The following is a 144,179-nucleotide window of genomic DNA, read 5'->3' as shown; positions in this document are numbered from 1 at the left end:
TCAGGAGAGATCTTGGGAACCAGGCGACCATGTACACGCGCCGCGATTAATACAAAAATTCCACTGAAAATTCCCAAACAAGCCAAAACCCCCGGAGAGAACAACCTTGGGAGGGGCCTTGGGAGGGGGTACTGTCATGATGCCTACCTCCAAGGAGCCAGACCAGGCCCAGCTACCCCAGAGGAAGACATCATGTCCCCGAGGGAAGTCTCAGCAGCCCCAAGTAGGGGCCCTTTGGACTCAGTCCTGGCGCCTTTGGCGCCAGGCTCATTTTGGACAACAGTCCTGGCGCCATAGGCACCAGGCTCATAAAAGATGACTTTGTGTTTAAAGGTGCTTGGTGTAAACTTACCTGATGCAGACCATGCTGCAACACCCGGGCCATCTAGAGGCCTGAATGGGACTACTTTCTCTTTGGGGACTACTTAACCACACGGGTGTGGCCGGAGGAAGAATACATACCTGAGAGGAAAGATACATACCTGGAACTACTTTGAAGGCTATTTAAGCCACGCCCAAGCAGCAACTCACGCTTCGCGTTGTTCTGCATCTAGCAGCTGGACGCTCACCGTGTCTGCTCCTGCATCCTGACTTCTGCCACGCCCGCCAGCATCCTGGAACACCTGCAAAGGGAGAAGAGAAGAGAATAGGAGAAAGAAGAGTCCTTACCTGCTAAATCCGCATACCGGAGACATTTCGCCAACGATCCTGAAAAGGAAGACATTAATTTTAAAAGCACATCACATCGATCGCTGCAGCGCCTCATTCCACTCACCTTTACTAGGCGCCTCCATGTTCATCAGCGACCATCTGGATCCGCAACCACATTTCAGCGCCTAGGGAGAAAAAGACAAGAACAAAGGTGAGCTAGGGAAGAGAATAAGAAAACCTTAATTTGCCATAATAAGACTTACCTGTTGGGTCATTCCCACTTCATTTCGGGTCAGTGCCGCATCCTGGCATTTCCGGACCCCGGCCCCTAAGGGGAAAAAGAGACATCAGCGTTAGTGAGCGAATGCTAAGACATTACCTGAACGCTCATTAAAGACTTACCTGATATCTACTGGAACTGCACCTTTCACTTCGGGTCGGTGCCATATCTCCGGCATTTCCAAACCCCGACCCCTATGGGGAAAAAAGACACAAGCATTAGTGCATTAATGCAAGGACACTAAAGGAACCTCTCATCAAACAACTCACCTGAGTTTCCTTCGTCGGTTCCATTGCTCATCTCGGAATTTTTGTTCTGCACCTGAAATAGAGACAACGGACAATTATTATTTCGGGCTCATACTTATAAACAGAATTCTCACAGTACTTTACCGGGAAGGTCAAGCAAACTTGAACTCTCTACAATCCATGATCCAGTGAAGTAACTGGATTACAACGCACCCCTGCATCAGAAGCAGGATGGAGAGGTTGTCCTTTCAGACCCTAAGGTGAGACTTCACGGGGAATCGCAGAAGGGTTTCGTGGAGGGTGAGAAGGGAGTGGGAGGGTTACACATTATCCCGCAGATTGTTAATACTCCCTTTTCACACACAGAAGGATATTTCTGCGAGTCAGACAAGCCAGATTTGAAGGTCCGGTCCTGTCCATCTTCCGAGTCCTGCGCTTCACCATAGAAGAGGCAACAGCACTCCAAACCAGGCCTGCGCCTCCGTGGGAGTCAGGTGAGCGTAACACTTCAATGACCCGGAAGACCAATCTGCCAACATCACGCGTAATACACTTTCCGAATTAGGATTCACCCAAAGAAGCATGGAACCCACACATGCCAAAGGTAGAATACTCGATTGGGTGACTGACTAGAATTGTCTAGCTAACATTACCGACATTTCACCACTAGCCTGGACTGACCACCATCTGGTATCATTCACGCTCTCTACTATCCGCCCCCACCCCTGCCGGCCAGCAGGGCTCCACCCACACTCACGAGAAACAAAAAGAGCATCACTGTGGAGAGACTCATCCCAAACCTACTCCCCAAACTTAACACACTCCCTGACAACCTGGATCCCGAAACCTTGGTTGAAGAATACAACAAAATTATGTCCACTTCGCTGGACCTAATCACCCCCCTCAAACTCAGACCAAGTAAGCCCGAATCGCATTTGAACAAATGGTATACACCACTCCTTAAAAACTTAAGGCAGCAAAAAAGAAACTGCGAGGCCACTTGGAGAAAATTCCCGTCAGCAGCTAATAAACTCAAACTTACTAAACTAGCTGCCCTTTACAAAAAAGAAATCTACCTGGCAAAACGAACTTCCTTCGACTCCCGTATCTCCCAAGCCAAATCAAATATGAAGGAATTATTCTCCATCCTTAAAGAAGTAGAAACCCCTGTAGCACAACCAGATACCAATATTGAAGATAAAAACTGGTGCTCAGAAATCCAAAATGCCTTAGCCAACAAGATCGCCACCCTACAAAACAAAATCGCCTGTAAAAAGGCTTCCTTGAATGACCCCCACCCGTCCAAACCACTTGAGAAGCCTACTGTAAGGGAAACCACCCGCTTTAATTTCTCTAATGCCACCACACTTGAAGTTGAAAAAATTATTTTGTCACTGAAACCCTCCAACTGCCAAGGAGATTTGTGCTCCGCACAGATCATCAAGGACGCTGCCCGTGACCTCTCCCCTTTCATCACTAAGTTAATCAACGCTTCCTTTTCCACCAGGTCTATCCCTACCAATTTAAAACAATCCTGGGTTCTACCACTACTAAAAAAAAACACACTTGACCCAGCCACGCCCACAAACTATAGACCCATAACGACCGTACCATTCCTCCTAAAAATCTTGGATAAGGACGCCTACGTACAAATACAGAAGTACTTGGAAGAACATCACCTACTAGGAGCTAGACAATCAGGCTTCCGCCCTCAACATGGGACTGAGACGGCTCTTATTGACCTTCAAACACAGATTGATAAGCTCAAAGACAATGGCCAAGCCGCCTTACTCCTCCTCCTTGACCTCTTTGCAGCATTCAACCTGGTCGACCACTCTGTCCCATGCACACATCTCCACACATCAGCTCACTTCTCCGTTGAGGCCATTACATGGATTAGATCTTTCCTTAACGGCAGAACCATGAGGGTCTTTTCACCTACAGCTGCAGCAGACTCTATACCTATCACTTGTGGTGTGCCACAAGGCTCCTGTGTCTCCCCTACACTGTACAATATATTTACTAAGCCCCTTTTGTGATGATCTGGATCATCTGGGTATCACCTAAATTAACTATGCAGATGATACCCAGATCCTCCTTTCGCTTTCTGGAGATTATGGGAAGGATTTGGCCTTGGTGAATAGAGTGTACATCATCATCCAGGCATGGATGGCCACACATGGACTATGCCTGAATGATGATAAAACTGAACTCATCATATTAGGCACTACCGCCAGCTTAAAGAAACTAGGCCCTGCCTATTCCTCTTTCATGATCGATGGCAACAGCATCAAGGTGGGACAAGAGGTTAAAACGCTAGGCTTTTATTTGGATTCCAACTTCTCTTTCAACAGACAGGCGAACTCCCTAGCCTCTTCCACGGCTTATGCGTGTAAACTGATCCGTGCAGCCAAACCCTTTCTATCCAACACTAGCTGCTTGACCCTTGCTAGAGCCCTCATATTGTCCCACCTGGACTACTGCAACACTCTCTATCTTGGGTCCTCCAAAGCCACCACCAGCAAACTACAAACTCTTCAGAACAACGCTCTTAGAGCGGCAATGGGCATCTCTAGAAGAGATCATATCACAGTACACAGCCAACAGAATAATTGGCTTTCTATCAATGACAAAATCCTCCTAAAGACTGCATCACTTACTCACAAGTCCCTCAATAATGCTGCTCCAATTTACTTGATTGACAGATTTCATAGACAAACCTCCCCGAGACCCAGAAGAACAGCCTATAAAGACTGCCTTTCTGCCCCTAACTTTAAACGCTCCACTATAGGGGGCAATAGCTTCCCAGTGAAAGCAGCCAAACTGTGGAACTCTCTACCGCCATCTCTCAGAATGGAATTACCTTACCAAAACTTTAGATCCAAGTTTGTTTCATGGCTGAAGACGTAAGCTTTCAAACACATCTATTTGGTAAGTCCTTCATATTCCTGCCAACTGTACATACTGTACCCACATGTGTTTACCTGCATATATGTATATAATCCTGTTATTACCTTTACTGTGTGTATGTACATGTATATATCGCTGTTGTTGTAACTAAGCCTTGCAAATTCATGTAACTGCTGCGCCCTGTTACCTTAGGGTATTCTGGCGCATTACAAATAATAAAACAAACAAACAAAAAGCAGCTGCTGTGCTGAAATGACTTTGCTGTCACAGCAGCTGTCAAAACCACCTGTGACCTTTCAACCTGCTCTATGGCTCTGGAGAGCAGATGCTGCAGGCCAGGGGACTAGTGTAGCAGGGCACATATGTCACTATGCCATTGGCATGGAGCTTTATGAAAGGGGGGTCTGGTTATAAGACCACTTTTTCTAAGATGGAATTACCCGCCTCTTTTTTTATTAATTAATCAAAATAAAAAAGCCAACGTTTATACACCCCAGCCGGATGGCAATTCCTCGAATTATACCAAAAGTACTGATGCAAACTACCTAAGATTTAAAGTCCGTGTTATGGAGAAGTGTAGCAAATTGAAGATGGCGTTTGGCCCACGCAGGATCTTTACTTGGTCTGTTCAATATTTGTCCATTGTTTAAAAAAAAAATATCGTATAAAGTGGCTAAAACGAGATATTTGAGCTGAAAATATGTTGCACACACCATCTTGGCCTGTAGACTTTGCAAGGGGTCAGTAGAGGCGGTGATGGAAAATTAAAAGAAATCTGAAATAACACATATATCAGCTCCCTGGTGCCTCCATTGATCCTGGGCAGAATCGGGGGCTGATCTAGAGGGTTGGAATATGGCCTCTGAGGACAAGGGACAGGCTCAAGCCTGACTCTGTCTGACCCTTGTGTTGGGACATGTCAGGCAAACGGCTCGGCAATTAATCCGTTGTCGTTCACGCTGTGAGAAACTGTTTGTGTTGGAAAAGGGGTCGCGTGCAGAGTTTCTACGTCTCCTACCTACTAGGCAGGATGGGGAAACGGTGTCACAATATACCAGCTCTCTGGGGCATCCATTGATCCTGGGCAGAATCAGGGGCTGATCTAGAGGGTTGGAATATGGCGTCTGAGGACAAGGGACAGGCTCAAGCCTGACTCTGTCTGACCCTTGTGTTGGGACATGTCAGGCAAACGGCTTGGGTATTAGTCCGTTGTCGTTCACGCTGTGAGAAACTGTTTGTGTTGGAAAAGGGGTCGCGTGCAGGGTTTCTACGTCTCCTACCTACTAGGCAGGATGGGGAAACGGTGTCATAATATACCAGCTCTCTGGGCATCCATTGATCCTGGGCAGAATCGGGGGCTGATCTAGAGGGTTGGAATATGGCTTCTGAGGACGTGGGTCAGGCTCCAGCCGTACCAGGCTCTGTAGACCTAGAACCGGGAACCACATAGTACCAACATACCTATTAGTTACAATGTACAAGTCACTGTCGCTGTGCTCATGGTACCGAGGGGTTGCCGGGGCATAGGTAAAGACCACGACCCAAGCAGAGTGCCCTCTTGGCATTCACTTAGGCCATGCCCTGTAGACACATTCGATCTGTGCGAGTGGCGCCGGTGCATACTCGAAGGACATGCCCTTGTGAAGGTTTCCTTGTACTGTGGAAACGTGAGGTGGCTGGGGTATGGCCGATAGCAATGACCCAGACAGTGCCAGTCTGATTGGCCCTCTGTGTCTCTTGAAGGTGCCACGGGGCAAGGCACTACCAGTGGATTTGGAGTTCAGGTAAAACAGCTGACGGCCATGCCAGGCTAGGTGCCCAGGGGCATTTCTGTAGACCATGAACAGTGGGCAGGTCAGGGGGGATTGGCATTAGACAGCAATGGAGCAAATACCTTGGATTTTTATAACAAATAGTACATTCATAAAAAGAAGGTTGTCTCTGCAGTGCATATGAAGCAGGGTCCCTAAGGGTTCAGCAGGTGAGTAGGTCAAATGCACTTCTCCCTTATTGAAGGCTTCTTAATTTTTATCTTCGTGGGAAATCAGGATTATCCAAATCCACGTGCATCATTCTTCATTTCTTATGATGTCATAAATGGGGTGGGTTCTTTGTGCATATGATGCCCATAACTGGCTAGTGCCTACACAAGTGCTACACTTGAGCCCAAACTATTGGCTTTGCCAATGCGTGTTGCCATTCTTGCCTACAAGGGGCTTTGTCTTAAATCTGCCACCAGTGAAGGGGGATCACTCTTCGGGTGAATTTGGGGGCCAAGTAAGGTCATTGAGACCAGCGTCAAGTCTGTGGCCATGGAGGTGAGCATGATACGGTAGAGTGCGGTGAGTATCAGGAGGGAAATGGGGAGTATAGTGGGTTTTAGGCATGGAGTGGGCCACGGAGCCATTGTGGCAGGGACACAGCACACAGGCTAAGTGTAGGAGGGAGTGGGTCAGGCTTTTAGGGTTGAGTTAGACAGAACCAGGGAGCTGGAGACATTATGGAGAAAGGGGAAACTCTTTTGGGGTATACAGTTGCACCCACTGGATTGGATCCACAGGCACTATAGCACATATCAGTACAGTGTAGCAATTCCAAAAATAGGATTTCCGTGCTGCCAATGGTGCATGGTACTTACAGGCACTGCGATACTGACTCTACGCCACAGCAGATTGCATCGATAGGTGCCCACACTATTCCACAGCCATAGTCATCAGGACAAACAGCGCCCTATGCTCCAATATACAGGGTCAGGGCCATATAGAGGTGGGAGACTCCACCACCTGCAAGAAGTAGAGTAGACCACCATGTGCTTCCATGCATGCCGGACCTATCTATTCCAGTGTGGAGGTTATAACAACCCCCGCCCCCGATGAGAAGCCAACAAAGTTGCCAAAGAGGCCAGGAAGGAGCAAGGAATGGCTACTATAGAACATCCCATGTTTTGGGATGGCAGCCAGCTGTCCCAGGTGGTGGCGAGCTCACCGGGAGAATTTCCAGATGTGTGCGTGCAGTCCAGCGTGTAAGGAAAGTGGGCTTGTCTGGTGGAAGTGTTCCTTTGCTTACATTGTACAACTGGCCACTGAATGTAGCACCAGGCAAGAAGGTTGTTGGAGGTGAATTTCTCTATGGCAATGGAACGCCAATTTGAAGACAATACTGGGTTCAAGCCGAATCAATAGCATAATGTTGGGATGTGGCCATGTACCCATCTGGTGTAGATGATAATGGCTTCAGGTCTACCATGAAATTGGTAGATTTTGTATTGGTTGGTCAAGGATTATTTGATATACCATCGTTTCATCGGATCATTTTCACGACTGCCTTTTTTACGAGTAAAGAATTACGAAAAAGGTCATCGAAATTTTTCGGGAGGGGACAGGGCAGATAAGGGTTGGGGGGTCGGGACCAGTTAAAAATAGGTGGGGGAGGGGAGTTTGGGGGGAACCTCCCGCCCCCAAAAAAATGTTGATTGACCTTTTTTCGTAATTACAAAAAATTCAGTCGTAAAAATAACTTGATGAAAGAACATAGAACCGATTATTTCAATTGGTCCACAGTTTGAAAGCCGAAGTTGCCATCGGTAAGCCATAGTTCTTTGGGTCGTCATGAGGGCATATTCCTTTGTGGGGTGAATTTCGGCTGATGGGATCCCTTCCACCCGCCTGTGGTCAAGAAGTACATTAGATGGCCTGTGTCCTTAATGGAAGGGGCCACCAGCTCCTTGTTGGACCGTTCCAGTGGTGAGGAATAAGGTGGAGCCGGTCCGCTCACACATGCCGCTGGCAGATATTTCGCCGAGTGAAGCATGATTACGGGGCCTCATTTTAGGGCACAGCTAAGCATTGGATCCTGCACACCTGCGTACATCAATGCAAGTATTCCCTCTCTCTCCTTTTGTACCTGGCCGATATTCTCTTGGCACTCCAGGCAGCACACATTCATCTCTTAAACTAATTGCTACAGCTTCTTGTGCCAATCTAAGCCTGCCCTGGTCTCTTCATCATTAACGCATGCCAGAACCTGGTACGTTGACTGACACCGGTGCTCCTTGTTTGGCACGTTTCTTTTAGAAGACTTATTCTTCCTTCAAGGCAGGACTTTTTTTAAAAAAACTCTCCTCTCAATTTAGCCGAAAAGGCAGATACTAAATTGCTCTCTGCTACTTAAATGATATATTGTCTGTACGATTAATGCTCACAGAATAGACCACGGTCTTGATGTACACCTGTTCAAGTTTGCTGAGCGCAGTAAAGCATTGTTATTCATCAATGTTTACTCATTATCTCTAGAATAAAACAATGATGACTCCAGGGCTCCTTCCAATCTGCCGTACACTGTGGTTCTGTCCTGATGAAAGCCCACCTTTCACGTCGTTCACTGTGTGCTGCAACATGTTGACCAATAGCTGTGTATAGACTATAAAGGCCAACATGTAGAGGTGTTTTTCTTCACTTAAAAGCGACGCTTCTCTTATAATTGGGCACACCGGTCTGTCTTTTAATTTTCATTTCTTTGAATGTACACATATAACCATATGACTGGAAATAAGTGGAAACTAAGGGAAATCAGAGCCAATAACGGTACCGCAATTTGCAGCACCGTTATTAGCGCCTTCCCCCTTCCCATTGAGCCCTATGGGGGCTTTTTCAATGGGGAGTTACCAGTCCGGCAAAGGTCGGAATAGACTGGTAAGTCCCCATTGAACCAGGGCGGACTCGGTACCGGTATGGGAGGTAGTCATGGCGATAATAGCGTCATTATTACCTCCATACTCGGAATGAGGCCCATTTCCGTTAATTGAGTAATTGTGTGGCGGAGAGCCATTACGCATTGACATACATTGCAAAATTGTCATCATTTGCACGGTGGAGTGCATAAGTGAGTGCAAAAGTACACATGTGTACGCCACCTTTTTGCCCCACACTTTTACACTCCGCCGTACAAAGTGAGTAAACACTGTGTGGCACGATCTCATGCCAGAAAGCGTTTACTTTTAATTTTGTGCGCCACCTGAGATGCTTTCATGGCAAGCGATGCTCACAATTACAATTAAACCCTGTTCAACAGGGCAGGCAGTGTTTACAATGTATCCCTGTGGGGCTTGCCTGCTTTATGCTGGTGCATAAAGCAGGCGGACTACACAGGGAGAGCCAGAATTTGCACTGGCATGAAAGTCCATGCCGGCGCAAATGCTGGAGCATTTGATTGATTGATTGTTTATTAAGTGCTTATACTGCAAGTGTTTCAAAGCGCACCCATGCATGGGAGGGGAAGCCATAAGGGAGACAAGACAAACGAGCTCACTAGACATAGTGCATTCAGGTCGTGTAGTGCATAGACAGGAAGTGCGAGGGGGGCGGGGTAATGGGGATCAAGTGCACCCAGTCCAGCCAGAACCTGGGTTAAGTGCTCCTGGATCGTGACCGAAAGTGCAGTAGCGCTGCGGCAAGTGCAAGGCCCCAAGGAAAGTTGTAGGAAGGAAAGTGGCGGAAATGCAAGTTGCGTTCTGCAGCTCCTCTCCGCCAAACAAATAATTGAGAAAGTGTCATGGCGTGGCGTTACTCAAGGCTTTTGCGCCTTCCTTTCACGTGACCACACCATAGACAATGAGCTCCTGGGTATGTATTCTTTTATCTTGTATCCTCTACCTCACATCCTTCATACCACAGCATCTTAAGTGTGGCTCGTACACCCCAAGCAGTGGTTATCCTCCACAAATGCAGATATTCTATTGACGCTGGGAAGTGGAGGAGCACGGAGGATATGGCCAAGGAAGATAACATGATGAAAGTAATGTTGGAATGAAAAGGTTCCGCTGAGTAATACACCACAAGATGGGAGAGGTCCAGTGTTTCCGCAACAGGAGCACGTCACACTGTAACCGCATCAAAATGTCTTTGAAAACATTTGGCCAATTCCATGTCACTGACATGGGTGCAAGCGTTCATGCTCACGTCAATGACACCCTTTGTTTAGAGAACCTTTTCGCGCGGGTTTTGCAATCGTTCTTGAGTTTGTGCAATGCCATTAAAGGTGTCTGCGTAGAACAGCTGTAGTGACAGAATGCGGTTTAGGAAGAAGAAGAAAGGGCAGGGGAGGGAGGGACTCATTTGCTTAGGAGTTGTGTAAAGTGCTGCCCCGGGAACTGCGTTGCCTGTAGGCGCTTTGGTGGGTGGCATGACACTGAGGTCAAGTACAAAGGCACAATTGCAGGTGCAGTCATTACGATGTGGTTTCCGCAGGGCATGGCCCACCGCAGAGAACATGAAGCTGCCCCTGGGAACAGAGTGGGTTTGTGGAGTCGGTCTTCATTTTCTCTTTCACGGTGGTCTGTTCACACAGACACATTAAGATAGAAGGTTTGTAAGAGGAGACCACGACACCTGCTCCAACACCCAAGGAGGAGAATAGGCACTCAACCCACATTACTTACTCCATCAGAATTAGAACACTTACAGAGAGCGTTAGAATAGCACAGGGAGCGCGTCACACAAACCTAAACCCCTGCCAGGCGTAACCCCTTCGCCCATCCTGATGGGATTTGGAGGATTAGCGAGCGCCACACTCAGACAGAATGTTAGCATGCTAAACTTCTTATAACCCACTAACACAAAAACTCAGCATTTCTGCAGACTTATCTCACTCAAAAATCTCACAGAACCATCTCTCGCACAACAACTTGCACGCACTTCACAACACCGCAACAACGCATAAGCCGCACCAACAGCACACGAGGACTGACATCGATCCGATACTCGCACCAAAGCTCAGCACCCGGTGTATACCGAGTTGAAGCTGCCAACAGAACACCATTCCTCTCACCATCCTACTCCCGCTTCACCTACTAACCCATCCCACCTTCTTGCTTGCAGATCCGCCAGAGCGCCCGGGGACCAACTCCGTTGGTGACGGTGCGCGGTACAAATACCTTTTAACATTTAACAGCCATGCAAGCCCAAGACCTTGGTGGGGCCTAGCTCTGAGTTGAATGTTATTTTATGTTATCCATTTCATACAGCTACAGTTAGACAGCCAATACAAAATCAGTAACAACCCCCCCACAGGAATACAGAACCCACTAACTCTACTTTCAACTCTCTGCATACCCAACCCGCCCAAAACTCACACAACCATCTCTCACCCAGCCATCCGCACACACTTTACAACACTGCATCAACAACATTCAAACAACACATAAACAGCACAAACAGCACAGCACCAACAACACACGAGGTCTCGCCCGGTCCGATACCTGCACCAAAGCTGAGCACACGGTGTATACCGAACTAGAGCCGCCAAACAGCACACCAATTCTCCCACTCTCCTACTCCCTCTCCACCCGACTAACCCTACCCACTCTCATTCTTGGTTACAGATCCGCCAGAGCGCCTGGGGACCAATTCCGTTGGTGACGATGCGCTATATAAATACCTTTAACATAACATAACATAACATAACATAACATAACATAACAGCGCAACATTCGGCCACACATGCCCCTCAACATTTTGATGTTCTGGTCCGCTCCTTCCTTTCTTTTCAGCCACAAAGAGTCTTGTATTATCTCTCATCTTTTCTCTGTTGTATTGCTCCAATTTCCTCCTTCAGTCCTCTTTGGTCTGTTTATACGTAGCTGGTGGTGCCAAGGGACCCGGCTGGTAGGGGCGACATGCTCTGCCCCTTAGGGAAAACCTAGCATCAACGTCACAGACACCAGGGTTAATACAAATACTTTATTAAATGTAGTGAGTGTGATTCTGTATTTCTGTTTTGGACTAATCCATTGTAGTAATGGCCTTGCATTGCTATACCAATGCAAGCCCATTACTACAATTTAAACTCTCGTTGGTAGCATCCACCGCAGCTACATAATGGATAAACATATCCTCTTCACTGTTTTGCCATCTTTTCTTTCTTTTCATGATGGCCGCATCTGCATACAATCCACAGGGATCAGCACACATTCCTTTACGCCCCGAAACAATACATGATTTACTTGTCACTAGGATGCAAACACATGCCGCCTGCACCTTCGCGCCAAACTTTTCATTATTTTTTTTTATCCACTTGACATTTCCTTTACTGCCTCACTAATCCAATGATTTCGCTTCCCAGAAAACAGAAACACGGAAGGGTGTTCATTCTCCTTCAGTGTACGTCACTACGTTGGGCCATGTTCCATTGGCTTTTTCATCTAATGTTATTCTTTTCCGGATCAGAGGGAGAAAGCACTCATCAGTCTGCTCTGTGCTCTTTTCCCCACGTTCTGAAACCAGAACTCTTACGGCAACACGTCTGGAAGTTCCATTGCATCATCATTGCTCACTTAACAGTGGAATGGAACGGAGCTCCGTATTAAGGGTTAACCACAAAAAGCAGTATAGTTATAGGAAAGGGAAGTAAGGAGCTAGTATGGATACATCCCTTCATGTTCTTCTCCCATCCTGTGTGTGTCTCTAACTGCCACTGCTGGAAACTTGAGAGAACATAAGGTTCCAGCCCAGTGAACATTCTGTGGCTTGCATTGCTCTACCAATGCAAGCCTATTACTACATCCATCCAGCCCACATTGGGGAGAACAAAGGAAAGAACAAGTGAACGGGCTGGCAGGGGACAAAAGAATCCAGAAGAAGCAACAGTCAGGAAAGGAGAGGTAGAAAAAAGAGCGAGAAAAGAGGAAGAAGACAGAAGAAGAGGGAGAGCAAGAAAAATAACTCCCTGGGGCCTCTGAATATGTATGTGCCGGCCATGCCTGTGTGGAGAGCTCCCAGAGTGCTAACTATAACGGTGGTTTATTGAGGAGCCACCCTCAACACAGGAACTTCTTTCCTTCCCCACTTAAGTATGATGCAACAAACTGTATAATGGATTTCTTTTTTTAGCCCTATCTCAGACACACATCAAGCCCCTTCCATCCCTCCCCCTGAGCTAACAATGAGCCAAGAACCAGGCCGGTGTACGGGAAATATATTGGTATTTATTTAAATTAAAAGTAATAGAAATCAGTCCAAAATGTCAAACACCACTTTATCCGTGGCACAACACAATCAACTTCTCTCAGCATACAAATATCACAAAATTGGGTTGAAAAGAACACAATCACATTTCTTCACTTTCTGTAAATTTCACTTAACAAAATAATTAGACTGATCAATAACGAAAGCAATTATCATGTAGTGTTGTGCGATTTTGATTTTCCTGCGGGCTTAAGAAGCTAGCAGTAGGATTTCAAGATTGTTACAAATACATATGGCAATTAAGATTTCAGGGTGATTAAGCAGTTGTTTTTCAACCTTCCCACCCCCACACTTTGGTCTGTGTTGGGGAAGTCAGAGAGACGAATTGGAATGATTTGGGGAATTTTGTATTTCAGACCCCACTCCACTGAAAGGTCTGCGTTGGAGAAGCTGGATAAAAAGCTTGGACTGATATCTGAACAAAGACAAACCTCTTCCTTAAAGAAGTCGGGGTCAGCAGGACAAAAATGATTACTCAATTAAATTACAGGTTATAGTTTTCAACGCACACTGGGAAGTGAGCTTTGTTAATTTTGAATTTTAACAAAATTCACCTTGTTGTGTTCTACCAAATTGGAAATTAATTAAAGTCATATTTTTTGTGGAATAGGCTAAGGATCTACACAGTTTTGCCCCCCTGCCCACTATAAAGGGAAAGGATTCAAGGCAAGCAGACTCCCCCACTGTTTGGTTTCCCAGGGCTCAGATCTTACATCGAAAGCCTCTATTTTAAGTTCGGTCAGGAAAGCCAGCTGCATCTCAGAACACTCTATAGAGATAGGGCAGGGGTCTGGTCACTCCACTCTCAAAGATGGCTTTCCGCTCTCCACCATAGGACCCAGTCAGCTTTGAGGCCTTCCTAGAAATAGCTCCACCCAGATGCAGTCCCGGCAATCTCTTCTGGTGTTTATTTATATTTGTCAGATGGTAAGTTTCATCAGTCTTCCTTGTCTCTCTGTCTGTCTGTCCCTGTGTGTCTCTCTCTCTCCCTAGTGCAGTCCGCCTCATATAGCAGTGATGACACCACGAATTTACAATCTTGGGGAAGAACCCTGCAATAATTCCTGCAACTAGAATTGGTCAGTAACCCTTCTTTCTCCTCCCAAACCAGCCTCCAAGTAAAGATTGATTTAGGGTCCTTGAGCAACATATGGCAATTCCTATTTGTATTCACCATTTGTTCTCCTTTCAACATTTTGGCGAAAACAAGTTATTTATCACAACTTCATAATTTTACAAGCAACTGCCATAATGAACCTATTTTTTTGATTCAGCTAATCATGGATAATTAGATAAGCCGACCACCAAGTCTGTACCATGTAGAACGGCCATAAAAGTCATAACAGTTATGAATATGTAAATTATTACCCATATCCCTAATTCTTTTTTCCACCCGCTAACCAACTCTCACATTTATAAAATGTTCAGATCAGCCAGAAACACATTTTAGATGGCCATTACAGTTCAACGAGTAGCACTCGGATGAATTTTATATCTTCAAAATCACTTGTAAATTACCAAAAAAATGGTACACAGATGAAGAAAATCTGCCCTATGATTGCTGAGAAAAAGGGCTAAATGATAAGAGTCCTTTTAAATTAATTGTGAGTCTTCATGTGGGACAAATGGCCCTCCTCCTGCCTTCTGGCCATTTGTTTTCACTGGGTCAGCCTGCACACATAGTTTTTTTCTGTCACTCTCTTGGTGTTGAAAGCTTGCTCTTTGAAGTTGCTGCCCCCATTTTCACACATATTAGACATGCTCCAGCCCAAGGGAACTTCTCCTGCAGTCAATGCTTTCAGAGCCAGCAGGTCTGGAGAACAATGAATTTCAACACCTTTAGCCAGACACTTTATTGCAGCTGGTAATTTGATGGGATATATGACATCCAGACTGGGAGTGGGAGATTGTCTTGTGAAATTTCCCACAGCCAGCAAAAGGGTTTTGTCTTGGGCTGAAATATTGTATGAACACAAAGTGGCTTTTCAAATGTCACTGGAATTTTGTATGTGAAACCTAATATACATTGCTTTTTGTCAATCCGTACATCATGTCTTTTCCCTGACATTGTTCTGTGAGCAGTGATACATTTACACATTTAAAATGCTTTCATTTGCACATGCCTGTGCAAGCTGTTTTGGTGTCACTGTTTAAAAATCCTATTTTACATGTGAAAGGGTTCTTTTATTCCTCCTTCTTTTGTAAATTAAAATGCTGCTGGTAATGAAAGGGCAGGCCTCTTTTCCTCATGGCTTTAAAAATTTACTTGAAAAATCCTGCTGTTCATGTGAACGGGACTTCTGTTTGGGGCCTTTGAGTGCATCCCACATTCCCCCCATTCTCCATGACTCTTTGCTGGGGAAGAGCAAGGCAGAGTAGGGTTTCATTAGACGTAATTTCCTTCATTAGGGAGTGGGCACTCCAGTCTCCCCTTCTGTCTTTGGGTTGGAGGGTATGGCATGGCACCCCCTTTCTTCCTTCCTTTCAAGGTACCTGGGGTTCTCACCGGACTCCATTCTCACCTCCAGGCTGAACGTTAAGGAGGTTAGTTCTCTAATAAAAGATAGAAAAAGAGTTTCAGTACTTTTTACATGCATATTTCCCTGGAAGATTTACAACAACAGCATACAATTATAACATGGCATTTTCACCATTTCACAAAACATATTTTATTTAGTTTCTTCATTTATACAATAACACCAAGTAAATTGCTTCCTGATACATATATACATATATATATATATATATATTCATCTTAGTTTCCATCCAATTTTTCATCCTTCCTTTTCATCCTTCAGATGGTTCCTCTGCTTGACTTTCATTTAGCTCAACAATCATTCGTAAAGCATGTCTGGGATGACAGCTTTTCAACTCATTGATGTGGACCCATTTTTCTTCTGTCTGTTCTCCTTTTGGGATGCAGATCTTGTAAGCAACAGGTAATATTTTATCTATAATTTCTAAGGTACCATGCCAAGATGGGAGGAATCTCAGCTCCTTAGCCTGATTCCTTGGAAAATTGTACAGGTAAACCTTGTCACCTACTTCATACTCTTTGTTGGTGGTCTTTAGATCATAGTAGGTCTTCAAACTTTCAGCCGACTTTTCTAAATTGTGCTTTGCATGAGCAAAAACATGATGGAGGTGCTTCCTTAAACGTTCAATGTACTCATGAGTACTGGACGCATTTATCAGTGTCTGTTCCTAGGTCATATCGAGCAGATGCTGTGGTAACACAATTTTCCGTCCAGTCATGAGCTGAAATGGAGACATCTTTGTTGCAGAAGATGGTGTAGACCTACTAGCCATCAGGACAAGCGGCAATCGGGTGCCCTAACTAGGCCCAGAGTCCGCCACAATCCTCTTTAAGATACTCATAATTCTTTTGTTGTATCTCTCTACCCCACCACTTGAAGCCAGGTGGTAGGCAATGTGGAGTTTTCTTTTTACCCCTAGAATCTCCCACATCTTCGCCATCACCTCAGTGGAAAAATGGCTTCCTCGGTCTGCTTCAATCCTTTGCGGGAGGCCGAAACGAGAGAATATATGGTCGATCATTTGTGCAGCAGCTGTCTCTGCATTACAGTTCGTGGCTGGAAGATATTCTACCCACCTTGTGGACAAGCGTATCACCGTCAACATGTACTTGTTTCCTCTAGACGAGCAAATCACTGGCCCGATGAAATCGACTTGCAAATCTGACCAAGGCAGTGTCATACCCATTTGTTGTAGGGGAGCTCTGCATGTGAGTGAATTGGGTTGGAATTGAGCACACACAAGACACCCTTGTAGGTACATGTTGAGGTCCTTGCCCATGTGTGGCCAGTAGGTAACCTCACCCAAGATGTTTAATGTTGTTTGAAGCCCCCTAAAACCGGCAGTGGCCACGTCATCGGCATGGTTCAACATCAGGCTTCGGAATGAGGTAGGTAGCACCCACTGATCACAGCCAGATAGGGTTCTCCTTACCAACAGACCATCTTGGATCCGGAACATCTTGGAAACACCCGGATATCTTCCTTACCGGTACAATCAGACTCTGTTAGGGGAAAGCCTGCAGGGTTTTCAACGTGTCGATAACAGTTCCCAATGATCGGGTCCTCTTTCTGTGCAGCGATCAAATCTGCATCCGGGGTATCTTTACTCTACTGGGCAGTCAGGAGTTTGATGTTCACATGAGTTTGTGACCTGGTGACAGCAGCAATTTGGTTTTCCCCCAGCAGGGATTCTGTTTCTACAAAATCCCCCTGCAGAGCTCCGGTTTTAGCCAGCTGATCAGCCAGGTCCTTCCCAGTGTTATCTGGCCCCTCTATCTTCGAATGACCTCTTATCAACTTCTAATAGATGGTCATCTCATTGGAGGTTACCAGATCATCGATTGACTGGATTAGTTTGACATTCTTTAGGGGTTTGTTGTTGGCATGAAGCATGCCTCGATTCTTCCAGTTAATCAGGTGCTCCACAAAGCCAGTCCTGACATAATGAGAGTCAGTGATTATGACCAGTTCCACTGGCCACTGGTGACTTTGAAAGGTGGTGGGACGTACATTTATCAGGGGGAATTTAGTCGTGAATGCAGCAAGTGGCCCTAACCCCCATCAAGGATTTCCTCCATGAAAACTTTGAAAAAAGACTTCCATAATGGGCAATTTACTTTCCGAACCCACACAAATATGACCTAAAAAGCATTAGGTTTTAGGTACTATTGGAGGTACATTATTCTTAAGTGTGCCAGTGTGATGGTGTATTTTGCAGCATCTTGTATTGAGAATAGCTGGTACTATGTTGTATGCATAAAGAAATGCATTATATAGATATCCTCGGTTGGGTGATTTTGTATGTAAATATGTTCTATGTAAAGCGCTTTGGCAAAATGCTATATACATAACATCATTATCACATCATTATCATTTAAAATGCACCCCTGCAATGGAGCTTTTTCAAAGTAGAAGCAGGTGCACAGTTTCTGTTCTGGATGCGCAGTATCTACTGCTACACAGAGTCTTACAATATGGTGCTGATAGTTTCTATCCAGAAAATGGGTGCAGAAAATATTAGTCTTTGTACTATTAAATTAATCAGGCCATGTGCACCCAGCGGTTTCAACTGCCTTAGTTCGGGGTGTTGTGTAGTTCACTGAGAAGCAGCATAAATAATGAGGAGAATTCTGAAACCAGCAAGGCCTGGGATAATATTTGAGGTATCAGTCGGAAAACAAATCTTGTGTGTTGAAGTCATGTGGCTTGCTGTGGCACCAGAGGTAGCAGGGGCCTCCAGGTTCAGAATGGTGTCAGGGGATCTCCTGGCTGCTCTTAGTGTCTCCCGCAGACTCTGGACTTCTGGTGGGGAAGATGCTGGGTGCACAGCCCGAGCCGCACCATATCCTGCCTGGAGCCCTGCTCTGAGTGCACTCTTATCACAGCGAGAGCAGGGCTTGGCTGAACATAGTACAAAGGGCTAAACCGTTCCTGCAGTTAGGCTCGTAAGGGGCATATAGGGCAATAGGACAACGCCCAAACCAGATATACCAAATGCTAGTATGGGTTAGTTTTGTGTGTCAAAGTGGGCCAATTTTTTGGCCAATGTAGGCCAGTCTCAGAAAGATAGCTCAGGGGCAACGCACTCATCTTGGAAGCAAGACAACATGCAGCAACACAGGTTCGATCCCCAGGTCCGCGCTTAGAAACCTCCGGGTATTAAGCGCGTTATAAATAGCCAGTCACAAAGATTGATGAGTTACTTCACTATGTGGCCAGTGGTTTTGACCGTTGAGGCTGAATACATATTCTTTAAGTTGCACAATTTGCATAGCATTTTATCAAAAAACTCCCAGTTGAGTAGTATTCCAACAGTCTGTCACAAAATGAATGAATTGCCTTTTGCAACGGTGGACCACCTTTGCATTGGCGCCCGAGACAGTGTTATGCCCCAGTACGACCCTGCTTGCAGTCTCCTGGAGCCACTTTAATTCCATGGATGGACCCATTGACGCACACGGAAGCCACTGATGGCCAGGACCCTGCAAGGTGTTAGAGAGCTGAGCTCTCAGTTTCTGCTCAGGGTACAGAAGGTGAACACATATTCTCCATCATAACTATGTGATAGCTGAGCCTTCACTGTAGGGTGACAAGATAAAAAAAAAACAGACATGCCGTAGACATAGAAGTAGGACTACTGTAAATACAAATAAAACAGCAGTCCTACTTCTATGTCGCTGGCATTTGCAGGGGGCGGGGAGGGGGTGTGCTCACAGGCACACTCCTCTCATTGGAGGAGAGTGCTGGGGAGAGGCAGGGGGAGGAAATTCCCATTCGCGCAGGAAGAGTTGCACCGAGACCCAACTTCGGGATTTCGAAACCGGGTCCCGGCAAAAACCAGGACTGTAGTCACCCACTCTTGCAAACCCCAGGGTTTTGAAATGAAAATAATCCCGGGACGCCGGGAGATTTCCCCAGACTGTCCCAGGAAAACTGGGACATCTGGTCACCCTACTTCACTGACATCTTTCAGGAAGCTCTCACTTGCAAGCTACATCTGAACCCACTAATGCCTTCCAAGTTCCTAACGGCACCAAGAGAGATAGCAGACCTTTGGGGATTTGGTGTCCTTTCTGGCCACCTCATACAAGACCAAATGATTGTTCACACAGTCAAGACAAAGCCATGGTCCAAGAGACCATATGGATGAGCAGATGCCGTGCTGGAACCATGCAGTTGATTGTGAACGCTGCTCGAGAAGCAAATGTAGGCAGGGCCTCATATCTACATAGCATCAGTCCTCTGATTGCGGAAGTGTATTCTCGCGATACTTAGTGAGCTTTCAAGTATGCAAACAGAGGCAGAAAAAACAAGGATGCAGGAAACGCTGATGGGTGATAGCTGTGTAAACAGATCAATGTTTAGAGAGACAGGTGAGAAGAGACAAAGGAGAGGCAATGTTTATTCGGTACTCTGTGGGCCTTTTCACAGTCAATGCTGCTTCTGTGGATTTAATCCGGCGCATGCCTGCAGGCTATAGCCGGCGGCACGCCTCTCTTTTTCTGTACTAAGATCATACTGGCACATATTGAATGTCAAGTGGCACACTGTGGCAACATTACCCGGCACTGCTGTACACACCCAACCCTGTGACTTGTTATTTTCAGGTAGGCAACCTTTTTTTGATGTATGCAGTGATCGAAGTGTACCAGAAAAGTAGTGGGACTGTGACTCCGGCAGGGGACAGAGTAGGATGGAAGGATGCTGTAACTGCTATCTGGTGGTAAAATGGAGACGTGTGCTTCACCTTCACAGAGAACAGTTCCGGAAAGGTGAAAATGGTTGCAAAAAGTAGTGCAGCTGTTAACAGTAAAAAATATAACGAGTTGAACACCGCTCCCGACCGTTCCCGCTCCCTGGATTTACGGGGTGGAAAGCTGTTACCCAGAGGGTACAGCCAGCACCCAAGAGCATTATCTCCATTTGCAACCTCAGTTTACAGCCAAGATGGCAGGAAAGGTAGTATGGAGTGCGGCCATCAGTGCCTGACGTGCATGGTGTACCCACAGCAGAGCATAGGCTGTGTGGTGGAGTGGCCGGGGAGAAGTAGAGGCCGCAGGAGAGTGGGCCGGAGGGAAAGGAGAGGAGAGTCGAAAAAAAGTGTGGTTGGGAGAAGCAGGAACAGTAATGATAATGATTTGTTATTTATATAGCGCCTTCAGCCAAAGCACTTTACAGATAACATATTCACATACATTTATCATCCCAACCAAAGTTGGTTCTCATTTATTGACCTCAGAAGGAGTTGGCCTTGCTGGAATTCGAACCTGCAACTCACACAAAGATTGCAGCAGCAAGCAATCAACCCGCTGAGCTATCTTACCCGCTGTAGGAGCAGATGAGGCAGGCAGCCAGAGGAAGGTGAGGAGGGACAGTCAGCAAGAGCATGGCCGCGGCAAGGGAGCTGAGCAAGCAGCACTGGCATATACCCAGCTAGGCCGCCCTCGTTCCCGCCAGTTGATTGGTGCCCAGATATTGTAAAGGGGCCAATCATCAGTAAGTTCCATCGATGCCAAGGCAGCTTATGGTGAACTGGGCACTCTGTAATATGTGCTGACATAAGCTGTGCAGCAGCTAACCGCTTCAAATTCCACAAGGCCTAACATAGCCTTTCACCCATTCATAAACGATTTAAACGACTAGATCATAACTAGGTGGTAAAAACAACTTCACTACTGAATTGTAATTGGTTATTTATAACGCGCTTAATACCCAGAGATTTCTAAGCAGTGGACCCGGGAATCGAACCTGTGTTACTCAGCATCGAGCCCGTTGCCCCTGAGCTATCCTCCTGAGATGAATGACAGCTAGCACTGCAATGTCTGCTATACAATATATAAGATAATTGGGTGTTGAAATAGTGCTTTGAGGAAAGACTTCAACTGATTGACAAGCGAGATAGCTCAAATACTCTTAAATGCGACTTCCTGCCTAGCGACACCCCAGGGGAGTTCTAATCCCGATAAACAGAAAAGATCCGTCCAATAATCCGACAATATTCCGTCCTCGCGTGACAAATTACAATTTGCGTCGAAGGCGTAGGGAGGGAGTGAAAAAAGCGCAGGATCTGGACAAAAAGATCCTAACAGGTCTGCCTCAGGTGGAGAGAAACGATGGTTACCTCTTCTCAGCAAGCCCCACCCCCACCCGCCCCAGCAAGGAAAAGGCAGGCCTTAGCCTTGAGCTGTAAAATGTAGCTCTTTTCCCCTCCCCGAGAGATAGGATTAAACTGGACTTCACTGGAAAACTAACACAACACGAGTGTACACAGGCTAGAGGCCGCAGACTCTGGGAAGCTCTTTCTATGCGAGTCCATTTCCCCATAATGGGGCGGGTAGAGTAACTGGCATGCAAGCCGAAGGGGGCATGAGTGTATTTTGTGGGCGCTGGCCTTTATAAGCAGCCACAGAGCCAGTGCATCGAATCAGGCCACACAGTCAAAGGGGTTGTTTGGCAAATCCCTTGCAATGGAGTCAGATTTTATGATGTTGTGTCCTAAATGGGGCTTCTGCTGCGCCTCAGGTGGTGGCATTCTAAATATCTGACAAACATGTCCTCGATGAATATGGCTTCAATTGAAGCCCATCAGGCACAATTGCAAACACCAATCTCAAAAAACGGTCTTGCGTGATGTCACCACAAAAGAATATGAAACACATATTGATATGATAGGTTATTTATAACGCGCTTATTACCCAGAGATCAAACTTGTGCTGCTCCGTGTAATTTTGCTTCCAAGGCGAGCACGTTGCCCCTGAGCTATCTCCCTGAGACTATTCCTTCGTGGAGAAATCACATGTTAACCTGCTTGCAGCACCAGTCTGCTCGGCCACCTCACAGAAGAAGTGGCGAACCACTGCCCCAATGAACACTGCCTCTCTAAACTGTCTCCACATGTTCGAAGGAAGGCCCCAGGCACTTTCACTGTGTGAGCGCAGAAGCGATCTGTGGCTTTGAGCGGCATAGCCTTCAGGCCTGTAAACATGCCCTACTCCATGCTGCTTTTAGCCCGCTGCTTGCCATGTCCTGCCTGCTTCCAACCTGCTTTTTACTCTACTCCACACTGCCTTCATGCTGTAGACTGCACGGAAGCAGGCCTCTTTACCAAATAGAGATTATACCAATTGTACTATTATTTATGTCTGTAGAACTGCTGATAGGATTCAATGGAAGCCATACACAACATAGCAGTGCACATGACTAGATACCAGCAACAGTAGCTATATCCCCTGTAGAGCCCTGGGCTCGAGATCTCTGCGTTACCTTTACACACACAGTGACTCAGTGACACTATGACTCACCGACCAACCGACATCGTTCAGAGTCAGACTGGAGTTTGGTTATCCCCACACTCTTCTACAGAGACAATCAAGGCAAAGGCTGCAAAGCACACGCACGTAGTGGCTGGCTTTTCTCTGGCTAAGGCAGCTAGGCCTAAACGACCATGCCTGTGTTCTCTGACAGCAGCCTAAGTCACCCAGAAACTGAACAGAAGAGAGGTGGCGCATGTGCACCCATGGCCCCACCCACACACTCATCATGATTTTTATTGGCTTACACCAGGAAAATCCTGTTACTATGCTGCTACTTCTGTACTGAATGTTAGTAACACAGCGCTGTTTGCGCAGAAATTAGTACTGGCGGTTCCACAGCTCTAATGACAATGGATTAGGTAAACAGCGTGAGCTTACGAGCTTTTGCTGTAAACACCTTAGGGAAAATGGTGTAAAATGGGACACGCCCCCCTCTTGTAGAGGCCTCAGGCCCAGCCAGCATGATGCAATGCAAACCAATTATTTCTTTCTTTAATAAAATAACATTGCAGCCACAACGTTGCACATCAATGAATGCACAAAAGTAAACACATGCTTTCTCGACACTCCTGGGGGAGCGGGTGGACGGGGGTGGCGCCTGCACGCTCTAAATAAGCAGCCGCCACTGACCAGTTCATTGAGTTGGTGGTACACTGCAGTGAGGATGGCTTGATGAACTACCATCAACTCTGAAACCTGACTACTTCGGGTCCTATTTCATAACCAGTAGAGGGTTCCGGGGTATCATTCACCAAAGCATTTCCAATGCCAGCCACCAGTTCTTTTTCCCCGCTGCTATGAACATGGTAAGAGCACCCATCCACATAAACTGTGGGTATCCCCTGACACGTGTCCTCTTCATAGACCTTGTGCGGGGATGTTAAGCACACCTCCATGCTGTTGTTGGTCATTAGACTTTCGTCCTCGAGACAGTTTTCTTGAGCACAGTCATGCAAGTCTGTCAAACCCTTGCGCTATGGGACTGTTCTTGTTTTGGCCATATCTGACCTCCACAGGAAAGCCTTGCATTGACAGAATCCAGGAAGTAATTCTGGAAGTACTAACCTTCCCCGACCAGATTCTGTCACTTTGTAAATATTGCAAGGGTTGGTGAGGAGTCTCGACAATGATGTGCTCCCCATGTATGATTGGGCGGTACATTTTTTCAATGCGCACACCATTGCAAGGAGTGCCTTCGCGCAGTCATTGAATTATTCCTCCACAGAGGACAACGTCTTGCTCGCGTACAAGATTACTTTGTTGACCTTGTCCTGCTTTTGGTATAATATCGCCATTAAGCAAGAATCTGAGAGCTCAGTCTCCACAACGAACTCCTTGTTCTTTATGGGATAAGCCAAACAAGGTGCATGGGAAAGGCTTCTTTTCAGTTGTTTAACTGCCTCGGATTGTTCTGGACCCCACTCCCACTTGACTTCGGCCTTTAATAAATGGACCAACGGCTGAGTGACCTCTGCGTATTCTCCAATGAACATTCAACCATAATTATTAAGTCCAAGAAGGCTTCTTAATTTTTTGCAGAGAGGCAGGGCATTTTAATTTCCAGAAGGCTTCCACCTTCTTCGCCTGGGGATTAAGACCCTCAGGGGGTGATCTTGTGCCCTAAGAAGTTCACTCGGGTCTTACACCACTACGCCTTCCGAAAGTACAGTTTTGCTCCGGCTTTCTGCAACTGTGTTAGAACATAGCAGATTTCTGCTTTATGTTCCTCCGCACTTGGGCTCTTGATCAAAACATCATCCACATAGGGCAGGTTTCCCCTTTTGCCCAAATCTGGCATGGCATTATGTAGGAAGACGTTGAACTCATTGCCGGAGATTATGTATCCAAGTGGGGTTCGGTCCACGTGTACTGCGGCCCCCCGAAGGTAAAGGCAAGCTTGTACTGATCTTCCCTACTCATGGGTACTGTCCAGTAACCATTGGTCAGGTCAATGACGATGTACACCTTTGACCCTTGGATCTGGGCCAGTCCCTTATTGATGTAGCGTAGGGGCCATCTTGACATGTGGACTCGTTTGTTCAACTCCCTCAGGTCTGCACATAGTCTCCATTAGCCGTTTGCTTTGAGGATCACCAGTACTGGGTTGTTGAAGGTACTGTGAATTGGATAAATTATCCCACGGGATTCTAAATTCCTAATAATCTCTGTGAGTGCCTGCATGGATGCAAGAGGTAACAGGTATTGTTTCACAAATAATGGAGCCATCTCGGGGTTCGTGGGAATAGTGGTTGAATGAATGGATGTGCATCCACAGTCGTATGAGTACACTGAAAAGACTTCTTGGAATTCCAGGAAGACCTGTTTTAGCCTTTGTATTTGCTCCTCGGTATCCCAGGCATCAGCAAGCTTGATCCTTTTCTCGACCATCTGCCTGAAACCGGGAAAGACCTCAGGCTTGTCAATTTCAGCAGTATCCTCCAGTTGGGTGGAGAGATCTCTTTTGATGGTGTTGACCTGGATACGGTATTCATGGTAGTAATCCTTGACCCTGAACAATACCTCCTCCCTCCTAATATCACAGTCACCTCTTCCAGACCGTAGGGGTAGGAAGAGTAGACCAGGAAATTCCCTCCATGCCTAGTAAAAACAAATTCTGTAGGAATACAGTCGCTGATATTGAAACAGTCGTTTGGGATTGGTCCCATGATTTCATTACCAAAATCAATAGAATAATATTGGGCATCAACCGTCATTTCAATAAAGGTGTCTGCGTCCAAGGTGATATTTCGAGGGTCACTGTTATCCACCAATATTCGAATAGTGTTGTGTTCTAGGTCTACTAAAGGTGTCGGATTTAAAGGCAAACCTTGTTGTTGGAGATAGAAATTTAAATTAATATATGTGTCCTGATGTTTGAGGTTCTGTCCTTGTTTAATTTTGAGTGGAAGAGTAAATTGGTACACCTGCCCTGGGATGTAACCTCTTCTCGACTTGAACTGCTACGATATAAGGCAGCAATTGAGCTGACTGGAATGCTTTTGCAATGTTGTCAAAGCTCATGGGGTTACCCCACAGTCGGGACCAGGCTTTATGGTTAATTAGGTCCAAATTGATTGAGAATTGGTTTAGAATGTCACTTCCCAGATAAAAGACGAAAGGGACGTCTCTCACGACCCAACAATTATGGTCTATACTTTTGTTGCCAATGGACATTTTTATCATACACCTGCTAGGCAGGATATGTGGGACTACAGTGACAAATAAATCTCCTCAACAAATACTTTTTAAAAAATTAGCTAGAAATAAAAGCAAGTAAATCAAAAATCATGTCTTTTTGTCGCAAGTTGGGGAAAGCAAGACAGACGTTTCAATGGAGAGCAGGTTATGAAATAATTGAAACTACAGAGGCCATTAGATACCTGGAAATCCTGTTTAATAATTCCATAAGAGAATGGGAATGGCTACAAGACCTGAAACTTAAAATTAAGATGCTGACCTCGCAAGAAAGTATCTTACATGATAAATGTGGCAGGTTCTCCATGAAACCACTAATTATGTTCCACACCCGGAAGGAAACAGCAACACTAACTTTTGGAAGTGAATCAGGCCTCAACATAAGTTTGTCAATATGGAACATTCTGGAGGGCTATTTTTGGAGGAAGGTCTTACGCCTCCCCGTATGCACACCTATTGCCACAATTTGGTATGTACTGGGGTTGCAATCGCTGCAATCCATAGTATTATGGAAAATTCTGTCACTTCTATGTCCATGTCATCATCTGCCAAACCATACCACATTCTGGGTCTTTTGCCAACCGGATCTTATCCTGGATTTCTAAACAGATGGCACAAGAAATGTCTGGAACATCTAGAACAACTGAATGTATCAATGATGTTATTAAAAGAGAATCCGTGTGTGGTTAAACGGTAGGTAATTCAAAGTGACTGGATAGAGACCATTGACAAAAGGTTAAATTTCCGTTCCTCGCTAAACTTAATGGCCTAAGCTCGTTCAGTCAAAAGCTTCAAGAAATATCTAGTAAGATTCCCAAGTCGTTATCATCGAGACCAATTCTTTTGCCTCAGACTGAACCTATATCCAACAAAGCAAATGATGCACGTGAGGCCCTAAAAGAAAGTTAGGGACAATCAATGTAGATTCTGCAAAAAAAGAGGTGGAATCAGTACGACACTTGATAACTAAGTGCCTGAAGGTGAATAGGTTAAGAAGTCTCCACTTGGGGAAATTGGCACCCATGAGTTTGGAGATGGACGACTGGTGGCAGCTAATTTTAGGGGGGGAAAATGCCAGGCGAACATGTGCGACAATTGACTTTTAGGTTGAGATACTAAAACAGGATGTTGAGTCATATGAATAACTGCTTTGATGACCCAGTGATAGTGTTGGCATTAGTAAACAAGAGAAAAGCCAGAAGAGGTGAGGCAATTCGGTGATGTTCAGAAAAGTAACTAAATTTAAAAGTAAATAGATCAGTGGATTTAAACAGGTGGAAAACAAGAGATGGATCTAATCTGTTACAGATGGCGAGGAGACAAATAACAAATACACAAACTGGCAGACCTGCTAGACGTATGAAGCAGAGGATGGGAAGGGGTTAATGATGTGATTTTCTACTTCTGATGTCTTTCCTTTAGTAATATATTTTTTTATTGTTGGGTATAAGGAGGGTAGGTGGGGATATTATGAGCAACCAATGGATGGTGGCTAATTGATGATAAGAGACTGACGGGAAAGAAATGTTATGAAAAGGTTTGTAATAAACTAATGTAACAATAAAAAAAGAAGATGTTTGGAATTTGGGGTTTCCAGGCCTATTTCCCATTTGTCAATAAATTTAAATGTGGCAATAGTCTGATCCTTGTGAGTTTCCTGAATAATCCTTCGCTGATGACGCTCCTTCCATTATTCAGACATACTCTGGCGAGCACCGGATCCTCCCCCTCATTTAAATGAATGGGGACAAACAACTGCTTGCCCTTTTCCTGAATGTTCATCAGACTTAGAACAGGTACTTCCTTGTCTAGTTTCATAGGAATCAAGGTTTCTTCTAATTTTGGACTGGAGCAAAACTTTAGGGTGTTCCCTTCCAGTGTGGAAAACTGGGAGGAAGGTTGATTTCCAAGAATGGGGAAGGATTCCCATCACCGGTTTGTTCTCCTATAGAGATGGCAGTGATGTCTGAGACTTGGTTATTCTTGAAATGGAAGACTCATTCTCAGAACGTTGATCAATTACAAGACTGGTACCATTCAGGCTTACATAATAGGTACTCATTTTGTATTTTATAGAGCGGTTAGTCTGAGTCCAGAGGACCTCGTTTACACAGTCAATCAGAGGTGACAATCTCAGGAGATCATTCCCCAGTAAACAAGGTGTGCCCTCTGGAGTCACAACTATCACTGGATGGTTCAGCTAGTGCCGTCCAATTTTTATGTCCATATCCGCAGTCCCTTCGACAGAAATATCATTCCTGTCAACATTTTGGAGTTGTCCGGTAAGTGATGTGAGTAGAATTTGGTGGTCCTTCCCTCGTCTTGAGTTTAGTTGGTCAAAGGCCCTTTTTGACAGGAGGGTGGCTTGGCATCCAATATCCACCAGAACTGATAATTCACACTAACTCTACACCTTGACCGGTGCATAAAATCGTCCTTCTTTCTCCTCCAAGGGGCAAAGGAAGTGTGAGTTATTTGACAGCCCGGTGGTCATTTTCTCAATATTGAACACCAAAACTTTGTGATTTTGGGCAGTTTTCTGTGTCGGAGTTCTGGAATCTGTAAAAAAAAACTCTGCAACTCACAAATGAGATTTGTTGGGGAAGCCTGCTTTTCCTTGGCTCCATGGCTGGCCCCCGTTACATGGCAACAGTTCTGAGCACCTGTTTGCAGAAAGGAAACCCCCTACGTTTCACTTCTGTCTGGCTTACATGTTTGGGGTTGAATAGTTTCTGGTTCTGAGTTGGCCTCCATACTTACCATGTCCCACTCATGGTCTTTTGGGAACCATTTCTCTTTGGGAGGGATCTCCCCATTTTTGAAAGAGACGGTCTCATTACCTGAATCCTCCAGGGATTCTTCTCTTTCAAAGGGGATAATCCAGAGTTTGCTCCACAAAGTGGGTTCTTCTTGGGCCTCTCCTACTTACCCTGTGCTCTTTGGGTTCCAACATTTTGGGGGTAGAAGAGACTCTTTCAGGCTGAGAGGTTTTTAGGTGTTCTGTTTGGGTGAGAGAGGAAGCTTCCTCTAGGGTTTGGAATCTCCCCTCCACCCAGGCCCCCTCCTCAGGAACCTTTGGTTTGTCTGAGGTTTCCTCCTGTCATTTCCACCCTGGGGCATCAGACCTGGGTGTTTGGAATTCTGGAATGCAGGGGTAGGTTGAGAGTTGAACTGACCCATCAGCATGTGCCCCTGATCATTGGTCAATTGCTGGACCGGTCGCTCCAGTTGCGAGACCTTGTCTAGGTGGTAGAGAGGTCTCAATTAATATCGCTGCTGCTCCCGAAAATGTTAACTGTCCCTTCTCCTGGAGTAGCTTGGGTACTGGAAAGTCCCCCCATAATTTTCCATCCTGAATCTCCCTTCTCCTGGGTTCATGGATCTATTGTCCTGGAACCGGGGGCGGGGGGGAGAGGATTGTTTTGGACGTTCTGGTTTGGGGCATATCTGGAGGAAAAGTTCAGATAGATGCTAATTGGGAGGTGGAGTGATTCCTCTCCCATGAGGGAGGTTTGTGGGGAAGCTTCTCAAGGCAGTACTTACCTGATTGATCCCCCCTCCCTTGGGCAGGGGGAGTGTATACATACCCCAGGATTGGTTTAGTACCCTTGTACCTAGGGCTTATATAGGTACCAGGGTCAGAGGGCTCATTGTTCTGGGCCCCTGCCTGACTACCATTCAATTGGGCTGGGTTGGGGGGTCCCTTCTGCCGTCCATGTTGATTGTTGGCACAATGAGTACTTTTAGGTCCCCCATATCCAGATCCAATGGTGGGGGGGGTAGTTTCTACCTCTGCCACCCTTGCAGCAGCAGGGGTGTTAATAGTTTGGGGATTTTGGCTGTATTTTTGCTCCCCGCAGGCTTTTGGACCTCATAATTCCTGGTGGCCTGTTCAGTCACCCAATCCAGAGTCTTATGCTCATGAAAGTCATGCACCAACTAAGTCATTATATATTTGGGGAGAGCATGGAAATATGTAGTTCTGAACTCCCTACTATTGGTGTTCACCCGTCGGGAAGTCTGAGCAAATGCCCGTTTTAACTTCTGCACCAACTCCCTAGGTGCCTGACCTTCCCCACACTCCAAGTTATATGCAGCCTTAGGGGCCTCTTGTGGGTTCCTATGGGTGGAAAAAAGTTTCAATATGGTCACCTTATAAGTTAAGCATTTATGATGATCCTGGTCCTCCAGTCATGCAAAGAAACAGGAGTACTCAGATGAGAATATCTATTTAGCAAATGCTATACAATTCACATCATCCCTGATATGGAATGATGCCATCATTTGCTCATAAGGTTCCAGGCGCTCCCATGTCATTCTTGTGGTAAGGGGTTACAAAGCTCTTCATGGCCCTGATTTATCTTGTTGGGTCTTTCACAAAACCCTAGCTCTGTTTCGCTGTCTTTTTCTTCCTCTTCACCAGAGTCTATTCCCCTTCTGACTCAGAGCTGCTAATGGTACTCGCTTCCCTGCCTTCTAGGTGCTCCCTATGTCTATGAGACTGGGGATATCTCCCAGAACCACAGGGTCTGGCCTCCTGTCACCTGGTCCAAAGTGAACTCTCCCTGGAGTTTCTTTCAGGTCCAGGATAGAACCCATTTTCCTCATCCCTCCGACCAAGGAGTCTGGGGAATTCCCCCCTTCCCAAAATATACAGAGATTTTCACAATGCCCTTCCTTGGCTGAGGGTCTGGCTTTTCTCCTTCAGCAATGCGGGCCAGGTAGCCTCTATGTAATCGCATCTTCAGCCAATCTAACTCCCTGACTTTCTCCTCATAAGAGTTTTCATGGTCTGAAGTACTCAACATATTATTCCTTAGTTCCCAGGACACATTGGTCTGGCCACTTTCCCTTCTGTGTGGTAGAGATGAATACTCATCAATATCAGACAGGAACGGGCCTTCTTGACCAGTTGGGCTAGGCCTGGGTAAGTCTAACTGCTCATGTCACCCTGTTATTGATAGGTGACATGCATGAGGTCAGTTCCCATTTGTCCATGAGAGGTTGTAAATGACTAGCATGAGGCCCCCGCTGGCAGGGCGCCACACCTTGATCAGTGGGCATTGCCCCATATCCTGATTGGTCAGGGGGGCTCAGGTCTTGTTTATAATTTTTGATTTTCTTGGTGAGGCTCTCACACCTGTGTCTCTATTTATTTGCTGTTGGTAGCCAGAGAGCTGGCTTTTAAATTCTGACACTAAGGCCTGATTAGTGCCAAGTACCCTGCTCTGAGCTACCAACCGATCTTTTGTTTGCTGTACCTCAAACTGAAGTGATTGATTCTCCCTCTGTGAGCCTTGTATGCTGCGTGCATATTCAATGCGCTTTTCCTTCAGGAGACTAATCTCCTTCTCTTGCTCATCCTACAATTCGCTGCCTCTGATAGTCCAGCTTCTTTTTGTCTGACTCACTCTATTAGCTCATCCCTTTCTTCTCTAATTCTGGTCAGTTCCTGAGAACCTGACTGTCTCTTTTCTACCTCCATTTCCAACTGATTTATCTTCAGGAATAGGATGCTGTTATTTTGATTCAAGAGTTCTTTTTTCGGAGCCAGCTGTGTTCTCTGTTGTTTCAGAGTACTTACCTGCTGATGTACCTGATCAAAATAATTTTGGGAATCAACCCCTTTTGATAATTAATTTACTATTTTAAGTTTTCAATTGTTTTATTTCTGATTGGAAAGCGATAATATCCTCCAAAAAGACTCTATTATGAGCAGCCTGGTAATGTAGCTTGTGTTGCAGAGGGCTCAGATTTTGTACACACTCTTTGGGCCTCATCACGACTTCGACGGTAACCCTTAAATCCGGCGGTAGCGCTATTACCGCCGGATTTAAGGGTCCGCCAAAGCAGGACTTCGGCGGATTTCTCCCCAGCTCTGAGCTGGGGGGAAATCCGCCGAAAATTCGCGCTATTACCGCCGGCGGTATTAGCGCGAAGATTCCCCATTGAGCCCAATGGGGAATGGGGCATTCCCGAATGGGCTCAATGGGGAATGGGGATTGACATTACCGCCGAACTCGTGATCCGGCGCTATTAGCGCCGGGGAGTTCGGCGGTAGGGCTAATACCGCCCGCGCTAATAGCGTTACCGTTACCGCCCAAGTCGTGATGAGGCCCTTTATGTGTATTTTTCAGTGCAAAAAAACAGTGCTTCACGCTCAGCACTCACTTGCTGCAGTGTTTTTAACTCAGCTTTGATTTGTTGAACAAGATCCTGGGCCTGTGACATGTCTCTAGCCTGATTCCTCCCACTAGCCTCACTATCTTGCCAACACTCTTCTACTAACAGCAAATGAGAATATAAGTGAGTAGTTAGCTGAGCCATTTGTATCTGTTCATCGTGAGCAGTTGTGGTCATATATAATGACTCAAGTGCTTTGTACATTCCACCTTCAAACCAAATATCGTTGCTGACTGAAGTATCCTCCTGCATAATTCTGGTTTTGCCAGTTAACTGCACCGTCCTCAACCCATTCTCCTTTAAGAAATAATTTAGCTAGGAGATGCTCCCTGGCTTCACTAATTTGTACAGTAGTCATTTTCACAATTGGTTTTTTGCACCATAGTAAAACTTTCTTTATACAGGGGTAAAATCACCCTGTTCCTGCTCCATTTCCTCACAGCAATACATTCTTACACAATCCTACTTTTTCACCTATGCGCCTCCCTAGAACTCAGGGATAAAGTCCTCGCAGCACTTTAACAAAACAAAGATGACTTTCCCTCCACCTTAATGCAATTGCATCAAAATGAAAAGTCTGTCACAATGCACTTTTCATGGGTTAAAAATAGGCAGCTAAATCCCGGCAGCCTTGAGCCCCCAATTTGTAACAGTTTATTGTGTAGCGGAGGTTTCCTTCCTTCCCCATTTCAGGTGTGTTGCAGCAAACTGTTTAATGGATTATTTTCTTTAGCCCTATCTCAGACACATATCATGCCCCTTGGATCCTGCCCGCTCAGCTAACAATGAGGCGAGAACCATGCTGGTGTATGGAAATATATTGATATTTATTTTAATTAAAAGTAATAGAAATATGCACAAACATGTCAAACACCACTTAATCCGTGGCACAACACAATCCACTTCTCTCAGCATAAATAAATCACAAAAAGTGAGTTGAAAAGAACACAATCACAATTCTGAACGTTCTGCAAATTTCACTTCAAGATATAATTACACTGATCAATCACGAAAGCAATTATCATGTAGTGTTATTTTGATTTTCCTGCGGGCTTAAGAAGCTAGCAGTAGCATTTCAAGACTGGTACAAATACATATGGCAATTATGATTTCGCCCTCACTTTTGCTTTAAAATGAACATAGGGTGATTTAGCGGTTTGTTTTTCAGGCCCCCTACTTTGGTCTGTGTTGGGGAAGTCAGACAGAAACATTTGAATGATTTGGGGGATTTTGGATTTCAGACCCCCTCCACTAAAAGGCCTGCATTGGGCAAGCTGGATAAAAAGGTTGGGCTGGTTTCAGAACAAAGACACCACTCTTCCTTAAAGAAGTCAGAGTCAGCAGGACAAATATGATTACTCAATTAAATTATAGGCTATAGTTTTCAGTGCACACAGGGAAGTGAGCTTTGTTGATTTCAAATTTTAACAAAATTCACCCTGTTGTGTTCTGCCAAATGAGGAATTAATTAAATTAATATTTCTAGTGAAATAGGCTAAGGATCTACACAGTTTTGCCCCCTTGCCCATCATAAAGGGAAAGGATTCAAGGCAAGAAGACCCCCCACCCCCATCGTTTGGTTTCCCAGGGATCAGTTCATCTTACACAGAAAGCCTGTGTTTTAAGTTCAGGAAAGCCAGCTGCATCTCAGGACATTCTAGAAAGATAGGGCAGGGGTCTGGTCATTCCACTCCCAAAGATATCCTCCCGCTCTCCACCATAGGATCCAGTCAGCTTTGAGACCTTCCTAGAAATAGACAGCTTTACCCAGATGCAGTCTCAGCAGTGTCCTCTGGTGTTTCCTTACAGCTGTCAGATGGTAAAATGGTAAGTTTCAGCAGCCTTCCATTTTTGTCTCTCTGTCTGTCCCTGTGTGTGTCTCTCTCCCTAGTGCAGTCCCCCTTATATAGCAGCAATTACACCAGCAATTTCCAATCTTGGGGAAGATCCTTGCAATAATTCCTGCAACTAGGATTGGACAGTTACCCTTCTTTCTCCTCCGAAACCCAGCCTCCAAGTCAGGATTGATTTAGGGGTCTGGACTAACATATGGCAATTCCTATTTGTAATCACCATTTGTTCTCCTTTCAACATTTTGGAAAAAATGTGTTATGTATCACAGCTTCATAATTTTGCAAGCAACTGCCATGATAAACACATTTTCTCATTCAGCTAATCATGGAGAATTAGATGAGCCGACCACCAAGTCTGTATCATCTAGTAAGGCCATGTGGCACCTTTCTGCCATTTCCATAAAAAGCATAACAGTTATGAATATGCAAGTTATTACCCACATCCCTAATTTTATTCTCCACCCGCTCACCAACTCTCACATTTGGAACATGTTCAGATCAGCCAGAAACACGTTTTAGATAGCCATTACAGATCCATGAGCCACTGGCGGATGAATTTGATATCTCCAAAATCGCCTGGAAATTACCTACAAAATGGTACATAGATGAAGAAAATCTGCCCTATGATTGCTGAGAAAAAGGCCTAAATGATAATAGTGCTTTTAAATTAATTGTGAATCTTCATGGGGGACAAATGGCCCTTCTCCTGCCTTCGGCCATTTTGTTTTCACTGGGTCACACAGTGATTGATGGAGCCACCCAGAAGAAAGACCAGGGGGCCAGGACCCACTCCCTCTGCCCATTCAGCCTGCCAGACAGCCAATCACAGCACCAAAGATACTGTCAAGGGGGTGACTGGCACAGTAGTCACCCCATTTGTGATATAGCATATTATATGTATTTTCTATGTTGTTTGTCAAGTGTATATTTCTGTTTAAAGTTAATAATGGACCTCATGCCAAGACTGCCGGCCCGGAAATAAGGATGCCGGTAAGCTCATCGGCACCCTTGTTTCCAGACCAGCAAACTACAGGTTTGCCTGCTGGAGCCGCTGTGCCCGACAGGTCTGACCCTGCCAGGCACAGCGGTCACGGTAGGCAAATCCTTCACGGAAGCACCTGCACAGTTAACAACGGTGCTGGTGCTTCCGTCTCCCCACTCCTATAGATCCCTATGGGACTCTATGGGAATGGGGATTAACAAAATTACTGGCGCCTGACTTCCCGGTCGCCAGACTTGCAATAGCCTGGTGGCACCGCAAAGTCAGGTGCCGGTAAACTTTTACGGGTCCGGCTGCAGCCCGCCGGTACCAGCGGCCCTGTAATGGGGCCCAATGTGTTTTATATTTATAATAGGTAATATGTAGAACAGAACTCTTGAGTAGGGGAAAGGTAGAGTGGGGGATTATAGAGGGAAGGTTCGGTATGACTGTTAAGTATGTGTAGGATGTTAAGTGTATATTGGGGAGTACAGGCAGAAGGTCGCAGGATTACGTTGCTGCCTGCCTGAGGCTGCTTAGTTACATGGGAGCCCCCACAGGGACCATCCTCTGGCTTTACACTCCATGTGGCTTGTACCTGGAGACAGGGAAGGGGTCTGTTGTGTCAGATTCAACCTAAGGGTCTTTGAGAGCCCTCCAAGGAAGGGTGGACCGACATAGCATATCCCCAATTAGTTGGTAGTCACTTCAGGGGATGTTAGAAAGGGGATAGGAAATGCTTTAAAGGAATAGGTCTTTCATCAATAAAGAGGCGACCCCTTTGGGATCCTATACAATTCACTCTGGTGTCTATGTCTATTAGTAAGGTAAGAGGGTGTAGTCCATCTTCTGTGCACTGAGGGTGCAGTCCATCTCCTGTGCACTGAGGGTGCAGTCCATCTCCTGTGCACTGAGGGTGTAGTCCATCTCCTGTGTACTGAGGCTGTAGTCTATCTCCTGTGTAATGAGGGTGTAGTCCATCGCCTGTTAACAGCAATTTTATTTTCAGGTGCAGCGCCCATCCCTATCCCTTGGGGGTTTGGGGTGGTGGTCGCCATGGAGACTAGCTGAGCTCTGGAGAAGGGAAATGGTCACCCTTTACTTGGACCAGGGCTGGGAAACAGGGGCTTCGTATACCTCATCGTAATTCTATTTCCCTGATTTTAGCGTCACTTCGCCGGCTTCCACTTGAATCTTGTCTGTGCTTTAATTTTCTCTGTCTTGTCTTCAAATCTCTCCACAATCTGCCGCCCCCCATTTCTCCTCACTCTTTTCTTTCTACTTCCCACTGCATCTCCTCCATTTTCAGTCTCTTTTTCTTCTCTCAGATCCTTGCCCCCCCCTCCATCCCCGTGCCCAATCTTGCTTTGGTTCCCTTTCATTACCTGCACCCAGGCACAGGAATGTACTTCCTCTCCGCTTTCTGTCCTTCTTTCCATTCTCACCTTAAAGATTATCTTATTTTCTCTTAATTCTACCAATGTTATTACCTGCATTTGATTGTATCGTTTGATCATTGTGTTAAGCGCTCTATCAATAAAATAAAATAAATAAATACAAATAGAAATTTGAGGGGTTTGATTCCCTATCCAGTATGCCCCTCCTCCAGTGTTGACGCATTGACAGGCATTAAGCGGTCAAAATTCTATCAAAGAGGGCCAGAACACATCTCTCTATCAAATAAGGAATTATAATCCTTGCTGTGTCCGTGCTAGGAATCAGAACAACAAATATGGTAGATTTTAATAGCCATTTTCCCTCAAGCAAAGAAATCCATGAGTTAGGTTATTATGTTCACTATGGCCACCCCCTAGTGCCAATCGGACTTAAGCAAACAGGCTCGGTGGAGTAGGCAATCCTACTCAGAGCTGAGGGTGAATCTTCCGCGGTTCACCCTCAGAGCCCCGGAAGATTGCCCCATGGATGAAGCTTGATCAGCTTCAGGGAATACTGCAGAGAGTGATTAGTCCAGGCTCTGGGACTATGGCCATAACCCTCTCAGGAAGAAGAATGTCACGTCATGGCGGTACACCTCTCTGCATATTGTCAGTTACATAAGAATGTATTCTTATGTTCTTACATAACTGTCCCTTTAAATATCTAGGGAGGTGTCATTTTACGGAGGTCTGTGATTGCACCGAATGTACTTCACCTAAAGATGAAGCCTCCCACTTCCCCCTATCTTATGCTATCCCCTTACCTCACCCCATCTATGTTTTAAAATGTACCCACTTACCCCATTTACCCAACCAAATTCGAAGAAAATAAATTGAAGATTTCGCATTAGATGAAATTGGATTCGGTGAAATGTATGACTCCCTAATTTGTTTACAGTGAGGAAATTATAGACCCGTCTTCCAGTTGGATGCCTCTGGAAAGATTCTTTCTAAGGATCTCCTGGCGAGGATTCTGTAATGGGAGACTGATGGCAATATCATAACTGCAGCTCAAGGGGGTATGCCTGTGACCTGTGACCCCCCCACCCCACCCACACGCTGTAATTAACTCAGGTCTAAGAAAAGAACACAATTAAGTGTTTTGCTGTTAGCATTATAGATTTGAAGGACAGTTGTAGGGGGGGGGTTCCCCATTTTCCTTCCCAGGGCACGACCTGCTTACACTGCTCTCGCCTCCACAGTGCAGTCCTGTTATCAGTCTCTCTTTTTATGTATTCCCTTCTCTTTTTAGGCTTCACGTCAACACTCTGTTTGTGAGCTTACTGAACAGCTCTAGACTTTGGGTTTGAAAAACAGCAAGAACTCAGGTTCCTTCCCTGGTTGGGTGGGCTCCACAGAATGGATTGTGCTGCACATTAGGTAGTGTTTCAGTCTCTCCCTGCCTATACCCTCTCAATGAGATTTGTAATGGGAGTCCAGCGCAGGATCACAGATCTGGGTCACTGGACGTGTTTATCCTGCCCTAAATTTGCTGCTCATTTATGCTAAGGAAAAACTGTCAGGAATCGTCTTAGACTCACACATAGATCCACGGCCCCACAGGTTGCAGTTCTCCAAGGAGGCACTGCAAGGGATAACTTGCCTATGTTTTTCAGCATGTGCAAGGTCATTATCATAATAAAGCACAACTGTTCTGCTATGACATCTTTCTACGGCTCATGACTTTGCCTCAATGTCACTCATAATAGGTTTTCTCACTGACCTATCCTGATCCTGTGGAAGATTGAATCTCATTGCCTGCCAAAATGCCACTCTACATTACCCGCCTCTACTGTGACTGCCAGTCAAGCTTTCACTGCTTCGTAACTGTGCTCTGATCAGCAGAACCTTGTAGCATCATTGTCCATCCACAGCACTGTCATCTTCCAGTGGTGTAGCCTGATGGACTCTCCACTGTGGTAAGCTTGAAATATAAGGGGAATCTGAGCTCCTGGAAGGGGAAAACTGTGTTACTGATGCCTTCCTCTCTTGCTCTCCAATCACACTGGTTTCTACTGCAGTGCTGTCACAGTCACCCTTCACCTTGACATCACACCAAATGCACATTCAGGGAAGACGCCTGCTCTTGCCCTACACTTGATCAGCTGGGCCCACTTACCTTTTCACACCTGGCTTTCTCCTGGGGAGTGGTGGAAGATGAGAGGAACATTGCATGCTTGAATCAGTTCCTATATTGTATCAGTGAATAGAAGCCTGAAGAAAGCAACTTCTAGTAACAGGATTGAGTACTTAATCCTCGGTTCTACTGAGAATTTTCATTACCCTCTTGAATACTTTAGAAACTCAAAAACACACGGATGGCAAAAATATCAGTGCAAGCATTAGTGCTCCTTCCGAAAATGCTAACATGTGTTTTACTCAATTGAATTTCCTTCAGATTTCACCACCAGGGACCACTAGCATACGAAAGACAATCAGACTGTTATTTAAGTACATTTTGAAAATATTTTTCTATGTCACCAGACGTCATCAAATTAGTTGTCACTCATTTTTCCATTGAACATTTTTTTCTCATAATGGAAAACAGCAGCATATCCTTTAATCAAGTCTTTAACCATCAGCCTTTTCCTGATCTTCTTTCCTTTCATAATCTGCTGTTTTGAAGTGAAAAATGGCATGTAGAAAAATCACAAAAAATGCCCTGCAATGTAGGTAGTCCATCAAGGAACTCCATGCATAATGCTATTGCTGGGTTGGCCATGTATATGTGTTGTGTGCGCTGCATACGGTTTTGTCTCTCTTTTGCAGATGTCTTTTTATGTGATTTACTACTTAAATCTTTGATTGCAGTAAGTAGCAGCTGTATACTAATGATAGAAGCTTCCATATTTAATTTGTGTATATGAAAAATGCCATGCCACAATGAAAACATGTCCAACTGGCTGCACAATGTAGACCAGTCTAGGCATTATATGATATGGCATTTATAACGCGCCTATGAACAAGTGTTTCAAGGCGCGACGAGGCAAGGGAGGGGGAACAGAGGGAAGACAGACAACGATCCTACTAGGCCAGGTGCCATTCAGATCGCACAAGTGCATAGGAAGGGGGAAGGGGAGAGTGCAAGGGGAAGAGGGAGGGGACAGTGCAGTAAAAAGGATAACAGAATAAATAACAATAGGTTAAGTATGGCCAGCAGCTGGCAAGTGCAAGCGTAAAGGGTAAGTGCAGGCATCAAGTGTCAAGTGCTGGTAATGGATTGTAGGGATACAGAAAAAAACAGTCCCCACGTGCAGGGTTGCAAGGAAGGCATTGCAGGTGTGCAACTGGCAGGGGAGGGGAAGGGACCTGGGCCCGAGATCAGAGGGTGACCAAGTAGCCAGTGCAAGGTCAGGTAGGTAGCCAGTGCAAAGTCAGTTTCAGCCAGGAGATCAGCAGGGGAGAGGAGGAGAGAAAGCAGAAGCAAAGAGAAAGGTTTTTAGGGGATTCCGGAACCAGAGATGGTTCTCCTTAAGTTTAAGGGGGCAAGAAGGCTGTTCCAGAGGGAGGCTCCTGCTGAAGAAAGAGATCTAACACCAACTCGTTGCTTGGAGAAGCGACTGACCAGGAGGGAGTTGGAGGCGGAAGAGCGAAGAGCTCGAGAAGGAAGATATTTAGGAAGAGAGAGTTGAAGGTATTGAGGCCCCAGGCCCCAGAAGGCCTTTTGGACAATGCAGAGGGTTTTGAACTTAATCCTTGCAGCCACAGGAAGCCAGTGCAGAGGTTTCAGTTCTGGCAGATACGATTCCTGGGCTTGAGGCCAAAGACAAGTCTTGCAGTCCTGTTCTGGATGAGTTTCAGAGAGCGCAGGGTGGAAGCAGGCAGATTTAGAAAAAGGCTGTTGCAATAGTCCAGCCTAGAGAGAACTAGAGCTCTGGAGACAGTGAGCTTCTGAGGAAAGAAGAGGAAAGGAAGAATACCCCTGAGGAGGTGCAGCTGGTAGTGTGACTTCTTAGAGACGTCGGAGATGTGAAGAGAGAAGGAGAGTGTGGAGTCAAAGTTAACACTGAGGTTTTTTGCCTCACAGGTGGGAGGAGGAAGAGGGCCAAGAGAGGCCGGCCAGAGAGTGACAGGAAAGGAGGGTGTGGGTGAGGAGAATCTCGGTCTTACTGGCATTAAGGCAGAGATCATTGGGGGCACACCACTCCTGGATAGCAGATAGACAGTCTGACATGAGAGAAGGAGAAGAGGTTGCGGAAGGGATCCTGAAAATGAGCTAAGTGTCATCCGCATAGCACTGGAAGTTGGGGCAGAGCACAGCAATGCAGTAGGCAAGAAGTGCCAGGTATTGGATGAACAGCCACAGAGAGAGGTTAGACCCCTGGGGGACACCACAGGTAGAGATAGAGATAGAGGAGAGGAAGGACCTGAGTTGAACCTGGGAGGGTCGATCAGAGATGAAGGAGGTCAGCCACGCCAGGGACTGACCGGTGATCCCCAGGTTATCATGGAGACGGTTGAGCAGGGTGGCATGGTTGACCGTGTTGAAGGCAGAGGAGAGATCAAGTAAGATGAGGACACAAGGGGTGTTGGAATCAAGGTTGGAGAGCAGGATTTCACAGATGTTCAGGAGAACAGTTTCCATGCTCCTGGCAGCTCTGAGGTCGGGCTGGTGATCATGGAGACAACCGACAGATTCAGTGTGAAGATTGAGCTGGGAGATGGCCAGCTTTTCCAAGAGTTTGCCCAGGAAAGGAGTAATGGAGATTGGGTGATAGTTAGCCGGACAGGATGGGTCGGCCGAGGGTTTCTTAAGAAGGGGGTGCACAATGGAGTGCTTCAGAGGGGAAGGGAAGACTCCAGTGGTGAAAGAATGGTTACAGAAGTCGGCCAGGGCAGGAGCCAGGGAGTCACTGTGGTCCTTGATAGTTTTGGAGGAACATGGGTGCACCTGTTTTGGCGAGACTTTCATAGATCAGACTTGTCTAGAAACCTCGTCAGGGGAGAACAGGGGAAAGGCTGAGAAGGGGAGAGGAGAGGAGGCTGAAGAAGGGCCAGAGGAAAAGCAGGGAGTACAAGAAGGAAGGGGCGAGGAGGGAAGAGAGGACAGGATGCCCTGGGTTTTAGTGCAGAGAGCCTGGAAAGGGACAGAAGAGGTAGTGACTGTGGCAGGATTGGCCAGTTGCAGATTTTAAAGAGTTTGGCCGAGTTGTTGGATGCCGCAGAGACACAGGCTTGGATGTGGGCTCTCTTTATAGTGCAGACAGAGAGCCTGTATTGCCTTTGGAACAGGCGGCAGGCCAGTTTGCCAGAGGATGAAAATGAAGCACGCCATTTTCTCTCAGCCACCCTACACTTGCGCTTAAGGGTGAAGAGGTCTGAGTCATACCAGGAGTTGCATTTGGCTTTGGGCTTCAGACGGATCCTCATGACAGGGGCTAGAACATCGAGAGTGTCAGATATAGCAGACTGGAGCATGGAAAGGGCTGTGTCAGGGTGTGAGGCAGCCAAAGGGGGAGGGGGTGAGAAAGTGGCGGCGAAAGCCTCAACAGACACGCACTTCATGGGTCGAATGATGGAGAAGGTGTGTGGCAATTATGGAGTCGGCATGGCCTGAGAGGTAGAGAGGGGGAGCTGGGAGGAAAGTAGAAAGTGATCACTCCAGGAGAGAGGAATGGTGAGCGGGATAGAGATGGAAAGGTCTCAGGAGATCAGAACATCCGGAGAATGCCCTGCATAGTGAGTCGGGCCAGAGGGGAGAATAGAGCGTGAGAGAGAGTCACAGAGGTCACAAAAGAGTCCTGAGGACGGACAGGAAGCATCCAGGTGGATGTTGAAGTCTCCCAGAAGGAGCAGTTGAGTGGTCGAGACCAGGAGGGAATACTCAGAGAGGAATGTGGAGATCTGACCAGGTGGCCGATAGATAGTAGCCATAATAAGGGAGAGAGAGGGAGCCTGCAGACGAGGCATTCAAAGGAGGAGTAGGCCTGCATAGGAATGACAGAGGCAGGAATCCACTCGGGGAAGATCAGGGCTACCCCCCCTCTGGAGCAGTTGTACCTGGGTGCAGAGAGGATCTTGTAGCCGTCAGGGAGGAGAGTGTCAAAGCTTGTGATAGAGCTGGCCATGAACCATGTCTCTGTGAGACCGAGGATATCAAGGTCGAGTTCCTCAAGAAGGCGGCATATGTCAGAGGAGTGTTTGACAGCTGAGCGAGAGTTAAGAGTGGCAATATGGTGAATGTTGCCATCCTTGAAAAACTTCCGGGGAGGGGTACACATCAAAGGTACGCCCTGCGGAGGTGTAGAATAAGCCCGAGGGGGGGCAGAAAGCGAAGGAGGAGAGGGCAGGGTAGCCAAGGAGGAGGCAGCAGAGGCGGCCGAGGAGGCCATGGAGGGAGAGAGAAGGGACAGCAGGAGAAGAGAGGAAATTGATGAGGCGCGGGAAGCGTCTATCAAAGAGGAGGAGGATGGTCTGGGGGCCTTGGACCAGGACGGTGCCATTCACATAAACATTAATGACCTTAGAGGAATGGAAGGAGGCCAGGAGGGCGTCCCAGCGGGTGCCACCATTAATGGCAGAAGAAGAGAAAAGGGAGAGCACAGAGACCATATGTAGGGTCCATAGGTCTGGAGAGGGAACGACAAAGAGAACGTCAGTGAGGGTCTGTCTGGAGGAAGCGCTGGTGTAGGTGTCAGCGATAGGGAGGCCTGGGATGGAGACCAGGATATCCTTTTTAAACTTCGTCCTACAAGACTAAGTGAGGAGAGCAGGATAGTCGATAGAGAAGGGATTAGGGAAAATAGGAGAGACAGAGAGCACCATAGAGTAGGTAGGGAGGGGAGAGGAGAGGAAAGGGAGGGAGAGGAGAGAAGAGGAAGGGGGGAAGGGGAGAACACTGGGGAAGGACACAAGGCAGAGTGCAAGCAGACGAGGGGGAGATGCGACAGAAGTTGAACAATTGGACAGGACAAAGACACTCAGATTTAAAATCACAATGCAATTCAGACAGGAAAACACACCTAAGTCTGGGAGTCCTGGATAGTGGGAAAAAGGCCTAGGTTTCAGTGCAATTTTAACTACTTTCACAATGCAATTCAGACATGAAAACACGCCTAAGTCTGAGAGCCCTGGATAGTGGGAAAAAGGCATAGGTTTCATATATTACAGTAAAGCATGCCAGGCAATATTTAGACATACCTAGACTGGTTGCACCAAAATACCATTCGAAGAAATAACACTTATCATGGTTACTTTATCACAGATGCCCAGTAAAATATGCAATGCTACAGTAAGAAACGGCTAGACTGGCAGCACCCAAATGCCATTTTAACAAGCTAATTACACTAAGCAAGACTGCTTTATCAGAGATGCACAGTTAAAAAAAAGTGAAGGCAAACTAAGAAATGACTAGACTAGCTGCACCAAAATGCCTCTCTAGCCACTAATACCACACATCATGTCTGCTTAGCATGGACATGGATGACCATTACGAGTTATCACGCAATACCCGTCCCACCCCCCACACACATCCCCTCTCCCTCCAACCTCCTGCCCCAAAATCAGCTTCTTGCCCCAGAATTATCTCCACACCCCTTTTACTTGTCCCAGTGCTTACGCATGAGGCGCCTAACCATCCCCTCACCTCTACACCTTTTGTATGTTTTTTGACCGGCAAATAGCTTTTTACTGCGTTTCATTTTCCCATAACCTCGGCTATAGCCACGAATATCTCTTGAATCGAGAGAACAGTAAGATTGCAGTCTTTTCATTTCAGAAAACCATGATCCTGCAATGCACCATGGGAGATATAACTATAATTTTTGAGGAAGGGAGCACCCCCTTCTCTGTCAAATTTTTAAATAACTACAGCACGGAATAACCCCAGACCAGGTTTGGATTGCGAGTCAACGCTTTGTGCCCAAGTTGTTGTGGACCTGATCCAAATCCGTCCAGAGGTTTCGGCTATGCGCTTTGGCAAAAATTGAACTTTTTGGCCTATGTGAAAATGAATGGGAATTGGGCCGCACTTTTGGAGAAAAAAAATGTTTGGACGCTCAATAACCATTTTATTTTTTAACGCCCTGTACAGAACTTTGCACTCGGGGAGGGGGGCAGACATTTAATCACTATCAACAGTTCGGCAGAATCAGTTACTTGAATCAAAAGTTATCAACAATAGAATTTTGAGGGGTTCCTATGTGTCTCCAACTCACCTTAACTATAGGGTGTCTATTATAATATAAATACAGTAAAATGGGGCTCTCGAAATTGGGTATTTTTGACTTCTCAGTATGGGCTCAGATATTTTGGTGGGATACCATTGTGATATGGCATCTTCTCTTCCGCACCGCTCGCTCCTTGGCCCTCATTACAATTTTGCCAGTATCCCGCCAGTAATTTCAGCAGGATACCGGAAAAACTGCCTTACCGTTTCTGTCAGCTGATATCCCACTATCCAAAAGGACTGCATGGATGGGATGGCCGGAATTACTGGCACTGGTAATACCAGTGCCTGTGATTCTGGCATTTATTTGGCATGTACTGGGCCTGAACCACTGGCAGGTCAGGCCTGCCGGTAGATCCCTGCCCCCACCTGCAAACCTGTGTTTACCAGGTCCAGAAAAAATGCAGGTGCCAGAATAACCAGCATTTTTCCAGACTGCAACACTTATTATGAGCCCCCCAGTCCAGTGTCCAAGCTCTGAGTGCATTTTTCTAAGTTCTTGAATTACTTTTTAAAAAGTGAATCACCCCTCTTTCCCCATTATCACCCTGAACGTTTGGGGTGGGGTGGTGTCTACCAAGGGTCCAACGCCCAACCTGTGCTTTTGTTCGAAGAAGAGTAAGATTGATGACATGGTATATAAATTGACCCACCATAAAAGACTTGGAATCAAGTGTGGGATAACATCCACAAACCTCTGAAGTGTAAGGATGGACATAAACGTACGCCATCTTGTCGTAAAATGTACACTTACTTATGAATAACAACAAAATAGCTTTCTTCTGGCCACTATGTGGTCAGTGGGAAGGCAATGCTCAGTAAGCTCTGTCCCTGCACAGTTCAGCAAGTGATGCACATGGCCATGGAAGTTGCCCAACGATTCATTGCATGATGGTTGATACTCACTGCCAGCTCAGAAAACATGAAGCCGTATTGACTGCGCATGATTTTGCCTTGTGACCCGCACGGAGCCAAGCCACCATCTTGCTCTTTCACGTTTTTATCAGCCCCTCTCTTTAGCCTCAAGCCCTTTGGTGTCTGAGCGAACAATTACACCCATGACGCCCAACTTCTACTCAAGGTGGGAATGAATGTTCCGGAGAAAGTATACCCTTCCCCCCGATGCCGCCTAGCCATTCATGGATCGATGCGGGCGAACCACGTGAAAAGGAACCCAACAAAACTGAGATCAGGGTTGGGGCCATTCTGCATCTGGCCTACTTAACTTTGCCAATGTCTGCTGGTCACCCCGTGGCTTGGAAGTTAGGGGTACTGATGGACACTGATTGGTCTGACGTGGACCCACATGTGCGGGTTATTGTTATTTTTATGTGTAATTCTTTTATGGGGGCAAGTCGCCCATAACCCGTCCCACGCTGCACACCCCTCCAACCCTCACTCCCTAAAAACTATAAATATAATATTCTTTACACCGGTCCTCCCTAAAAAATGGCATGAAAAATGCAGCAAAATGGCCCTTGCACAAAATGCGGTGAAACCACTGTGACGAGTTGGATGAGTACCTTGTAAGAAAGGGCCTGATCTTCGACCTAAGCGTGCCTAAGAACCCAATTTTCCTTAGCCTTATTGCTGTCCCCCGCAGACAAGCCAAGTTCCATCTTCCTTGCACTTTCTAAATATCTGATTAGCCGCCTACAGCAAGTAGATATTGTGGCGGTGTTGTTTCTTCTGGAGCGACAAAGCCGCAGCCATCTTAGAATTGGTTCGCTGCTCACTGCGCTGGCTCATTGCATGGCCCAGAGAGCCTGCTTGGGAGTTGGGCTTTTATGCATAAAGGAAAAGATCGAATACTCCATCCGTGCACGGGCTCTGCGATCAGGTCGATGGCGGGCGCTCGTCTTCTCTGCGTTGCAGATCCCAGCTATAGGAGAGCCAGAGCTTCTCTGCGCCTGCCTCCTGGTTCTAGAACCGCCTCCCGGCTTTGTTGAGATCTGTAGAGGATCATCGCCAACTTAGGACAGCATTAAAACGGATCTCTTTACAGATTCGGTTCTCCTTGTCATGCACCTTTATTCCATGCTTATGGCCATTAGTGCTAGGAAGCTGCTGTTGGTGGTATCGGAGCGCTTTATAACATGGATTCACTAACCAATCAGCGTTGGGAAGAATGTGGTTGTCTTGTGGGGCACCTACCTGGTCGCCCCAGGACAATTGGAAACCTTCGATCTGACAGTCAGGGTGTCAAAACTGGCCATGAAAAGGGTCATAAATTGCATTAAAAATGAAATTGCATCAATGCATTTGTGCGCTGCAACAGTAACAAAGAAACAATGTTTCACATCAAAATTAAAAGAATATTTTTACTTAAACTATTCTGCCACCAGTAGATAAAATTGTGATTGAGCTCCCCAAAATTAGTTTTCTCCAAGAAATGGACCCACTTTGCAAAGCGCGCTGCACCATGACAACACGGAAAGCTGGACAGACCCATGGATGGATGTGCGCTCTCTGAACTGTTACTAAGTACCACAGTAAAGCGGCTGGTGGTGGGGGAGGGGCTGCAAACCGTGAACAAGGACAGAACAACACAAACCTTGAAGCATTCTGGCCGCAACACCCCGTGCACTCTCAGTGCGTGAGTGCAATGCGTTGCAGTGTCAGCTTTCCTGTCCTCCCACACGTCATCGCCAGGTGTTTTTCCACCCTGCCTCTCCCCGCCCCACCTCGCTCCCCTCAAAGCGGATGATTTCAAGGTCCATCTACTAATAAAAGCCACCCGGGACGGCTTTATAACCAGCACTTCTCGGCTGCTCCAACTCATTGACTTGCTGTCAGGAGCTGCTGCCTTGCTCGCCGCTGCCGGAAGTGCATTTCCCATACGTCTTATTCTGCTCACGAGACCCATGCATATTCTAGGCACGCACTGGTTATCCCAGAATGTGATTTACAGTGGAAGTGCAGGCATATGTATTTTGGGGACACGGTTCATCACAAGGATGAGCTTTACAGTGGCAGTGCTTGCATACGTTGTGAGCACATTATGGAAGTGCTTTGGATGGTTGTTTCCTACAGGCCCACATGGTGCTATATTGGGGACACAGGTCATCACACGGATGAGCTTTACAGTGGCAGTGCTTGCATATGTTGTGAGCACGTTATGGAAGTGTTTTGGGTAGTTGTTTCCTACAGGCCCACGTGGTCCTATATTGGCGACACATGTTATCACCAGGATGAGCTTTACAGTGGCAGTGCTTGCATACGTTGTGAGCACATTATGGAAGTGCTTTGGATGGTTGTTTCCTACAGGCCCACATGGTGCTATATTGGGGACACAGGTCATCACACGGATGAGCTTTACAGTGGCAGTGCTTGCATACGTTGTGAGCACATTATGGAAGTGCTTTGGATGGTTGTTTCCTACAGGCCCACATGGTGCTATATTGGGGACACAGGTCATCACACGGATGAGCTTTACAGTGGCAGTGCTTGCATACGTTGTGAGCACATTATGGAAGTGCTTTGGATGGTTGTTTCCTACAGGCCCACATGGTGCTATATTGGGGACACAGGTCATCACACGGATGAGCTTTACAGTGGCAGTGCTTGCATACGTTGTGAGCACATTATGGAAGTGCTTTGGATGGTTGTTTCCTACAGGCCCACATGGTGCTATATTGGGGACACAGGTCATCACACGGATGAGCTTTACAGTGGCAGTGCTTGCATACGTTGTGAGCACATTATGGAAGTGCTTTGGATGGTTGTTTCCTACAGGCCCACATGGTGCTATATTGGGGACACAGGTCATCACACGGATGAGCTTTACAGTGGCAGTGCTTGCATACGTTGTGAGCACATTATGGAAGTGCTTTGGATGGTTGTTTCCTACAGGCCCACATGGTGCTATATTGGGGACACAGGTCATCACACGGATGAGCTTTACAGTGGCAGTGCTTGCATATGTTGTGAGCACGTTATGGAAGTGCTTTGGATGGTTGTTTCCTACAGGCCCACATGGTGCTATATTGGGGACACAGGTCATCACACGGATGAGCTTTACAGTGGCAGTGCTTGCATACGTTGTGAGCACATTATGGAAGTGCTTTGGATGGTTGTTTCCTACAGGCCCACATGGTGCTATATTGGGGACACAGGTCATCACACGGATGAGCTTTACAGTGGCAGTGCTTGCATATGTTGTGAGCACATTATGGAAGTGCTTTGGATGGTTGTTTCCTACAGGCCCACATGGTGCTATATTGGGGACACAGGTCATCACACGAATGAGCTTTACAGTGGCAGTGCTTGCATAAGTTGTGAGCACATTCTCACATCTGCCAAGCACCCTCAACAGGGCAGCAGAGCCCCGAGCACCCCATTCTAAACAGGCATATCCTGCCTGCTCACCCAATTATGCACCAGGCCTGGACCGGACTGCTGTGATTACACAACACGGCCGGCCACGCCATCACCTGGCAATTCCTGCCGCGCACAACTAAGCCGGATCCCGTCACCCCAAGACAGCGCCACGGCCTCACTCCTCCAAGGGGACCAACACACCCAGCAACCTGGGCTCTCCCACATTAAAACACAGGGCCAGGGCACGTTGTCCAAAAGCCCTTATGGGCAGGAGGCAACCTCACCCTTCACCGGCCTCCACTCGGCAAGCCATGCCGTGCACGACCCAGCCGGACCTCACATACTCGAGGCCCCGCCACTGCTTTAATCCTCCAAGGGGACCAGCCCTACCAGTACCTGGGGTCTCCCAACCCCAGCAACCCTACTCTTGAACACTTGGCCAGGGCTCGTCATCTCACGCCTTTGGCCTATAAACAACCTCCCTACACAGATATTATGCATCGTAACAGCAATCCACGCCTTTCACAGGACAGCACCCCACAGGGGGCTCAAGAATTTTGACAATAGGTAAGAGGCTCTAATCCTCGCAACTCCCAACCTTGACTACTACCCCTGACCACGTCCTTGCTAACCTTGTTCTGTTCCCTCTCCTCTTTCCTTCTACCTTGAATGATTACTGCATTACATCGAATGTATGTACCATGGAATTTTCAATCACGTGCCGCAACCAATTCACTTCACTCAAACACCACTATTCATGCACCTATATAACCTATGTCACAAATGTCATGAACCATGTGATTTTTGAATATTCCTCAGCCTTGATAAAGACCCTTCGGGTCGAAACACGTGTCGGCTGACAAACAAGGCGCACAATTGCCTTTAAGTGTATATGACGCTTATCAATGCAATGTGAAAAACAATCCAACACTATCACTAATAAAAGCGAATCCTGTATCGCATTAACTACAGTGTTAAAACGATTATTTCAACCACTGAAGCAAGATAGCCAGGAGAAAAACTTCCTTTATCTACATTATGGAAGTGTTTTGGGTGGTTCTTTCCTACAGGTCCACATGGTCCTATATTGGGGACATGGGTCATTACAAGGATGAGCTTTACAGTGGCAGTGCTTGCATATGTTGTGAGCACATTATGGAAGTGTTTTGGGTGGTTCTTTCCTACAGGTCCACATGGTCCTATCTTGGGGACACAGGTTATCACAAGGAAGAGCTTTACAGTGACAGTGCTTGCCTAAGTTGTGGGCTCATCATTAAAGTGTTGTACAGTGGGAACGCTGGCATGTATACCTGATGTCTCTGGTGCCAAAGCCCTTGCAGCTAATTCTGAATGTATTGTATGTTCTGGAAATTCGGGTTGAAGTTCACAAACCATGCTGAGTTTGAATGATAATTTCCTGGTATAATATTTCAAACTGGTGTGATATTCACTGGCATATGATATGAGGGTAGTGCCACTGTATAAGGTGATGTGGCACAAGTATATCTTGGTGTCACTGTACAACCTTGCGATCTCATTGCTTCCAGCTGACGGATGCTCATTTTGCTGGGAAGATGCACAGGTTCCTGATGGAAACCCTTATTGTCACCATCAAGGTTTGACCCCGAGTAAATTCCATTATACGACCACTAGATGGCATTTAGGCCCCTGCACTGCGGACCGGTTATGGCACGGCCTGTTTAAATTTTCTTTTGTTTTATTGTGTTTTGATTCCCAGATGTAAAAACAAGTGAGAAACATTCACAAGTACAAAAATTAAAACTTTCACAGTATAAGATAAAACACATTGTTAAAAAAAACTGGAATACAGTTTATGCAGTTTATACAATTTACAAAACGAAAGTTGGAGAAGGAGGAAAATAGAAAACACAAGACAGGGAATAGACTATTTAGTGTCTCAAAATGTGATGACCCACTGAATCTACTACTTTTTTTCCCCTTCATCGCGTGCCACCTTTTCCAACTTATTCCGAATATTAAAGAGGAAGTCACATAACGCCAGGATTAGGCCCGGCGATTGACCACCCGTCAGACTGCACCACCAGGCTTTGTTGCCTAATGTTTTATTTGTTGCCTAATGTTTTATATCTAATTATTATTATTATTATTAATTATTAATTATTATTATTATTATTATTATTATTATTATTATTATTATTATTATTATTATTAGGTGTGTCTCCCATTCTTCCTTCAAGGCCCCACACCCTGTCCCCAGAGGTTTAGTAGTTTCTTTCATTCCTACCAAACCACACAATCTATTCCCTTCTGCCCCTTTCCACCTAGTCCCTCTCCCCCGTGCCATTGGTTGATTTAAGCAAAATCGTAGATACAATGTTCTCCTTCTTGGGCACGGAAAGATGAGTATATATTTAGACACCGGCTCCCTTTTGTAGACAAGCTTTGCATATTCCCTATGGAGGGAATATTTTGGCCGCTCATCTGTTGTTTTCCCTCAATCATATTGGAAGAGCTTTTTTTTCACCTTAGATGGATTTACGGCAAGCTCCTCTCTGGAGGATCCTAATTCTATCAGCAGGGCGTTCATTTGTTCCTTCAGCTTAGTGATTGACGACCCCAAAGTGCGTATTTGCACTTCTCCCCAATTTTCGTATAACGAATGGGTCGGTTGATTTGAAAGTTTAGCATATAGCAACATCTTCCTCGAAAGATCCCTAGTAGCTAGGGAGACAATCCCAAAGGTGTGTCTTATTACTGAGTTTGGGATAGAATTTGCTAACCTTAGTGTGTTCTTCCAAAGCATGCCCTGGATCGCAAGGCTATCCCCCAGATCGGGGAGGTTAATATCAAGCCCATTGAAAATTGTTGGTTCAACTTGCATCAGGTGAAATTGAATCTATGGGGTCAGGGAGAAGGAACTGATCTGTGCATACACCTGTTTCATTTTTGTTAGTTGGGGACCATATTTGGACTTTAGGTAAAGTGTCCCTCCTTGTTTTGAGGTGGAATTAAGCACTTCATAGCCCAAATAGGTCAGTGCAGTTGCCTGCTCAAGTGCCTCAGCTCCCACCCACCATGTCATGGTTTTGGGACTTCTCTTGGTCGAGAATACACAAACTCTCGATTTCAGACCATTTATTTTTAAATTGTTTTCCACGGCATACGTATGAAGTAACGTACGTTTCTGCTACAGCCCAATTGGAGAGAGGTCAAACAGGACTATGTTGTTACTCAACCCAACCTGACTGGATTGGTAAGACCTCCCTCCAACACTTAAGCCATGTCCGCAGTGTACATGTTGTAGAGGGTGCGGACCACCACACAGCCCTGCCTCAACCCCACAAAGGTCTTAACAGGTGGAGTCATGCCCCCTCCCTATCCTGGCATACTCTCACGGTTGTATCCGTATGTAGCAAAACCAACAATTTAACCAATCTATACGGGATCCCAGCCGCCAAAAGCTTATGCCACAACCGTCCTCGGCTAACTGCATCGAACGTGCTTGTCATGTCAATTGATGCCATATAGACCGTGCCCACTGTTTTTTTCTTTACTGCTGCTCTCATGTATGCCAAGGTGAATGCATGAAGTGGAGTACCCATCCCCGTTCGAAAGCCTATTTGTCAGTTGGACAAGAGTTTATGTTTGGTGATCTGGGCTTTAAGATCCCTCAACAGGAGGGTTCCAAAAATTTTGCTGGACGATTTATGAAATGCAATTGGTCTAAAGTTTAACGGATTTAGTTTATCCTCCTTCTTATATATAGGAACCGCAAGTGATTGTTTCCAAGTGTCAGGCACCACGTGTGTCACACACACTTTTTGAAATAGTTCCCAAAGTGGATGGGCCCATATTTCCCAGTTCTCTTTAATAATAGGCGGGATGTTATCAGGGCCTGGAGCTCTTGAAGGTTTGACTTCGCGCATTGCCCATAAGACGTCCGCCAATTCCCACGGGCATGCAGTGTCTATAAATGGCCTCTTACCTTCTGAATCAAATGAGGGTTCGTTTGCAGGTATGGAGTATGTGCCCCATAGGTATTGTTCCGTAATCTGGCAATCTCCTATTGTGGGGGAATCTATTTTGGTAGATCCCCCCATGAGAGTGCAAAACTTGACTGCGTCCTTTCTGATTAGTGACCCTACCAACTCCCGGTTTCTCTTGATTGAGGTTTCCCTCCTAATTAACTTTAATACCCGTATGGGGCCTGCTAGAATCTTCCTCATACCTTCACAAAAACTATGATAAGAGGTAGACTTACTTAAGCATGCTCTAATTTCCGCTCTCTTGGCGGCTTTAGCCTTCTGGACTCTTATGCCATAAGGGTTAGTGTGAAAGGCATTCCCTGAAGTTGCCCCTTATCCGAAAGCAACTTCATACAAGTTAGCAGTTTGCTGTTGTAATTCCAAGCTGTTAATTTAGCCCCCAACTCTGCCATCAATGCCAGCTCTTTTTCCCATATGTACATAGAGGATCTACAAGCCCTGAGGTTCCATCCGATGGCTACCCCGCCTTTCTCCCCCCGCCCCCCACAATAGTGAAGGCCAAGGCAGGTTCAAGGTAGTGAGCAACCAGTCGCATATGGAGGTTAAGGTTTATAGGAAAGTGGTCACTCCCCATGGCCTATCCCCGGGTTAGGAAATCCCTTTTCCCACTCAATTCTGGGGAAAGGAAGATATGGTCGATCCAGGAAGTACTGTTTCCTCTCTTCCATGTGTGAAAATCCTTGATGTTTTCTTCTGCCGGAGTACAGGGACAGAGAACCCAGTGTGCCATGAAGGTCTTCCAAAGCAGACCTGTTTGTTCACTCCTGTGTCTACGGTTCCCTCCTCGATGGAGTAGTTGCGTCGGCTGAGTCCTGCCACTATTTTATATGCATTTCCATGTCTCCCCAGCCAGTCTTTAAACAGAGTGTCCAGCACACACTGTAGCGCCATTACTTTTACATTGATTACCATAAACATTTACTATCAGGAGGTTGAGTTCGGGCTGTGGTGTTAAGATCATTAGAGCCATCACATCTGGTGAGGCCGCCTCTACCTCATGTTGTATACAGTCTCAACTTAGGTCTATTGCCACTGCCAGCCCTCCTTTTAGTCGACCCTTTTCCCCACCCGTTGCTGATTTACAATACGTTCAGTACCCTACCAAGTCAAAGTTGCCCATGGCCATAGTTTCATGTAAAATGCTGACATTTGCTAGTTTAAGAGATGCCATGGTGCTTCCTGTTAATTTCTGAAAGCCACACATGTTCCATGACGATATTGTTATGTCAGTTCTTTCAAAGGTGCTGCTGGTTAAGTTTCACTTTTTTAATCATTTCAATCCCCCCTTCCAGCCAGACCCAGTCATCTCCATTCCTATTTCCATTCAGTGAACTTCCTACCGTTTCCGGTATTCGTAGTGTCGTTACTTCCATTTGTGGTACTGAATTTAGGAAGGTCTCTATTTCTACCTGGGATGGTAGTTCCTCCAAACAAAACCTCAAGGTCTTTGGGGCATCTCGATTGGTCCAGACCATTTGATGCGAAGAAACAAACAGACCTTTCCACACCTTTTTTCGGAAAGGCCACTCTTAAAATATCACCTGAGCGTGAGGCGATCAACTGAGGTACTGCTTGAAAGCCTCTACTTATGTTCCCTCTTTTCATGTTTTCCTTTGTTCGAGCTTTCCACCCCATTTCTGTGCCTTGGAAGATGTCTTTATTCTTTTTGTTAGTGGAAGTTGTGTTTCCCAAGTCTTGAGGAGGCCTACGAACCAGGAAAGGCCTTTTCTGGGGCGTACTCATTTTCTTTTTCCAGGTTTGAAGCTGGTGGTGGTAAACGTTCAGCTGCTTCAGTTGACCCTTCGTCCACTTGGAGGGTTCTTCCACAGGTATCACCTCCATCGGAGACTCATTTTCCACGTTTCCCATAGGATGTGTCTTCTACGTACGAGTATCTTGGCTTCCCAAATAGGTGGTGATTTAAGACTGCTTTTTCTTAGATTGCCCTTTTAGTTCATTTATTTGGGAGCTTGTACTCATTTTCACCACTTTGTTGGGTAGATTGCCCGTTTCCTTTCCCCCCAATGAAAGGGCATCCAAGAATTGTCTTGAGTTGCTTCGTTTGTTCATTTTTGGTACCGGTAAGTTCTTAGAGTTCTTTTTCCTTTTTTGAGTTTTTGCTTTCCTCTTTTGTCTGTTTGCTTTTACGCACCCTTCATGAGTGCCACGTTTCCTAAGGAATCCTGCACCACCTCCTCGTGTTCATTTTCTCCTTTCTCAGTTATATTTAGCTAATCACCTAGAGACGAAAGCGAGTCCGGGGTCTCCGTCTTTTGACTGGGATCACGCTCCTTCAGGTCCGGTTCACACCAACCGGTACTTGTCTCTACCCATAAGCTTGGATGCAAGTGTGGCGATTCTGGTACCCGCGGGATTAGCCGTTCCTCTTCGCGTCTCTTTAAGTACCTTTCCTCCTCTTTGTGGAGACGGACCTTGTTGGCTGTCATGTCCTTTTTCTGTAACAGCAAGCTGTTGAGGCCCTGCTCTACAGCGTCTAACTTCAGCGCGTTTCCCTGAACAACCTCGTTGATTTGACATACAAGCGCAAGAGTGATTTCAACACCAAAAGCAGTGCTGAAATGGATGCTGGACCCAGTGTATCCATTTGCTGCGTAATGTTGGACTCCCTTCTCATAGCGATATTTTTGGGTGTAAAATAATTGTCGCTGAATGTCTTAGTCTGTTAGGTGGAGCCAGACAAGCCTGCGCTTAAATTAAGATAATTGAAGGACGTATATGCTGCTCCCGTTCTCTCAGGGTTCCATGAGGTGCTTGTCTCAGTGTATTACTTTCTTTAGATGAAGCACGATAGGGTCGTTGCATAATCCCATCTATGGGCCTCATCACAACTTGGGCGGTAAATGTGGCGGATTATCCGCCGGACCTAAATAGCGCTAACGCCAAGGCACCCGGCGGATAATCCGCCAGTCATCGTGCACGCGCCCCGGTCCAAGGCAGTAGCGCGATTAGCGCGAACCGTTAAATCCGGCGCACCGTGCGCTACCGCCACCTCGCGCTCATAGCGCGCGGGAAACACGTCACCGCCGGAACGGGAAATAAAGCGGCGGCCATCTTGGAAATCACAATCCGTCGGATATCACAGCCACTGGAAGCCATCCACGCGATCTGAACCCTGAAAATGAGTCAAGAGCGCACTAGGGGCAAGTCTGCACTGGACAGGGTCAGAAAACCCAAGTTCAGTGACCAGGAGCTTGAGGTACTTGTGGAGGAGGCACTGACGTACCATAATGAGCTGCAGCAGTGTAAAACCAGCGCCTAGCGCAGAGGCCAAATATGGAGATCCGTCGCACAAAGGGTCAGTGCAGAGGGGCGCGTGCCCCGGGATGGGGAGGACTGCCGCAAGCGGCTGAATGACCTGCGCGTGCGAGTGCGAGGCATCCTGTCCCAGCACAGGAGTCCAAGCAGGGGCACAGGAGGAGGGCCGACCCCCCACCCACCCGACCTCACACCATGGAAGGAGAAATTGACGGGCCTCATCGACGTCGGAACCATTGAGGGCATTGGTGGAGCGGAGGCAGGGACTGGCATAAATCCAACGGCAGGTGAGTCCCATCCCCAAATACATGCATCTGAATGAGAGTGAAGACATGTGTCTGAGGCACTGCATACACCCGTAAGTGAGGGCCACATCCCTAGAACGGTAGTGCTGCCTAGACAACCCTGTACGTGCAGTGCATGAATGACAGGGGCAGGGGATAGACTCCCATACCCATAGGACAGCTACGTAGAGTGGTACTGTGCATCAACACAACCACAAAAGCCTGAGTGCAGTCCACCCCAACCACGCGTTCCCATGCAGTGTACCTCCATGCACATCCACAACAAGCACCACATGGTGACTGAACGGAATGCAAGTTGACTGCGTCATTGTCACTGTCTTCATTCACACTTGTTTGCATGACCTGCATCACACAAATGTATGTAGCATTGTACTCAAACCACCCCCTATGTACCCCACAGGCACACGTCGATCCCAACAGCCTGGTGATGATGGCGATGAGGCCACACCGACAATGCGCCCACAACGCCGTGCCTCCACCAGCACCAGCACCCCCCAAAGACGCCGCACCCATGGGAGACAACACAGGGGAACACCCACCTCACCCCAACGCAGCCCGGCCAGACAGCAGCGGCAGCCACATGGCCGCAGGGAGGCGACCGGCAGCTCACCAGAAGCCACCATCCACAGCCCCGATGCCGAGGGAGAGAGGCCTGAACTGGAGCCCGACGTGGGAGCAACACCTCCACGTGGGCATCATGCCGCCGCACTACACTCGCAAAGCAGTAGTGATGGAGAAGGGGTGTCAACACCCCATGGAAGCCCAACCCCAGGCAGACACCAGGCAGGGAGTCGCCATGTGCCTGTGCGTCGCTGCAGCACACCGCAGCCCGATGTGGACACTCCGTCCTATGGGAGTCCAGAGGGCCAGCGATCTGAGCCAGGCAGCCCAGTCCAGTCTGGTGGCATGTCGCCATGCAGCCCCCCCCCACAGCGCCCAATTCGCAGTCCACCACCTGACGCACCAGGAGAGGCCTTTGTCACTGGGGCAGCAGTCATGGGCAGACTGGATATCATTGAGGCAACACAGGCCCGGGTGGAAGCAATGGCAAGGGTCCAGAGCCGGCACATAAAGGCCGTGAGTAAATCCATCCGGCATGGGTGCAGATACATTGCGCGGGACAATGCGCGCACACGGCAAGTTGTGCAACAATGCACCGCTGCCCTGACAGGCTTTGGGCAACGAGTCCGAGAATTCACGGAGGCAGTGTCAGCACTGGCAGAACAGCAATGCGAGGCCAATAACCTCATGCGCCAGCACATGATGGCCAGCGCTTCCGTACCCTCTACTTCCACAACACCCACAGAGGGTTCACTAGACCCATCTCCGAGGCGCCGGTCCATGCGCCACCTGAGGTTACGCACACCGCAGGGTCCTGGGAGAGGGAAGCGCCCGCGCCCATCCTAGTGGTGCATGGCAACATTGTTGTGGGCCTGATGAGGCAACTGCACAGTTGGGGGTTGTACACTGGGGGGAGGGGGGATTGTTGGGTGTTGACTGGGGGGAGGGAGGATTGTTGGGTGTTCACTGGGGGGAGGGGGGATTGTTGGGTGTTCACTGGGGGGAGGGGGGATTGTTGGGTGTTCACTGGGGGGAGGGGGGATTGTTGGAGGGAAAATAAATCACGTTACAAAAAACACAATGCATGGACAGTAGTGATTGTAACAAATGCAATTGAATGTTGAAGTGACATGTTCACAATTTACCTATTACCCATTTCTAATGGAATCCATCAATCAATCCCTGTCTGGCCAACCTCCCTTCCCTCTGCCCAACCCTTTGTGCATGTGCAACACCTTCTGGCACTTCATCGCCCTCACTACCATCATCAGGTGGCTGCACATGTGCATCAGGGGGCAGTGGCACATTTCTGCAACAGCAGATGTTGTGCAGCATGGCACATGTCAGTACAAGTTTTCCAGCTTTTTCTGGTGCGTACATCATTGCCCCTCCCGTGCGGTCGAGGCCCCGGAAGCGTGCCTTCAGCAGTCCAAATGCCCTCTCCACGCAGATCCGTGTACAGGCATGGCCAAGGTTGTATGCCCACTCCGCCGCTGTGTGTGGGTGACGCACAGGGGTCATGAGCCACGTGTACTGGGGATATCCAGAATCACCTGCAGGGGAGAGGAAGCTGGTATGGGCACAAGGTAAGTCCAGTGGGTGTACAGAGCCCTGTCATCAGTGCGATTTTGCCATATTTGTCATTTGGCCTATAACATTGTGGAGTGTGCTGTCCTACGGGCACGATTGAATCAATGGGGTACTCTCCACTTGGTACACCTATGTTTCTGTATGTAACGGTACTCATTCACTTGTCGCAGGATGAGGGGGCCCTTCCATCTACTTCTGCTTGACAAAGTGGCTGCCTCATGTGTCATTGCAAATCCATTTGGCTGCAGTTGCATTTGCTGCTCTTCACTATTCTGTGCTGTTCTCCATGCATTTCCATGGCCATTTTGGGGACAGTGTCTGTGGGATGTGCATTGTCATTACTCGGCCTACTTATGTGTGGAGCATTCGTGGATGTGCCAGCTCATGGTTTGGAAATTCATTACTGTCGGATGGGATATCTGGACTGTGTCAGTGTTGTGGCCATGGTGCTACTCACACAGGAGGCTTTGTTGTGGTGGGGATTCCATATGTCACTGTGCCGCCACATGTCTTACATCCTGCATGGGTGTGTTCTGCTGTGTAGGGCATGTCCAAGGTTCATCGTGCAAGGTGCTTGAATGTGTATGCTGCTGTGATGCTGCTGACTATTGGGAATGATGGATTCTGTGACAGGCACCATCAGTTGTGGATTGACATGCTTTGTGGGATACATTTGTACTCACCCAGTGGCCATGTGTTTTGGCCTCGGTGCCTTTCCATGTACGCTGGCAGGGTACTGTTGCATTGGACCATGGAGTCGTGGGTGGATCCTGGGTAGCGGGCACAGCAGTGGCTGAAGGTGAGGTCAGGGCCACATGTCATCTGCACGTTGAGGGAATGGTACTGTTTACGGTTTCTGTAGGCAGCCTCATGTGCCTGGGGTGGTACAAGTGCATATGTGTCAGTCCAGGGCTGCTATTACATTCGGGACTTGGGCAATGGCATAGAATTGACCCTTAGGCTGGTGCACCTGTGCCTGTGTGGCTGGCAATGCAATGTGTTCGTTCACATGATTCAACAGTGCATCAGGCACCTGTCCCAGCATGGCACTGAATGTGGACTGGGCCATTCCATGCATCATGGCAACGGTACGTTGTTAGCTGCCAGTCCCAAGTAATTGAAGCACAGACACGACCTTCACTAGGGGAGGTACTGCCGTGCTGGTGGCTATGCGGCTGCATATGTCACCCTGGATTGTGTCCAGCAACTGGGTGATGGTTGCCCTGTCCAGCCGATATTCTGTCACCAACTGACCATCAGTTAGGGCCCAGGGTGTTGGCCTGACCCTGGGGATGGCTGGCCGCCTTGCTGGTGCTGCTCTCCTCCTCCTTCTTCTCATCCCCACTGTCCCCTGCACTCCCAGCGCCCTGGCCTGGTTGACTGGCATCTGTAGCTCCAGACGCAGCTGGTAGAAGTCGACATCAAGGCTCTCGGCTCCAAATGGCAGCATGGTGTTGGGGAGGGTGTGTTGTGCATGGGTGGGTCCTTTGTAGGCCTCTGATTTGCATTGCTTCCACCTGGGCCCTCATTGCTGTCTCCTCCCTGCTCCTGCTGGTGTAATGGGGTTGGGGAGGTTGTGTTGTGCATGGGTGGGTCCTTTGTAGGCCTCTGATTTGCATTGGTTCCACCTGGGCCCTGATTGCTGTCTCCTCCCTGCTCCTGCTGGTGTAATGGGGTTGGGGAGGGTGTGTTGTGCATGGGTGGCTCCTTTGTAGGCCTCTGGATTGCATTTCTTCCACCTGGGCCCTTATTGCTGTGGCCTGTGTTCTGTTACCTCCAGCTTTTTGCTGGAGGTATTTTCGGCGGATTATCCGCCGCTTTTCTGGCGCTAATAGCGCTTACGCCGGACTCGTGATTGATGATGTTTTAGCGCGAATGGTTCCTGGCGCTGTTATGGCCGGCGCTTGTACAGCCGGCTGTCCTTGCGCCGGCTGTTATTGCGCTGGCGGTATTTGGAGTCGTGATCCGACGTTCCCTTAAAATCGGTGCTAAGAGCGTTACCGCCGATTTTACGGGTTACCGCCCAAGTCGTGATGAGGCCCTATGTCACTACACAAGCATTCAAAGGAGTTTTCTAACACATCTCGATCGATCACGTTTTCCTCCTGTGGTAAATTCTCACAGTTTAGTCTTACTTCAGAAGTGCTCCTATTTGCCAAAGGGTCAGTGTAGACGGTATGATTTATAGTCTCTAAGATTTCTTCCCTCATCTCTCCTCCCTCCTCGTGGGTTTTCAATGCCACCCTACCTTTTCAGTTATTGCGTGCCTGCCACTACTTAGTTGTAAGGTCATTTTGGCAGTTTATCGCACACGTGTGTTCGACAAACAGTTCAGCAAAATCCAAAGCAAGAGCACTGGGCAAATTGCAGACCTTAATAGACCGCTGCTCCGCAGACTTAGTCCTGCTGTTTCCAGTGATCGGGACGTCTCCGCACACTGTTTCTAAGACCTGACCACACTTCCAACAGGGCGCTCCCGATCTTATCTCACAGCACAGAAGTAGAGTACGGCGAGGGAGCCGGCCTACGCCCGCTCCTTCCAGCGGTCTGCCGAAGACTGGCCCTTTTCCGTTCCTTCTGCCTGTTAGGCGCGACCACTGGGATATTTTGGCGCCAGCATGTTTCGCCGAGGCAGTTCAGTTTTTTTAATAAAATATAAAAATAAAGGATTGATACTGTCTGGCACCCTGGCTTGTAGGGCTGCAAGACCGAAGAGCTAACCACTGAGCCATCAAGATCTTATCATTTTTAATTGCACCAGTTACTTATATTAACGTGGGTCATTATGAAGATTTTGAAAAGACGCAACCTTCTTAGGATTACTTGTAAGGTTTATTAAATCTTCTTGGGTAGCATTACAAGCTGGTGCATAGTTCACAACTAAGTTACATATAGGACAAAAGCACCAGCTCCATCACCCAGGCAGGGAGGCTTCCTAACTGCCTGGCTTAGAACCCTCCCCCATGCATTCTCACATTCAGGCATCAACACTCCACATGACATCACAACATTCCATCAGGCCTAGGCAAGCCATACTAACACATCTCCGCCTTTACATTAGCACAACAGACCAATACACAATAGGCTTGTACCGCTTAATATGAGTAACTATGCAAAAAATATCCATAACCTCTCTATGGCCTTGCGGTTAACTGTCAGACACCAAGCAATGCAGGCCATGGTTCGTGACGCCCCGAATTGTATGTTTATATGTATATTATTTAAGCAATATAACCCGAGCGGCGGGGGCATTACCTGAGTCGGTAATGCTCCCGCCGCGAGGGTTATATTGCTATTAGTACCCTGGCCCGCATTATGTGCGTGACCGGGGCACTAAAAGCATTTTTTTTGTCCTGAAACGCTGCTGCGTTTTCGGGACCGAAAAAAAAAAAATGACCTAGAAAATGGTCGCCGCCATGGAAAGGGAAAAACGAAGTCCGTTTTCCCTTTTCATGGCGGCGTCCATCGGGAGCGGATGCGCTGGGAACACTTGTTCCCAGTGCATCCGCTCCCGAAAAAGGATCAAAAAGAAGATAAGTAGGGTTGGGAGGGCGGGAGTGGGACAGGGGAAGAAAAAAAAAAATACATACCTGCGTCCCCAGTCGGGGGCGATGGAAGCCTCAAGCCGTGTGGAGCTCCGAGTCTCCTCATGGCTGGAGGCTTCCCTCGTCCCCCGCCGGGGACACAGGAACAAGAAGGTAAGTTGGGGGGGCGGGTAGGAGGGAGGGAAGGAAATAAAAAAAATAAGAAAAGACTTACCCGAGTCCCCGGCGAGGGGCGAAGGCAGCCTCTCAGCCGCGGGGATTCTTGGAGCGGGGATGGCCCCGCTTCGAGCCTCCTCATTGGCTGAGGGGCTGCCACGTCCCCCGCCGGGGACAAAGGACGTAGAATGCCGACGGAGGGATTCCCGGCCTGGTAACGACTCGGCCAGGGCCAATCAGAATCGCTCTTTCATTCTGATTTCGCCCTCGCCGGGTCCTAATTAAAATTAAAAGCGCAGTGTTAAAAATTGAATGTTAATTAATATTGGACCGAATTGGCCACACGAAACATACAGCGTCAAACCGGCTCGTGCTGCAAAATGTTTAGGCAAAATCGGCCTGTGCCGAACTGGTGGCGCTGAAAGGTTGTGCTCCACGATCCAGGAATCTTTGTAGTGTGGACACGAACTACTGCAGTTCTGCAACGTCACCACTATGGCGCCCCTAATTTGCATCTGATGAGGGGGAATGGAAGACAGAGAAAGGAGAGGGAGACATTGAAATGGCATGTGTTTTGCAGTAACCTACTGGGGTACTTTCAACATACGACGCGTATCAATCCACCAAATTCAAAAAGGAATTTCGAGAACATCACACCGTCAAATTATTCAATTTTAAAGTGAGTCTGAGTCCATGTTGGCTTAATTTGTGGTACTTGCAAACCCCTGCTGTAGAAGGGCTGGGAAACCCGTGCATTGTCTATTGTACAGTATTATTGTTTGAAGTTTCGTGTGTTATGCAGACCACTCTTGTTTAAGAAACATCTCCCAATAAGAGGTCAGCACATAGTCTAAAGTTTATTCTTCATCTGTCGTGTACTTTTGTAATTTCTAGGCTGTTGTCTGAAAGATATATAGATGTTTATGTACTATAAGCTAGGGTATGGTGACCAGATAAAAAAAAGAAAACGGGACAGACCATAGACATAGACGTAGGACTAAAGTAAACACAAATAAAAATGTCTATGTCGCTGGCCTGTTGCGGGCCCACTCCTCTCATTGGGGGAGCGTGCCAGGGAGGGGAAGAGGGACGAAATGGGGGAGTGAAAAGCATTCAAGCCCCCATTCATGCGCAGGAAGAGTCGCGCTGGGCCCGATTTTGGGATTTTGAAATCGGGGCCTGGCAAAAACCGGGACCAAAGCCACCCATCCTTCGAATCCTGGGACCGGGTTTGTAAAATTAAAAAACTCCCGGGACCCCGGGATGGAGGGCGATTTCCCCGGACTGTCCCAGGAAAACCGGCATGTCAGGTCACCCTAAAATGACCGGTCACTGCAAACTAGGGTCACTGCAAGCATAGCCGGGGCGCAACACCCAAATTGTCTCCCCTTGCCTGGCGTAAGTAGTATATGGGGGCCCCATCTACTACAGACGTACCACTGCACCTACCCAGGTACCACTGGTACTTGATATCTCAGTGCACGGTCCACAGCCTGCATTGCGAAGCATCAGTGTTAATGCTCCAAGTATGCCCCTACCAAAGGACAGTAATGTTAAAAAAAAAAAAAAACATTGACTACCAGCTTAAGGCTGACTGGACAGCTGGACAGAGTTTTATATTGGGTTTGATTTAAATGTGTTCTTTTCTCCAGGTGCTGGTGAAAGGAAAGATACTCGCCACACAGCCAAACTCCTCATTTGCATTCACAGGGTTAATTGCTAAAACATTTTTTTTTACTGGAACTGACTTCTCTACTTAATGCTTAGCTTACTAAAACAATTTCAGTTTTCCAGATGAGGAACTTGTGGGCGTAAGCACTGAGGGTGCTAATGGCGAGAGAAAGAGTTTCCTTGCCCGCTTAGAAACACTTGAGCAGGAAGGCTGTCCATCTGAAAACCTATCATTGCATTAGGTGGAAAACATTTGCAATTCACAGAATTTCTGGCTTGGGTGTGCAACCAGTTCTGCCTCGTCTTAAAATGCAAAGGCAGGTTGTGGGGACGTCCTCTTGCACACAGATGTCGCCGGCCTGTTCATGGCGATGCTGTGCTTTACTCCCTGAAGAGAATGCATACTGCTGGCCCAGAGGGCAGTGTCTGGATTGCATTTTACAGGCTGTCTCGATGACTTCAATTAGAAATGATGAATGACCCCAAAATCCCACCTCACATATGTTTAAAACAGTTTATAATCTTTACAGCTCAGCTGCAGGGGAGGCTGCCTGGTGCACTTCCTGGGATGTGAAGAGGCTGCCCCTCCCCGCCCCCTGTAAACAACCATAGTAAAAGGCACCGTCATGTGAAGACCATGGAATCGGCCAAAAAGATTGAGTTCAAAAGTCCGAATGGGATATTTGGTCAAATTCGGTCGTTTGAAAATTCCGAACGGCCGAAAAAGTTCAACCAAATCCCCCATTCGGTGGTGGGGGCTGCAGTGTTGTCCCCCACTCCCTTGCTCACTATATTGTGACTATATTGTGACCCGGAGCCGGTCCCAAAAAAAAAGAAAAAAAAGGACGGACCCTGTGGTGCTGGTTTGCGATCACGGAAGTGAAAGTGAACATGTGTTGCAGGGACACAGTGAGTCGGCAGCAAGGTAAGTAGGGGTTGGGAGTGTGGTGGGGGATCAGTGGGGGTGTGGGTGGGGGCGGGCAAAGTCAGAAATGTTCAGGGGAAAAAGACTGAAGGTTATTTCCGAAAAAAATGATCTTCGGTCTTTTCTCCCTCGAACATTTCCATCTCGGGATTTCAACCCCAATCCAAGACCCTTATAGAATTGCAAGATGTATTTTGAAATTGTTTCAGACAATCCAAAACTCAACAAGCCCCTTTTCAGTTTATGATGAAAATAGCCTGTGCTGTTCTAAGACTGCGTAAGAAGAGAACACTCCAGGACTCAGCGCCAATAGAAAAGAAAACGATTGTTTTATTGTACAATCAAATTTGAAGAGTTAGCCCTCTCCTTGGTGATTACACGTGTTTCGGCTCGCCTGAGCCTTTATCAAATCAATAAATTATTGATAAAGGCTCAGGCGAGCCGAAACACGTGTAATCACCAAGGAGAGGGCTAACTCTTCAAATTTGATTGTACAATAAAACAATCGTTTTCTTTTCTATTGGCACTGAGTCCTGGAGTGTTCTCTTCTTACTCAGTCTAATTGAGGACGGTCAGGGCTTATTTTCCGTCCAAATCCAGTGACCCGCGACATCTTTTGGGAACCCAGTGAACCAAATAAAGACTTTTCTGGCTGATTTACAGGGATTGTAAGGAGTCGCCTGCCTGAGCAACTTGCAATTAAGCCCTCCCTTTTTGAAACACTGTTCTAAGAGACCGGCCACATCCACACTGGAGCCAGGAATCAAGAATCTGGCAACAGAGAATTGTTGCAACATTTCTCACTGACCTATTTGCATAGTTGCCAACGTGACCCATTCCAATCTGTAGGTGCTTATCCAGTCCTGCTTTTCTTCTTTGCATTATGGGACTTGTAATTCTACTTTTCCCGTAATAAAATGTGGACTACAAGTCCCAAAATGCAAAGAAAAAAACAGGACTGGATGAGGACATACTGGTTGGAAGGGGTCATGTTGGCAACTATGTATTTGTATGGCTGGTTTCATTGTATTTTGTCCAACTCTGTAAAATACTGCATTTCACAGCGTTGCTGATTCCTAGGTCATGTAGTATTAGTTAATAGCAGCGCCAAGAAGCCGTGCAGTTGACCACCTAGCTATAAGAGCAAAATGATAGCTTTATTCAGTTCAATGATATGGCAGAAGCTAGCTATGATATGATAAGGTCAATAAAGGTATAGTCCAGCGTGATTATAGTATTGTTTGAAACCCTAGTGCGTTGGTCTGTAACCTTTGGCTGTCCATATGTTTTAGACTACGACTCCCATCAGCCCCAGCCAGCATAGTCAATGATGAGGAATCATGGGAGTCATATTCCAAAACATCCGGAGAGCCACAGGTGGCCATGATTGTTCAGCAGGTCAAGCCACACTCACCCTTTACTGTCTGAATTAAGCTGCTTAAGGGTAGTGGTCGGTATATTCACAGCCCTTCTTCTATCCTCCCAATGCAAGGGTGCTATCACTTTTATCCATGTTCTTTCTATATTACTATAATATAGAGGAATCTGGGTTGCTAACACTATGTCAGGGGTTTGCAACCTGTGACTACAGTTGCCATGACGTCTCACCATTCACTATGCTGGGTAATGCTGATGGGAGTTGTAGTCCAAAACGTCTGAAGAACCAAAGGTTGCAGACCCCTGGCCTATATAATAAAATGACTGCCTGATTCCATGTTGTGGGACATTCTTTGCCATCCAGAGCTCATACGCAGGACTTTTAGGGGTGTAGAGAAGTTTCTTCTAAACCTGTCAACACAAGGAGGTCTTTCTAATTGATCAACCTTGGTAACTGGATCCCATCACTTAAGAGGAATTATGTTCAACTATGATGATTGCAGTGAAGGCAACCATGGCCCTGGGGCTGTAACAGACCAAAGCAGACTAAACCTGCCCAATACGCAAGAGAAGTATTTTGCAAAGACCAGTTGGGCCAAAGCAAAGGCTTTAGGAGGGGCAGCTGTTGTGTGGTTGTATTTAATGTATATATATAATAGCTTTGTGTGAGGGCTGTATTGATGGCACATGCATGTCAGTATGCAATGGTTAAAACAAATATAACGAACAACATTTATATCTCAACATTTATAACGAAATAAAAAAACTCATTTTTTAAAATATATATGGGGGTTCGGTAAGGGGTTAAAATGGGTGGGGAGGGGCTTGGGAAGGGATTATAAACAAAGGGAAACAGGGGGTTTGAGAAGGGGTCCTCCCAGTAAAAAATAAAAGTAATCTGTATTTATTTCGTTATAAATGTTTAGATATAAATGTTGTTCGTTTCTATTTGTTAAAATCATGTTACCATGCATTTCATTGTTTTATTATAACAACAGAGTATATTGATGCACTTTGCACTTTATTGTGTCATTATAGGGACCTGCTATATTTATTCATTGGACAATGTATTTTCCATTTGACCTGAATGACTTGTATGGCAATGTTTGCTGCAATAAAGTTTTATTGAATTGACAATGAAACAGGTGTATTGTAACTGGAGGTGTTTTTATGACACACCCACTAGACATATGAAGGTGTATAGCATGAGTTGCTGACACTCTACGATCTAAAGGAATAATCCACAGAGAGCTCATTTACTGGGTACCCTGTACAGTCAACACTGTGCCCAGCCACTGGCACACATATGATGTCATTAATGAAGATTCTGGAAGGAAAATAACTTTTATTCTAGCACATTATGACTATAATCTAGTACAATACATTAGAGCTAATATATTTATTTGTGTTTGCATCTGTAGGTAGCACACTTAACCTTGAGGCATCTAGGCGCCGGTTACAGTGGTGTGGCATGTGTGAGAAGACACAGTGGCAGCATACAGTAGGCCGTGAAAAAACGTGCCACAGGACAATCAAGAGTTGAGCGGAAAGTTAGGCGAGAAACCAGGTTTTTAGGTGTTTTCTGAATGGCCAGTAAGAGGATGCAGTGTGAATAGTAGGGGGTGGGAGGGAGTTCCAGAGTTTGGCTGCTATGACAGGAAAGCTGGAGCTGCCCCCTCTTTCGCATGTAAATCTGGGGATGCTTGGGCGGTGGGAGTTGGTTGAGTGTGTTGGTCTTCTAAGGTTGGATTTCACAAGTCTTTGGGAAAGGTAGGCTGGAGCTATGTTGGTGACACAGCAGTGGGCTATGGATAGAGTTTTGAACTTGATGCGCTCGTGAATTGGGAGCTTGTGTACTTTTCATCTGGCCTCTGAGATGTGGTCGTGTTTTGATAAACCAAGGGAGGCGCGGATGGAATTGGTTTGGATGATTTGGAGTTTGCTTAAGTTCCGCTCGGTGGTGCTGGTGAAAAGTACGTTGCAGTAGTCTAGGCTGGATCCGATGACGGCTCGGGCGATGCTGAAGTGGTTGTTGGTGGAGAGAAAAGGTCAGCTGACGTTTAAAAGTTTCATGGTATATGCAGCATATGACGCAATGGCATTTACTTGCTTAGACATATAGAGGCTTGTGTCTAGGTAGATTCCTAAGGATTTTACAGCTGGTGAGACAGGAATTGTTATTCCATCTATCTTGAAAGAGCATGGTGCTCTGCACGGAGGTCATTTTTGGATCGCCAGGGGTCGCAGCTGCTACCCTTGTGGTCTCCCTTGCTACCTCTGTATTAGCTCTTGGGCAGTGGAGTAGTGGGGGCCCCACCACACCAGGCCTGGGGGGACCCAGCCCAGTCCTCACCCATCAGGGTGAAGGCTGGGCCGGGACTTGCAGCGCAAGAAGAAATCGCTCAGTCGGGTGAGCGGTTCATGACAGGTGGCATAGGTCACATGCCACATTCATCTCCAACCCTTTCTCCTCCTGCTTTCTCGTGGCTCATATAAAGGAGCCAGGACGCGTGCCCAGCTTCCTGGTTCCTGTTTGTGAGCAGCACTGAGGAGCTGATGGGGGCCTGGAGTGACAGACTGAAGCTGGAAAAACGGGTAAGAAGGCTTTTCATTTTTTAAATGTCATGTGTATTTTGCATGTGTGAAGTGCGTGTCATATGTATGTATGTGCTATAGGTCAGTGAGTGGTGGGTGAATGAGAAGAAAAGTGATAGTGTGTGTTTGAAAGTTCTGGGTGGGTGTGTGACTGTGTGGAGAATGCAGTGAGATTGACTGGTGGGTGAATGAGAAGAAAAGTGATAGTGTGTGTGTTTGAAAGTTCTGGGTGGGTGTGTGACTGTGTGGAGAATGCAGTGAGAGTGACTGGTGGGTGCATGAGAAGAAAAGTGATAGTGTGTGTGTTTGAAAGTTCTGGGTGGGTGTGTGACTGTGTGGAGAATGCAGTGAGAGTGACTGGTGGGTGCATGAGAAGAAAAGTGATAGTGTGTGTGTTTGAAAGTTCTGGGTGGGTGTGTGACTGTGTGGAGTATGCAGTGAGAGTGACTGGTGGGTGCATGAGAAGAAAAGTGATAGTGTGTGTGTTTGAAAGTTCTGGGTGGGTGTGTGACTGTGGAGAATGCAGTGAGAGTGACTGGTGGGTGCATGAGTAGGAATGTGAGAGTGTGTGTTTGAATGTTGTGGCTGGAAACACGGGTGTTAGATGAATGTGAAGGTTGTGTGCCGTCACTTCCCTTGATGTCACTTGGGGGCGGGGCCAAAAGACATCACTTCCGGTGAAGTCATCAGACGTCAAGGGTCGTGTGATGTCACTTTCGCTACCCCTGGCATTTTGGTGAAATGACGTCCCTGGTTCTGTTCACGGATAGTTAGGGGCCAGCGGGCCTCCAAGAGGTCTGGAGCATCAGTTTCAAATTCTGCTTTGAGATGAGACCCGCAGGATAGAAGACCCCCTCTCTCAGCTTGCTAACTGACCTGCCCTGCTAACCAAAGACACAAGGGCAGCCTGTTCCACACATTAACCCCCTCTTGTTACTGAGTGTCTCAACGCGATGCTGGAAAGAAAAGCTTGGTTTGAAATGTGTCTTCCTATCGTTCTAATTAAATATGTATTTAAATGTTTTTTTATGAGCAGAAAATTGGAGAGTATATTTTTCAGGTCTTTTGGGTGTGCTGGAATAGTGAGGGTAGGGAAACACCTCTCCTGTTATTTCAGTGGAAAGAGCTGCGCCTGGCATGTGGCACATTCACCCACTGAGCAATCTTTCTGCATTGGGAAATCTTGATCTGCAGGCGCTTTAACACACTGTGCTATTGGACAGGGATAGGAATGTGCATCGATTTATTTTGAATCCACGTATCTATGTACGGATATTTTAATTTGAATACTTTTTTTTTAACATTAACATTTACTACTGATTAATTATATATATACATATATAGTTATATATTTTTTTATAGATATTTAATATTAGTTACATTTAAGGCACACTTGTTCTTTAGACTTTTCTCCCATATTTAGCAACAGATGCAAAAGATTGAGCACATCTGTTAGGCAACTCCTTTAGTTACACAAGACTCACATCTTTTTAAATGTCCTTAGTTACTAAAAACCTTTCAGAACCTATGAGACAATTCTCCAGTCAAGCTTCCAGATACTGTTTTGTGATTAGTGAGAACCGCAACAGATAAGGGGTGTTTCAGACACTTTTACACTCTAAAGATTGGGAAATACTACCCAAAAATAAAACAGGAAGTAAACATGCTTCCAACAAATAAAAATAGCAAGTAAAAATCCTTCCAACAAAATAAAAATAGGAAGTAAAAATCCTTCCAACAAAATAAAATAGGAAGTAAAAATGCTTCCAACAAAATAAAATAGGAAGTAAAAATGCTTCCAACTAATAAAAATAGCAAGTAAAAATGCTTCCAACAAAATAAAAATAGGAAGTAAAAATCCTTCCAACAAAATAAAATAGGAAGTAAAAATCCTTCCAACAAAATAAAATAGGAAGTAAAAATGCTTCCAACAAAATAAAATAGGAAGTAAAAATCCTTCCAACAAAATAAAAATGGGAAGTAAAAATCCTTCCAACAAAATAAAAATAGGAAGTAAAAATGCTTCCAACAAAATAAAATAGGAAGTAAAAATCCTTCCAACAAAATAAAAATGGGAAGTAGAGATCCTTCTAACACAATAAAAATAGGAAAGGGACACATAGGAGGAGCCTGCCCCCCTTCTTTCACCCACACAGCTCCATGGATATGTTTGGGCCAGTAGTACACGCGGTGCCACCGGAAGAAACTACTATTATTACTGCCTGATCTGAAGAGGTAAACATGTATCTTTTAGCGCGCATGCATAACTTGCTGCAAAGATGTATTTATTAAGAACAAATTCTGTTTAACAGTTTACGTTTTTTTACTTGTGTATACAATACTCCCATCAGGAATGGGACTTACTTTTTTACACCCTAAAATATCATTTTACTCCAAACGTTAAAAAATAGGGAGTAAAATAATCCCACCTCAAAATCTTATCTGAAGCAGCGGGTATATGGACATCATGTCCGCACACCTATAGCTTGGAGGGACATGACTGTGTCAACAGTGAATTCTTCGTAGCCTGCCTCGGCTGCCTCGGGCGGATCGATAACCGGACCCGCTGGAAGCGGATCTGTGATAACCAGCTGCTGCCCGGCCAGGATGGCGTACAGGGATCAGGTGAGAAGTTCAAAGGCTCCAAAAGGAGCGAAAGGAGAGATAACGTGATACCTGGACAAATAGACTCAAGGCCGGGCGCAGCCAGGCTCTGGCAAAGTGGCAAGCGCGTTGCATCTTGCCCATCAAACCCATTCAGCCTCATCCCCTCGCAGTCAGCCAGAAACCCGCAGAGCACCTCTTTAGTTTTGGCTATTTAGTGGTGCTGAAATTGCTGCCTAAAAACCAAAGGTCCTGTCTTTGGAAGTGAATGTAGAGGCCAGAGATAGCCTGTGAGGAGGGACACACAGCCTGTGGGTGTTGTTTGGTTATTTACCCTGCCATTCACCATCAATGGTCATTCTCACCCCCTAGCTTCCCACCCCCACCCAACAGACATCCCCCTGGTATCTCTTTCAGCTCCCTCTATCAAGCAGTAACATCAAACGTTGGCCTGACCGTGTTATTTCGAAGCAGTCTGTGGAGAGATTATTTCGCAATTCTAGCCAAAAATAAGCTACTTATGTAATTAAAATGTCTACACAAAGTGTTTCTTCAGCCACTTGATTATAAGCAGTATGTGTGCACACATATGACTTGTGTAGAGGTATTTGTCAGGCACTGCTATCGTACGCCCAGGTAATCAACACATTTTCCTGCTGTTTCCATCTTTTGATCAGGAGCTCCCGTTATGGCAGTGCACAAAAGCCTCAAATGTTGGCTTTGCCAATGCTTGGTATTGTGTGCTTGTGCGTCTTCGCACCACCGCGCTTTATTTCTTTACCACATTGCGTTGCATATCCCATGTGCGATGATGGGGTTTGTCTGGTACACACGTTCCCCACACACTTACACTCTTTCTATTACAACACAGTACTAAACAATAGGGCCTAATAGGCATGGCATATGTTATACATGCACACTTATTATCACACACCTACCTGCATGGCTTCAAAGCGATTTCTGAGGCTTTAAGAAGGAAGCACGCTGCCCTTCTCCAGTAGTTGAGCACAATTGATTCTTATCACAAGTCTTTTGGCTTGTATCCCGTGGGACTGCCATGGGGTCCCATGTATTTCCACACAGCGTCTTCTAAGACAAGAAGGACGTGGAGTCTAGAGCACTCACAAATACCACTTAATTCCTCATCTACTCGCCGGAACTCCCAGTGCAAACGTCACTTCCCTTCATTCCCTCTCTTTTGGCCCCACCACTTCCCTGAACACTAGACCGTTACTTACGACACCACAATGTAGTATAATACCTTCAATGAAGACAGGAGCCTCTGATCTGGTGACGACGTATTTATTCACTTAAACAGCTTTGTGCAGCATGCAGACACATTTGTGCATTAAAGATAAAGGCCAACGGGCCTAAAGTGGCAGAGAGAATGTTGCCGTGATGAACTGGGTCCAAGTCGTGTAAGGAGCGGGCCCCGTAGCAGGAGGGCTATGCAGGACGCACCTTCGCGTCCTCCGCTCGTCCCGTAATGCGCGCGGAGCGCACGGGGGCGGAGCTTGGTCCACTCGCGAGATCTCGCGAGAGCGCGGGCTCTCGCGATGTCTCTACACACAACCTCCCCCTTTTTTAAACCAATAATCCCCTTTACCCCATTTGTTTAATAAGTCGGCAGAGTCGCCCCCAAGTCCTATGAGGCTTTTCCTATCGATCTCCTTTTCACGACTCTGGGCTGGGACCTCCCCCGCGTCCCTCTCTGAATCCGCATCTCCTTGATATGAGGCAGCTGAATGATGAGTGTCCTCTTCACTGTTGCCTTGACTCCTGCTCCTCCAATCAACTCCTTAAAATGATGTGCGGGATTTCTTATCACCCGTTGATTGCAGTCACCATCGATCCCCATTGGGTCCCCATGAAATGCTGTTCAGTGTTTGTGTGATTGGGGTTGTCGCCCTACCTCCACATCACCAACTTCCAAGCCTGAATCCCTGGCCCGACGTTTGGTATTTGCATATCTCTTCATTTTCACTTTAGCTTCCCCATACGAACTTCTAATGCTCTCGTCTTCCGAGTAGGTCTTTGTATGCTTCGGGATATAGGGTATCCCAGTTTGAATGTTACGCCCAAATGTTACATCCGAGGGACACTCCCGCTTAGTGCTGTGGGGTGTGCTTCTATAATCCTGCAACAGTTGATAAAACAACTGCTCAAATGGCTTGCCAGTTAGATGGGCTATTTAGAGGGCTTGTTTCAAATTTGCCATGAATCTCGCCACAGTCCCATTGGCCTTGAGGCCACAACGGTGTCACTCATCAGTGCTTGAATACCATATATTTCAAAAAAGGTAGCAGGCACTCCTCTCCAGAAAGAACATGGCATGATAACCTGTTCTGTGAATTTTTTTCCCACTTTTGCAGCCATCGCTTTTTGCTCACTGTACCTTTCACAGATGGGAAATACCCATTTGCATATCAGTCCTTGTCCCGCCCACATGGGCAGTCCAGAACCGAAATGCTATGGCAATTCCTCTCTGAACAAGAGTACCAAAAGCAACCCCATACACGTGTTTCAGCCTTGTTGGGCCTCATCAGTGAGGTGAAGCTTTGTCTCTCTGAGCACAGTGAGCAGTGAGCAGGGAGTCCACGTCTGGTTGCCCCCAGGTAACTCAGAGAGGGCGCCTGCTACCTTTTTTGTATTCTTGAATACCATATACTCCACCAATATCTTAAAGTCTTGGCTTGTGTACGGAGGTCCATTGACGGACTTGGCTACCCAAGAAATTGACGTGATCAGGTGCAGTGGACCCCACTGCCTGGTCTTCCATGAATCCTGAATATTGATCCACTGCCGTCCATTGGTCCAAAGAAATTGACCGCTATCTCGTCCCAGACCCTGCCAGGTAATGATGTCATCCTTAGGTGCTCTGGATGGCTTGTTGGGAATTATGACACAGCACATGGAACATCCTTTGAGTAGCTCTTCCATTTGAACATCAAGCCTTGGAAACAATACCTTCTGCTTCATAAGTCGATTTGCTGACACAATGCCCCTGTGTCGTTCATGGACTAGTTCCATCACCTGGCGTCTCAGTGAAGAGGATATGACCAGCTTGTTTCTTTCGAAAAGAAGATCTTCTGACATTGAGAGTTCCTCTTTGACCAATAGGAGATTCTTGATATCATTCGGAACCTCTTGTGGTTCCATCTGCATATTCTTCGTGGCCTGTTTCCATCTCCCTAACTTGAGACGATCCCCATTGACACAAAATGCCCTGTCCGGTTCCGACTCCTATAGTGTTCGTAATCTATCCACCCCTTCGGAGCAGCTTGTTGAACTATATAATGAATGTAGGTTTTCAGAAGGGTTGGAATTTTGTTCGGGATATCTGGTCCCCTGCACACCGATGCTAATTATTGCGATACGATCCTGCCTGCAGCCTGGCACATGGTTTGTCAGAGAACCAAACTCCAGGGTTCTTGAGAATATACGTATTTGGTGAGGTGACAAACTGCTGTTTTTGTTAGGCGCTGGCAGTTGGTGGTTGTCCACTGTTTTTTGGTTGTGTAGAACCCCAGTATACAGTTGTGTTTGAAAGATATAGACACATCCGTCATGGGTTATTTTTGTAAAAATAGGTAGATGGCATGGATGCCAGATGAGAGGAGGTCGGACGAAGCAACAGAGAGACCTCTCTCAGATAAGCTATCCAGCTTGCAGTTGGCACCCATAACAGGGTGGCCCATAGACCTCCACTCATCTGGCATCCATGCCATCGACCTATTTTTGCCTTGATAAAGACTACAGTCGAAACGCGCGTCGGCTCTTTGTTTCACCATACATGGCTCATGTTGCCAGAACGTATCACGTATCACGTTGTTCATTAAAAAACATGTACAAAAATAACCCATGACTGATGTGCCCATATCTTTCAGACACAACTCTATACTGGGGTTCTACACAACCAAAAAACAGTGGACAACCACCAACTGCCAGCGCCTTACAAAAACAAAAGTTTGTCACCTATATAATGAATGTACCTCTCGGCCACAGACGGTTCTGGATTTACTGACTTTAGTGGATGTCAGGAAAGGAAGTCAGCCGGGTTCTCTTCTGTTCCTGGCCGATGTATTATGTTGAAGGCATAGTCCTGCAATCGCAAACCCGACGGTGCAAGTCGCGGTGGCATTCTCGCCTGAGGGTTGCCATAAAAAATCAATTATGCTTGATGATCAGTTATTAAGGTGAACAGATTTCCGTGCAGGAAGAGGTGGAAATGTTCAATGACCCACACTATGACTAGCTCTCTTTTTCAGTCTGGGAGTATGCTTGTTCCATCTTCGACATACGCCTACTTGCTTATGATACTATATGCCATCGGTCTCTCATCCACAGTCAACTATGTGCTTCTTGTGCCAGAATATGCCATCTTTTTGACAGCAGATATTCTCTGGCAGATGTTCTCAAAAGCCTCTTGACATTCTGCCATCCACTGATACAGATTTTGTTGTTCTGTAAACGCCCTCAAAGGCCCGCTGGTGGTCGCAAAGTCTTTGATGTATCGCATGCAGTAGCTTTCAAACCCTAGAAATGGATTGTGGCTCTGAGAAGTTTGTTGATGGGGACGTTTCATTTAGGGCAGCAACTTTCTCTGGTTCATGGCGTCATCACCTGTGCTTAGAATATGTGCTAAAAAAAAACACAGTATGTCTTTGTGGAAATCGCACTGGTCTTTGTTGAGGGTGAGGTTGCCCACCTTCAGCGCCATGCATACGCTGCCCAGCATGTTGTCATGCTGTTCGGTGTCAGTGCCAGAAACAATAATGTCATCACTGTAAATTAGACATTTCGGAATGTGTTTGATGACATTATGTATTTGGCATGAAATATTTCTGCCAACGACGACACCTCGAAGCTAAGCCTCTTCTAAAGGTAGAGCCCCACATGTGTCACAAAGGTTGTGATGTATCTTAATTCTAGGATTAGTTCGAGCTGATGGTAGCCCTTGTTCATATCTAATTTTGAGAAGACTTTTGCCCCATTCAGAAGTTGTGTCTGTGATGCATGGGGCTTGATGACGTTCCCTCCTAATTGCTTGGTTGCGTCGTCTCATGTCTACACAACGTCTGATAGCAACGGAACCCTTTTATTTGGTACAGACACGATGGGTGACAGTGTGGGCCCCAACACCAGTTCAATAATGTCTTGTTCCAGCAGTGTATGTAACTCCTCCTCCACTTGTCTTTGTACATTTACTGGTATGCCTCTGTAATGATGGGCAACTGGTAGAACCGTGGGGTCAGTATGCAGCTGTATCTGCCTGTGCTTTAGGTTTCCCAGTCCTTCGAGTAGTGACAGGAAGAGCTGGTCCATCGTCGCAACTGTATTAGTGTATTTGTGCACCATCAGCCGCCATTGCACATGCAATAAGCCCATATCCAGTGCTGCCTTGAAGATTAATATACAGCCTCTTTCTGCAGCCCGCCTCCAGGACATGTATGCGTGACTTCTTTGCCTTCGTCTTATACTTCCATGTGGCTTCAAAGTATCACTTGCATGGCAATGGTTTCTTTGACCCATATGGATAGATACCCACGTTTGAGGAGATGTAACCGAGTGGCTTTTGGAATGGTTTTGTAGACTTCTTTGCTAATCACATTCACTGTGGCCCCGGTGTTGACAAGGAACTCCGCCTGCAAGTTAATTTTCAACTGCAATGTTGGACTTTGTTCTGTTGCATGCTGAATTCCCGGAGTGTACAGGTAGTCCTTGCATCTGTCATCATCCGCTGACGAGCTTGACCCACTTTCTGGCAGAGATTGTTCAATTACATAGCGTATATGACGTCTCGCCTTCTGGGTTGACATGGTGTTGAAGAGTGAGCCGTTCGTCTTTCAGATGTTCTTTGGTCTTCCGATGACCCTTATTCACGTCGCAGGCTGTATTTGTGTAGTCCATATGTTCTAGAGGCTCTGTTTGTGGTTGCCGATGCCACTACTGCCCTTTCTTTTATTGTTGTGGCTGGTGGACCTCCTCCCTCTCCTCTTGGCGGGTTTCCTGACATCATGCACACAGCCTTGAAATTGTTTTACCCTCCACATGCTGAGCATAGTTGTCCCATTAACGGGCAGGATCCATTGTGTGGGAACTTGTATCCACACCAGAAACAGAATTGGTCAGCTGGACCTTGTGATGATGTTGTTGCAGCCATTTTGTTCACCCTGGCTGGCGCCGACTAAGTGATTTTTGTTTTGCTCATTGCTTCCACCTGCAGTTCCACTTCCAATTCTGCTCGCTCTACCATCAGTATTTCCTCCAATGATCGTGACTTCTGGAGAAATTTCTTTCGAAAGTTCAGTGACTCACATCACATCCTGCACTTCTTTTGGGTTCTCAAGGCTTCGTCGTTTGAGTAATTATTAAATGAAGTGTTTCATATTTATCTGGAGGCACATCACAAGTGCGCCAATGGTTTTCCTCTTGTGTTTCGTCGTAGTGTAGAAGACATGTCTTTCATAATCGACATTTGTGTGCAGTGTGAAATATTCGGTCAGCGTAATTCTCAGCCCCCGAAAGGTGTCAACTGTGTCTTTAGGTAGTTCATATAAGATGTCTCTTGTGGCCAGTCCCAACGCAAGTGTCAGGAGGCATTTTTTCCTGTGATCACCCAGGTTGACCAGTGCATCAATGTATACTACAATGTCCCTTACCCCTCTCGCCCATCTGGGATCCATGCTGATGGTTTCAGTCACATCAAATGCTCCAGGTAATAGCATTGATAGTTATTCCTGTAATGGTGCTTGAAATGGGGTTGGAGAGGGCGCTGCCACAGTGGCTGGAAGGTCTTTGTCGACATGGTGGATTTTCTGCTGTTTCTTGAATTTGCTCAGGTTTCCTTCTTTGGCTTGTTATTGCTTGTTGGAAAAATATAATGAACACATGCAAGACCTGGTAGAGGAGAAAGCCCTAATTAAACACAAACTGGTGAGAAAAAATAGTAATCACCAGATTTGGTCTAGCGAAGAACTAATTAAAGTAAAACAGGAGAAGAGGGCCAAAGAAAGATCATGGCACCAAAATCCACCTTTAGCAAACAAAGATGATTGGAAAAGGGCCGATTACAGGTATAGGAAAGGTATCAGGGAAGCAAAGAAGAATCATTACAGCAGAGAAATAGAGGCAGCGACCAACACATCCAGTAAAATCTTTGAAATACTTAAAGGGATTGAAAAGCCGAAATCACTCTCCCCTCCACATACTCCCACTAGGGAAGAGTGTGATAGGGTACAAGAAGCTTTCGCTGCCAAGATCTCTAACGCTCGAAATAACATCATTACAGCCAGAAGAGAAGGAGAGCCCCTTATCATTCCAGAGGAAATAGTAACCAGGAAGGAAGAGAGAATGTCAGCTTCATCCCTATATCCGAGGAGGAGCTAAAATGAAACCCACCTCCTGCGCAGAGAATATTCTGCCTTCCAAAATCATACTGGACAATAAAGAATTTTTTGTTCCAGTACTGACCAAGATAGTTAATGCCTCCTTTACGGAGGGGGTAGTACCAAAGGAAATTAAGAAGGTGACTATTACCCCATTAGTGAAGAAACCAGGGCTGGAATCCGAAGGACCCCAGTAATCTGAGGCCCATAACGAATTCAAATTTTATCCTGAAGGTCCTAGATAAAATTGCCACAAACCAACTACAAAAGCATGTAGAAGACTGGAACCTACTGCATGAACAGCAATCGGGCTTTTGAGCCTCCCACAGCACAGAATCAGCTATGCTCGATCTTCAGGCCTACATGTTAGACCTGATAGACAAGGGCAGCACTGGTATCCTTATGCTGTTGGATCTCAGCGCGGCTTTCGACTTGGTAGATCACCAACTCCTGCAGGAAGCACTGGCTAAAACAGTTGGTTGCACTCCTAAGACGTTGGAGTGGTTAGCATCATTTTTGAAAGACAGGAGTGCTAAAATCCACTGGGGTGACACATTCTCTGAGGCTGCTGATCTTCTCTGATCTTGTTTGGTGTCCCCCAGGGTGCTAGCCTGTCACCGCTGCTACTTAATTTATATATGAGAAGTCTATGCGAGCTCCTGGAACAAATCAGCGTGTTCTTTATAACTACGCCGATGACACGCAGCTCATTTTTTAACACAATGGAGAATACAGCATGGACAGCGCAAAAATATCAGAGGTTTATCGCATTATTGACATTTGGATGCAACGTCATTGGATGTGTCGTAATAATGCGAAAACCGAACTGATGATTTTTGGGACGCAACAGGCCAGATCCAAGTTAGGGACAGAATACCAGACCTTTACTATCAAATAGGCTAAAATCCCAGTGGTGCCCCACGTAAAACCCTAGGGATGGTTGTGGAGGCATCAGTAGGATCTGAGGCTCAGGTTAACTCCCTGCAGAAAAGCCATGCCTACTACATGCGTCTCATGAGAGCCATAAGGCCATTTATTAATGAAACAAATACAGCAACTATAGCAAGAGCGGTCATTCTATCACGCCTTGACTACGGTAACGCCTTACTGGTAGGAGCCACGAAGAGGGCTATACAAAAGTGTCAGGTCATGGAAAATCACGCAGTTCGAGCTACCAAGAGAATCAAAAAAAGGGAGCATGTGACTATGGGGAGAAGATCCCTTCACTGGCTAAGAGTGGAAGAGAGAGTACACTTTAAGGCGATGACCCTGGTTCACAGATGTCTGTATGGAGAATCCACAAGATATTTTAAGAAGCAATTTTCTTTGTACCTGCCTCAAAGACACCTTAGATCAGAGGATAAGACTTATCTGAATATTCCTAGAGCTAAACGTGTGCAAGGGCAGGGGAAATCTTTCCCAGTGAAGGCAGCAAAATGCTGGAACAAATTGCCATTAATTCTACGGCTAGAAGAGAACTACCGGAGTTTTAGGAAATTGTTGAAAACCCACCCCTTCCAATGATAATCTCATTATCTTTCTGCAGACCGCCCCCTCCAGCATAAAGTATTATGCTCACTGAATCACCCAGGACACTCCCGCGCCTTGATGCCTGCGGGCTATCTGCACGTTATAAACAAACACATAAACATATACATATATTGTGGACTTCTCCCCATCTCAGGCTGAATTATATGAATGCAGAAATAAGACCTCTCACAATTAAGAGCCATGGACCTCTGGGTACATAAATTTGATTTAAATTTCTTAAATGTCTTGGATTTCTGCAGAATCATGTTTAAGATTTGAAACATGTCCCCTTTGTGATGAAATCTGTTGCCCTGAAGAAGGCTGGGTCATTCAGACCAGAGGACCGATAGCCGAAACTCGATTTGGCCGTTATTAACCAATGTTCACACATCCCTGAACTGATTCATTCATTGCCAAACAAGCGTGAAATTATGTATGCTAGGATTTTTCATGTAGCTAAGTGCACATGAAGTTATTCATGGCACTTGGAACATTTTGTGGTTCTTCTCCCGAGCTATTTTGTTTCTCTTGAAATGCATGTGCAGTTGTTTCTTCCTGTCTTTTGTCACCTGCGTGTAGTATGAATGATAGTAAATAGTGGTTGGCTGTTGTCACAGATAGGGGTGGTCTTTTAACACTGATGCTTTCATTAAAGGATAGTTCCGGGACTTTTTTTTTATTGTTCCTACGGTTCGGCCATGTGTTTTTAAGCATAAATCGGTAGATCGTAGAAAACTTTCCTATGGACCTTACCCGACTTTTCGTCCATTAACGCACTCGAAATCAGCCGCCATTTTGTGATAATCCTATCTCACGGACCGTGTTGAGGATGATGATGGTGCTTATGCACGAACTTCGCGGCACTGTTCGTCCGCGTAATCCGAGTAACGAGTAAGTATACTCTGGTTGTGATGTCAGTGATGCCACTACTATTTCATGGTCGTCTCCCACATATAAAATTACATCTACATATCATTCGAACGCATGTAAATTGGTTCCGTATTGTGCATTTTCTAGATAGAATTTTTTTCAAAGCAGAATGACATTTTTTACCTTCATCGACATTGATAATAAAGTTTTGTCATTTTAATACCGTTTGCATCTTTCTTTTTCACCGGTGGTACAGGCTGGTTGCCTATCGTTGCTTCAGTTGGTGGCTTCACGGGAGGCTCGGACACCGCGTTCAGAGAGTAATACCTGCCTGTGCGGTACTTGCCATTATACAACATTTCCCCAGCGACAGTGGACAATACCGCAGATTTTCCCTGGATGTGCTGCAACCGGAACTTTACAATGTGTAATGTTTATTATTTATGTTCAATTGAAATTAAGATCTAAAATACAACCCAACATATATTTTAACAATGGTTGTTTTGATTTTTTAAATGAATCTAGTGTGTCTCCATTGAATAGTCTTCCTGTGCCTTGTCTTGTCACACCACATGTCTCCGGCCAGCATCCTCCCTCACGCTGGCAGCCCACCTTCAATCCACATAACCGTTGAACCCATATGCAGCAGACATACATATGTTATTTTGCGGTTTGGCATCAAGCCTCCCGGCCTTGCCTCCTCCCCCAAAAATACTTACCACACCACTTTGTTCAAGCGTTGGCAATAAAAGGCCGTTGGATTTTATTGATACAAAACATGGTTATAGGTAAATAATCAATATGGTTGATCATAATAAATCATCCTTTTGGGCACCGGGTACAGAGATGACCCCCTCTGGCCCGTGCCGCCTTGCCACCACAGGCCAGCCTGCTGCTGACTAACTGCCTAGGCATCCAGGGTCTCCAGGGTGAACTGCACCCATATATTCTCCTGGGAGGATGAGGTATTTATAAACTCACCCCCCTGCCTTCCATGTACTAGATCCTACAGCCTGCCTCTTACATGCAGTTAGATGGCCTCTCCTTGGTGAGGCCCTGCGGCAAACGAGTCTTGTCTGCACGACCACCGCCCCAATCCACCCCCCGCCCTATCAAAGGCAGTTCGCACCGGGGTACTTGTGCTGGCAAGTGGAGCTGTCAGGGAGCGATAAAGGCCAAGAGGTGCCAAAGACCATGTACACTTCAAAGTGGTCTATAGAGCATGGGTTGTTGTTCCCATGTCTACCTCCAGACCCCGTGTCTCCTGCCAAGCATCCCCCCTCACGCTGGACGCCCCCCTGCAATCCACATAAGTGTGTCTCCATTCACGAGTCTTCCTGTGTCTTGTCAGCACGACCACCGCCCCAATCCACCCTCCACCCTATCAAAGGCAGTTCGCACCGGGGTACTTGCGCTGGCAAGTGGAGCTGTCAGGGAGCGATAAAGGCCAAGAGGTGCCAAAGACCATATACACTTCAAAGTGGTCTATAGAGCATGGGTTGTTGTTCCCATGTCTACCTCCAGACCCCGTGTCTCCTGCCAAGCATCCCCCCTCACGCTGGACGCCCCCCTGCAATCCACATAAGTGTGTCTCCATTCACGAGTCTTCCTGTGTCTTGTCTGCATGACCACCGCCCCAATCCACCCCCCGCCCTATCAAAGGCAGTTCGCGCCGGGGTACTTGCGCTGGCAAGTGGAGCTGTCAGGGAGCGATAAAGGCCAAGAGGTGCCAAAGACCATGTACACTTCAAAGTGGTCTATAGAGCATGGGTTGTTGTTCCCATGTCTACCTCCAGACCCCGTGTCTCCTGCCAAGCATCCCCCCTCACGCTGGACGCCCCCCTGCAAACCGCATAATGCCACGACATATTCACGTCATTCATTCACAAACACACCCCTGTTTCGAATTCTTTATAACCCACTTCATATTTCTAATGAGAACTTCTTTGCGCTTTGCTAGTCAACCCGTGAAGGTGCTGGTTATCTGCTCTTCGTCTCTGTGAACTTCCGTGACCACTTCGAGCAAACTCGTCAGTTTGCAACCTGTGAACTGCTCCCTGTTCTACGACAAAAAACTACTCTGATCCCTGCATCTAACTGTTTGTTCGTCAAGGTAAGGCCATGTACCATAATCACTTTGCGTCCAATTTTTTAATTTATATCTATTTGCTAGTAGTCCTCAAATTGCATCCATGTTTTCTTTTCGTTCAAGACAGTACATGCAAGGAACTAGTCACATGTTCTGAGTTTAGTCAAATTATTTTTCTATTTTTTTAAAGTTATTCAAATACTTATCCGCATGTGAATAACGTGTATAGTTCCAAGAACCAAAACGAACCTTGCATTGAACCTTTTATGTGTCATTTAATTTTTTAACACATTGGTATTCATAGAGAATTGTTGATCTTTACTTTTCAGAACTTTCCACAATGCCTGCCTGTTCCATTGGCGGTTGCCCTTCGAAGACCCATAAAAAATCTGAAGGTACTATAATGCATGTTTTCCCTAAGACAATAGATCAGATAAGTGAATGGGTCCGATATTGCGGATATCCACCGTCTGAGCTTGAAAGTAGAGTCCTAGAAGTCTTTGCGGACAAGAGGGGTGATCGATACCGCATCTGCAGCAGGCACTTTAGCTCAGACATGTACTCCACATCATTGCTAATAAAGAAGAACACACCGCGAGCGAAGCGAAAATTGCTCTCAACCGCTATTCCCACTCTATTCGTCCACATCCCTCCACTGGTGAGTCAAGTTTACGTATTTATCTCTCGGCCTTCTGGTAGTCTGTAGCATTAGCTAACAATAATTTCCCCATTTATGTATCCACTCAATATGAAGGCAGAAGATTCTCCATCCGTGTCGTTATTGCAGTCATCAGCCACTTCAAGCGCCTATCGGGTAATCTTACTTAGCTATTCTGCCACTGACTTGTTTTAGGCATGTAAATCAATAGTTTTAATTTATCGTGTAATTATTTTACCTAATGGTACACCCTAGTACTCGTCCTCTAGTCTTTGGTTTCAGTTATAATTATTGTTATCCAAAATAATGCAAGTACTGTCTTTCAGGGAGATGCTGAGGAGTCCAACGCATTGACGACAACCGTTGATGTCACTCAGATGCTCGAGGTACGTTTCCGGACAGTTCCATCGATGGAGATCATCAGATCTTGCATTCTTGTAGCGTGATTGTTACACACAATGTTTCTTTCGTTTTTAGCCATTGATATGTCCTTCTGTCGTCGCCCTCCTATGTGTCTTCTTTTTTCAATATTGTGTTCATTACTAATGAAAGTCCTATGTTTCAGGGAGTCGATGGAGCATTAGTCCAAGAAGAAGGGGGAGCATGCAGTTACAGGTCGGCGCAACAGCTTGCAGAAGTGTGCACCGCAGTTACAGCGTCCCTTGATGTTCGTATGCATTTCGAGGTATGGATACTGACAGTTCGATCAAGCGAGATCATATGACGTGATTACATCCGCTATACTTCCTTCTTTATTAACGCAAGTACTATGTTTCAGGGAGATGACAGAGCTTCTTCTACAAGAACATCACCCCTAGTAGTTGATGCAGATCTCTGGGTGGTGACACTTCCAACGATCGAGCAAATCGAATCATATTTAGATATCCATTACTTATTTTAGACAACTGATCATTTGTGCAGGTCTATTTAGATGAGCCGTTGACGCCTGCACAAAGTTTATGTTCTTTTTAACAAAATAGAAAACCATACTAATGCAATTACTGTGTTTCAGGGAGTTGCTGAAGCGTCATCTTCAATAATATCATCAATGGAAGTCTATGCAGAGCCCGAGGTATGGATCTTGACAGTTGCATCTAACTAGATCAACAATGCGTGAATAATTGTCGTTTGAATGTTCTACACAATGCGTTCATTCGTGTTTTGCTATTGAGATGTACGTGGGTATTGGTCCCCAAGTACATTTTGTGTTTTCAATATTATTATACATACTAATGAAAGTTCTATGTTTCAGGGAGTCGATGGAGCGTCAGTGCGTGATGGATGTGCTTATCATGAAAATATAGTCGTTGCAGCGCAAGAGGAAGTGGAGACATGCACACACGAGTCAGAGCAACAGCGTCCTGATGTTGAAGTTCGAGGCAAGAAAGTTTCAAAGAAAAGAAAGCAAAAGAAGGTTAGTGTCCTGGTCACTATATTATGTTGTTTTTCACTGTTAATAGTTCAATACATTAAGTTGTGTTTAAACTGAACATCCCTTTTCCAATCTGTCCTCTAGTTGCGAGTGGGTGTACGAACTAGATCTACACAGACAGTGAAGCGAACGAGTGATGTTGCTTGTCAAACCTTTTGGCAGGGACTTGAGACTGGAGATGCATCGTGCCAATGGGAAGAATATGAAGTGATTGACAACGGAGCTATACCACCACCAGCCATTGATAGTGAATGTCCTCCTGGTAGTTCGGATGCAGTCGGAGATCAATTCACAGAATCCACACCCGCAAAAACTAAGACCGCGAGAAAGTTGAAGAAATTGTTTTATTCACCCATCGCCGGAGAAGGAACAGATGTTGCAATGGAAGAGAATGAAGTGGACGACAATGAAACACCATCAATATCACTGAACATAGCGGAAGACGATATCAGAGATTCTACCTTTCATGTGAGTGACATGTCCTCAACATTACAGGCCGAACCAGCTGGGATGCAGAGTGACAGTATAAGGAAAGAGGCCAAATTCATTGTATTCGATAGTTGTTTGATTGATATTATTATTAGGATGAAATGTGGGCATTCGGTTGGTGGGGAAGTATGTGGGGAGCCATTGATTTATGTGACTCGTGCAATTCGAGGCACTAACCTCAAAATACATGCCACCTGTACAAAATATCATCCTTTCTCATGGTCTGCACAACCCATGCTGGGGCAACTGCCAGCAGGCAATCTACTTTGTGCAGCGGCCGCACTTTTTAGTGGTTCAAGTTTTAAAAAGTTAGAGTATTTCTTTCAGTTTGTGGGAATCCATTTCATTGCGAAAACTCAGTTCTACAAATACCAAATCGATTATCTATTTCCAGCCATTAGCGAATCTTGGAGAATGGAAAAAATGTCTATTGATAGTACATTCGCGGGCAAACGGTTCAGGCTAGCCGGTGATGGACAGTGCGACAGCCCAGGATTTTCAGCCAAGTACTGCACCTACCACTTTCAGGACATGGAAAGTAAGAAAATTGTGAGTTTGGTGGTCGTGCAGGTGTCACAAAGTACATCCTCAGTGGCCATGGAGAAAGTTGGCTTTGTAGCATCATTGCAAGAACTACAATCGCGGGGAATGGTGATCGACCTGATAGCCACGGACAGACACGTTTCAATTGCCAAGACAATGAGAGAAGAGCACAAAAATATAAATCACCAATTTGACGTTTGGCATCTTGCAAAAACAATCAATAAAAAAATGTCGGCTGCAGGTAAAAAAAAAGATATGCAAGGTATTTCACAGTGGTCCAAGTCAATCAGCAACCATCTTTGGTGGAGCTCAAAAACATGTGGAGGGTCGTTGGAAATTCTACTGGAAAAATGGTGGTCAGTAATGCTACACTGTAGCAACGTTCACCGCTGGACCACAAACCAACATTTCCACAATTGTGAACATGGCCATTTGTCCACAGAGGAGGCACGGAAGAAGAAGTAGTTGATTCCTTCATCACCCACTCACAAAGCCATTGAAAATATTTTATTTGATAAAACTATAACAAGAGATTTGAGGGGACTCACGGAATTCTGCCACACAGGAGATTTGGAGGTGTTCCACAATATGTGCCTAAAGTACAGGCGAAAACGATTGCATTTTGGCATGGAGGGCATGATAAATCGGACTCTTCTAGCGGTCTTGGCACATAACCATAATGTTGGCCATCAACAAAGTAGGACGACCGGAACTTTAGGGACGCTTCGCTACAATAAGGCCTTCACTAAAAGAAGTAAACAATGGGTGATCAAACCAGTGTTTCAGGATATGCAATATGAGTTTATTGAGAGACTTATTGTTGATGTCCTAGATAGGCACATACATGGAGTTGTGAACGAACCTGTGCAGGGGACAACTGCATTGCCACCCAACATTTCCTCTGTTCCATGTCCACCTAAAGCAGAGCTCATTGAGAAATACACATCACGGTTTAAATGATTGTAATTTGATTGTCTGTTCTCTCGAGTCTCCTCATGTTGCAGGCCCATTGAATATGTGTATCTATGTAATGTGTAAATAAAAGTGATTGCTCAGTGTACATGCAATGTGTCTCTCCACCCTTGCCCCTCCCTTCACCGTGCAGTTGTGCGAACCACCCGGGTGTCACCTGTGACTTTGCTCTGGAGTCTCCTCATGTCGCAGGCCCATTGAATATGTGTAGCTATGTATTGTGTAAATAAAAGTGATTCTTCAGTGTACATGCAATGTGTCTATCCAACCTTGTTCATTTGCGCATTAAATTAAACCAAACAGTAATATAAATCATTTTTCAAAAAATATAGAATGTCTCCGTATTTATGGTTCTCTGGGGCTGCAAATGCACGCAGACAAAATGCAAAGATGGAGGGTAAATTTCAAGTCCTGTGAGATGGCCTTACACTGAATGTAGCTAACTAGGAATGTGTGCTCGTTCAAAGTGAAGGTCAGCTGCTTTGATTTTTTGCTCGGGTGCCGGAATGGCCCACGACTCAGTATAAGGTTCTATTGTTATTTGACCTTGACAGGCCGGGACCATCCCGAAAGACTTCTTTTTGGGGATGTGGTGCAATAACGTAAACGATAATGAATCTAATTTCAGAAACGAAAGCCATTTAATGTTCGTTCATTAGAAGAAATAACGTCGGCATAGAAGGAGTGGTATTTCGGGGCTGCCCTACGCACAGACACAATGGAAAATGCAAATATAATGTAAGTAACTCTTTAGATGAGTTTATACCGCAATTTAATTACTATACAGTAGCTTTAAAGACGGGTTAAGTTGTACTTGTTCGTTCTATGTGGCATATTGTTTTGTACCACGCACTATCTTGAGGAGAACCATCTCCTTTTACGGAAGCACCTCAAAACCTTCCTCTTTGCTTCTGCTTTCTCTCTCCCTCTCCCCTGCTACAACTGGTCCACTGTCTGCGACCTCGGTCCTGGGCCCTTCCACTCTCCACCTGCACTGCCTCCCTGTCAACCCCTGCACTGGGGGACTGTCTCAGTATCCTACAGCCCCCCCTTCCCAGCACTTGTTCTGCACTTACCTTGCACTCGCCACCAGCTGGCCCTATGTATTTATTATTTTATGCTACTTACCTTGTACTCCACTTCCCCCCTCCCCTTCCCCTTGCACTTTTACCTTTCCCCTACCCCTGCACTTGCGCGATCTGAATGACACCTGGCCTAGTAGGATCGTTGTCTGTCTTCTCCTTGTCCCCCCCCCCCTCCCTGCCTCGCCACGCCTTGAAACACTTGTGTATAGGCGCGTTGCAAATGCCATATTATATCATATCAGTGACAAAGTGGTCCACTGGCGCTCAGGCGGCTCTGAAAAAGGCGGAGGAGAGGGGGTGGGTTACTGGAAATGACGTATAATACCCAGTTGCACTGTCCTAGCTATGAAATAATTTCCCGACCTAATATATAAAATGAATAATTTTAATAAAGATCTGATGGTGAGACTAATTTCATTTTTTATGTTTTTAAAACAGGTACATCCTTCATTATTGTATGTGTCACCAGTACCAGACACCGGCGGATGGCTTTTACAACCGCCAGTTGCTTCTCCGCGTGAACAACGTTACCACCCTGACCATTTTATGGGACGATCGCCAAGTACAAGTATGCCCTTACGCGGTACTAATGGCTCAATGCAACATACATACCGTTGTGGTGGCCTAGTGCCTCGTTGTTGGAACAGCCATGCGATTATCAGTGCGACCGAAGAGCTTATTTTATCGTAAACCAACAACCTGTGTACTGCACACGAACATCGCTTGCCTCAAGATGAACTATTTTGGATCGAGAGCAAAGAAAAATGCAAATCGCTGAATATTCTCTAAACATTTGATATCAAATAAATGTACTTTACCAAATTTTAAATCTTGCGGTTTGATTTAAAAGTACAGTTTCATATTCCCAATTGTGGCGCGCTGTGTTGTGTGAGCTCATCTGTGTTGATTTCCGGGTTCTGTGTGGAGTCGCGTAGAAGACGACTGGGCGCGTTTGCCTACGCAGCACAGTCACGTCACGGATAGAGGCGGGGAATATGAATGTTTTGATAAAGTCTGTTTCAGGGGCGGGGGATATGATTTAGTGCCGCAAACGCAGGTGAGCCAGGTCGATGGGGGGAAATGATAGGATTATCAGAAAATGGCGGCTGATTTCGAGTGCGTTAATGGACGAAAAGTCGGGTAAGGTCCATAGGAAAGTTTTCTACGATCTACCAATTTATGCTTAAAAACACATGGCCGAACCGTAGGGACAATAAAAAAAAAGTCCCGGAACTATCCTTTAACTATGTTCCTTGCATTGATTCTCTTGATGAATTTTAAACAGTTTTCTAATGTCTAAATTGTCATGTTTCTAACTAGGCAACATTTTATAATAAACTATGTATTTTGCAATTGAATGATGGTATTAATTTTGTATTCATTTAGTATTGTTAGTTACATAAATGCAGATTTTTGTGCTGGTCATCTCATGCATAAGTACCTGTTGATAGCATTCTTTTTGAAGTAGGCCACGTCCCTTTCCGTGCTGGAGTGCTCAGCGGTCTCCTGACCCGCAGTATCTTGTGCTCTGTATTATGTCCCCCTGTTACTACCGGGTTCGGTGTTGTCCGCGCCCCCATCAACGCCACTCTTGGGTTTATGATCACTGCTGCACCCGTGTCTGACGTGCGATCTCTGCGCCTTTTTTTTCTGAATTTCACTGCCGCAGTGACTCTGGGTAGGCCTCTGTGCCGTGCTGACCTCACCACCATGTCCGCGGCGCGTAACCATCGTGTTGGTACACTTGATCAAAATAAAATTGGACAAAATAAAGAGTACTCTCCCACCATACTTTCTTCCTCACTGCTTGGCCACGTCTCCAGTGGCATGTCCTGGAGTGGCACGTGCTGCCCGTGGAATCTCATTGGCCAACCCAGGTGCCACCCTATTATATTGTATTGTACTTGTCTTTATGTAGAGCCTTTGACCATTATTACAGTATCAAAGTGGTGGTGGTGGGAACGAGCTCGGGGACTGAAGTCTAGAGTGCTGGAGGTCACAGAGTAATATTAGAATGAGTGTGTGCATTTGGCCAAATAAGTCTTAGCGGGGCCACCCATGAGGTGTGGCATGTGGATGGGTGCTGAGAGGAGTCAGGAGATGGCGTGAGTGCAAGAGACTCGTAATGTGTCCAGCGTGCCCACATTTATTTTAGGTCTTCTCAGCATACTGACGTCAGAGGTGTTGAGGCGTAGTCGGTGTAAGTAGGCGGAACATTATCTAACCAGCACAACCCCATTTTGTCATAGTCGGTGCTGTATTCTGATGTGTGTGGGTAGCCATGCTTGCGGCCAGTGTCCAGCAGATTTGGTGGTGATTTGCTATATGTGCACCTTAAACCTGTATTATCCATGATAATTATGTATGTGGATCTGTATTGGTCGCACAAGGCCACAGTTATGCCTCTCCCAGGTTGTTTTGGGAGGCCTGCAGTTGAGAGCACCCACATGGAGATGCCAAAGAAACCAGCTTGCGTTCCGGCAGCGTGGACTCGACTTGTATCCCCCTGGAGGCCATCAAATGGGCCACGCCGGTGATGCATGGGAGACCGAGCAATACAATGTGACCGTTATTATGAAATATGGGGGTCCACGCCCACCCTTATATACTTATATATTTGCTATGCCCGATCCCAAAGGAGTGATTCCTGCCCTTGTTTGAACCCATTCCTGAAATAACTGTTAAAAGGCCGAGGTGGCTCCGCGGGTGAATGCACGTGCTGCAGAGATCTGTGTGCCATATGAAACCAATTCATCTTTCCATCCTTGATATATTTCCAGAGGAAGGCTCTTTTACTAGTCCATTGCACATTTCAGCAACTGACGCAACAAAGTAGTTTACCCAGGATCAAACAGCGCAGTCAGGAGAGCAGCTATGATTAGGGCATCGTAGATCCGGAAGTAGTAACACAACCTACCCCTTCCGTTCAATGAGTTACAGAGCCAGCACCTGTGAAAGTTGCTGGAGCAACATCCCCCTTCTGGTGATATATATCCCTCAGTGCTGACATGGGCCAGGTCAGGTGAGGTATCTCAGTGGACTAATGCATCTACTACAGTTCTAATGTTGCCATCTAATCCTCCTGAGGTCGATAAAAGAGTATCATTGACTTTGGAATAACATGTGAGTGCCTAGAAGCAAGTCAAACAGTAAAATCTGCGAGTTATTTTCACTATTATTCTAATAGATATATGATTGTGCAGCCCTATTTCAAAAGAAGGCCTGGTGAGCTCACTGTCCGGGACTGAGACACTGGTGCTGGCCATAACTTTAATAAATCATTGGGGTCAAGTGTTTAAAGTCACGTTGCTCACCTGAAGTTAACTAAGACTCCAGTTCCCAGAATGCATTAGTTTGCCAAATGAAATCTCGTGAGTGAGAACGTTGTTGGTGTCCTGGCATCATCTCGACACCAATGAAAAAATAACAAATGAAAAAACAACTAATACCAAAATAACCAGGGACGCCATTTCACCAAAATGCCAGGGGTAGTGGAAGTGCCATCACATGACCTTGACCTCTGATGACATCACAGGAAGTGATCTCGTTTGTCCCCACCCTGAAGTGATATCACGGGAAGCGATGGAACCCAACCTTTCACCCGTTGACAAAACAGGAAGTGGCATCACATAGCATTGTTCCTAAGTACACTATGACAAATATGGTTACGATATCACTATAATGTGATATACATTTCATTCAAGAATGGATCACCATATGTATATTTAAGATCAGTGTGTATGGGCCCATATTACCAAATTGCTGTAAATGCAAGCAGACGTCCATGGCCAAATGATAATGATGTGTTATATAGCGCTTATGCTTAAGCGCTTTATACAGAACAAATATACATTCAATTTCATCCAACCTGTGTTGGTAGTCATTTATCAACCTGAGAAGGATGACGTTTAGCTGAGGTGAGGTGAGGTGAAGTCTGCCTGAAATAAACCTTCAATGAGTCGAGCAATTATTGGGTAGAATTCCAGAAAGACACATTATTTGGTATTCCTAATCTTTCTCATTAAGAGTCACTGCTCAAAGTGTTAGACTTGTGGACCCCTGTTCTTTTTTTTAAAGAGGCCTGAACAAGAAAGCCAGCCACTCCAGAAGGAAAGAGCCACATGGCGCTGGCCACAGCCCAGGACATTGCAAGAAGAAAAAAAAGAAAAGGTCTTGTTTTCCATTTTCTTTTTTTAGGGGTAGCAAGGGAGACCCCTAAATGACGTCCCTGAAAATAACTAATTTTGAAAAAAACTATAAATCGGGTTGTGAGAGGGAATGGTGGTTTTGGGGGTGGGGGTAAATATTATAAAAAAAGGGTGCAATGGGTGGGATGGGAACCCCCCAAAACAACGAAAAAGACATAAGTTATTTTGGAATTAGTTATTTTGTATTCATTATTTTTCATTAGTTAATATTTTATTAGTTATAATTGCATGTCGCCCTGAGCATTAATTGGTAATTTGTAAATGTTAAAGTGAACTTAGTGTAAGAATGAAAGCCACCGAGTGATGTTCTGTCATCGTGTCTCTTGTGAAAGGTTGATGTTCACCATTAACTGCCCGCGCTACCAAGGATCTCACTGGATCGGTCCCACGCTTTTTCACATAGAAGCAGTGATTAAGGACAACATGAAGAATCACATGTTTGATGACCATGCAGGAAATGTTCAACAGTATCATTATCTGCAAATGGGACGCTCTGGGCCATTTCATTGTAGTTTGGCCTCCAGGGTCTTTTCTCAGCGCTTGTGTTGAACATATTATCAAAGCTTACAATTAGCGCTTTGCCTGTTCTTCTAAGCGCTCACAATGTTTCACACAAAGGAGCGAGCTGGAGTACAGAGTACTAAAGGGGCATAGTTGCCAACATGACCCATTCCAATCTTTAGGTGCATATCCAGTCCTGTGTTTTTGCTATGCATTCTGGGTCATGTAGTTTTATATTGGGAAATGCAGAACTACAAATCCCAGAATGCAAAGAAAAAAATAGGACTGGATAAGCACCTACAGATTGGAATGGGTCATGTTGGCAACTATGTGGGGGTTGCTCTAGGTTACCCAATTTGATCAGGTGGTGAAGCTGTGACACAGATGTCAGTCTGCAGCTTCCATAGTTGACAACCCCATTTCCTTAATGGTTGACCAAAACCATCTGACTGCCAAGGTTGCTCACCCCAAAAAACAAAGATATCTTGGCGCTTATCATTTTGTGAAGATATTTTAGAGTTTGTGTGAACTTTGTATTTATTTATTTTCAAATTCTTTTGGCTTCATATGGTCGTACAATACAGAAAACCTTTTGCTGTTTAATTCATTAAATAACAGAAAAAAGAAAGAAATCCCTTTAATTCCAGTCCACTGTTACTATTAGTTGCTCCAAATCACGCTGCTTGAGTTCGTCATTTAATAATTTGATTTTAGAGAAGATTTTTAGTAGCAGTTTCACTAACGCCAGGGTGGGCGGAATTTGGTTCCCCAATTAATGTTCTCGACACCAGTCTTCCATAGGTCTTGAGCCATATTTCTTGGTGATTTCTGTCATCAGACTCAGTCTTGTATCCTTCATTGCAGGACAGAATAATACCAGATGTTTTACTGAGTCCATGGAGGACTCATCCTGACACAGTCTACATGATACCCCACATCTGCTGTTTCTTCTTGGACTCAGTATCTCCCTAGTCGGCAGCAGGTTTAATCTGATTCTCATAAATTGGTCCCTATAGTACCAATTTGGGAATAGTTTGAGATATTTGGGTAGGGAGTTCAGCCTCCTCACTTGTGAACTTTAAAATCTGTGTTCACCCCAAGGTGGCATGCACGTTTAAGGGGTGCTCCTATTAGTTAACAAACTAGGGGCTGCATACTGCATGCATCAAGATACTTTGGACTAGAGTGCCCATGATCCCTTGCAGTGGCTCAGCTGGTAGGGACTGATTGGAAATGCAGTTCAAAGCATCAGAGAGAGCCAGGAGGTCCCTCAAGTTGTTCCATCATTGCATATATCCGAGTCGAGACGCCATCCTCTTTCTGGAACTGGAACCTGCACTTCCCCCATTACAAGGTCAAGAGCGCAAATCCCAGGTCCTGCTCGGTGCTGGCTGCCAGACTCCGGAATCCCCTTCCTGAGGGGTTCCATCCGGTGCAAAGTGAAGACCCCTCTCTCTCAGCATCATTATCCTTATGTTGGTAGCAGTGCAGACACATCCCAGATAGCAACGCAGAGGCAGGCCTGGGTGAGCGGCTCAAGCGTGACATGGGGGACACTCGAGAGCTCTGCTTGAGGACTCTTGGCCACTCTTGATGGTAGGTATAAATCAACAATATATTCATTGAAAAGCTCATAGTAAATGTTAGAATTATTACCTTGAATTCCTCTAGTGCCCCTATTATATTTGGAATTAATCCTCCACAATAATGAAGCTTTTTTGAAAAACACTTCATCTCAACAAGGCTAATGTCTCCATGTTAGACCAAACCAAGAGTTTCTGATAAAAATAACATTTATTTATTTATTTATAGATTTATATTGCGCTGAAAGTCCACAGGCAATTTGTGTGGAAGACAAAGCACCAACTGAGAATTGATGGATAGAGACCCCGCCCCCCACCCCTAAACCCCCAGGGTACTGCATGATTGCGGACCAGAAGGCTGTGTATCTGTTCACTGGGTTCATGCCTTAATGACGGGAAACAACTCATGGACCTGTAGACATTGGCAGGATTGACTAAGCTCAGCCTTTAACTGTTGGCATTTTAGTGGCAGCTCATGGTTTCCCGTAAACCAGGGTGCAGAATTTGCGCTAGCCACTGGCTAGTGATTTTTTACTCTTTGCTAGCATGATATTGGATGGTGTATGTATGTGTTGAACTGAGGTGACAAGTGACTTTTTATGGCTGGCTAGTAGCTTGCAACTTGAACTTCTTTGCCCGTGCCATACACCCAGGGTTCCATCTGAGTTCGGATGAGAATCCACAGGTCTGAAGTAGAAATGCAGTCAAGCTACAGCACGGGCACCCTTTGAAATAAGCCAGGAAGATGCCCTCAGTTTCTGAGACCTGCCTTTATGGCACCAGACCACTGCCTTGGACGGCATGTATTTTTCAATAATCATGTGGCCTGTGCCAGGCACCTGAAGAATGTCTCCTTTGGAATAACCCTGGTGTTGACATTGACCTGCTGCACCAGGCCCTAAGGACACTGAGGTAATCACAGTGGAGGCAAGCCACCCTCGGCATGCCTCCCTCTAGCAGACCTCAACATATGACCACATGAAGACAGCATATTCGGCTACCAGCGAGCGCTTGATTGCAGAAGAACCTTGATAGTGCTTGGGACCTTGGGCATGTCTTCAGCTAAGATGGTCCTACCCTCTTTGCCACTATTGGAACTCTGGCCAGAAGGTCCAGACACTCTTCTGAACTTGCTGGACTGAAGAAGACAGTCATTCATGTAGCAAGGGATGCCCCCATGCGCGCCTCCTTCTAGTTGTGCAAGAGGAAGGAGTATGCCAGAAACTAGTGCAACCCATGTCCACGGACAAGACAATGAAGCTTGCACACTGGAAGGAAAAACCTAGCCGGGGGCACTATCATTATTTATTGGGATATCTGCCACACCACTTGCTGGGCACAAAGATTAAAAACTTCTGATGGCCGGGAAGGTGGTAAACAAGACAGGAAGGAGGTCAAGGAAGGACTCTCACAGTAGTTTCAGACATTGCCAGTCAGGACCTTTGGTGTCAACACCCAAGGTTTTGCAGTGTGTATCACTTTGGATGTCAATAGTTATTGGGGCCTGGGGGAGGCTGTTTGATTATGACAATTCATTAGGTTTTTCCCTAACCTTTGGGTCTGAGATGCAAAATCCCCAAGAGTAGGCTTAGGTCCTACGGACTACTATGTTAATGTTAAGGGTTATTTGTACCGTGCACTATCACCACCGGAGTGGTCCCCTGGTGCTCTGGCGGCTCTGAAAAGGGGGAGAGGAGGTGAGTTAGTGGGAGTAAGCTGGAAAAGTGCAAGAGAGCAGTGATGTGCTGTTGGCAGCCTCAGCCTGGTTAACACCATTTGCTGGGCTTGGGGTGTTTGTAGACGTTGTGCGCTGTTGTGCGAGTCTATGTGTGTTTTTTGTTGTTGTTGCAGTGTAGTGAGGTTTGTGCGGATTGTTGTGTTATAGGATTGTGGTTGTGTTTGGTTAGAGTTTGAGAGGTGTATGCAGAGAGGTGAAATTGTTAATGGATTGGTTAATTGGCATTGCTGTTTGGAAGTGAAGTGTTAAACTATGGTGAAAGCTTAGGTGTTCTTACTGTTTCAATTCAGTCACCAGTTGTATATCTGACGATTCTCGGTGGATAGCCAAGAGAGGAGGCAGGACGGGCCTTTTTCGGGAAGGTCTTCGAGTCATGCACCTGTTCTTTCATTATTATCTGTATTCCTTTGGCAACCAGTGGGAAGGTTTTAGTGTGAGATGGATGTAGCAGGTCATGAATTAGGTCTGGCTGGATTCCTTCCTTGGCCATAAGGGCTCTTTGTTCAAACCACTTGATTATATGGCGTAGTCCACCAACGGGTGAGCTTCCACTGAACTGCAGGTCAAAGAAGTCCTTCAATGAAATCAAGGTAGGACATTTGGATAATCTACTTTTACTGGTCTGGTTGTTCCTTGATAACAATGTGGGAGGGATGTGATGAAGTCGTTCACAGTGGCACCCACACGGCTTGTCACTGTCAATCCTGGCTGGCAAGATGAGGGTGCGATTCTGAAGGTCTGTATGGACTCTAGTGTACATCAAGGAGTACCCATAGAAATCCCTTTAACAGGAGGAGGGTCCGCATGCAGCTGCTCACCATCAAGGGCAGTTCTGACCTCCCGGGTTATGGATGGGAGGGACCCATAGATGCCCCCTGAAGGTGGAACGACTTATAGTCTGTAGTACGTGGAATTCTGTAGATAATCCCTGGAAGCAACATCCGTAAGGACTACCTTAAACAATGCTCCCCGGTCTGCCAGTTGCAATGCCTCCTCTGGGGAGATACTGCTTAATGGGTCTCATCCCCCCATCCCCGGCCCCATGCTGGGTAGAGGATATTCACTTCACAAGAAAAATCATATTGAGAAAGCCAAGACGGGCAGCCATTATTGAATATAATTATATGTAAAATATTCAGTGCTTTGGTGAAAGCAACATGACACATCATCATGCATTGCTGGGAGTTTGCCTGAGGTTGGTGTTCTCTGCAAAGACACATGATCTAGGAAAAGAGGGAAGTCATTGGGGGAGGGGGTCGGGGAGGGGGTCTGAGAGACGCAGAATCCCTGGGAGTATGCTTCGGTTTTACAGACCATTATGATGAAAGCATTAGTGGCATTCATACCAGCCCCATGTACACTGTCACTCCGGGAAGTAGTGTATTAACAGGGGGTTGTTGGAGCGGTGGTGGTAGGATGACCTGAAGAAGAACATGCATGCGGCCAGAGACGAGAAGAGTAACAGGGTACAGCATATCCCCTAAGGCCAAGCAACAAGAAGCCAAACAGTTGCTGCAAGGATATGGCAAGGAATAGAGGAGAACCACATCTATAGCCGAGTGGTGGTGCAAGGAGTGAGGCACCCCTGATAATCTGCTGCGGGATCCTACGAAATGGTCCTCGAAGTCAAAAGTGCAAATGCTCCTGTCGGGGGGAAATTCTGCCGGGGTCGGCCGGACCGTCCGCAGACCTCCGGGCAGGGAGGCCCCAACTCCTCCCGTATATCCCAAAAGAGATAGAGTATGAGACACACGCAAGAAGCAAGGTGACTCTGCTGTTTATTAGACAAAACGGCAGGGATGGGTCAAGGAGCGTACGCGTCCGTCCTGACACACACACAATCGTGGGGCTCGCAGGCCCTTTTTATCTTAGTATGACGCGCTACTTTCGTCACTTGGAAAGTTTAGCAAAAACCTATCTCCACTCTGGATTGGTTACTCGAGTGGTAGGGTTAGTATAGCGCACATATAGAGAACGGTGTTAGTGGCTGAGGGTTAGTCAGGTGGTATACCTGGGCTGTCCCTTCAATTTGATACATGAAAATTGTTACATGAAGACCTCTGAGGATTGGTCAATGTGAATGGCGTCAGTGATAAGAACCCCATGTTCTAATTGGTCCGCTCGCGAGCCTCCCAGTCTGGGAATATCGCTGTTCCCAGCTCGCGGTGCACCTGTCATTTGCAACAATGTTTTAATATGGGCAGGTGTAAACAATGTGAGGATTTATTCATATGTTGGGAGGTTGAATACTCCCACTGCTGCAGATGTCCAATGAGTCTTTTAATTGTATCTGCCTGTGTCTCGAAACGTGGGATTCAGGCGTCTCCTTCCTCCTGGGCTTGGCATCTTGTCAGGTTTGACTTTGTCACGTGAGGTGGGACCGTGTTTGAGGCAAAATTTAACACAATTAATATTGTTTTTCCTACTGTGTGCCTGGTTTATCTTGCAGGTGCGACCTTGGCGTTGGCTTGCAGTGTGCGAGATTGCAACATCGTGCCCTTGGCGGTGTGCTTTCGCCGGGCTCATTTTGCAGGGTCAGCAACCCAGTTCTTGCTCACTCAATGTTCATGGAAGCTTTTGCCTGCGGCCTACTTGGTCCTGGTGCATAGGTGGAACCGTTTGATGCAGGGCGCTTTAGGTTACGGTATCATATTGCTTTATCCTCAGTATCGTGTCCCCGTTATATTCTTCATTATGATACATGGCTCTTAGAGGAAGCGTGAGCAAGCCTTTTTTTATATAAGTTCATGATGCGTCTTGCGTTTCTGCATTTTGAGAGCCTATGTGGAAAATAATAAAGATGTACGTCCGTGAGTATGTCTGTCGCCTACGTCATAGCACTGAGTATATTCTTTGTGTAGATTGGTGCGGGAGTGTCCGGTGTGTATATTTGCACAGGTGTGCTGACCGTTGGCTAGGTCGTCATGGCATCTCTAACGACGTGTAGGTTTAGTCGAGTTGGTCCGTGCCGCAGGTGTCGGCATGGACAGGGGGGGCTGCTGGGCAGGTAGATGGGCACATCCGTATGTTCCTGTACCAGGGTATTTGGTCGTCCGGTAGATAGGCAAACTCCTCTCGTGGCGGGTGTCTGGGCTGTGATCCTCTAGGCCAAGCACGAGAGGGGAAGGGCGGGAGCCTGTTCTTCCATTCTCCCACTTCAGTCCCCCCTCTGGTCGACTTGTCGACCACAAACATATCCTTTTCTTTATCTCCTCTTACTCTCCATATTTTAGTTATTCCTCCCAAATGTCCATAGTGGTTAACATGGTCTTCAAATGACCAATACATATATTCACATGTTCCTCCAGGAGTGCAGTATACCCATTTCCCTATGTAGCTCCTTGGGTTTCTTGGGTTTTCGAGCTTCACAGATGGTGGGTCCAGGTGGTTGGTGATGATCTGGTTGCGCAACTTCTCTCTCTCCTTTATTATTGTGCCTGTGTGTTGGCCGTCATCTGTTGGCATCAAGAGGTGTATACCAACCATTTCGATCATCTCGTCTGTGGTGCGTGCCTTCCGGGCCTTCCAAAATCTTATTATGATCAGTGCAGCTCCAGCCAAAATAGTGCATCCAACTATAATCTTCAGTCCATCTGACAGCCAAGATGGCATCCATGACCATAATATTGAAAACCAGCTCTCATCCTTTTTCACACCTTTACTTTCATCCATCATTTTTGAGTGCATCTGGGCCAATTGTGACACAGCTTCCGTGAGGGTACCATTGTCAGCATCGTTAGCAGGAATGAATGTGCAGCATGATCGTCCTATCTTTGCGCAAACTCCTCCTTCCATTGCTGTGAGGAGGTCCAGTACATATCTGTTCTGTAGTGCAACCATTCTTACTGCTCGCAATTCCTCTTTTATTGCGTTGAATCCATTTACTGTAGAGTTAATTGTCATCATTAGTTCCCACCTAGTTATCTGGAGCCATTTCGCGTTTGCGTAGGCCTGCAGTCCAGGATGTATTATTGAGGAGAAGAACATGGCTGCTCTGCTGAATAGTCTGTGTTCCGGCGGAATTGAGGTGAGTGCTGTTTCCGACCTTCCCCACAGGTAATTTCCTGTCAGGGGTTCTCCTTGTCTTTTCCTTCTGTTGAGGACAGTGTTGTTGCCGTTGCGTCTGTTCTCTGGCCCTTTCCGAGGCTGTGCAGATCTCTTCTTCCTTTTGTTTCCTTCATCCATCTTGGGGAAATTTGCCATATTCACATGCTTCTGGGGTACCACTAGTGATGGTACATTAACGTGTACTATAGTGCATACACCATTCCACAAAGGGGGCAGTGTGTGATACGCCTTGTCTCCACAGGCCCAGTAATGGTCCATTACTACTGCTGTTCCTGCTCCCCCCTCAGGTAACTCCATCACGCTTTCACAGTTGGTGTTGTATCCTACATCCACCTCTCCTTTATGTTGGTAGCATACCTTAGGCGCAGTTAGCGGCAATATTGTTATTGGGTCTTCATCCTTCTCCATCCACGTAAGCATGGGTACGTACTTGATCCAAGTCATCCAACATCTATGGTTATGTCCATCAATAGTTGAAATATTTTCTCTTGTTACCATGTTGCTGCCAACCACTCCTATGTCCCATTTGTTGTCCATGTACACCTTCCCTGTTATTATCATCAGTGGTCTTTCCCAACATCCGTTTTTACCAGGGACTTCAGCGGCCTACCAATCACATGGTAGGTACTGCAGTGTTACCTTCTTTGTTTCTCCTTTTTCAGGACCACTTGTTATGTATCTGAATCCTTCAGCATGTAGACTGCTCTTGTGGTAACTCAAATAAGTCTTAAGGAAGTTGTTTTCATATGGATATGTATCTCGTGTTTTCCACACCAGATGCACCACTGTCCCTTGAAATCTTCCTTTCGTTTGGAACAGTGCCAGGTATATTATACATCGTGCTATTTTTCCATCTATCTCCGTAGCAACAAACGTTCGAGAAGCGCTCATGGCGTATGGGATCAATGAGCAAATGTAGCAGCTGTCTTCTGTTGTCTGCTTGCCTATTTTGGTCATGTGTTGGTACCACATGTTGTTAGAGACGTGTGCTGAATCTTGTACATAGTTGTCAATGCCTTTATTATCTGAGTATGTGCTGCGTTTAACTCTATTTTCCTGGTGTGGGGTTTTACTAGTACCACCTGACGTAACACCTGTTGCAGCTGGGGGTGGGGGTATATTAGGTTTGGGTACAGCAATAATATCAATAGCATAGCTGTACTGCCATACAGAGGCAGCCAAGAACCCGGTGATCATTAAAATCCCTATCAATTTTATTACAAATGCTAATTTCACCAGCATTTTGTTCTTACCTTGCTGCAGTCCGGCAGCTTATTCTTGCAACGTTACAGTTGCCCGCCTGAAAATTCTTAATATGCTCGTTATTAAGGTTAGTTATTGTTATTAAGCTCTCCCTATCAAGTAGTCATTCAGTGCCCAGGCGAAGAGCTGTTCCCACACCAATCTAAGCGATCTATCTGTTAGGGCAGGCAAGTATGGTTGGAGGTGGGGCATTGAATGTTCTATGGCCAAGAGGAATGCTGTGTAGTAGACACGTACCCTCCTTCCTTTCAGGTACGTTGGCCGTTTTATTTCATATACAAATTGGTGTGACAATTCTTCCAGGTAATTATCGTCTGAGGGTACCATCTACTCCTGGGCAGTGAATTAGTTAGTTATCTACTTTCTTAACAGTACAATAATACGCTTTACCTGCATGTGCGAGAGAAAAGAAAGAGAACATTCAGGTGTTTACATGTGTATGTGTGCAAAAACAATGTCCTTCAGTTCAGTTATTACTACAGTGGGTAGGGGGTCAATGGGCAGAGGGTTTGGGGCTCAGGCTGGCGGGAGTCTCTTTACCCTTTGATCATGTAACCATGGGGTGGGCGGTATGGGGATCACCCCTTTCTTTTCTAATAGTTGTCTCTGGGGAATCTGGGGTGTGGCAGGGTATGGGGACACTTAGGCTGTTAGTTGTGGGAGAGGTCTCTTCCTCCGTTGGTGACGCTGTTGTTGTTCTTCCTGTGGCCCTGTCGGTGGCGCTGGGGCGGGTCTGGAGTTTGTAGATCTTTACGTCGTGTAGGTGGTTCCAAGCACGTTTGTCCTGTAACTTTACTGCTCTCGTTGATAGCTCTTCTACCAGATGGGGGCCAGTGAATCGTGGACTGTTCCACTTTCTGTTGAAATTGCGAAGTAGTACGTGGTCACCTTTAGCAACTTTGCACAGTCTTTCCTTCAGGCGTTCACATATACCGTTGGCCTGTGGGTGGTATGCACATGCAAATTTATGCTTGATGTTCAGCAAGGATGTAATGTGCTGGAACATTTCGTTTGCGAAATGTGGGCCATTGTCTGACCTTAATACCTCACACACTCCCCACCTAGGGAAGACCTCCCTCACTAGGAATTTAGCTGCTCTAAATGCATCTGGGTGTGAACAGGGCCCTGCTTCAATCCACCTCGAGAATGGGCATACTACTACAATCATATACCTATTTCCTTGACATACCTTGACCACATCAACATAGTCAATATGGAGATGTCGGAACGGTCCCTCTGGCCGGGGTATAGTACCTCTTATCACCTTCAGAGTGTGGCTGGCCGTAAACTGTTGACATGTGAGACAGTTGCTGATAAAATTTGACACATGAGAATTTAACTCGGGGCAGAACCAGTCTTCCCTAATTCGTGCTGCAATTACTTCCTTGCCTGTGTGGGCTGGGTAATGTAGTTGGCTCAGGGCGGTGTTCAAAAGTGCCAATGGTATTACAACCTTTCCAGTGTCACCCTGGCGCCATAGTGCGTCGGTTGGTGACATTGTGCATCCTCTTTTTACCCATATTTCTTTTTCGGCCATTGGTGCAGCCGCTTGTAGCTCCATAATCTGTGTGGCTGGGAGATGGGTGTACCCTTCTCTTATCAACATCTCCTTAGCCATTCCCCTCCATCTCCCTCTCTGTGACTCTGGGGGGTTCCATATCTCACCAAAGTATGCAGCATACTTCGCATGTGAGTCTGCTGCTGCATTCCCTTTTGAGATGTGATCTTCACCATTGGTGTGTGCGGTGCATTTCACTAAAGCTAATTCTTGGGGGTCATTTATTGCTTCAATTAGTTCAGCCAATAGGAGGGCATGTTGCACTGGAGTGCCATCAGCTCTCCTAAACCCTCTTCTTCTCCATTTCGACAGCCCTGAGTGGACAGTGGATGTAACATACGCGCTGTCGGAGTATATGGTCACTCGTTTGTCAAAGCTTTCCTTCAACGCCAAGATCAGTGCAACTAATTCCGCTGCTTGAGCGGAGTAATGCTGTGGTAATTGTACACATTTCATGGCCACACACACCGGTACCTCCATCATTTTTACCACTGCTGCCCCAGTCCTCCTTACACCATCCCTTTGGTCGATAGTTGATGACCCATCAATGAACAAGAGCTCACCTCCCTCTAGCGCGTTTTCTTCAACCTTTCTAGTACATGAATACATGTCAGTTATTTGCGTACAGTCGTGGGCATAATCTCCCTCCTCAATTACTTCTGCTAGGAACCTTGCAGGGTTGACCGTGCTACATCTAACAATTGATAGTTCAGCTCTGGATAAAATGATCTCATAACCTGATGCCCTTTGCGTGGTTAGGGTGGACTTAGGTTTATTCAATATGGCAAATAGTGCATGTTCCACAAACAGTGTAGTTGGGCACCCCATGGTTATTGCTGATGCTTTCTCTACCGCAAAAGCAGCTGCGGCGAGACCTTGTTCGTAAGGGAAATGACCTAGCATCACAGGATCTAAGTGGCTGCTGTAAAATGCTACTGGTTTGTAGCCCATGCTTGTTTTTTGGGCCAACACTGCTTTCATTACTGCTGAGTCGCAATGTGAAAATATAAAATTTCGCTCATAGTCTGGGGATGCCAGTACCGGAGCAGTTGATATCACATCTTTCAACTCATCAAAAGCCTCTTTCATTTCCATTGTCCACCCCAGCTTTTTCTCCCCTTTATTAGCTTCCTTTAACGCCTCAAGCAGGGGCCCTATGTATGAACTGTAATAAAATACCCATGCTCTACAGTAGTTGCATAGACCCAGGAACTGCTGCAGTTCCCTCACTGTTTGTGGCACTGGTGTTTTTGAAATGGCCTGTGCCCTTTGTGGTGCAATCTTTCTTCCATGTTGGGATATGAGCTGACCAATGTAAAGTACCTGTTCTTGACAGTACTGTAGCTTTTCCATGTCTACCTTGTAACCTTTCTCAGCCAATATTGTCAACATCTTTAATGAGTCCTCTCTGCATGTCCTTTCATTTGTACTGCAAATTATTATGTCATCGACATACTGCAACACTGTGCTTTCCACTTCAATGTTACCCAAATCCATCTGTATTACTCTGTTGAAAATTGAGGGTGATTCACAACACCCTTGTGGCAATCTGGTGTGTTTCCACTTTGTGTTCCTGTAAGTGAAGCTAGTCAGATCTTGTGAGTCTGGGTGCAATGGTATTGAGAAGAATGCATTTTTAAGGTCGATCACTGTAAATCGTGATGCTTCTGCTGGAATGCCACACAATATTGTGGCCGGGTTTTCTGCTATGGGGTATTCTGCTTCTACTATGTTGTTCAAGGGCCTGAGATCCTGTATGAAGCGCCAAGAACCCCCTTTAGCCTTGCGCACTGGGTATACAGCCGTGTTACATGGTGATTCTGAGGGGACCAATATGCCATTATTTATAAGGGTCGTTATGGTTTCATATATGCCCTCACCTGCCTCTTTTGATAGTGGGTACTGTTTCACTCTGGGGAGTATTGCACCTTTTTTCAATTTTATCCTTACTCCCCCTATACTTTTTATGCACCCCACGTCATAGGGGCTAGTAGTCCAGAGTGATGTGGGTACCTTTGTCATATCCTCCTTAAAGAAGGGGACTGGGGTGCATGCGGGTGCCTCAAGTGACATTGCAATTTTCTGTGCTACTTGTTTGTACGCCACTCTTAGCCATATTTCCACACTCATCATAAACACCATTTCACCTTCGTCCTTTTCTTCTGAGAACAGCTCCTCATCTGACACCTGGGTGAGTCTACATCCTTCCGCTAGTGCTATCACTGCCCTCCATGCCCTTCCTTCTCTGTCTTGGGCATGTACAGCAATGTAATCAGCTGTTGCTATAATGCTCTCAATGTCCACTGGAACCACCTTTCCTTCTGGCTCATTGACTGGTGTTTCTGGTCTGAACAGATAGGCTGCTGGCCTCCTCCACATTTTTCCCTCTATCCCTGGCATCCATGCAAATGCCATGTCTGTCCCGTACTGGAAGAGCTCGCCATCTACTGGCTCCGCCCTAATCGCTGTTTGTCCGCAGTATGCTTGCATAATCTGTCGTGCTGTGAGCATGTTAATCCCTGGAGTGGAGCAAATTATGCCGTCCTCAGTAAATGAGATCGTCATATTCAACCTGTTCATTATGTCTCTCCCCAGTATATTTACTGGTGAGGCACTATAATATAGAAGTGGGACTGACAGGTCATAATCTCCTATAGATAAGGGAATGTTATCAGTAAAAGGAACCGACCCTTTAGCCCCAGAGAATCCTTGGGTGTTCATGGCTTCGCCTGACATCTTAAATTTACCTTCCCTTATGCAAGACCGGGTCGCCCCGGTGTCAACAAGGAATGATAACTTTTTGTCACCTATCGTTACCTCTATGCGTGGTTGCTCCGCACTATTAGGTGTTACTGACAGGATGGGACACACCAAGGCCATCTGTGGGCTGTCCTATTGAGGGTACAACGATTGACCATTTCCTGTGTAAGGGTTGTGTCCCAGGACCGTCACCCTACCCCGTTGTGTTTGTTGTACTTGGGGTTGTTGTGTTATCGCTACCTGTTGTTGTGGCAGTGAATGTGCCTGTGGCTGTTCTTGTGTTATTAGTTGTTTCTGTTCATTTCCCTGTTGCAACGTCTGCTGTTGCTGTATGCCCTGCTGTTCCTGTGTGGGCCTTGGTTGTCCCTGTTCACTCCATGATTGTGTTCCTGGTCTTACTCTACACGTGCGTGACATGTGCCCTAATAATCCACAACTCCAACACACCGGTGGTTCCCTACTCTGCCATGGAAAGCTCCCTGTGTTGTCCTGGTATACTGGTTGCCCTGTGGGATAGGAATTTCTAAGTCCACCCACCTGCTGTTGGGTATTATATCCGTATCCTCTCCCTCTCATAATTCCTCCTCTCCCCCTGTTGTAATTATAATACCCAGCTCCTGGCATTGGGTATCCTCCTCCCATGTTGGTCGTGTATGGTTGGAGTGGCGGCACCTGTTGTGTTATAGTCTGTGAAGGTGGTATTTGGGAGGGATCTTGTGCAGCCACTACTTGTGTGGGGCTTTGGGTCATTGTTGTAGGCGTAGTAATTATTGTCCCTTCCATTGTGTATTTAGTAAGCTTTTTCTGTACTAGTTTAGCCTCTTCCGTTTTCCTGTCCTCTTCCTTTTGTTTCATTTTTCCTTGCCATGTCCTGCAATGATGCACTATTGTCAGTTGTATTTCTGGCCATGCTTTTGCTTCCATTCCCACTACTTTCTTCAGTTGTTTCTGAACTCCTTCCGGGAGCCCTTGTACTAGTATATGATAAAATATTGCGGGTGTTTTGTCCCATTGTTCTCTAGTTTCCATGCGCCACTTCTCTTGGATTTCCTGGATATAATCAACAGGATCTTCGTTCTCACGCATCTTGCGGGAGGTAATTGTACCTATGTCTGATGTGTCTGGGTACTGTACCCTCAGTGCCTGCCATAGTGCATGTCTGGAGTTTGCGAATGGTGCCCCATCATGCGATGTGTTTGTTATTGTTACCCCAGGGAATCCCGCTCTCTTCCAAATGTCATCCGCTGCATCCCCTAATATCGATATTAGAAGGCCCTTCACATCTCCTACTGCCAGTTTCTGTCCTGCTGTGTGTTTTTCCATTTCATATATCCACTTACCCGCACCTCCACTTAATGATGGGAGCCTGCATTTTATATTTTCTTTGTCTGTATGCTTCCAAGGGACATACTGTGGCCTAACCCCTCCCCTCTCCAGAAGTGGCATTAAGTTATGTCTCGTTTTACCCTTTGTGTTCCATAAAATCGAGTCCTCACACCTTTCCTCTTCTTCCCTTTCTTCTACATCGTCAATTTCATCCGTATTTCCCCTGCTCGTAACTCTTTCTTCTCCATCTTTTCCCCTTCTTCCATCATTTCCTGTATTTAATGTGGGCATGTGTATTCGCCTTTCCTGCCTGCGTCTAGGGAGGTCCCTAAACCGACATGCATAGGGTGTCAGTTCGTCTGTGAAGGGGCAAGTTTTATTGTGCGTAACGAGCGTGAGGTGGTTAAGCATGCAGGGTGCAATGGGAGAGGGCGTGATGGGGACGGTGCGGCCTCATGTGTCTGTCTTTCCGCTATTCCTTGCTCATCCTCGTCACTTCTCTCCAGCTCATCCTTTCTCCTACGGATCCATGGCGAGTCTGAGTTGGTCCGGGTGAGGTATAGTTTATCTAGGCTTTCCCTTTCACTGTTTCTTCCTTCCTTCTCCACTCCTTCTTCTTCCTCACTACAAAAGTCAGTCATAAACGGAACCCCCCACTCGGTCTTTTTCCCCTTTATTGTTACTGTTTGTAAGTCTATTAGGTCCAGTTCTCCTTTTTCTCCTTTATCAACCGCTCCCCTTTGCGCTGATGTTGTTGCTACTTCTGTGTCTCTATATACATCCCCCCATACTTCACTCTCCCTTCTCCTATCTTCTCTTTCTCCTTCATTTCTCTCCTCCATCTCCCTACCATTTTCCTCCTTTTTCCTTTTTAATTCCTCCATTACTTCACTACTCATCTGTTCCAGTATTCTTTCATCCTCTTTCTTCCTTTCCCATTTCACCCTTTCCCTTTCTAATATGCTCTCTATCACCCTCCCTTCTTCGTATTTCTTAGTCGTTTCTGATAGTAATCTCCTCTTCCACATTGCCATTTCTTTTTCTTTCTCTTCTTCTTCCCTTTTCTTTTCTCGCAGCACTGCTCTTGATACCCTTTCTGCTGCTGCTTTTACCCTTTCAGCTTCTCTCCTTTGCTCCTCAGTTCGTTCCCTTATTTTTTCCAATTCGTTCTTACCTTCTTTCCTTTTCCTCGCTCTCTCTCTTTCCTCCCTCTCGAGCTGTTTGATCAATTCATTCTGCTCATCCCTTAATTCTGCTAGTCGTTCCTCCAAAATCTCTTCCTTTTGCCGTAACAGCTCTTCCCCTCTCATTCCACTCTCCCTGGCATTATCCTCGTCTGTTTTCCTTACTACCTCCTTCTCTTCCCCTGTTAATGAACCTCGTAATTTTAATAGTATCTGTGCAGCTACCCACTCATCATTTCCTATTTCCACAGTTTGTTCTTCTCCAGTCCTCCCCTCCCCTGCTGGCATCTTCCTATGAGCCACATATGGTGGAGGGCTGTATGCCGGGTTCGAGTACCCCTCAGCCGCCCTTAACTGACCTCTTTCTATTTCTCCTAACTCCCTTAAAGGGTACACCCCCCCTCCCTCCGTTTTCACTCCCTTTGCTAGGGGTATATCGTTGCTCGGTTCCTTTTTTATTTCATTTGATGTATTATTCTTTTCTCCTCCCTCTTGTCCGTTCCCCGTGTTCTTTGGGTCTTCACTCCCCTGTTTCCCATCCTCTCCTTCCTCCTTAATCTCTTTTTCTTCCGGTATTTCCTCCACAGTGAACATTCCATTTGGTCCTGGTCGGGACCCTTGGAACATCCTCCATAAGTTAAACACCTCCACGTGGTTTGCCAACTTCTTCCCTTTGTATGTATTATGCAGATGGTTTAGTAGTGAATGTTGGGCATATGGATCGAAGCTACCATTAGGCGGCCACAGTGTTATCATTTTGTTGTCCGTCCCCTGGGTCCATTCTATGCTATACTTAATCAGTTTCTCCCTATGGGGTGACAGTTTTGTACATATGTGCTGTAGTGGGGTAGTGAGGGTGTTCCCCCACCCTCCCGATCCTGTCCCGTATGACATAGTAGCGCTCCACTTGTTACCCTTCCCCTATTTGGTAGCGGTTATCTCACTAGCAGTTTACAATATACAGCCTTATATTGTTACCTGGCCCCGTAAGTTTGGGGACTTGCGATAGTCCGCTAAGGAAAATTATAAAAATATAGTATTTATATTTGTATATTTTCTTCTGTCTTTCTTCCTTTACACAACACCCTTACGGCCCCCTGCGGCTGAGGCGCACGTAGCCCCCTGCGGCTGCGTACCCCTTATGACGCTCTTATACAGTCGTCCTATTTTCACTTGCTCCTCCTCCTTCTTCTATACTTGCCGTGTCCGGCGTTCTCCGTGCGCAGCCACGTTCCCCGTTTCACCTTTCCCCGATCAACTCATTACCGTTTGTCTCCGTTTCCACTCCCTTACCACAGTTCTCTTCCCCACCACTCTCAGAAAGAAAGATGCCTTGTGCTCAGGATATCCTATGAAAGCCCTACTGGTGACGTCACCGATCTCTTCGAGCTACTGGTAAGTTCTTCATATATTCTTTAAGTTCAAAATACACTTGCAATCTACCCCCGTTAACCTCACAGCTGACTTCCTGTCACTCCTGGAACAAGGTAATCAATAATATAATCGGACTGCGCACGCTGCGTCGCCTCGCGTGTGATACGCCCCTCGACAGGAGGGCTTAACCAGCCAATTATCTTCCGTATTGGGCAACTAACTAGCTACCGCCTACAGGGAAACGTCATCTACCTATCGAGTTTCTTGCTCGAACAATAGGGATCCTCATCTACTCATTGATCAATAAATGCCAAATCGTAGGAAACCACACACACCCTTACACGTAGTCGCGACCTAGGCCAATCAGTGTCTACGAGCGGCCGCACGTGATGTTTTCGTGCTCCGCCCCCCCCTCGCGCAACGTAGCCGACTGCTCTCACACTCGTTCGGCTACCATTCATTCCATTGCCAACACTAAATTGTCAAACCTTCGCCGCGCACCTGTGCAACACCTCCCACCTCCCGTATTTAATTCCTCCCCCCTCCCTCACAATTTCACATTGCTTGTTGTGCGTGGCATGCTCACCAAGTTCTCTTGATGCGGGGCCGCTCGACTGCGTGCACCCCTCCAAGCGGCTCGCCACCTCCCCTCGTCTGGACCACGTCTGGACACTCGCCAACCGCGGGCGGGATACTTCTCAACCGGCTCCCGAGGGCCAATATCCGGATTGCGCTGTCCGGTCTTCTTGCAGCTCCGCGATGGTCCTGTAGTCCTCAGAAGGGGGCAACGGCAGAGGGGGCCGCGCCGCCGGGCCTCCTCGCAACGCGATTACCTGGAAAAGTAAAAATAAAAAAGCAGATCTTAAACAGATCTCAGCAGTGCCTCCAACTTGTCGGGGGGAAATTCTGCCGGGGTCGGCCGGACTGTCCGCAGACCTCCGGGCAGGGAGGCCCCAACTCCTCCCGTATATCCCAAAAGAGATAGAGTATGAGACACACGCAAGAAGCAAGGTGACTCTGCTGTTTATTAGACAAAACGGCAGGGATGGGTCAAGGAGCGTACGCGTCCGTCCTGACACGCACACAATCGTGGGGCTCGCAGGCCCTTTTTATCTTAGTATGACGCGCTACTTGCGTCACTTGGAAAGTTTAGCAAAAACCTATCTCCACTCTGGATTGGTTACTCGAGTGGTAGGGTTAGTATAGCGCACATATAGAGAACGGTGTTAGTGGCTGAGGGTTAGTCAGGTGGTATACCTGGGCTGTCCCTTCAATTTGATACATGAAAATTGTTACATGAAGACCTCTGAGGATTGGTCAATGTGAATGGCGTCAGTGATAAGAACCCCATGTTCTAATTGGTCCGCTCGCGAGCCTCCCAGTCTGGGACTATCGCTGTTCCCAGCTCGCGGTGCACCTGTCATTTGCAACAATGTTTTAATATGGGTAGGTGTAAACAATGTGAGGATTTATTCATATGTTGGGAGGTCGAATACTCCCACTGCTGCAGATGTCCAATGAGTCTTTTAATTGTATCTGCCTGTGTCTCGAAACGTGGGATTCAGGCGTCTCCTTCCTCCTGGGCTTGGCATCTTGTCAGGTTTGACTTTGTCACGTGAGGTGGGACCGTGTTTGAGGCAAAATTCAACACAATTAATATTGTTTTTCCTACTGTGTGCCTGGTTTATCTTGCAGGTGCGACCTTGGGGTTGGCTTGCAGCGTGCGAGATTGCAACATCGTGCCCTTGGCGGTGTGCTTTCGCCGGGCTCATTTTGCAGGGTCAGCAACCCAGTTCTTGCTCACTCAATGTTCATGGAAGCTTTTGCCTGCGGCCTACTTGGGCCTGGTGCATAGGTGGAACCGTTTGATGCAGAGCGCTTTAGGTTACGGTATCATATTGCTTTATCCTCAGTATCGTGTCCCCGTTATATTCTTCATTATGATACATGGCTCTTAGAGGAAGCGTGAGCAAGCCTTTTTTTATATAAGTTCATGATGCGTCTTGCGTTTCTGCATTTTGAGAGCCTATGTGGAAAATAATAAAGATGTACGTCCGTGAGTATGTCTGTCGCCTACGTCATAGCACTGAGTATATTCTTCGTGTAGATTGGTGCGGGAGTGTCCGGTGTGTATATTTGCACAGGTGTGCTGACCGTTGGCTAGGTCGTCATGGCATCTCTAACGACGTGTAGGTTTAGTCGAGTTGGTCCGTGCCGCAGGTGTCGGCATGGACAGGGCGGGCTGCTGGGCAGGTAGATGGGCACATCCGTATGTTCCAGTACCAAAGTATTTGGTCGTCCGGTAGATAGGCAAACTCCTCTCGTGGCGGGTGTCTGGGCTGTGATCCTCTAGGCCAAGCGCGAGAGGGGAAGGGCGGGAGCCTGTTCTTCCATTCTCCCACTTCACTCCCTTAAGGCGATGTCTGCCAAGAATACCCTGCTGAGGACCTGCCTGACAAATAGTTTTGAGAACCGGGAGCCTTCCTCTTGGGTCACCAGCTATGGGATTCTACTGGGTTCTGCTCTCTGAACTCGGCGCTTATCTGACGGATCGAGATCCCCATGTGCTCCGGGTCAGGTGGCAGCATACTTGGTGCACACCTCTTTACCTGCATGCTGTATGCTTAGGGTTTGCCTGGAGATTGGTTGGGGGTCGCTTTGATTTTCCTTTGTGGTGATCCCCACTAACTTGACAGTTGATACATGTGGCCAATATTTCCGTTCACGAGGGATATCCTGTGATGCTCCCGAGTCCGAGCCCACTTGGACCGAATTAGCTGGTATCGAAGTGGAAGAGCTGCCAGTGAGGTGGAAATGTGTGAGTTTGAGGACGCACCATCGACTTTGAGTGAAAAAGACCCAATCCCATCAACCTCATCTAGGAGCCACCGAAGCAAGGGTGCGCCCCGTATCCCTGATGGAAGGAGAGGCGACCCAACAGAAGACGGGTCTTCCAAATTTCCAAAATGGCTCCTCTATGACTTCATCTTATATAATTTTGTGTTTTTTTTCACAACTCTTGTGCTCGTAGATGTGACGGATACCAGGGCACTCCATCGAGCGGAGACAAGGCCATGCAGGGATCTGCAGCCACATCTTTTATAGCTGAACTGGGAAATCTGAAGAACGTTTTAGTTTGCCAATCCCAGGTGTCCATGTCATGTCTGTGCGCAGACTTGTCTGTGTACTACTGGATGCATGATTAAGTCTAACCCTGGAGAGCTGCCACTCTTGGTCTCCAGCTTTTCTGTGGTGTCCTGAGGGAGATGACTCCAGCTAATCACCAGGGCTGCCACAATGATGGAGACCAACAATGAAAGTAGGGTTAGAGACTGACCCCAGATGAAACGCGTGGAGAGACATATTGCATCCAGACCCAACTGCACATCCGAGGGAGGTTACAGGGAAGATGAGGGGGTCTCAGTAGCAGTGCTCCACCCTCTTTACCTTTGACGCTACACAGGGACCAGAAGCGAGTCTTTCCCCAGTGGTGGTTTGTCCCAAGAAGGTACTTACTTGATGGGAAGGCAATCACTCATTCTCTTATTCTAGTTCTCCTTGAACTATTGACCAGGACAAAAATGAGCCTTGTTCGTGTCTTGCAGACCAGAGCTCCTGTAACACTGAGCTCCAGTATCGCCGATACTAGACGTGGGATCTGGTGAGTACGGCCCATCACCAGACCTACCACAGTCTCAAGCATCTTGCAGCCTGGCACCTTGTCCATGGCGTAGATTATTTAATTTCAGGACTTTGATTTATTAGGCATTATGTGAAAAAAGGGTTTTGGTCAAAGCACATTATTATTTGGTGATTGTTGTTCAATAAGTCATAGGTCCTCATTACAGGTCTGGCGGTAACCGTGCCAGTAAAACTGCCCGGTTGCCGTCGGACCCGTAATGAATGACCAGCACCTGACTTCCCGGTAACACCGGGTATTCCGACCCTGGCGGCTGGGAAATCAGGCACCGGCAATGTTGTAAGTCTCCATTCCCATGGAATCCCATAAGACTCTATATGAATGGGGACCAGGGAAGCACCGGTACCGTTAACAACTGTGTCGGTGCTTCCGTGAAACTCTGCAGGCGAGAGTCGTAGTGTGCCAGTCCGGAAACAACGGTTCCGATAGGCTTACCTGCATCGTTGTTTCCCGACCGGCACACTCATAATGAGACCCATATACTTTTATAATTATGCAGACTGTAAGTTCATTTCTGACTTAGATATATTAAATAATTCCAACTCCAGGAGTGTTATGGATTTACGAGAGGCCTTCGAGGCATCTAAGAGGGCAATTAGATGAACAAGGATGTAAGTAATGCCTGGGGAAAAGACAGGCCACAAAGGCATTCATGCCAACATTGGCCATTCCATTCAGGAGAGGCTAGTCCAGACCTGCTTTTTAGAACTCGCAGAGGTGGATTTCCCATTGTAAATCCAGGACTACAAGTCCCAGAATCCAGAATCCAAAGGCAAAATGAGGCGGGGTCTAGCATCTCTCCAATGGAATGAGGAATGTTGGTATGCATTAAGGAGAAGAGAGGCTGATTCTGTAGAGGGGGTGCAAGAATTGAGAATGCCTGTCCACTTATCAGGGCATCCGAGTAACAAAGAGCTCTGTATTATTCCCCAAGCTGGGCAGGCCCTTAATTCCAAAGGCCACAGCAGTTACTTATTTGAGAGTGGGAGGAGATGGCTGCCTCAAGCACTTCTTTGGAGGATTAAGCTCCAGATAGCGGCCAGCCTTCCATCTGTTTTCAAAACTATCCATGTATTTTAAGTTGGTGGCAGCAGACCTCTTAAGGAGGGTAGTGAGTGATAGGTGAACGACTGCAAACCAGCACTGACAGAAGAACCAAATGGATGTTAAACATTAATAGTAGCAACACCAAGCCGCTAGGAACACCAGAGCTAGCTGGCAAAGGATCGGGACCAAACGGGGAAGGGAGAACCATTGAGATTTGGTTGACAGGAATGCCAATGAGCACTGGTCCACCGGCATCAATACCGATCAATCTTGATGCAAGGACTGTATGCTACAGGCCCCCTTCCGGAGAATGCCTCAGCCATCTACAAATGTGTTATTGTAAGTCATTTCTGTTTGAAATTGACATTCCCGTTCTTCAAATCGTCACAAACACAAATACAAATGTTACACCACACTGTATGCCAGGGATCTGTAACCTTTGGCACTCCTGATGCTTTGCACTACATCTCCTATCAACAGCAGTCAACTTAAGTAATAGTACATTTTCATGGGAGTTGTAGTCCAAAACAGATGGACAACCACATGTTGCAGATGGGGAATGACTTCTAGCCAGCCTCTGATGAAATAACCTACAAAAAACAGTACCGGGAGCCCCTCTACTGAGAATAGACATGCCCAAATAACCTGTTCTTTGGGAAGGTTCCCACTCCAAACAGCTAATTGGCATTGCTGTTTGGAAGTGAAGTGCTAAACTATGGTGAAAGCTTAGGTGTTCTTACTGTTTCAATTCAGTCACCAGTTGTATATCTGACGATTCTCGGTGGATAGCCAAGAGAGGAGGCAGGACGGGCCTTTTTCGGGAAGGTCTTCGAGTCATGCACCTTCCGGGTGCATGACTCGAAGACTCACTGTAGCGGTTGCAGAGGACAATTACCCATTTGCCACCCAATGGGCAGTTCAGCACCGAAATGCTAGGCAATTGTCCTCTGAACAAGAGTACCAACAGCAGCCCCAGACACGTGTTTCAGCTTTGGTGGGCCTCATCAGTGAAGTGAAGCTTAAATTGTTTGCTCAAGCTCAGGGTATGAACAGAAGGGCCCTTGGTTACTCAATTAGCTAGGTATCTAGGTGCTTGATTAGTAAGGCATTTAGATGACAAAGCCCGGATTTTATGAGAAATGCGATGGTGAATAGGCAACCAATGTAATTCTCATCTTGACCGGGTAACATGGTCGCGCGGGCCCAGATTGCAGATAGTTCTGACAGCATTGCTTTGGACTACTTGACTTGGAGGCTGTGGAGTTTTTCTTTAGGTACCTGCCAAAAGGCCATTCCAATAATCCAGGCGTGAATTCACAAGGACAGCAGCCGGTGAGGCAATATGTTCAGGAGACAAATAAGACTTAATCTGTCTCAAAAGCTTATTGATATATGAACATGAGGATTTTATTTGTGAAACATGTTGGTTCATAGTAAGACCAGTGTGTAATGTGACACCAAGAGTTTTTACATGGGGACTGACTGCAGTAAGACAATTAGAAATAAGAAAGAAAATGCATGAGAGGTCTGGCATCAATGGGGGCCCGACCCCCGAGACCCAATCGCCCCAGCTTTTGTCTACTCTCAGCACTTGCTTGGCACTCCCTCCGCCTTGGAGGCTCGCACTTACACACAATACAGCTGCTGGCATGTAGCACTTACCTCACCATGAACTTCATCTGTTGCTCACTCCCAAGCACGGACACTCCAGCATTTACCACCTCTGCCCTTTTCCTTGCTGCACTTGCACATTCTGAATTACTCACAGGGCATAGTAGGTTCATCCTTTTCCTTTCCCCTCCTCTGTTGTGTGTTCAATATTTATCAGTCCCTTGTCCCCTCCCTTGCCCTGTGGGCGCTTTGAAACAGTATGTACTCGCTGTATAAGCACCTAATAAACAGACAATAAATAAATTGTTTCTGCTGAAAATCATAGATAAGGTGGCCTACTCACAAATTCAAAACCACCTCGAATCTAACCATTTACTAGGTGCACGTCAATCTGGCTTCCGGCCCCAACATGGGACTGAAACAGCTCTAATAGATCTGAAGGCCCAGATAGATGAACTCCGGGATAAAGGCAGTGGTCGAAGTGAGCGGGAGCGGTCGGGAGCGGTGCTCCTCTACTTTTCTAAATTACCATTTACAGCTCCTATACTTTTATCTTAAAAAGAAACCGTTCCAGAATGGTTTCGTTTTAAAATAAAAGTCTAGGAAGAAGTTGAAACTTGCACTTTCAGTGCTCTGCACTGAACGGTCCCTTAAACAGCAGGTGCAAGTATCTGGGTGTGTGTATTGTGTGTGGGAGGGGACGTGATGATGGGGTTTGTGGGGAGTAGGTGCAGGACAGCAGGGAACATAGTTCCACTACTTCTTTTCGTACACTTCGACCACTGGATAAAGGTAAATCGGCCCTTCTTCTCCTCCTGGATCTCTTGGCTGAATTCGACCTCGTGGACCATGGGGTCTTATTCAACCATATGGACTCTGCCGCTCATTTTTCTGCAGAAGCTATAGTCTGGATACAATCCTTTCTAAGTAATCGGACTATGAGAGTCTTTTCCCCCCATCGCATCCGCAGACCCCATCCCCATCACGCGCGGAGTGCCTCAGGGGTCATGCGTCTCACCTACCCTATACAATATCTTCACAAAGACCTTTTTCGATCATCTGGATCATCTGGGTCTCACCTACACTAACTATGCAGATGATACTCAGATCCTCCTACCACTTCCTGGGGATTATAACAAGGATTTTGCCTTAGTGAATATGGTATATGTCATCATCCAGGCATGGATGGCTACTCGTGGACTATGCCTGAATGATGACAAGACTGAGATCATCATTTTAGGCACGTCCTCAACCCTCAAAAAACGGAGTCCCAACTACACTGCCTTCAATATTGACAACAACACCATTACCGTTGCTAAGGAGGTGAAAACCTTGGGGTTCCATCTAGACTCTACCTAGTCTCTCAAAAAGCAGGCAAATGCCATGGCCTCAGCTGCTGCATATACCTGCAAACTGATTAGAGCAGGTAAACCCTTTTTGTCCAACAACAGTTGCATTACCTTAGCCAGAGCGCTTATTTTGTCTAAGTTAGACTACTGTAATGCACTGTACATAGGAGCCAACAAACAAACTATTAAGAAAATCCAATTCCTCCAGAATAATTTCCTGAGAGCAGCACTCGGTATAGCAAGAAGAGAACACATTTCTGAGATTAGAAGATCCAATAATTGGCTTTCAACTCAGGACAAAATCAATTTAAAATTTGCCTCACTCACATACAAATGCTTGAATAATGTGGCACCTTGCTATTTGTCTGAAAGACTTACCAGAAAATCCTCAACAAGAATCACTAGATTATCCAACACCAACCGCCTTCTAGCCCCAAGATTCAAGCTTTCTAGAGTTGGGGTCAATAGCTTCACGGTCAAGGCAGCCCAATTTTGGAATGCCTTACCTCCTCTATTGAGAGCAGATCAATCCTACCAGAACTTCCGCCTAATAAGATGGTCCAAAGAGGCAGATAATTAAAGCTTGCTATTTGACACCTACTCCTGATCGTCCATGCTACCTTGTAAATAAGTGTCGATAATTATCCACCCACCTGTGATTTGAAACCTAGACTTATGACCAGCCACTGTATATGATCATTTTTTCAATTATTTATTTATTTTTATTTTACATTTTTAAAGCGCCCACACGCATCGAGGCGCTGCTACAGGAATTGTTTGATTTTTGGTTGTGTAATTGTTTTTGTCTTAGTTGCGTATTTATAACGCGCTTAAGCACCCAGAGGTTTCTAAGCGTGGACCCGGGGATCAAACCTGTGTTGCTTGCTTCCAAGGCGTGCACGTTGCCGCTGAGCTATACTCCCGGGACGATTTTATGTTATGTTATGTTGTTTTCCATATGATCTCGATGTCCGCTTAATTGTATAATATTGTTGACCTGTGCAAATCATATGTATTGTATTGTATAGTCCAACCAGACCGAAACACATGTCTGGGGTTGCTGTTGGTGCTCTTGTTCAGAGGATAATTGCCTAGCATTTCGGTGCTGGACTGCCCCAGGGCAGGACAAAGACTGATATGTTTGGGATATTTCTTCTCTGTGAAACATAGTGAGCTAAAAACTCTGGGTAAGTCTCTCGTAACCAGGACTAATGTCTGGCAGAGGGACTCCCAGGATCCCCCTTGTTAATTTGTATAGCATTATGTCATTGTCTAACTACGCTCTAAGTCATCTTATGCTATGCGCCCTGATACCCACGGGTCTGGTGCGCAATACAAATAACAAATAAATAAATAAATAAATAAATGAACCTGTGATGCATTGCACAACCCCTAGCGTCTATTCCAAACAGGCACTGGGGAGTGTGACTATTTTCTGAGCTTTTCAAAGAGGAGTTCATTTGTGGATCAGAAATGCACAGAAACACCTTCTTGTTGTCGCACCGCCCACCCCTTATTGGTGCATCCATAATGCGCACAATCAGGCGCCCTTTCAGAACAGGGCGTACGTTTTCTTGACACAAGTGATGTTGCATCATAACACTTGCGCCAAAAAAAGCTCTAAGAATCTGCCCCATCCTTCCTAAAAATCCACATGGATTTTTGAAGATTTTGAACCCAACTCCAGCCAGTTGGGTCAACCCAATACAAGCTGAATCAGACATTTACTGATTCGACTCTGAGCCACCTCCATGGAAGTTTAAATAACTCTTGCTGACTCAAGCCTTTTTCTCCAAAGGTTTGAACTGGCATTCGAGTCGAGCACTTTATGGCTTGCCCATCCCTAGTTTCAACTGAGCACAGCGGGCAAACTCAGTACACTCCCCGGCTGCTAATACTGCAGCAATCAACTGCTGAGAACTACTGAAGGCAACGAGGGGGATTACATACAGGATGAAGCAAGACGCATGAAGCATGAAGCCGAGCATGCAACATAGAACCAGTGGCAGGCAGCAAACCTCAAGTTGTAAAACAAACTCTCTGCGGTGGCTTTGCGGTTCTCATCGAGCTCCTATCAGCCCAGACAGCTTTTGCAAGTAGCCACGCGAGCTGACACGCTGGATTGTGTATTTGTACGGAAATTCCACCTTCAGCAAAGAATCACACAGCTCAAGGTATCTTACAATGCTGTTATACTTTGCCAAATCACCACTGCAGGGTCGCGGAGCGCCTGGCGTGTCGTATTCTGCCCCTGCCAGTTCTATCTAGACGTTAGTGAGCAGAGGAAAACGAGTAGGACGAAGATAAGAGGGTGTGTACGGGGTGAAATGCCACACATCTAAGAATGGGATGACCTAGGAGAAAATACATGTTTTTTGATAGCTTCAGTCAGAGCCGTTGCTAGGGGGGGGGGCTAAGGGGTCTATAGCCCCTGATCTTTTGGTTGTAGCCCCAGATAGAATCTCAGGAGCTACAGCCAAAAGGCTAGCTAGCCTCCAGTCCCAACAGTTCCGACATCAGCGTAGCCCCGGGTCTTTTCCACACTTAGCAACACCCCTGGCTTCAGTGCATGTTCACGCAGCCAGACTTCAAGTAGTCTTCTCATGACAGAAGGCTTGCTGCTAGGGTCTACAGCGATGGTCTTTAAACTGTGGGGCTAGCTTCCCTGCGGGGGCCTGGAGGACCTTAAAGGTTGGATGTGAAACACTTTAATAGAGTGGACGGTGACTGCTTTTAATAGAAAATATAAGCACTTGTGTTATTTGGTTGGCCAACAACGAATTATTTTACCGAAGGGGGGCTCAGCATAAAAAAGTTTGGCTACCGCTGATCTAGAGAAATCCAAACAAGGCAAATGAACTGCCATTTATAAAGCCAAGAGCAGCAGCATGCCTGCTGTCTACAGAGCCACGAGCGGTAGCAGGCTCGCCATTTACAGAGCCTTGAGCAGCAGCAGGCCTGTCGTTTACAGTGCTATGGGCGGCAGCAGGCCCGCCATTTACAGAGCCTTGAGCAGCAGAGGTCCTGCCATTTACAAAAGGCCTGCTTTTTACAGTGCTATCGGCAAAATCATGCCTGCCATTTACAGTGTTATGGGCCGCAGCAGGACTGCTGCTTACAGAGCCAAGAGTGGCAGCAGGTCTGCTGTTTACAGTGGGATGGGTGGCAGTGGGCCAGCAATTTACAGAGCCATGAGCAGCAGAAGGCCTGCCATTTACCAAAGGCCTGCCATTTACAGTGCTATCAGCAGCAGTATGCCTGCCATTTACAGAACAATGGGCTGCAGTAGGCCTGCTGTTTACAGAGCCAAGAGCGGCAGCATGTCTGCTATTTACAGTGCTATGGGCTGCAGTAGGCCTGCTGTTTACAGAGCCAAGGGCGGCAGCAGGTCTGTTGTTTACAGTGCTATGGGCTGCAGCAGGTACAATTTAGCGTATTTTATCCATGTTGTTGAATTTAGCCTACTTTGTCTATGGTAAACTTAGCCCACTGTGCCTTCATCAAATTCAACCTACTCTACCTTTACTGAATCTAGCCCATTGCAAACTACCATGCCCAGGCTGAATTTAGCCAGATGTGCCTAGATTGAACACAGACTACCGCAGCCCACCATACCTGCCCCAAATCTAGCCTCACCTAGCTCACGCCAACCAGGTATTATCTTCAGCCTATCTGATCCAGTCTTCTGTAGCCTGTACCAACCGCCTCAGCATGCATGTCAGCAAAACCCTGCTGTTATCCTTTCCACTGTTGCTCACACAAATAATCCTGATAACCATCGATCAAATTAAATATGCACCTTGCCCGACTCTGAACAGAAATACTAGGCTTCAAGCTAGACTCTCTTCCCTTTACAAACCTAAAATGGCCATCTATACCCACCTAAACCGCCAAACCAACTCTAAACATACCACTATGCATATGGCGCAAGCTCACATGAAAACTACCTTGGAAGATAAAACGAAAGAACACATACCAGCAACTTTGAAACTCCAGAGATCACCTAATACTACCATGATAGCTGGAGCACTAATTAATGCCAGATCTGTTGTAGCTCACGACACTGAAATAGCCGATATCCTAACATTCAACATCCTTGACCTCCTAGCGGTCACAGAAACCTGCTTGCATGAGGCAGCAGGCCCAGCGCTCCTTAGCGATACCAGAGGACTATCAACTCTTAAGAATGGACAGACCCAATACTAGAGGAGGTGGCTTAGCTATCATTGCCAAAGCTACCCTGGATTTAAGACCATCCACGCTACCTTCACTAAAATCCTGCAACCTACTCTCGGCGAAACTGCCTATATCCCCATGCCGTACTCTAACCATCTACCTTGTATATAGGCCACCAGGACCTATAGGCTCATTTGAAGAGGACATATCTAGCCTCTTAGCTAACAACATAAAAGACTCCTCCCAGCTAATTATCTTAGGCGACCTCAACTTAGGATTTAATGATCCGAATGACAAACAAGCACAAGCGATAGCTACCATGCTCTCTGAACATGGCCTCATCCAAAAAGTCCTCTCCCCTACCCTTGATAAGGCGAGGACCCTAGACTGGATAGCCATTTTAAACTGCCCAACAGCTATCACTAAAATTACACCCCAACTTTGGACCGACCACCACCTAATTGAATTTAGCTTAACACTCAACAAACAAACAGATAAAGATAAAATGATGGCACCCCCTCTCCCCACCAGAATGAAGAAAAATATTACACCAGACAACAACCTACCCCTCCTACTGCTTGTGATTAACTCCCTGCCATGCAACTCCGACCCAGATATTCTGGTGGGTTCCTATAATGACTCTATGGCTTAGGTGCTAGATACCATTTCCCCACTTAAGGTACGCAAGAGTAAACAACAGACTCACTTTAATGCCTGGTTCACCCCCCACCTCAAAGAACTTAGATTGGAAAAAAGGAAACTAGAAACCATATGGCAACACTCCCCAACGGAAGAAAATAAACTAATTCTAAAACTCTGTGCAAATAATTACAAGAAAGAAATGATCGAAATTAAAAAAGAAATATTTAATGAAAGAATCTCAAAAGCATGCTCCAATACCAAGGAACTGTTTGTGATCCTTCGGGAATTAGAATCGCCCATACCTCCGCTGGATAATGCACCCAAAGACAAGCAATGGTGCACTAGCATTCAAAATGCCCTAGCAAATAAAATAAAAAAGACTGCAAACCAAAATTGCAGCTAAAAGGGCCTCTCTCGCCCTTGCCGAAATACCAACCAATACCACGCCCAATGACAAGCCTGACTTGGCTCCATTTAAATTTTCTAAAATCTCCATTCAGGAAACTGAAAAAATCATTGCATCCCTAAAACCGTCAAGCTGTAAAGGAGACAACTCTCTGTACCAAATAATTAAGGATGCAGCAAGAGATTTAGCCCCCCTTCATCTCTAAACTCATTAATGCCTCCTTCTCATCCAATACTGTCCCAAGTAGCTTAAAGGAATCTTGGGTCCTACCCCTTCTCAAAAAACAAACTTTAGACCCGTCCATCCCAACAAACTACAGGCCTAGAACAACGGTCCCATTCCTCCTCAGGATAATAGAGTGGCCTATCTTCAAATTCAGAATTACCTTGAGACCAACCAATCGGGTTTCTGACCCCAGCATGGCACAGAGACAGCATTAATAGACCTTAAAGTGCAAATTGACAAACTCAACGACAAAGGAAACACAGCTATGTTGCTTCTCCTTGATCAGTCAGCAGCGGTCGACTTAGTGGACCATGTAGTGTTATGCTAACCCCTAGCATCGGCTGCCCACTTTTCAAGCGAAGCCATATCTTGGGTTCAGTCCTTTCTAGACAATAGAAATACGCAAGTCTTTTCTACTTCAGCATCTGCAGACCCAATGCAAACAACACATGGCGTCCCACAGGGCTTCTGTGTCTCATCAACCATGTATAATATATTTACGAAGCCTTTATTTGACAAATTGGACAGACTGGGTGTCACCTATGCAAACTGCGCAGATGACACCCAGATCCTAATCCCCCTGTCGGCAATTTCACCTAAGATACAGCCTTAGTAAACGAAATATACACCCTCATTCAAGCATGGATGGCAACCCATGGCCTCTGCCTGAATGACGATAAAACGGAGATCCTGATCCTTGGCTCGGCTGATAACCTAAAGAAACTGGACACTAACTATACTGCCTTGAACATTGATGTCAATATAATTACAGTCGCCAAAGAAGTAAAGACACTTGGCTTCTATCTGGACTCCACGTTAACTCTAATAAAACAGGTAAACTCCTTGGCCTCATCCACTGTTTACACTGGCAAACTCATTAGAGCATGTAGACCCTTCCTCTCACTAGCAAGCTGCATTATCTTAGCTAATGCTCTCATTTTATCAAAAGTAGACTACTGTAATGCATTGTACCTCGGAGCCAACAAATCAACAAATTACAGACACTGCAAAATAATGCGCTCTGAATGGTCCTGAAGCTCCCGAGAGCATATATCCAATGCTAGGAGAAACCATCACTGGTTGAAAATTAGTGATAGGATCCTCTTTAAACCACTGTCATTAACCTTCAAATGTCTTAATAACGCAGCCCCTCCATACCCGAAGGAAAGAATAATTAGAAAAACCTCTTCACGACCTTCTAGGACAACTAATTCCTACTGCCTTCAAATACATAGATTTAGACTTTTAAAAAAAAGGAGGCAATAGTTTTCCCAGTTAAAGCGGCCCAGCAATGGAATGCACTTCCAATTGAGCTCAGAAGGGATCAGTCCTATTACAGTTTCAGACGCAACACCCTCACTTGGTTACGCCTTAACGACCACTAAGACGAATGATCGCAGCTGTATGTATATATGTATGATTTCTACCTGTACCCCGCTACATTTGTAACTTAGCTCCTAAGCACTGTTTTGTACCTTTCTAAATCTGTAACTAAGCTGTAAGTATTCTTGTTATGCTGTGCGCCCAGTTACCTAAGAGTTTGGTGTGCCATACAAATAAATAAATAAACAAACAAACAAACAAGAGCGGCAGCAGGTCTGCTGTTTACAGAGCCAAGAGCACCAGCAGGTCTGCTGCCTACAGTGCTATGGGCGGCAGCAGGCCTGCTGTTTACAGAGCCAAGAGCGGCAGCTGGTCTGCTGTTTACAGTGCCATGGGCGGCAGCAGGCCTGCTGTTTACAGAGCAAAGAGCAGCAACAGGTCTGCTGTTTACAGTGCTATGGGTGGCAGCAGGAGTGCTGTTTACAGAGCCAAGAGCACCAGCAGGTCTGTTGTCTACAGGGCCATGGGCGGCAGCAGTGTGATGCTGGAAATGCATCGGAGGGACAGGGCCTAGGTATCCTTGTCCTTTACTGCTTTTTATCATGTGTTCTGTCGTGTTTTCCGCACAGGAGTTCATGTGGGACTCCTGGCAGTGCAGCTCTCTTTCTTTTGGTTTGGTGAACAGACCCGTGGGATACCCTTATGGCACCCATGGGTGGGGGTACAACCCTGTGCCCCTAGTGTATGTTTTTGGGCACCTGTGGGTGGCACGTAGAGCAGGGTATGGGCTGGTGGCAGCTCCATGCTGAATTTCACAGGTGTGCGGAGTATCCACCATTTTGGGATACCCCGGCCCTGCCATTGGGTTCAGTTGATTCCTGATGGAAAACAAGATGGCCCCGGTGGCCTCTTGCTTTCTATTACCCATTACCTTGTTTTCCCAAAGTCCTGGGAAGCCCTGACTCTGTCCCTTCCCCCTGACTGGCTGTTGGGTGGAAATGCCATATATGGTGTTGTTGTGAAGGCCCGGCCAGACTAGCTGGAGCCTTCCCGGTGATGTATGTTGTGGGTACCTCCTGTGGGTGGAACCTGGGTGAATAGAGTGTGTGACGAATATGCATTCTGTGTTGTGGGTGTCTAGTATCTGGTGGTTGACACAATGACTGAGACAACCCTGCCCGAAACCGGTATGAATGCAGCTTGGAGTGTTGAATGGCTCAGTACTTGTCCCAATACGCATAACTTGTTGTGAGTGTCTGGAGAGAAGTGAATGGCCAGAATACCTTGTGTGCCTGATTGGCTGCCTGCCTGCATGAATGCCCGTAGTTGTGATTGGACGCTTGAGTGTGACCCAGCGGAATGAATGGGAGATCAACAGTATATCTGGGGACCTCTCACTGCTAGGAATCGTGTTCAGAAGCAGAAGTCCACTACGACAAGTAACTGGAGTAACTGACGCTTGACCTTGAAACCCCCGCTGGACAAGAAGGAGTGCTGTGGCTCTCCCTCGCAATCTGAAGGCTGCTGTGTTTCCAAGGACTGACCCAGAGAGGACCTGGTAAGGCGCCCTCTTCCCGAGCTATGAGGGACCATCGGGCACAGCTGATCTTTGCCAATGCTCCCTGGTAGACAGACCTTCGACAGGCTGCCAACCCGATATGGGGACTGCTGCGGAATCTCAAAGAGAAGCCCTCGGACTGTTGTCCGCCACTGTCGATGACCGCCGTCGCCGACCGGAGCCACCGTGCTCCCGTTTGCCTAAGAACTTTAATTGATCATCGGACGCTCTCATCTGCATCGTCATCCGCTTGTCTCCCGCTGGAGAAGGCCTGACCGTCGACACGCCGAGGAGCATCCACCGGTGGGTTTCCCGCCACCTAAAGACCACAGAGACGCCGACGACTCAATGCCCTTGGTGGGCCACAGTTCTTCATCATCTCTTTGCGGTCCAGAACTATCGTCACTGAGGTGCCCCGCATGCCCCTTCCTTGCAGGACGCCAATGCTCTGTCGTCAATGAGCACCGCTAGGAACGAAGTTGCCACTTCCCTGCCGTAGTTCACCCTGTTCACCGTCGGACGTTTGACGACCCGTGACTCCTGCCTTAAAGGTAGGGCACTCAAGAAGGGCCGTCGATTCCCCGACACCGAACGCCAAGTTCCCCGACACCTCTCGACGATCTGTGGCTCCCGCCTGAAAGGGAGGCACTCATGAAGGATCGGTCGACGCATCGTCGTAGAACTCTACTCCACCAGGTACATTGGGAGTGGGGGTAAAGCCTTAATAGGAAGAAGTGAGACTATTGAACATATGGACTGGGCTTGTGTGATATATCTTATTTACAGGTTGCCCAGGTGGGGGGATCTCCACTCAGAACTGTGCCTCGTGGTAGGGTTCAGTATTCTGCCGACTGTTTCAACCATCTTGCGTTCCTTCCTATATCTATTGCTGGTTTCCTCGTTATTGATCTATGTGACATTTTAACCGTACAGTTGATGCACTTTAATGAGATTTGATAACATTAGTGGTACCACTTTAGAATTGTGTATATTTATCATTCTTGACTTCCAAGTACAAAGTGCGTTGTTGTGATTGTGTACATACCTTTGAATATTAATTATATAAAGACTGCGTTTTCAGTAATAGAGTGTGTGGACATTCCTTTGTGGGGGGTCGGGGACTACACTGTACTTAAGAACCAGCCTGCATCACCTCCTGAGAAGCTAGGCCTTGATTGCTCGTCCATGGCTACCTTATAGTGAATCTTGGCTGGGGTCTTCTGTGCCACTCCTCTACCATATAGAGAGTGGAAGTACAGACACCCCCTACCAGTCTTTACAAGCAGGCCTGCTGTTTACAGAGCCAAGAGCGGCAGCTGGTCTGCTGTTTACAGTGCTATAGGCAATAGTAGGACTGCTGTTTACAGAACCAAGAGCACCAGCATGTCTGCTGTCTACAGTGCTATGGGCGGCAGCAGGCCTGCTGTTTACAGAGCCAAGAACGGCAGCTGGTCTGCTGTTTACAGTGCTATCGGCGGCAGCAGGCCTACTGTTTACAGAGCCAAGAGTGGCAGCTGGTCTGCTGTTTACAGTGCTATGGGCAGCAGCAGACCTGCTGTTTACAGAGTCAAGAGCGGCAGCTGGTCTGCTGTTTACAGTGCTATGGGCAGCAGCAGGCCTGCTGTTTACAGACCCAACAGTACCAGCATGCATGCTGTCTACAGTGCTATGGGCACCAGCAGGCCTGCTGTTTACAGAGTCAAGAGCGGCAGCTGGTCTGCTGTTTACAGTGCTATGGGCAGCAGCAGGCCTGCTGTTTACAGAGCTAAGAGAACCAGCAGGTCTGTTGTCTACAGTGCTATGGGTGGCAGCAGGCCTGCTGTTTACAGAGCCAAGAGCAGCAGCTGATCTGCTGTTTACAGTGCTATGGACGGCAGCAGGACTGCTGTTTACAGAGCCAAGAGCAGCAGCAGGTCTGCTGTTTACAGCGCTATGGGCAGCAGCGGCCTGCTGTTTACAGAGCCAAGAGCACCAGCATGTCTGCTGTCTACAGTTCTATGGGCAGCGGCAGGCCTGCTGTTTACAGAGCGGCAGCTGGTCTGCTGTTTACAATGCTATGGGCAGCAGCAGGCCTGCTGTTTACAGAGCCAAGAGCACCAGCATGTCTGCTGTCTACAGTGCTATGGACAGCAGCAGGCCTGCTGTTTACACAGCTAAGAGCACCAGCATGTCTGCTGTCTACAGTGCTAAGGGCGGCAGCAGGCCTGCTGTTTACAGAGCCAAGAGCGGCAGCTGGTCGGCTGTTTACAGTGCAATGGGCAGCAGCAGGCCTGCTGTTTACAGAGCTAAGAGTACCAGCAGGTCTGTTGTCTACAGTGCTATGGGTGGCAGCAGGCCTGCTGTTTACAGAGCCAAGAGCGGCAGCTGATCTGCTGTTTACAGTGCTATGGACGGCAGCAGGACTGCTGTTTACAGAGCCAAGAGCAGCAGCAGGTCTGCTGTTTACAGCGCTATGGGCAGCAGCAGGCCTTCTGTTTACAGAACCAAGAGCACCAGCATGTCTGCTGTCTACAGTGCTACGGGCGGCAGCAGGCCTGCTGTTTACAGAGCCAAGAACGGCAGCTGGTCTGCTGTTTACAGTGCTATCGGCGGCAGCAGGCCTGCTGTTTACAGAGCCAAGAGCGGCAGCTGGTCTGCTGTTTACAGTGCTATGGGCAGTAGCAGACTGCTGTTTACAGAGTCAAGAGCGGCAGCTGGTCTGCTGTTTACAGTGCTATGGGCAGCAGCAGGCCTGCTGTTTACAGACCCAACAGTACCAGCATGCATGCTGTCTACAGTGCTATGGGCACCAGCAGGCCTGCTGTTTACAGAGTCAAGAGCGGCAGCTGGTCTGCTGTTTACAGTGCTATGGGCAGCAGCAGGCCTGCTGTTTACAGAGCTAAGAGTACCAGCAGGTCTGTTGTCTACAGTGCTATGGGTGGCAGCAGGCCTGCTGTTTACAGAGCCAAGAGCGGCAGCTGATCTGCTGTTTACAGTGCTATGGACGGCAGCAGGACTGCTGTTTACAGAGCCAAGAGCAGCAGCAGGTCTGCTGTTTACAGCGCTATGGGCAGCAGCAGGCCTGCTGTTTACAGAGCCAAGAGCACCAGCATGTCTGCTGTCTACAGTTCTATGGGCAGCGGCAGGCCTGCTGTTTACAGAGCGGCAGCTGGTCTGCTGTTTACAATGCTATGGGCAGCAGCAGGCCTGCTGTTTACAGAGCCAAGAGCACCAGCATGTCTGCTGTCTACAGTGCTATGGACAGCAGCAGGCCTGCTGTTTACACAGCTAAGAGCACCAGCATGTCTGCTGTCTACAGTGCTAAGGGCGGCAGCAGGCCTGCTCTTTACAGAGCCAAGAGCGGCAGCTGGTTGGCTGTTTACAGTGCAATGGGCAGCAGCAGGCCTGCTGTTTACAGAGCCAAGAGCGGCAGCTGATCTGCTGTTTACAGTGCTATGGGCGGCAGCAGGCCTGCTGTTTACAGAGTCAAGAGCGGCAGCTGGTCTGCTGTTTACAATGCTATGGGCAGCAGCAGGCCTGCTGTTTACAGAGTCAAGAGTGGCAGCTGGTCTGCTGTTTATAATGCTATGGGCAGCAGCAGGCCTGTTTACAGAGCCAAGAGCACCAGCATGTCTGCTGTCTACAGTGCTATGGACAGCAGCAGGCCTGCTGTTTACGGAGTCAAGAGCGGCAGCTGGTCTGCTGTTTAAAGTGCTATGGGTGGCAGAAGGCCTGCTGTTTACAGAGCCAAGAGCCGCAGCAGGACTGCTGTTTACAGCGCTATGGGCAGCAGCAGGCCTGCTGTTTACACAGCTAAGAGCACCAGCATGTCTGCTATCTACAGTGTTAATGGCGGCAGCTAGCCTGCTGTTTACAGAGCCAAGAGCGGAAGCTTGTCTGCTGTTTAGTGCAATGGGCAGCAGCAGTCCTGCTGTTTAGAGTCAAGAGCACCAGCATGTCTGCTGTCTATAGTGCTATGGGCAGCAGCAGGCCTGCTGTTTACAGAGTCAAGAGCGGCAGCTGGTCTGCTGTTTACAGTGCAATGGGCGGCAGCAGGCCTGTTGTTGGGAGTCAGAAAACCAAGTACACAAAGCATGGTCTATGGCAAGATACAACTCGACTTGTAGGGCACGAAGCACTTCATAAACACCAGGCATACATACTGCTAGGAAAACATATGAAGAGAGTGGTACCATATGAGCCTCGTAGACATCCAGCAAAGGCGGGCTTTCTGTTATTTACGCGCTTTTTCACATATGCCGTGGGCCTCTGTGGTACATGTACTGTTATGGAGGTCCGAGGTCAAGGGTCTGCAACCTACGTCTCTCCAGATGTTTTGCACTGGGACCATAGTACTTCACCATTGTCTATGCTGACAAGGAGTGATTGAGGGGGGGTGTTCTCTGGGAGGGCCAAAGCATACATGCCAACCCTCCCGATTTAGGCGGGAGACTCCCGATTCTTTAGTGAAAAAGACTGCAATTTTTCACGTTCTCCCGCCTAAAATAATTATTTCCCCAATGCATTCCTATGTGGAAATTGTTGTCTCCCGATTTCTCTGTAGAAATCTCCCTACCAGGCGTGTCAGAATGTTGGCCTGTATGCCAAAGTACCATGACAATAAAAGATGGAATAATGAAAATCATGAATGGAAGAAGTTAATTCTGAAATGGTGGAATGCAAATGCACTACATTCGAAGTAAAACTAAATACAATGTTATTGCACTGAATGCTTTAAAAATGCACGTTTTTTTGGTTTATTTAGAAACACGAGTCTTTTTTCCATTTGCTAACGATGGTCTGGAGTATGCTAGCACTTCCTTTTGTTACTGTTCTGAAAGGAGTGCTTTCAGGTGCTAAGGCGCGTGGCTGGGAAGGGAAGTGGGGGGTCAGCTGACTTCTGGGCAGGCCTCCTGCCCGCCTTGGCGCTCTGTTCCCGGTGCCGGGTCAGCGCCCCGGTGCAGCTGCTCACCCTGCAAATTGTTCCCAGCACACGAGGTGCACGGCGCACTGGCGGGAACAGCACCCCATTGTCCAGGCTGACGTTGAGAAATGAGCGCGTGCGCGCGCGCGCGCGCCCTGCCCCTCTGGCACGTGACCTCTGATTGCCCCACGTTAGGCAAGATGACGCAAAGAAACAAACATTCCCGGAAATCACGACGCTAAGCCGAGCGGTTTCTGTTGCCCCAAAACGGGGGCCTTGTTTTCCTGCTGTGGCGCGCGCGACCCGGAAGGAAAGACACAAACGTGCATTGTGCACGATAATTCCCAGAGAGCACAACCAGGGCATTAGGGCAGTTCAGTGTTCTGCACACTGGGATCACTTGTTAAAGCAATCCTGCACATTCTCCCAGATGTGGGTGTAGGAAACCATGTAGACAAAGAAACGGCAGACCCCCCATATCAGACATCCATGACTATTTTCTCACTGTAACACAATCATGATTGTGCAGGGCTCCCATGCGCCCGCTGCGCCATCCAGTAGCGTAGCAGTTGAGGTGGGGGTCGTGGGGTAGGGGATCTCCCAACACAAATGTACTCTAGGCCAGCGCACCATTTGCGCTACAGCTCAGCCCCCTGGAAATGCGCTGGGGCATTTAAACACAGCACATCCTCTGCTCTATTTTTAAATGCCCCATTTTTATAGGATTTGGCCCAAAATCTACATTAACAAAAAAAATAGTCACAAAATGCAGGGGAAAGGAGAGCAATAGGCCAGATGGGGGAGTGATGGGCTAGAAAGCAAATGAAGAGCATTGGGCCAGAGGTGGAAGCAGAGGGCAATAGAGCAGAGGGAGCGAAGGGCGAGAAGCAGAGGGAGCAGCTGGCCAGAAAGCAGAGAGGGATCGAAGGGCCAGAGAGAAGAGGGAGCAGCGGGCTAGAGGGGGAGCGGTGTGCCAGAAAGCAGAGAGGGAGTGAAGGGCCAAAGCCATAGCTCTCAACTCACACGCTTTTGGCGGGTGTCACCCGCCTTGTAAACAGCTGACTCACCCGCCAAGCCTCCTGCAAGCCCATTCATTTCAATGGGCCTCTCACCCGCCAAAAATAAAATCGGGTGTTTTCACCCGCCTTTGTGACATACATGGTTGAGAGCTATGGCCAAAGCAGAGAGGGAGGCAAGGTCCGGAAAGCAGAGGGAGCAGCAGGCTAATGGGGGATTGGTGAGCCAGAAAGTAGAGTGGGAGCAAAGGGCCAGAAGCAGAGGTAGCAACGGGCCAGAGGGGCACTGGTGGACCAGAAAGCAGAGAGGGTGGGAAAGACCGGAAAGCAGAGGGAGCAGCTGCCCTGAGGGAGAGTGGTGGGCCAGAAAACAGAGTGGGAGCGAAGGGCCAGAAGCAGAGGGGGCAGCAGACTAGAGGGGGAGCCATAGCTCTCAACTGACACGCTTTTGGCGGGTGTCACCCGCCTTGTAAAGGGCTGACTCACCCGCCAAGCCTCCTGCACGCCCATTCATTTCAATGGGCGTCTCACCCGCCAAAAACAAAATCGGGTGATTTCACCCGCCTTTGCAACAGAAATGGTTGAGAGCTATGGGGGGAGCAGTGGTCCAGAAAGCAAAGAGGGAGGAACAGGCCAGAGGTAGAGGGAACAGCGGACTAGAGTGGGAGCAGTGCTCCAGAAAGCAGAGAGGGAGGAACGGGCCAGAAAGCAGAGGGAGCAGCAGACTAGAGGGGGAGCAGTGGTCCAGAAAGCAGAGAGGGAGTGAAGGACCAGAAGTAGAAGGAACAGCGGGCTAGAGTGAGAGCCATGGACCCAAGAGCAAAGTGGGAGCGAAGGGCCAGAAGCAGAGGGAGCAGCGGGCTAGGAGGGGATTGGTGAGTCCCAAAGCAGAGAGGGAACAAAGGGCCAGAAAGCAGAAGGAGAAGCAGACTAGAGGGAGAGCAGTGGGCAAGAAAGCAGAGATGATACGAAGGGCCTGAAGCAGAGGGAGCAGTGGGCTAGGAGGGGATTGGTGAGTCAGAAAGTAGAGAGGGAGAGAAGGGACAGAAAGCAGAAGGAGAAGCAGGCTAGAAGGGGAGCGGTGGGCCAGAAAATAGGGAGTGAATGGCCAGAAAGCAGAGGGAGCAGCGGGCTAGAGGTGGAGCGATGGACCAGAAAGCAGAGAGGGAGAGTTGGGCCAGAAGTAGAGGGAGCAGGGGGATAGATGGGGAGCAGTGGACCAGAGAGCAGAGAGGGATCAAAGGGCCAGAAGCAGAGGGAGCTGCTGGCTTGAGGGAGAGAGGTGGGCCAGAGGGCAGAGAGGGAGTAAAGGGCCAGAAGCAGAGGGAGCAGCAGGCTAGAGGGGGAACAGTGAGCCAGAAAGCAGAGGGGGAGGGACGGACCTGAAGCAGAGGGACCAGCAGGCTAGAGGGGGAGTGGTGGGCCAGAAGCATAGGGAGCAGCTGGCTTGAGGGAGAGAGGTGGGCCAGAGGGCAGAGAGGAAGCAAAGGGCCAGAAACCAGAGGGAGGAGTGGGCTTGAGGGGAAGAGGTGGGCCAGAAAGTAGAGAGGGAGGGACAGGCCAGAAGCAGAGGGGGCAGCAGGCTAGAGGGGGAGCAGTGGGCCAGAAAGCAGAGGGAGCAATGGGCCAGAAGCAGAGAGGAAGCGAAGGGCCAGAAAGCAGAGGGGAGCAGCTTGCTAGGAGGAGAGAGATGGATAAGAAAACCAAGAGGGAGCGAAGGACCAGAAGCAGAGGAAGCAGCAGGCTAGAGGGGGAGCATTGGGCCAGTAAGCAGAGAGGGAGTTAAGGGCCAGATGTAGAGGGAACAGCAGGCTAGAGGGGGAGCGTAGGACCAGAGAGCAGGGTGGGAACGAAGGGCCAGAAGGAGAGGGAGCGGCGGGCTTGAGGGAAGAGGTGGGCCAGAAAGCAGAGAGGGAACATAGGGCCAGAAAGCAGAGGGAGAAGCAGGCTAGAGGGAGAGCAGTAGGCCAGAAACCAGAGATGATACGAAGGGCCAGAAGCAGGGGGAGCAGCGGGCTAGGAGGGGATTGGTAAGCCAGAAAGTAGAGAGGAAGTGAAGGGCCAGAAAGCAGAAGGAGCAGCGGACGAGAGGGGGAGCAGTGGTTCAGAAAGCAGAGAGGGAGGGACAGGCCACTAAGCAGAGGTAGCAGCGGGCTAGAGGGGGAGGTGGGCCAGAGAGTAGAGAGGAAGCAAAGGGCCAGAAAGCCGAGGGAGCAACAGGCTAGGCGGGGAAAGATGGACAAGAAAGCCGAGAGGGAGCGAAGGACCAGAAATCACAGTAAGCAGTGGGCTAGATGGAGAGCATTGGGCCACAAAGCAGAGAGGGAGTGCAGGGCCAGAAGAAGAGGGAGCAGCAGGCTAGGGGGGGGAGCGGTGGCAAGCAAGAAGAGAGGGAGGAACGGGCCAGAAAGCAGAGGGAGCAGCGGGCTAGGAGGGGATTGGTAAGCCAGAAAGTAGAGAGGGGGTGAAGGGCCAGAAAGCAGAAGGAGCAGCGGACGAGAGGGGGAGCAGTGGTTCAGAAAGCAGAGAGGGAGGGACAGGCCACTAAGCAGAAGGAGCAGCGGGCTAGAGGGGGAGGTGGGCCAGAGAGCAGAGAGGAAGCAAAGGGCCAGAAAGCCGAGGGAGCAGCAGGCTAGGCGGGGAAAGATGGACAAGAAAGCCGAGAGGGAGCGAAGGACCAGAAATCAGAGTAAGCAGGGGGCTAGATGGAGAGCATTGGGCCAGAAAGCAGAGAGGGAGTGCAGGGCCAGAAGAAGAGGGAGCAGCAGGCTAATGGGGGATTGGTGAGCCAGAAAGTAGAGTGGGAGCAAAGGGCCAGAAGCAGAGGTAGCAACGGGCCAGAGGGGCACTGGTGGACCAGAAAGCGAGAGGGTGGGAAAGACCGGAAAGCAGAGGGAGCAGCTGGACTGAGGGAGAGTGGTGGGCCAGAAAACAGAGTGGGAGCGAAGGGCCAGAAGCAGAGGGGGCAGCGGACTAGAGGGGGAGCCATAGCTCTCAACTCACACGCTTTTGGCGGGTGCCACCCGCCTTGTAAAGGGCTGACTCAAGCAAGAAGAGAGGGAGGAACGGGCCAGAAAGCAGAGGGGGCAGCGGGCTAGGAGGCGAGAGATGGACAAGAAAGCCGAGAGGGAGCGAAGGACCAGAAAGCAGAGTGAACAGTGGGTTAGAGCAAGAGCGGTGGGCCAGAAGGCAGAGAGGGAGTAAGGGTCAGAAGCAGATGAAGCGGCGGGCTAGAGGGAGAGCCGTGGGTCAGAAAGCAGAGAGGGAGCGGTGGGCCAGAAGCAGTGGGAGCAACCGACTAGAGAGGGATTGGTGGGGCAGAAAGCAGAGAGGTAGTGGTTGGCTGCAAAGAGTCCCTGAGCTGCATATTGGGAGAAATTGATGGGGCAAGTTTGCGAGAGAATGAGAGAAAGGATGCGAGATTTATAAGGAATGAGAATGAATGAAGGGCTGTAGATGGCAGGAGGTACCGGGGAGAGTGAGGCGTGAGTTGGGAGCATGGTTGGGAGTGTGGCAGGGGCTGGGGAGTGCACGTTGTTGCTTGGTAGTGTCATGACTGGAAGAGTCAGAGGTTTGGGTGTGTATGTTGTAATGGGGAATGTGGGGTGTGTGGGTGCTTGGGGGATTGGAGAACATAGAAAGGGGATATTTTCACCATTACAACCGATAATGATCAATAACGTTAACAATATTAAAAAGGCATGCATATTAAACCAAAAAAAAAGTAGAGCAAAATAAACACTTGTCTGTTAAGCCAGGGACACCTCGGGCTCTTCCTATTAAATTGCAAAAAAAGGTGCAAATAATGACAACTTGTGCCCTCACACACTGCCTCTTTCTTTCAACCTGCCAATCCTATACCCTGCAGTCAATACATATGCCACAATACATAACATTTTCTGCTGTAACATTTGTTTTTTTTATGCCATAACATGTTCCATTTCATGCTGCAATACCCTGGAAGGTCGGATTGGTGGCGAGTACGCGAGTAAGTGTGGAGTTGGGGGAAATGTAGTCTGGGCACGTGTCTTCAGGCGGTTTACTTTCCATTGTGTAACCTATGTTATTGCAGTTATATATTGAGATGCTGTTTTGGTGCCTGAGTTATGGGTCGAGCTGTCTTGTCTGTTAGGGGTGGGAGATAGAATGATTTTGAGCTAGTTATTGTTACCATGTCTGGACCAACAAATCACTCAGTAACTGGGGGTGACCCTTTTCTCTTTGGAAACATCCCTCTTGGTCACATTTATTTGTTTACATCCATGCAGAATATTTGTTCCCCAGCGGTTATGCTTTCTTATGCCATGTTACAGGATGTTAGTGTAAGTGATGCTGCATCAGGTGATGCTATGGCATGGCACACATTTAGGGCTCACAGTTTCTATTCCGGGGTCTGCGACCCCCCTTCTGACTGCCTTATGACCCGTCAAAATCTCTCCAAAGGTAGTGTCACTCAGTCTTACATGGGATTATGAAAAAATGCAGATGGACCATGGACTAGCAACTGACAAAGCCACTATTGGAAGCATTAGTCTAGTCCCCTAACTCTGAGCCAAGGTGTAGTTGCACTAAGCCAAGGGCATAGCATAGGCGTCATAGGGTGCTCAACGCCCTCACACCCGAGAAGGCCCAACAGTAAGATAACCAAGGCGGAGGTCGGTCAAGGACAAACATTGCGAGGCGCCCAGAGGTGGCATTCCTGACAGAGAAGGGTGGAGGTAGGACAGCAAGAAGAGGAGTGAAGGAAGGATAGCAGACATTTAGAGGGTGACAGAACAATAAAAAGGGCCTGCAAACAGATCATCTAGATGGGATGTAGCACAACCCACATGGAAATTCAGTAGTAAGCGCTGAGAAATAACCATGTGGCAACTAGTCCCTAGGGCATCAAATAACAGAGATGATCTGTGCACATTCAGATGGACATAAACAGACATGGTCATGACACGTCATGTAGGCGGCGAGAGTGAACCGTTTGAGGCGCTTTCCTGTGTTTTTTGTGTAGAGGAAAGTGCAAGATGGCTGTCTTCAGTGCATACCTCTTCACTCAGATGCCTTTGGCGGATGTCGCTCACCTTGCAATCAGCTGATTCACCCGCCAAGCCCCCTATACACCCATAGACTTCAATAGACCCTCACCCACCAAAAACAAAAACGGGTGTTTTTACAGTTATAGGTTATAGTATCGACTCAAAAGGGCCGAATGACAAAAGGGTCGAGTTAATTTGACAGAAAAAAAGGATCACATTTTTTTTTCTTTTTTATTGGGGTTGGGGAGTCCCCCCCAATCTCCTGTTTTTGGTGTAAAAACACATTTTTTAAGCTAAACTAGAGCAAAAAAAATATACATTTAAAACAAAAATGTCGATCCTTTTGTTTTCGGTCGAATGCACCCTCACCTTTGGCATTCAATCTTCTGTTTTCGAAACTTTAACTGGACACCGTTTTTACTAAAGGCTGCGAGCTACGGGTGAGTGACCTTTGTCGTTAGCGAAGAAAAGCTGCAAGTTAGTCTGAGCACGTGCAGAGGCGCTCACGTCAGGCGACGTAACTAAGATAGCTCTTCTTCCGCCATGATGTGAGTCCCAAAATATTCTTGGGCAAGTGGAAAGGCTGGTGACCCAGTGAAGAAAAAAATAGTGCCATCCTTTGCCAACCGCCCTTTGCTGGGTCGCCCAGTCGCAGCTGTCTTGTTTATATGATATGTTTTGGCATTGATAACGCGCCTATATACTGTGTTTTGTTGCTATTGTGTGCCATTTATAGAACACCCGGTCACCACATTGTGATCTCCTTTCTCTGAACCTAGAGGGATAAGGGAAAAATAAAAGGCAAAATTAAAAATGCGTCAACAATAGGGTGAATGACAGAAAACCTATATTGCAGAAGACATTTTAAAACAGGGGCCAGCTAGGGAAGCTAACAACCAAATTCCCAAGTCAAAAGGACTGCGAATTGAGCGTGTGACAAAAACAAAGAGACAGAACGAGAAACAAAGATTAGCGGTTAAGACTTCCACAGAGCAAGAGGAAATAGAGGAGAAATAAAGCCGTGCCACCCTAAAGGGGGAAAAGTGGGGCAGTAAGGAGTAATTCCTTTAGAGAGATTAGGCAGAGCAAAACCAGTGAGACAATGCACTACTTTTTAAAATGAACCCCGCTGCTTGATCAATAACCAGTGAATTTCTAGGGCAAAGCAGGAAACCCATATAAAACAATCAGATGATTTTGGCAGAATTTGGAGGCATTTAAGCTGAGTAACATGAAGATTAAAAAAAAAAGCCGAACAGAGGTAGCAACCTTGTGGAAACCGCTGATGTAGAAATGTGCATCTCTAAGAAGATATATGGCTCAGAGAGTTAAGGAAGTAGAGGGCAGCATGAACCTCAGAATGTAACACTAACCTGACATGAAGGTAAACGAGGAGGCCATTTTGAAAGGGAGTATTTCAATGAACATAGGTGGTAATGAATAAGAACTGTACAAGAAAATAGGACTCTGTGAGTAGTTCCTATATAAATTCAGCAAAAGTACCACAGAAAATATTATCTTTTTATTCATAAACCATCTGGTAAGTTTGAGTTTTATGAAGATGCACTTGCACCTAGTACAACAGACTGCATGTTAAAATGCCTGCGACTTTTGGTGGTTGGTGCTTTCTGTAGGCCTTTACTTTACTTTATTAATTTATATCGCAAACTACTGACCCGGAGGCTTAAGGGTGCTAGACATACACAAAGAACAGATAATAGAGAAACCATGACGGACAGGGTATGCCAAACAGGGTTGGTATCAACAGATGGACTAGAGCAGGGTCAGAGACTCTAACTAAATAGGAATGTCTTGAGTTACTTTCTAAAGATGGGTTTTGACATTTCCTCTGTGAGGCTCAAGGGAGTTGTATTCCAGGCAGACAGGGCTGCGGAAAAGAAAGCTCCTTTCCTAACCTGCGACCATCTGCAGGCGGGAACTTTTAGTTGGAGGGAGTTATTTGATCTCAGGTTATGTACGTTAGCTTTTAGTATCAGCTCATCCTTCAAATAAACTGGGGCTGTGCTTCTCAAACACTTGTGGGTAATCAACATAAAACGGAAGGTAATTCTTTCTTTTATGGGAAGCCAATGAAGGCTTCTCCTGGCCTCAGAGATATGCTCCCTTTTATTGAGATCCATAATCACTATGACTGCAATGTGTTGCACAACTTGAAGCCGGTTGACATCGGCTTTCGGCAGACCAGCTAGTGCCCCCTTGTGACTGTCTTTTTTTAATATAATGGTTTTGCAGCTAGTAGGCTACTACAATAGTCTATTCGGGAGCCCATCATAGTCCTGGCGTGTATTTCACAATTCTCTCTGGAGATGAATGGGCGTGCATGGGTCATTAGCTTAATATAATATGAGGCTGAAGAGACCAGGCTACTGACTTGTGCCTTCATATTAAGATTATGGTTGAAGTAGACTCCATGGGTCTTAACTTTGTTTTTTGTTTTGATCACACATCCATATTCCAACTCTGCCTTACGGGTTTTAGCTTCTGTGCCCACCAGCATCAACTCGGTTTTGCAGGTGTTATGTGCGAGACCATTCTTTCACATCCAACTTTAGATCAGACCATATATCCTGTTGATGTTAGCCTCATCCTCCACAAAGTTACCAGAAAGAGGGACGACACATTGTGTGTCACCAGCATAGTTTGTGAACGCAATTTTATTGCGTTCCAAAAATCGAGAACGGGAACAGTAAAGATATTATAAAAAATCAGACACAAACAGGCTCCCTGCAGTACTCCATACGTAAACTCAATGGGTTTTGCATCTAACATGTCGCTGATTACCGTGCACTGACGTTGACTGAGGAAAGATCGAACCCAGCATGCTGCTGACGTTGAGAACCCCACCACCTCCTTTAACCTGTTGATCAATAATGCATGGTCCACCAGGTCAAGAAGCCTGAGCATGACCACCTGTCCATTGTCCATATGTCGAAACATCCCAGACTTATGGTCCACCAGCGCTGTCTCTGTCCCATGACTCTCTCTGAACCCTGTTTGCCATCTGTTCAAAATATCATAGGCTCTGAGGTGTGTCAGAACTTGTGAGTAAACCACTCCATCCAAAATCTTGAGTAAGAAAGAGAGTTAGCTATAGGATGGTAATTCAACTGATCCAGAGGATGGAGACCATTTTCTTTCAGTAGGGGGTGATCCAGGTGTTCTTAATGTTTTTTGGGATGCAACCATCCCTAATAGAGGCATTGACAAATATACATAATTTTGTGATGAGTGTAGAAGAAAATGCTTTAATAGCTAGAGCCGGGCAAACATCCCCCTTACAGTTATTACGTTTTAGCTTTTCTATAATCAATACGAATTCCAGTTCACTTACAGGTTTGAATGCAAATTGATCTCCTAATTTCCAGGTTCTTCGTGTGGTGTTCATAGTTCCGGCATCTTTAAGGGTTTTCTTAGGGAGTGCAAGCTTATCTTTAATACTGTTAAGTTTGGTGCCCATGGCATCTTGTATTGAGGTTCACCATTCAATGTCTCTGGTGACTACATCATTATTGTCCTGGCTCGGATGTTCTAACTCCCTCAGAATTGTGAATAATTCCCTCGGTTGGGCGTGTGATTTTTTGATGCGGTCATCAAGATATTATTTTTGGCCAGGATGACAGCTAACTTGAAGCTTTTAGCTGCTATTCTAAACGCCTCTTTGTCAGACTCTGGAAGAGAATGTTTCCATTTGTTCAGTGATTAGATATCTGGGTTGTATACGAATTGTTCGAATTACAATTGTTCGAATGACAATTGACCTTTGCACAATTGACCAAATTCTGAAGGTCAATTGGTACATATATGTCGGGGGTGAACCCCCGCATCACCCACCCAATGCAAGACCCCCTGCAACCCCCCACGCAAACCCCTTATATATATATATCCAACTAAATAAATAAATATGTTCAACTACACAATAGCGCCAGCACACATGGCGTTCTACAACCAATTTTACACGGTGTATCCCCTACCAGCTCAAGCGCTCCTATCCACCATCCATTAATTCTCCTATATATTGCACCCCATTGCGTCTCCTACTCAATGCATAGTCTAAGGAATCTAACAGCAATGCCCGTCATGCCCCCATATGCACACGGCTGTACACGTCCAATCCTTGGAGTCAGTTGGCTTGGCGAACCTAGTTCTCCCCCCTGATACGGGGGAGAGGGGATCATCATCAGGTATTATATATGCATCCCTACAACCATAACCCATCACCCTATTCCCTTGGGTACGTCTCTGTCCTCACAATTTGTTCTTTTTATTGTGTCTCCCTCGTTGCCATCAGCTCCTACACAACCTCCACCTTTGCCTATCACTGCATCTGCCAAACGTACTCTTCTTGATCTACAGACCAAGGTCTGATGACACTCTTGAAGAGTCTCAATATGCTAACGAATCGGAGAAGCCTAGGCACTGTAAGACCGCTACTGCTTTAAAGGATCTGCACAAACTGTTGCTAGTTGCACTTTATTAAGAAAAAAACCTCAATGGGCCAGGGTATTAACGGGTGTGGTAATGCAAGTGACCTACTTACAAGCGAGGGCCTTAGCGTGAGCCCCTGGGCATTACCAGGCACTGTGATGCCCCCACCCACATGGGTTTATTGCTATTTGCATCTGGGCATGCTTATCAGGGTGCTAATAGATTTTTTTTTAAGTTGAGAAATGGCAAGGTTGCCATTTATCAACTTTAAAAAACTACAAAACAAGATGGCCGCCATCGTCAAGGGAGAAGGAAACTATATGTATAGTCCCTTCTCCTTTTCCATGGTGGCCTTTGCTGTGGTGGGAAAGCGCTGGAAAAGAGTGTTAAGAAGGGTGGTGATAGAGGGGTGATTAAGAGATTGGCCGTGCAGTATGTGGAGGGGAAAGTTGGCGCTCAGGTATATACGATGGTTCCAGGGATTCTGAGAGGAACAGGGTTGGTATGGCTTGCTGTTTTCAGGCGGATGAGGAGTTTTGAGTGCCTAGGTTGTCGGATGATGTATCCGTCTGCACGGCGGAGTTAATAGCTATTAATATGGCAGTGCTTTGGATTATAGGGAAACAGTTGGCTAGGGTGGTGTTTGTGGATTCGATGAGTGCGTTGTTGGCTATCAAGGAGGGGAATTGTGATAGGAGGGATATAGTTATGCTCATTAGACAGCGATTAGAAGAGTGTGTTGCTGGAGGTACCGTGGTGGAGTTGGCTTGGGTTCCCAGTCATTGTGGGGTCTTGGGTAATAAATTGGTGGATCGGGCCGCGTATGGGGCCACGTTGCGGGGGGAGGTGGATGTGAAAGTTCCATTGAGTGTGGTTGAGATACAGGGGATGGTGCGTGGAAAAATTAAGGATATGTGGCAGGATCAATGGGATATGAGTTCAAAGGGACGGCAGTTGTATGCAGTGTGCAGGGAAGGGCGGGCTCGGGCGTTTGAGGAGGGGGTAGACTTGACACGAAGAGAGGAAACTATTTTGAATCACCTTAGCGTGGGTCACGCGGGTTTGGCGGGATGGAAGTGTTTGATGGGTAGAGTTACATCAGCGGCGTGTGAGGCCTGCGGGTGCCCAGAGACTGTGCCTCATTATATGTTGGACTGTGTGAAGTTTGATGTGCAGCGGGAATTACTCAGAGTCCGGATGAGTGGCATTGGGGTGGTTGTACAGGGGTTATCTGATCTGTTCAGTTGGAAAAGAGGGGAGGTGGACGATCAGTGCAGGTTCCTGCTTCAGTTTGTGAGGGAGACGGGGAAGTGGGATGAGATCTAGTGGAGGTGGATGGCTGATTGGTGCTGTTTTTGGCGAACATCATCTTAATAGATGGAAATCGCCGGCTTCAGATTTCTGGCGTCATCCTAACAAGAAGAAGAAGAAGAAGAAGAAGGAAAAGAAGAAGAAGAAGACAAAGAAGGAGAAGAAGAAGAAGAAGGAGAAGAAGAAGAAGAAGAAGAAAGAGAAGAAGAGGAAGAAGAAGAAGGAGAAGAAGAAGAAGGAGAAGAAGAGGAAGAAGAAGTAGAAGAAGAAGGAGAAGAAGAAGTAGTAGAAGAAGGAGAAGAAGGAGAAGAAGAAGAAGGAGAAGAAGGAGAAGAAGGAGAAGAAGAAGAAGGAGAAGAAGAAGGAGAAGAAGAAGAAGAAGAAGAAGAAGAAGAAGAAGAAGAGGAAGAAGAAGTAGAAGAAGGAGAAGAAGAAGTAGTAGAAGAAGAAGTAGAAGAAGGAGAAGTAGGAGAAGAAGGAGAAGGAGAAGAATAAGAAGGAGAAGAAGAAGTAGTAGAAGAAGGAGAAGAAGGAGAAGAAGAAGAAGAAGAAGAAGAAGAAGAAGAAGAAGAAGAAGAAGAAGGAGAAGAAGAAGAGGAAGAAGAAGTAGAAGAAGAAGTAGAAGAAGAAGGAGAAGAAGGAGAAGAAGGAGAAAGAGAAGAATAAGAAGGAGAAGAAGAAGAAGTAGAAGAAGTAGAAGAAGAAGGAAAAGAAGGAAAAGAAGAAGGAGAAGAAGGAGACGAAGAAGAAGGAGGAGAAGAAGGAGAAGGAGAAGGATAAGAAGGAGAAGAAGAAGAAGAAGAAGGAGAAGAAGAAGGAGAAGTAGAAGAAGAAGTAGAAGAAGACGTAGTAGAAGAATAAGAAGGAGAAGAAGAAGAAGAAGGAGAAGAAGAAGAAGAAGAAGAAGAAGAAGAAGAAGAAGAAGAAGAAGAAGAAGAAGAAGAAGAAGAAGAAGAAGAAGAAGAAGAAGAAGAAGAAGAGGAAGAAGAAGAAGAAGACGAAGGAGAAGAAGAAGAAACTGAGTGTTCCAGCCCCCTGCGAGGGATGAGGCAGCTGCAGGTAAGTCGGACAGGGGTTTCGGGAGTGGTATTT

The sequence above is a fragment of the Ambystoma mexicanum genome, chromosome 1p, assembly GCF_040938575.1.
Source record: "Ambystoma mexicanum isolate Mex_15411 chromosome 1p, UKY_AmexF1_1, whole genome shotgun sequence".
Lineage (NCBI taxonomy): Eukaryota > Metazoa > Chordata > Amphibia > Caudata > Ambystomatidae > Ambystoma > Ambystoma mexicanum.
This window is presented reverse-complemented; position numbering follows the sequence as displayed.